General features: G+C 40.0%; 1 protein-coding gene across 1 annotated transcript; it reads right to left on the bottom strand.

Moving 5' to 3' along the window:
* Positions 1 to 57,782: 57,782 nt before the first annotated feature.
* Positions 57,783 to 136,096, bottom strand: NNT (nicotinamide nucleotide transhydrogenase). Its single transcript, XM_040977515.1, has 22 exons — positions 135,839 to 136,096; positions 129,811 to 130,013; positions 126,046 to 126,275; positions 122,747 to 122,964; positions 119,454 to 119,541; positions 115,645 to 115,733; positions 113,572 to 113,759; positions 102,212 to 102,345; positions 101,716 to 101,907; positions 101,058 to 101,211; positions 97,627 to 97,788; positions 96,119 to 96,229; positions 95,058 to 95,203; positions 93,949 to 94,144; positions 91,405 to 91,638; positions 90,128 to 90,288; positions 87,642 to 87,821; positions 80,318 to 80,477; positions 79,454 to 79,535; positions 62,136 to 62,254; positions 60,795 to 60,910; positions 57,783 to 59,150 (listed from the first exon to the last, which is right to left on the bottom strand). The coding sequence occupies exons 2-22, from the start codon at positions 129,959 to 129,961 to the stop codon at positions 59,001 to 59,003; spliced, it is 3,261 nt and encodes a 1,086-aa protein (XP_040833449.1). The 5' UTR covers positions 129,962 to 130,013; positions 135,839 to 136,096; the 3' UTR covers positions 57,783 to 59,000.
* Positions 136,097 to 144,179: the final 8,083 nt, after the last annotated feature.

The raw sequence follows: 144,179 nt of genomic DNA, 5'->3' as shown, positions 1-144,179 counted from the left end.
ATCACTTCAAATTGTGACGAAAATTCCTCTTCTGTCTTTTGGTTTAAGAGTCCTTAGCATAGCAGGTTCAAAGGTTGTGGCAGAAAGGGTTGGGGAGACAGAAGTTTAGGTGCTTCCTTCTAAGTCCTGAGTTTCTGTTGTTACAAGTCCAGGATCAGGAGAAGGGGGATTTGGGTTTTATTTTGATACTTTGCTTTTCATCTAACTCAACACACAAGGAACAGACTGATGGTTCTATGCAACAAGTAACTTAGAAGTAACACATCCCACAATTAACATGATTTGTCTAAATGGATACAGTGCTATCTGGTACACCTGGCTGAGACTCATGCTACCGACTCCAAGGCTATGATTTTCTCCACTGCCTCACTCCTATCAAAGAGAAGTACCACCTCCTTCATCAAGGGGTTGCAAAGTTTTATGCCCAGTAATATGCCACTTTTTTATGTGACGTCCAACACAGAACTTCCCTAACATTCAAATTGCGATCTTTATTCTGCTGCTGGTAGAACAATGATCCATATCCTCAAAGCTAAGCAGACGGGTTAGGCCAAGCATGTTGTCAACTCAAATATTATTTTACTATTTTCAACAGTATATTCACCTCTTTTACCCTTAAGTTTTCCTTGTCATTTTTCTAGGGGTAGTTAAAGGTGTTCATGAAATTCTGCACACTGAAATCTCAAAGATTTTATTCCTTAATGTCAGCTCTCATACAATCGTGTTTACTTTCGCCCGTACAAATTTATTTGTGGTTTATAGATTTAGTTTCATTCTGCAATATTTCCTGGCCCCAATCAGTATTTCCCACTTTATTATTCACACACTATATTTTTTTTTGCTGGATTATAAAAAGTGACCTAGTTCCTCTAAAACACACAAAAGCACACACACACACACAAATTGTTCAGCAGTTTGGTGACAATTTCTTATAAAATCAAGGAGAGAACAAAATTGAAAGTCTAAGTATCGCCTTTCTTTTAGCATTTTCTCTGCTTCAATTTGGTAATCATCATCCCAAGTTTTATTTTTCTGGGTCTCACTTGATTCCCCATTACAATCTAACTGAATTACGATGGCTATCACTACGTTAAACAGTCCCTTATGTCTACATCACTGATCATTTCCTCTGTGTTACTCAAAAGACAGACATAAATCGTTTCCTTTCTTGTTTGTTCCTTTAAAGACCATATTGAGTAACCAACCAGTTCCCCAACATGTACACAAACTTGGAGTTGAAATGATTTCTTTTAACATCCTGTGGGCCAGTTTACGTCCAAGTGCGTGAACACTTCCATAACCCCTTATTGATCTTTTTCATAAACCTTTTCCTTGTATTTCCATTTCCCCAGACAGCATTAGCCACATTCCTCATATCAGTTTACCCTGTGACTAAATTCAATTTTGACTTGCTTAACAATGATACTACAGTTCTTTAAAGGTCTTCTCACTCCCTCAATTATCTCCAAACTTCATTTAGCTAGAAATTTGTACCTCTAAATTGGGTGAAATATTCTCATCTTGTTATTTGGAGTAGAGGGGGCATGCACAACAGCAAAGTAGATGAATCAGAAAAAATTACAAGCTTTCAGCAAGTTCTATACACAGATGGAATTTCTAAATTGCCTGAAACCCGTTTCTTCTTCTGAATTGCCTGTGAACGGGAATCAGGAGTTCTGGGGCCGTAGTAGTGGCTCCACCATTAATCAATGAATGACTTTGAGATAGTACTTTAACTTCTCTGTCTCAATCTATGAATACAACTCCTTGTAATGCATTAAAGGTCAATGTTTCACTAACTAACTACACTCTAAAGATTGTACAAAATAAAGTCTTTCCTAAGCTACTATTAAACTAATTTGGTGTTACAAATTCTGGCTGAGTTAGATACTAATTAATGAGTGTAAACTGTATTATCAAATTTTGAATTCTAGTGATGTATTGAACCATGAAGACATTATCTTAAAGAAAATGAAACAAAAAGAGATTACGTACGTTTCCAGCAATCAAATGAATAAGAAAGACCTGGGGTGGCTGACTGCAAATACAGGTGTTCTAAAAGCTTACAGGTTGCATTATAATTTTGGTTTTTGGTTTTTAAAATTTGAATAGACTGGGCCAGCATTGTGGCATAGTGGGTAAAGCTACTGCTTGGAACACAGGCAGCATAGGGTGCTGGTAAATGTACCGGCTACTTCATTTCCAATCCAGCTCCCTGCTAATGGTCTGAGAAGAGTAGCACAAGATCACGTAAATCCTTCACCAACTGTCACCAATGTGAGAGACCTAGAAAAACCTCCAGGCTCTTGGCTTCAGCTTGGCCCAGCCCTGGTCCTTGCAGCCAGCTTGGGGAATCAACCAGTGGATGGAAAATCTCTCTCCCTGATTCATTTAAATAAATATTTTTTTACTTGAACAAGCTCAATTATACTATTTCTAGCAAACAAAAAAAAAAAATCAAGCTATAAACCAGGGCATCGGGGAGGTACTGACACAGGGATCAGAGTTACGGAACAGTGAGGGGTTCAAAGGAAGGAAAGGGGTGAGGCTACCTGGGTTCCAAAAGAGTAAAGAACAATTCTTCTCTCCAGGAAACCCATTTTCAATTTAATCAAATACTATGAAAAAGTCACCACTAGAAAAATAAGTTAATTTGAGAATCATGGACTGTCAGATAATTTGATTTTTGAAAATATTCAATTTTTTAGCACTTTGAGAAATTAACTTGAATATTTTCCAACTATTCAAAAACATTGAAAAGATTTTAACTGTACCAATTTTATTTTTTAATATTTATTTATTTATATTGGAAAATCAGACACACAGAAAGGAGGAGGGACAGAGAGGAAGATCTTCTGTCCATTCATTCACTCCCCAAGTGGTTACCAATGGCCAGAGCTGAGCCGGTCTGAAGCCAGGAGCCTGGAGCCTCTTCCAGGTCTCCCAAGCAGGTGCAAGGTCCCAAGACTTTGGGCCACCCTAGACGTTGGTGCTTAGTGCCTTCCCAGGCCACAGCAGGGAGCTGGATGGGAAGCAGAGCCACCAGGACACGAAGCAGCATCCATGTGGGATCCTGGCACATGCAAGGTGAGGACTAATTGTTAGGCTACTGTGCCAGAACTGCCAGTTTCTTTTTAAAAGGCCAACATTTCTCATTTCAAAACAAAACAACACAATATAAAAACCATAGACCGGTACTATTGATTAACATATCCAAAAATTCAACAAACTATTAACAAATTGAACATTACAAGAAAAAGATAATACATCACAATAAGTGGGATTTATCCCAAAGTTTCAAGGGGAATTTTAACATTTACAAATCAATAAATGTCATAAGTCACACAACCAAAATGAAGAACAAAAACCACATGATCATCTCAAAAGATACAGAGAATCTGATAAGATTCAACATATCTTGATAAGAAAAATCCTGAACAAATTAGTCATATAAGAAACATACTTCAAAGGCATAAAGGTTATATATGAAAAACCCACAGCCAATATCATACTGAGCAAGGAAAATCAAACATTTCTCCTCAGATCTGTAACAAAACAAAAATATCTACTTTCACCATTCTTAATTCAATGTAACTGGCAACAGCAATTATGAAGAAGACAAAGTATTTAAATGGAAAGGAGGAAGGCTGGCATTGCAGCACAGCGGATCAAACAATCACTTCTACTACTGGTGTTCCACAGGAGCAAAGTTCAAGTTCTGCCTGTTCCACTTCTAATACAGCCCCCTATTAGTGAACCCAAGAAAACAACAGAAAAGGAAACCAAGTGTTCAGGCCCTTGCCACCCATGTGGGAAACCCAGACCTTCTTTGCGGTTTCTGACCCAGCTCCAACAGCTGTGGCCTCCCTTTGCACAGTGAAGCTTTGGATGAAGGATAGTTCTCTCTTGCTCTTCTTTCTCCTTCTCACTTTCCCTCTCTACCCCTTGTTCCCCCCTTTCTCCTCCTTTTTACCCTTCTTTTCCCCCTCCCTCTCTTCCACAATGTCCTTCTCCACCTACAATTCTTTCAGGTAAATGAATCTTTCTAAAATAAACAAATAGAAAGGTAGAAGTCCAATATCTACGTTTGCAGTTCACATGATATTGTACATGTGAAAGTCTGAATACTCCAACAAAAAGCTACTAGAACTGATAAGCCACTCAGCGAAATCACAGGCTACAAAATCAACATACAAAACAATAGCAAAAAGGATCTTATTAAAACAGAGGTCAAAAAAGCAATTCCACTCTCAATAACTACCAAAAAACGTGCCAACCATGTGGGAGACTCAAGTGAAGCTCCTTATTTCTGGCTACAGGCTGGTTCAGCCATATCCATTTCAGAAGTGAGTCAGAAGACAGAGACAGACAGAAATAGAATATCTTCTATCTGCCGTTTCACTCCCCATTTGGCCACAATGGCTGGCATTGAGCCAGTTTAAAGACAGGAACCAGGAGCTTCTTCCACGTCTCTCACATGAGTGGAGGGGCGCAAGCACTAGTTCTCTACTGCTTTCCCAGGCAAATGAAGCAGGAAGCTAGAAGGAAACTGGAAGAGCCAGGACTCGAAATAACATCCACATGGAATACTGGTAATTTAAGTAATAGATCTACCTATTATGCTACAACATCGGACCCAGCCAACTGTTTTTTGACAAAGATACAAGAACACCTATTGCAGAAAAGATAGCCTTATCAATATTTATTGCTGACAAAACAGGATGAAGATGGCATTAGAGGCCTACCTCATACCACATATAAAAATCAACTCAAAATGTATCAAATAGTTTAATGTAAGATCTGAAAGTATGAAATTACTAAAAGAAAATAAAGGTGAAACACTTTGAGATACTGGCATACAGTGGATGACTTCTGGGATGCCACTACCATATTAAAGACAACAAGAATAAAACTAGATAAATTAGTTTATATAAAATCCAGAATCTTCTGTTCTGCAAAACAAACAATATAGTAAACAGATATCCAATGAAATAAGAGAAAATATTTTCAAACTACTTATCAAAGGAAAAATATTCAGAATGAATCAATAATTTTTAAAAACCTCAAGAAACAAAACACAACAAATGCGGTTAAGAAACGGGCAAAGAACCTGCAGAAACAGTTCTCAAAATACAAGTGTATAAAAAAGTATGCAACAAGTGTATAAAAAAATACTAGTAATCAGGCGATTGTAAGTAAAAATTACATCCCTATCAGAATGACTAACATTAAAAGACTATAAAACAACAAACACTAGCAACTTGTGGATAAAGGGGAACTCTTATATACTGTGGGTAGGGATGTGAATCAGGGCAGCCGCAGAGGAAGAGGATCAAAATTTATTTGAAAACTAGAAGTGGGAGACACAGCAAGTTGAGCCATTGTCTCTAGTGCTGGCAAGAATTCTATATGAGCATCACATTCTTTATGTACCTGGGAAAGTAGCAGAGGATGGCCCAAGAATTATGCACCTGAACCATGTGCGAGACCCAGATGAAGTTCCTTGCTCTTAGCTTTAGTTTGGCTCAGCCTTGATGGCTAGAGACAATTAGGGATTGGACTAGTAGATGGAACATTTCTCTTGCCTCTTTCTCTCCCCCCAGATCTGCCTATGAAATAAATAAAATAAATCCTTATTTAAAAAACTATAGGACCTGCCACGGTGGCCTAGTGCCTTAAGTCCTTGCCTTGAACGCGCTGGGATCCCATATGGGTGCAAGTTCTAATCCCAGCAGCCCTGCTTCCCATCCAGCTCTCTGCTTGTGGCCTGGGAAAACAGTTGAGGACGGCCCAAAGCCTTGGGATCCTGCACCCACATGGGAGACCTGGAGGAAGTTCATGGCTCCTGGCTTTGGATCGGTGCAGCACCAGCCGTTACGGTCTTTTGGGGAGTGAATCATCTGACAGAAGATCTTCCTCTCTGTCTCTTCTCTATATATCTAACTTTGCAATAAAAATAAAATAAATCTTCAAACAAAAAACTAAACTATGTCAACCAGTGGATTCTTCAAAGACCTCACAGTGCTTGTTGAAATATCAAAACCACTTGAGCAAGAACCTCGGAGCATACCCTACATCTGGGACCTGGGGAGGGTGGGAAATTGGGTGGGCCTTCTCCCTTAATACCCCCTTTAAACATGAAGGAAACAATATGGAGACAATAGTCTTACCCACTTTCCTACAGCCCTTAAACCTTTTTACCCTAATTAACTATGTAAAGATTGTCAAAATATAATAAAATTTAAAAAAAAAAAACTATAAATGGAATCCCCATGTGATTCAGCAATCCAAGTACTGGGTGCATAACTAAACATGTGAAATCACTGTATCAAAGAGATGTCCGCTTCATTGTGCTATAGCAGAAATGTTAGTTATAGTCGAAATAACTGTAATCTTTCAAGGTGATCATCATCAGATGAGTGGGTAAAGAAAATGTGTTAGATATATACACAATGGAACACTATTCACCCGAGAGAGAGAGAGAATATAAAATCCTATCATTTGTGGCAAAGTATATAGAACTGGAGGACATACTATTCAGTTAAATAAGCTAGACACAGAAATAAAATACCAGATGCTCTCCCTTAATTTTTTATCTATCTGAATACGGATTGATAAAACAGACTGGCTACTACAGGCTAGGAAGGGTAGAAAACAAGAGTTTACATTAAAAAATTAAAACCTTGAGTGTGGATCATGAACTGTGAACAAATATGACACGTTAGATAGAAATATGGTGAGGAATATCTTGGAACTCTTATCACTTTATAATCTTCATTTTGTAAACAAAATAATTCTAAAATGAAATATTTAAAATATTCCATTTTTAAGTGTTATGAAGCTCAAGATGCTGATTTACCACTATTATTTTAAATTAATACATAAAGCCCCATACAATCTTCAATTGATAAATATGCAGAAAGCCCATTTTAGACCATATGAGATCAAAAATCACAAATAGACCAGATAGTGAGTACATAGGTAAGATAATATGTGCACATAATCACACACAAAAAAATAATTTTTTAAACATGACATTTATTTTACCTAAAATCATCTATATATCAATTGAACTACTATCTTAACATTTACAGATGGATAGAAAATAATGTGAAGTATAGATGATAGACAAGTAGATAGATACACAGGATAGGTAGATGAGACATAATTTCCCTCTTCCATATGGCACAAATAAATTATTAAAGGCACATCTTGACATAGTTTTAAGATTGCATTACAATTTAATGAGGTTTATTTGGAATTCCAAGCCAGTATGTCTGAGTAAAGAATATTTTAGAAAGTTTATCTTTTGAGTAAAAACATAATGCACAGCTAAAAATCTAAATTCCATAGACTCCAAAATTTTCCTCTCTAAAATAACACATAATTCTTTTTTTTTTTTAATCTCTGAAAGAGTGAACCATCTGGTCTGAAATTCAATATGTGTTCTGAGAAAACAAATGGGAAAAAATATAGCAATTATTTTATAGTAGTTATATGTATTATAGTTATTATATTTCTTGCTAATCATAACATGTATTTTCATTTTTGAAATGTGTGCCATTTTGAACTATTTACACTGATCCAAATTAATTATTCCATACGTTTAGCTAGCAGCTTGTATGAAATTGTTTCGTGAGTGTCATTAGTAAGACACCAGATAACTTTATTTTCTTCTCTGTCCTCTCTTAAGACATCTTAAAGTTAGAATCTCCAAGGCCAATTTTAGCATCACCACGGCTCAAAATATTGTAAATTTCTGGTTTCAGTTAGCTTTATATTAGAATATAAATTCTTCTGGGAATGAATTTTAATCTCAGAAAGTAATCACAATATTGGTAAAATGCTTTAACGATTTGGTCCCTAAAGACCACTTAATGCACTAAATGGTGATACATCAAGCGATTGCCTACCACATAAAAATGTCCCAAAGTCCCTAAACGAATTTCAGACCTTGATCGTTTCAGGCTAATTAAATGAAAGGAAGATTGATATTGGCAATCTGAGTAATTGAGCTTGCTAGATAATCTTAAACATAAAATGATGTAGCTCTTTGGAAAACTCCAACTGTGAGTCTAGAGAGTTCAAAGACTTCAAAATAACTTGCAGTATCTTCACCTGAATCTGTTTTTATAATTTAAAAAAATGTATATTTTTTATTACCTTCCATTATAAATCAGGCATAATTTATTTTTAAGAGAATCCTGCCCACCTACTTCATTACCAATGCAGTATATAATCAGCAATACATTTTTCTACAAATTTCCACTTAGACAATTACACATTTTGTCACAGGAAATAGATCCTTTATATTCACTTTATACTCAACCGCTAGGGAGAATTGACAGATAAGCAATAAGAATTAAGTAGTTAACTATAATTTCTAACTGAAAATTTCTGAGTTCATTGAACATATTCTTATTTGTCTCATGAAATAAATTTTTAAAGGCACCAAAAGTTGGGAAAAAAAGTCGCATCCCCAAATGGAATAAGGAAATGATTTCTTTGTACATTTTAGTTACAGCATTCATTATCTGCTAAGCATCTGTTACAGATGAGGTACTCTTCTAGATAGTGAAAATAAAATATAAACAAAGCAATAATGTAATTCCTACTCAAATGGAATTTCTTTTAATAGAGTAGGTGGACAATAAAAAATAATGAATAACTACAGGTGAGATAGCTCCAAATGTTTAGCAATGCAAACAGTTAAACATCTACACAGAAACATATAAATTGGGCCATTGGAGCAGGCCTTTGGCACAATGGTTAAGACACCTGCAGACCAGATCAAACTGCGTGCATTCAGTCCCAGCCTGCTCCCCATCAGAACTGCCTGCGAACACAGATGATGGCTCATTCACTTGATCCCTGTCCCTCATGTGCAACACTTGGATCATGTTCCATGCTACTGGTTGGACATGGCCTCTGTCCCATCTGTGGGAGATATGTGGAGGAGTGAGGTAATGAATGGAAAATATTTCTCTCAAGTCATTTCTTCTTTATTTTTTAGAGCTTGGCCTCTGTCATCCTGAATGACTAGGATGTCATTTTCATCAAGCATTTGTAACCACTCAAATGACACTTAGAACAAAAATGTTAGTGATATATTTCCAAAGGGTTTTTTAAAAGAAAAATTACGCATTTTTCCTCCAAATATATTCAATTCTTCAAATAATTCTCTGAATACATTTTCTCTTTTAAAACATCAGTCATGAGCAATAAACAGCAATCACCAACAGACTACAACACCGGCTTGAAATCCAATTAAATAAGATCATTATTAGCCTTCTTTATGTGTCACCAATTAGAAAAATAATCTTAGTACATCTTCAATTTATAAGTAAATTTACAGTTTATGAGAACCCCAAACTATCTGTGTTCTTTTTTAAAAAATTTTTTTGTTTCCTTATTTGAAAGAGAGAGAAAGAAAGAAAGAGGGACCTGGCTGAAGTCAGAAGCCTAGAACTCCATCCAGGTCTCTACACGGGTACAGGAGCCCTTGGACTTGAACCATCTTCCACTGCCTTCACAGCAGGAGGCATCATCGACATGGCAACAACACTGGCACATGTAGCAGCCACAGCCACAATGCTTACACCTTGGCAAATAAAAGGGTTTTTTTGTTTGTTTGTTTTGCCAACCAGATATTAAACATGTGACACTAGCTGCAATTAGTAATAACCATGGTAACAGTAGAATATAAGCCCGACTGCTAAATTATTGGGCTAAGCTGCAATCTTGTTTTATCTTCACAATATCTATTTGGAATAGTACTACTGTTACAGTCACTTTCATTTAACTTTACAAATGAGAAAATTGGAATTTATCGACATTAAGTTAACTTTCCAGTGTCTCCTAACCAGAGAACCATGGAATCAAGATTCACATCTTCAGGTTCTTGAGCCCCACCTAGCATCCCAGACAAAAGCGATCACCAAGAACACAAAAGTAGCCTCTAGATCTTTTCCTTGACTTTATATCAGGCCTAGGTACTTGGAGTTGTCTTGGAACTTCTGATTATTTCCCCAACAGCCACCTCACACATACATACAATACACACCCCCATACACATCTATATTTCCTTGCTGTATAGATTCCTACCAATATTCTCAGAGGTGGCAAATGTTGTGGCACAGTGTGTTAAGATGTTACTCCAGACACTCACAGCACATACTGTACTGCCAGTTCAAGTCCTGGCTACTCCACTCCACCTATCTAACTTACTGCTAATGGGCCCAGGAGGCAATGGATGGTGACTCATGCACTGGGTTCTTATCACCCATGTGGGAGATTTCAAGTGGAGCTCCTGGCTTTGGCCCAACGTGGTCATGGCTGCTGCAGGTATTTGGGAAGTGACCAGCAGATATCTACCCATGCATCTCTCCCTTGCTCTCTCTGTCTTTCAAATGAATAAATATTTATTTTCTCAGATGTGATGCTCAGAATAATTTAGGTAATATTGCTCTATTATGCAAGACATTTTCCAGAAACCTTACATAAAAACTTACAAACTTGAGCACTTTTGCAGTCATATTTGATGATGGGTGGTTCTTTTTAATATGGCAGCGCATGATATTTGCCAAACAGATGGTATTGGAGACGGTAAAAAGGTCTCTAAGGTATAAGAGTTCAAAAAGTAATAAACTTGTTCTTTAAGAGAAAACAGAGCTGTGGAGGATTAATCTTTCTGTCAGAAAATCAGCAAAACACAAACCTACAAGGTCTGAAGGGGAGACGAGGATTGTATCATCAAGCTCTGCTCTTAATACCTTAGCATTTAGCCAATAGATTATTCTCATGGAAAACGTTTGCTTGTGGTATTAACGTTATCATCACATAGCTGACCCATTACTGCCTTAGCCTCTCTTCTTGCTATCCTGCTCCTAACTTATGTTTTTACTATTAAACACTTGCATAACCTTGTACCAACATTTACTCTTGAATCCTTGAACACATGAAAGCCATCTTATCGCTTGACTAATTTTGATACGTTTATTAGAATATATTGGAAAGTGATCACAAACAGCTTGCTAATATAATCTCAAAAACATACATTTTAGGATCATAATTATTATTAAGGTATGGATATATGAGACTGTAACTTTGAGCCTTACAATGTTTCTCCTTGTTTAGTGACATGAATATTTTTAACAGTCCTAATCTAATATAGCAATATTCTCATAAATGATGGATAAATTTTATGCATGCAACTCCCCTGACCAACAACATTCAACATAAGATGACACTAAACTACATTTAGTTGATTTTTAGTAATAGCCATATTAAACTGTTAAGTCATTAAATGTATTTTACATTAGATTATCATATTAAACAAAAGGCACTAATAGTAGCAAGAGAAGACAGGAAGTATATTGCTGCAGAAGTTAGTAACTTAATATCAACCTTATAAACTAGGAAAGAGGTTTCTCTAGAAACACATATAAAAAGCTCAATGTAAGGTTTACAAAAAGTGCAAATTCCAAATCAGTGTTTCAGTTATCTATATTTTTACATTAAGTTAAATTTTCACAGCTCTTGCCTATCATGAAATTCTGAGTAATAACATATTTGTGAAAATGATTCAGAATTATTTCTAATATTTTGTGTGAATTTTCTGCTATCAAAGAAATCTTTCACAGTTACATAAGATGCTTTCTTGAGGACCTTGTCTTTTTTTTTCACATCCTCATCTAGTTCTTTTACTTGGAAAATAAAATATTATCATACAAAATTTACTTTTATTATGTTTAAGAAAAGCATGAGTGTTGTGAAATGTAAATACTGCTTGATACATTCTCAGGTGATATAATTTTCATACTGAATTCTTCACTGTGGTGCTGATAATAAATGTCAAAGATATAAAGTATAAAACTAAAGGAAAAAAAACAGTTCAGGAGGAAGATCACTGGCAAAGAATAATCTCCAAGAATTCAGTATTTTCCATGGTTGTATGGATGCTGTGAGGTTAACACACTTCCGGCATGTTCTTTATCTGAACATGTTTTCTGAGGATGTTTGCCAATAAAAAGCTATGTGGTTTAGAAATCATAGGAAATGGGCCAGACGTATACAGAAACTCTTTTACCACCTCACAATTTTTCTTATGTATCTTTAAAATTCCTTGGGAATAAAATATTAGAAAATTTTTTAAATAAACAATGGAAAAACTATACATGAAATGATACTGCACCTTATCTCACTCAATAGTAACTTAAAATTCAACATATTTTTAATTTTGGCGAATTCTAAAACACTAGTAATCAGAGTGTTAAGTCTATCAAAAAGAAATTCTTAAAAAGCCTTTAAATCCCAGGAAATGTTTTTGTTGCCTTTAAATGGGCATCCACCAAAATTCACAGATACAATCTTAACAATTAACTTGTTTCTTGTGGCCAGGGAAGAATTACAGCAAGCTATCATAAAATTCTGAGTAATAATCTTCCACCTGTGGCACTCCCATTCCATTGGGCATTAGTTCAAGTATTGGTTGCTCCACTTCCAATCCAGCTCCCTTCTAAATAGTCTGGGAAAGCAGTAGAGGATAGCTCAAGTGCGTGGGTCCTTACACACATGTGGGAGACCTGGAAGAAACTGCTGGCCAGCTTTAGACTAGCCAAGCTCTGGCCCTTGTTATCATTTGGAGAATGAACCAGTGGACAGAAAATACGTCTCTCTCTCTCCTTATCTCTCTGTAACTCTTTCAAATAAACATATATATATGTTTTTATATTATTATGTATATTATATATTAATATAATATATATTATATATTATATTATATTATATTATATTATGTATATGATATATGTGTGTTTTATGATAGATATACATAGATATACATATATGTTAAAGTTTCTAAAATAAGAAAATCCATAGGATGGATGTGTTTGCAGAAAGTTTGTAGAAATATACTGGTTTTTAAATGAAAATGAAAGATGGGTGCAGGTACTTGGCACAACAGTTAGGATGCCTTGTAAGATGCCTAATCCTTTATCATAGAGCTGGTTCCAGTCCAAGCTTCACTTTTTATCCAGCTTCCTGCTGAAGCTTCCTGCTACCCCATATGCATTCAAGATTGAGTTTGTCTCTTGGCTTAGTCTGACCCACTCTCAGTTGTTGTGGGCATGGGGAGAGTGAACCAACAGACGAGATATCTCTATCTGAATGACTCTCTATATAGAGAGAGATATAGAGAGAGATATAGGTATAGATATAGATATAGATACAGATATAGACATAGATATAAATATATCTGCCTTTCAAATAAAATGAAGATAAATAAAATCAAATTAAAATCAAATTAAAAACTCTTAAAACAACTTTCATTGGCAAGAAAAAATAGTGTGTTTATATTTCTGTTCATTTGTGTGGACACTGAAAGGGTTGAAAATTACAAATTCACTAGTGAATTCAAACTTACAAAGCATTCCACAAGAAAAATTAGCTCTTATAAGCTACAAACATAATTTAGCTTCTTTAAATAATAAATATGCCATCATTATTCCTTAACATAGACATATATTTTCATCTCTAAGTCTAAAATGTGGTTTTGAACAATATTTTATTAATTTATTCTCAAAACCCTTTTTACCTTTAATCATACAGTGCTCAACTTCAAAAAGAAATTCAAAGCTTGTTTTCAAATGCTTTGATAGGTTATATCTGTCCACTTCATAGCATTTGGCTCCATATACTCAGAAACAGTTTAAGCAGTCCACATTATACTCAAATCTTTGCCATATTCAAACTGAACTTATTATATCATTCATAAAATACTAAAAATCCCTTCCCTAAATAGTTTTTAATCTCTTATTTTTCCTTTTTGTCCCAGTTTCTCTTATTCCCCAACTACTATCCAAAATTCCATAGCCTGAAAAAAAGCAATATTCGTCATTACTTCTCACGATTTGTTTGAGTTGACAACTCTGAAAGGGCTTAGCTGGCCTGCTCTGGCTCCAAGGGTTTCACTTACTTGTTGACCAAAGTCAGCAGAGCTAAGCGAGCTGAAGGTTTGCTGGCAGCTGACTCCTCTGGGAGCCCCAGGGACTCTCTGTATGATTTTCCCCCTTGAGTGACTCTCAGCTGCTTCCTAGTGCAGACCCCTCAAAGCAGCTGTGCAGATCACCAGGCTAGGCTGTTGCAAGCCAGCAGAATCAGTGTCCCACCCAAGTAACAGCAATTTCACACTCCACGGGTTAAAGCAGTTTGGATGACTCACTCCTCAGAGGTAGCAAGAATGACAGAGAATTTGTGAACATGTGCTTAAACCACCATACCTCGACTATAATTCCATTATAAATCATAATAAGTTAGGCAAGTTTATTCTATGTAATTCATATCAAATTAAAAAGCCCTGGATTCCACATTATGCCTTATTGTAGATAACAGATATGTCTGCCATAACTATGGTTAGTTTTATTTTTTGGTTTGGAAATTATATATATATATATATAATCACATTAAAATATTATATAATCATTTTATAGAAATAAATGTTTACTGTCATCCATAATAATCAGCTGCAGGCATTCAGTGGAGCAATTAAGATGATGTTTAGAATCCTTGCGTAGACTGTTGGAGTACCTGGATTTGAGTCCTGGCTCTCTCTGTTCCTGATTCTAATTTCCTGTAATGCACATCTCAGGAGACAGCAGGTCATAGCTCAAGTAAAGAGGTCCCTGCCACCTACATGGGACACCCAGATCAAATTTCCAGCTCTTGGTTCTGGCCCAGGATGCTGAACCAGCACATGGGAGCTTCTTTGTGTGTCTGTCTCTCTCTCCCTCTCTGCCTTTGTGTCTCTCAATTTTTCAAAATACAAAATAAATGGAAAAGAAGAAAAATTTAAGACACTCCAAAGACAGAAGAAGTAATGAAACCCTGATTTATCTCTTGTATCTAGATTCTCATTACAAAGTCAACTCGCAGCTGGAGTTTCCTAAACCGTCATCTGGAAAGAAGGGCATTTTCAGCACATTTTCTGCATGATTTACTATGTTAGTGTACACTAAAACATTTGACTCAGAAGTTATTAATTTTTATTGATAAAACATAAAGTTCAACAAGTAATGAACAACTGTGGAAACCTCAGCCAAATTGTTGAGCTACACTTCAAACCATGAGCAAATTCTACAACTAAATATTTGGAAAACCCAGTCATTTATTCTTCACACACTTAACCCCAGCTCATTATGCTGATCATTTAAGCATCCACAGACAAACATCATATCATCACACAACATAATATATAGTAGATATTGAAATACAAAATATAGTGAACCTGACAATAAAAGCTGATTCATAAAAACATGAAAATTTCAATGAGCTCTATGACCCACACAGCCTGGCTCTAGCATAAACCTTCAAACACATTTATCTTCTCAAAACACAATGCAATCATGTTAGCCTTCCTTAACAATTTGTTTATTACTCATAACACATTAATTTATTTTCAACCACTGCCTAGTATGTTATCATTCTGCAATGGATCCCCTAAAACCATGATGCTACTCATAATGTTCTTTTTTATTCTGGAAGTTTATCACTCCTCAAAGGGTCTCCCAAAATTTTTCAACAGACTTACTTATTTTTATTGGAAACTCAGATTTACAGAGAGAAGAGACAGAAAGAAAGCTCTTCCATCTGCTGCTTCACTTCACAAGTGGCCACAACAGCCTGAGCTAAGCCAATCCGAAGCCAGGAGGCAAAAGCTTTTTTCTGGGACTCCCATGCAGGTGCAGGGTCCCAAGGCTTTTGGCTGTCCTCCACTGCTTTCCCAGTCTACAAGCAGAGAGCTGGATCAGAAGTGGAGCATCCAGTAAACGATGTGATACCCATATGGAATCCTGGCACATGCAAGGTGAGGACTTTAGCCACTAGGCTACCATGCCAGGCCCTAAGGTTTTCCCAAGTTTTGATGCACTGAAATATAGAAATGTCAACTGCCTTCCTAAACTATTCCTTCTACAACCTCATGGACTTAAGTCATGTGCTCCCACCAAGAAGAGCCTTTATCTTCCCAGCACATCTTCAAACATGTGTTTCCTCCCCTGAGCATTCCACTGATACCTTGGCTGCTCTTCATTTTCCTGTGGCTCACTTCCTTGCCCACCACTGCCAACAAGACCACAGACTGTAAATTCAGAACTGAACAGAAACCATTTGGAACATTTGATAACATTATCTGTCTCTTTCCAGAAAACAAACTCTAAATCTTCAATTGATCTCAATCTCAGAAAAGGACAAAAACAGGTTAACTCCTCAAGATATAAGTGCCATCATGTTGCTTATTTCAGTCTTTTCCATCACTATCGATTAATGTTCACATTTCCTGTTCTGTAACTCATGACCAGAGACAGCCCCAACAACATATTACATAAGGATTCTGGATGTGAATAGAAAGGTAAATCATTCTAAGACAGGAATTTGGTGCAGGGGTTAAGACACTGTATGGGACACTTGTATCCCATAGTGGAGTGCCTAAGTTTAAATACCAGCCCCACTTACACTTCTAACTGCCTGCAGGTAGCACGTGATGGCTCAATTATTTGATCCCTGCCACTCCGGTCTCCTGGCTTTTGCCTGAGCCAGCCCTGGCTACTGCAAGCGTTTGACAAGTGAATTAGTGATGGAAGATTTCTTTCCATCTTTGCTTCTCTTGTATATAAATTTTTAAACAAGGCAATTCTAAAGAACCACTGCAGAACATGTGCCAACACAGAAAGGAAATAGTTACTGAAACAGTAACTGGGCCATATTACTTCTCATTTGTCTCTGTATCCAGAGTAATTACTGGCTCATCACAATCCTCAACACATATTAAATACTGAATTCATTAATTGTTAGACAATCATAAAACTCTCTAATAGAAAAAAGATTAAAGAAATCATCTAATCTCCAATTTTAAAAATGTAGAAATAAACCTAGAAGAAATTTCATCTCAACAAAGCCTTTGGGAACTTGCCCAAAATTTAATAGCTATGTAGCTGACCTGGTAATTAATCATTTTTCCACCAATAAAGAAATTCTTTATCCTTTCAGTTATGTAAGAACCCTCTATTTTTAATAAGACTTTAAATATTATTTCAAGGGATAAATATTCATACCTTACAACCCAAAAAATAGCTTCAATTGATATGACTTACCAATTCAATTGAATACTTCCCTAGTCTTCCACATTATACTTCCTGACACTAAACTGGGTCGATTTCTCTTCACCATATTCCACAATTACTGCCTCTGCTGAATCCTAACCCTCTACTGAACTTGGCTGTTTTCTAGGTCTCATTGTATTGCACATAGTTGCTTTATACACTCTAAATTTTTTAATATGCTAAGACTGAGTAGGACACTGAAATATAATGATGCGAAGTATGATAAAAATTCAGAAACATAATTCATTTTCAAATCCATTATATGAAAACAAAATATTCCATTGCTATTGTGTAGGTTTCCTGTGCAGACAATTCTCTAGTTTAACAGACAGTAAGCATGGAGCAATTAAAATGAAACTAGTTCAAAAACATTTTTTTGGAGACTCAGCTCCATGCCTTGCATAAGTCTGCATACCCCTTATTCATTGCCAATGTCTTCACTACCATTTGCTGCCAGCACAACTAACTTCTTTGTTTCTAGAAAAGCACGAGAATTAAAGAGATATAGAGATGCCATAAAGGGCATTTGTATCCCCCCCCCCTTTTTTTTTTTTTTTTTGCATGTGGCTCCTGATTACAGCATCTGTAAACCACAATACCAACATCTGGGAAACAGAGTTAACAGCCCTGAAAAGGCCTCCAGATGTCATTTAGCTGCATCTGTCGTACCCAAGTCAGGCGGCCCCCTAATGATAACAAATTGTTAAATATCTACAAATAGCCATCATAACATCTTGGTATCCATCATACTAACTATGATAAACTTATGGAGTGAGTGTAGGATAGGCCATGTTCTCATGATCCAGATGGTTCTGTCTCGTGCAGTGAAACTCTCTTTTAGATATCAACAAGAGGTTAGATGTCTTTTCAGAATCACCAATGATAAGACAAGACTTGTACATAAATTTTCAAGGATAAAGAGGACAGGAAAGAAGGGACAGAGATGTGAAAGAGTGGTTTTATTTGGTTAGTCATCTCTTCGTCCAGTATAGTAACTTTTAGAGACTATGTGCTCTTGCTTTGCTCAGATAGCACTGTTGGAAGGTTTCTGCATAAATTGAAGACAAACGTTGGCCTTTTAGCATAGACATCACATCTCAGAAATAATGAATCACAACCAAAATCCATTACATTCTGGCCATTTACTGGCAAAACATAAGATGTAGAATGAGTCAGAAGTCTGACTTCTCATACCCATGGATTCTTTTTTGGAGAAAAGGACATGATAGCCAGTGGTTAGAGAATATCAGTATTGAATGGATCTTCAAAGACCATCATTTACAGCATATTTTGCTAAAGAGGAACCTTGAAGTACACAGGACAAATAATCTACCTAATGTTGCCTAAATCATAGCAAGCTAGCAATGAAATACAGACTTCCTCTTTAGGAATGATGTGCTCTTTCTGTGACTCAAATCATCCTTCTCTACTTTCTGAACAAATATAACAACACTGACCAGAGACCAAAGTGACTGCACTGAAACCATGATATGGGCTAGCAACATCAGAGTAAGCTTTTATAGGACTTGCTTCTTGCTTATTCTAAAGATTAATTAGATATGCAGTACACAAAAAATTACACTGCAGTCCCACGTTACCTTCATCTGCTGTTACCTTGTGAGTTTTCCCTAGGCTGGTCACCTTTTATTATTTTGATTTCTTACATTCTAACTTATATTTTCAAGAGCATTATAACAATAAATCAAACTTTAGTAATGCTATTTGAACTCTCCATCACTCAAGTCTCATAATTACAAACCCCAAAATGTGATTTTCCTGACTTCTTGTTTCCATACTTCCCCTTTGGCAGGTTAATCTACAAATAAAGGTATTCATGGATCATGATTAAAGATGTAAAGCAAACCAGTTCAAGGCATCATTATTATTTTACTGCTGCAGAAAAGAACACATGACAAACCCTGAGAGAGGAAAAGATTGAGGAAAAAGAGATTCCTCTGGTACCCTGGCAGCTCCATTTATTTCTCTGCAAGAAACAAGAAGAAAATGGCTAACACCATCGTTTACAGCTTTCCTCTGCCAGGGACATTCCTAAAGGCAGTGTACCCCACTGCCATCTTCCTCCTGTGACTCAGAACTCAGTTCTCTTCAAAGAATGCACTTCAGCAGGAGCTCCATCCACATCTCCCAGTTTCACCTTTTTCTGTATGTGTTTCTGATGATGAGATGTTTCTATTCTTGTTTGAAAGGAAGGAAGTCAGGGGTATCCAGCTATCCACCCCTCCCACCTGCCATCTCTCATGGGTAGCCCCACTGGACCCACTGGGCTACCACTCATTTTATGGCTTAGCAGTTAGCACACGGATTTAACCTGCTGACCAAAGAGGCCCCAGAGGCCCAGATAAATGGAAAGTACAAAGCTTGGAGCACTGGCCTTGTGCCCCCACCTTGGGGAGGAAGACTGAGAACTGAGATATGATGAAGTAAAAGGAAATGATTGAGCTCCTTCTTGCACCAGGTTCTGTATTAGATGATTTGTTGGTTTAATATTTCAAATGGTAAAAATCACATATTTTTTAATATACAGCATGATGTTTGAAACAAAGATTGTGAAAGGGCTAAATCAAGCTAATCGTTGCATGGCCTCACCTACTTATTGTTTGTTTTGTAGTACAACACTTAAAATCTACTCAGTGATCTTCAAGAATATACACCTTCATTATTAACTATAGTTACCACACAGGACAATTGATCTCTTGAATTTATCTTTTCCATCTAATTGGAATTCTGTATCTTTTTGTACACTTTTTTCTGCTGGATACTGGCATTCTCAAAGACTAAAGAATTGTATGGCAAGGATTACAGAGTCAGGTTTGAATGGTGTAGCCTGCCACACTGACCTGTGATATTCTTGTTGCTGATCTATTGACAGAGATGGAAGGACTGGATGGGAGGGGATAGTTAGAAAGGACAAAGCGACTCAGGGGCATACTAAGGCAATCTAGCCTTCCCTGTAGAGTCCATCCTGTTGCTGGAAGCACAAATGCAGAACCCAGAATATTCCTGTTCCTTGATGACATCAAGGTTTGGTCACTTAAAACTCAATGGTCACACACCATTTCCAAAGGAGGAGGAAATAAAAGAGTCAGGTCCCTCATCCCCTGGAGTTGAAATTTTTTGAAATACATATTTTTAGTTCTTCAAGAAAAAAAAGTTTAGTCCTCAAAAAACATTGTTTATCATAAATCATATGTCTCTGTTTTTAAATTGTTATCAACTCTAGGGTGAGAGTAGCTCTTTTATGAAAACTCTGAAATTAAAACAACCACTTAACACTCCAATCTAATGCCTGCAGTAAATCAAATGTCTTTGTTGTTTAGATTTTAGCTGAACAGGTCCATATAAAAAGGAAGTTTTACCACTATTTATAAGAATTGTCTCTCCAAACGCATCCAACAACTTCTTCATTCTTTAGGTTAAAACTTCAGCAGAAACTTGAGTAAAGTATAGGCAGACTACCAATAACTTTTTGTGCCAGATGTCATACAGTAAGGTCAAATTTTAGCACACACATTAATGTACAGCAGCATAAAAGAAGCAGTTGTTCAAAAAGTGTCTGTCAAACTTTTGCCCTGGGGCAGTCTACTGGGGCATCTGTGTTAACACAAAAGCTCTGTCACTAGCGTGCCCATGTGACCTTGGCCTTATCACTTAACCCTTCCACATCTAAGCTTCCTGATGGCAGACGGCCTCCCTACCACACAACCTGTATCCCTTCTGTTCAAACTCTGCAGAGAACAGGCCAGGCGGCAGCCATGGGCCTCAGGATTCTTTCTACGAATCCAACCCGACAGCAATATAATCCAGGGGCTGTTATTCTCTCCACAAAGTGGATTTGTTCACATAACTACACTTTCCACTCCCAAGAAAAACACAGCAGATGAGAACAGCACAGGGTAAGAGGAAAACTATTGCATCATAACCCAGGAACAGTATTTAGTCCTGACTATACACATTCTCGGTTTGGGATAAGACACTTGGCCTTTTATGCTTCTGTTTCTTCATCAGTAAAAGGTGATCAAAATATGTAAATTAAACTGCATGGTGCTAGCACATGAATAGACAGAAAGACCAGTGGAGTAGAAGACAGAAACCAAAAACAGAAAACTACTTATGGAGATCTGGTTTATGATAAAGGTGATACAGGCAATGATCATCGACGAATGCTAACATTGGATGAGAAGCAGCATATTTGCATGGTCTCAAAATCTCTTCCCACTGATTCCATATTAGATACAGAACAGAAAACCAAAACAGCACAGCAGAGAAATCAGAGAACACTCTGAACAGACTGCCCAAAGTTAACATCCCCAGGCCCAGCATGGTAGCCTAGTGGCTAAATCATTGCCTTGTAACAACTGGGATTCCATATGGATACCAGATTGTGTCCCAGCTTCTGCACTTCCCATCCAGCTCCCCACTTGTGGCCTGGGAAAGCAGTAGATGATGACCCAAAGCCTTGGGACCCTGCACCAAAGTGGAAGACTTGAAAGAAGCTCTTGGCTCCTGGCTTTGGATCAGCTCAGCTCTGACCATTGCAGCTACCTAGAGATTGAATCATCAAACAGAAGATCTTTCCAATAAAAATAAATAAATCTTAAAAAAAAAAGTAAACATCACCAATGAAAACTAAACATCACATACTTTAGTTCTGACAGCTTCAAAAGAATAAGATAGCCATAAATTATAGTCTGACCACAAATGCAGAACTCAAGTCCAATCATTAGGAAATATTCACACAAGCCCACATTTACTGACATCTTAGTAAATGGCTTGTTTTCTTTTTAAAATGTCAGAATTTTAAAAAGATTAAGGGCCCAGCACTGTGGCCTAGCGGTTAAAGTCCTTGCCTTGAATGCACCAGGATCCCATAAGGGCGCTAATTCTAGTCCTGGCATCCCTGTTTCCCATCCAGATTGTGGCCTAGGAAAGCAGTCCAGGATGGCCCAAGGCCTTGGGACCCTGCACACGCATGGAAGACCTGGAAGAGGATCTGGGCTCCTGGCTTTGGATCGGCGCAGCACCAGCCGTTGTGGTCCCTTGGGCAGTGAATCATTGGATGGAGGATATTTCTCTCTGTCTCTCCTCCTTTCTGTATATCTGACTTTGCAATAAAAATAAATGGATCTTTAAAAAAAAGGTTAAAAAAAAACTTAACTGATTCAAATGAAAGAAGACCAAAAGATAACATCTAAGTGTACTATGGATTTTGATTGAATTCTATCTGAAAAGGGGCAAACAATGGATATTATTGGACAAGGAAAAATTAAAATATGAAATATAGGTTTAAAAACACTACAATGTTAAATTATTAAATTTCCTTAATTTAATTCTCTTTAATGTTGTATTAATGAATGTTCTTCTCCCTAGGTCACATACATCAAGGTTTAGGGAGATAAATGCAGTATGGTGTATTGTGACTCAGGCAGCTCAATTTACAATTGGTAAGATATGAAATCAACCAAATAGTGACCAACTGATGACTGGATAAAGAAAATATGGTATACATACATGATAGCATATTACTCAGACATAAAAATGAATGAAATCCTGGCTATTGAAACAAAATGATGCAACCAGAAGCCATTATGCTTAGTGAAATAAGCCAGTCTCTTACAGTGTCACATGTTTTCTCATATGCGCAGCAGTTCGAATAGGATACAAAAAAGAGTCTACGAATGAAATGTGTTTCTTGACATTTGAGATTGGACTGTTGTTTTTATTCTTTGTTTTCCTTGCCAGGGACTTGTGGTCTTTCTATTGTTTTACTTGTTGAATATTATGCTTAATAGTTCAGTAAGGCTGTGATAAAAGACTGAAATGACGCTTTTACAACAATTAAAGGAAAAAGCAAGAAGGAAGATGGTGAGGGATGGAAATGGAACATTATAATTGTCTTAGAATTGTACCTATGAAATACATGATACCTCTTCTCTTTATATTAATGTTAATTTACGGCCCAGTGCAGTACCCTAGTGGCTTAAGTCCTTGCCTTGCACACGCTGGGATCCCACATGGGCGCCAGTTCTAATCCCGGCAGCCCCACTTCCCATCCAGCAACCTGCCTGTGCCCTGGGAAAGCCATCGAGGCTGGCCCAAAGCCTTGGGACCCTGCACCTGTGTGAGAAACCTGGAAGAAGCTCCTGGCTCCTGGGGGCTTCGGATCGCCGCAGTTCCAGCCATTTGCAGCCATTTGGAGAGTGAATTATCTTGCTCTCTGTCTCTCATCCTCTCTGTTTATCTGACTTTCCAGTAAAAAATAAGTAAAAAATAAATAAAATAAATATATTAATAATCATTTTTAAATGAATTAACTACAATTAGATTTTTTTTAGGTCCCTATCCTTCAATTACATTTTTTAAAAGTATGCTGCCTGTTGCTTGCTAGAGAGATAGAATATTAGGTTCAAGCACAGACTTCGTTGTAACTTCTATTCTCACCGTGACTTCTGATTTTGACTTATGGCAGGTTTTAACCTTTCAGAGTCTTAATTATTTCACTCATAAGCTACTATAAAATGACTTATAGTAGGCTCTGAGTATACATGGGAAGAACCATGTCTTAGCAAAGCATCTATCAGCACTGAAAAAACCCTAAATAAATTACCAGCTTCCTCTTTTTCCCACCCCTCCCTTCTAACTAAATGCTGGCATATGTGTGAAACACAATAACTATTTTAGGCTACAGTGAAGATGTAGAAGAGTAGAATTGTCAAACAAGCAACACTAGTAGGAGACACATCAGATAATTAACACACACTGTGTCAGCTGAAGGTTCTAGACCACTTTCTCTATATAACCGCTTCACGCATCAATAGGGTATCTTTTGAAGAATTTATATTTTAGCACCATCTTATCTATATACTACCTGCTGCCTTTCCAGGTTTCAACTTTCTTACACAAAATCCATATGTGTATTAATATGCATTATAATTAAGAGGACTAGAATGAATATTTCAAAAAGCCTTCATGACTGGCACACACATACAAAAATGATACTGTAAGTTGTAGCTGTCACTATTAAGGATATCCATGAATGTCTATTAACTAAGATTTACTTTCCCCGATGGCAGGATTTTTAAAAACATAAATGAATATGTTTTTCAAAAAATGTAGTTGCACTTGCTACGATTTTGGTGCTCAATGCAATATACCTGCTTTTAAACGTTACTAAGGTTGTTATTCAAGGAAGCTACTGCCAAAAGGAAACTAAGCCCTGTCTTAATAATTGCTAGAGGAAAATCAAATCACACAGAAATTCAAAAATTACATTAGGAATATAAAGGCAGTTAGTGATGTGTCTAAAAACTAGAGCGAGGGGGAATAAAGAATTTTGTTCTTTGGGAACAGAAGAACTTTCAGTTTCTTTCCTGATCGGGAGAGAAGTAGATACTAATAGAGCTATGGATGAAGAAAAGGATCACCCAGACAGAAGACAACGAAATTCACCCACTTGACTCGGGAGTGAATTCTCAGAAAAGACAAGTGTGTGGCTGCTGAGGAAGAACCAAATCTGATCCACAGCATTAGGTTCAGAACTGGAAATTCCTGGGTCACTTTAAATGACCTGGGTGACCTCAGATCTGTGATCCTTATATTACAGTTATTCCACAAATTTCATTTTAAGAGTGGTAAGGCTGTGCGGGGAGGAAAGGACTTTCTGCTTGTTCTAAAGAACTATATCTAGATGTATAGAATTGGGTTTTCCTCCTGGGTGAATTTTTCCCAGATCTGCTATGTGGGAGCTAAACTATTGATGTGTTATTATCCATCAACTGGTGCCCTCCCTTCCTTGATCCGAGGATTATGGTAATGAAATTTACAAGATAAAATTTCTAGATTTAATTCCACAAAACATTGAAGTCTCATAGGTGAATATGAAAATCTAGCAATCATATAACTATAAACTCAAAACAATTAAAAATGCCATACAATTGGAGTAAGACCCCAGTAGGTCAAGTGTGGTGTGGAATCCCACAGTCCAAATGACAGAAAAAATGTCCAAAATATTGTTGAGTCTCTAATTCACATTTGGGGTGGGCTCAGCCAACTGGACTTCCTGGATGACTCCAAGCATCCAGAAGAAGATATTTCACTATTTCCCCACATTATGTTTTCTTTCACACAGTAATAGCAAATAGAAAACTACATGACACATATATCAGTTAACATCTATGTAATACTGTATCCAACTTTCACCCATCAGCAATAAAAGCAAGAGATGTCCAGATGCCAAGAATTTCCAAATTATGTACCATCTGATTTGCATATTTCTATCAAATTATATCCCCTCTTCCGGTTGGACTCTCTTTACTAGATCCAGATTTCCTCCTCATTCAGAGTTACTACCTTGAGCATAATTAAAAGTTTTTCCAATTATTTCTTTACATTATCATTTTAAAACAAGCAGTAACTTGAAATCCTACTAAGGCACAGGCAAACACCTTCAATGACCACCAGGCTTAATAACATCAAGTCCACGTTTTTGATCTACATTTTGTATGTCTCTGGTCAAATCTTTTAAAAAGGGAAATGCAACTCAAAAAAAAAATAATGAGATCCTACCTAATTCCAGTTAATTGATTATTATGAAAAACACAAAAGGCAAAAAGTGCTGGCAGGATGTAGAGAAAGTCTTTACATACTCTTCATGGGATTGTAAATTGATTCATCTTTTATGCAAAACAGCATGGATGTCCCACAAAGCATTACAAATGGAATGACTCTGGTGAGATGCAAGGTTAAGGGCCTGTCACAGAAACCTAGTAGCTCAAGTCCTCACCTTGCATGCACGGGGATCCCATATGGGTGCCAGTTCATGTCCCAGCTCTCCACTTCCATTCCAGCTCTTCACCCATGGACTGGGAAAGCAGTGGAGGACACCCCAAAGCCTTGGGACCCTGTGCCCATGTGGGAGACCTGGAAGAAACTCCTAGCTCCTGGCTTCAAATCGACTCAGCTTTGGCCATTGTGGTCACTTGGGGAATGAACCAGTAGACAGAAGATCTTTCTCTCTGTGTCTCCTTCTCTCTGTAAATCTTTCTAATTTAAAAAAAATTTTTTTTAATAAAAGAGATGCAAGGTTAAGACACCACTTGGAGGGCTGCCATACCTAAACCTTCCTAAACCCAATCAGGAATCTCTATCTCTGAGTACAAATCCACTTTCTCCCACCCACCAGGTTGCCTGATAAACACATTTGGAATCCCCCAGCCATGGGCATGTTTACAATCTCAGCTTGGTGCCGAATTGCTGAATCTGCATCCTAAACTGCCTTGCCACTGTCTGAAAAACACCCAGTTTGGGTTCACCTCAAAGACTCTAAGTGCCATTTAGCCCTGAAGTTCTTATTAGAGAAAGGTTTACTCGCAGGCATGTTTTCTGTTGGCTATGACCCTTGCTTTTAGACCATGCAGTTCAAATGCCAACCAGAAGGCATCACGAAACACTTCAGCCAATCTTTCAATTTAATGAAGAAATGATGAGAAGCTTCAAAATTGTTTCCACATCCAGTAGAAGAAAAAAGAACTTTTGCTGGTCATTTCATGAAGAGTTATTGCTAAAGTGATTTGAGGAATTGACCAGGAACTGTATTTTTTTGGTATAACTATATTTTTCCTACCAGTTTGTAAAGCTACATGTTTCAAAAAAAAAGGAATTGACTGCACAAACCACATATGTGGAAATACACTTGCTAGAATTACATTTTCATTGTTGTATTATGCAGTGTAGCTTTCACAAGAAAAATGCTAATCCTGTAGGGAATTGGCATTCTGTAACTGTCAAATATTTCACTCTCTCTCACAGACAAGTTAAAGCACTTTAAAATATTTGCTACAACCTTCCACACTTTACTCCATTCCAATCATGATATCAAAAGTGAAATTCCTCAATGTGTAAGACACAGGTTTCTACATTAAGTTTTTATTAAAATCTCTACATAACATCTCTGAATCACTTCTGTCTCAAAGTTCACCATTGGTCATTTATTGTGTGAACAGTGAAATATGTAGTGTTTTTGCCAATGGTACATTATTCTTGTGGAAGATATAGTACCCAGGCCCCTCATTCTGTCTGCCTCTGGTTTGTGTCAAGCTGACACTGTGTAGGTCAGTTCACTCATCCTTAATACAATGTTTAAATATACAGTAAAAGCAATATTCATGGAATGATATAAATATCATAACCCCAAATTACAAGTTTTTAAACTTCCATCATCTACAGAACTCATGGAGACTTCAAACTGTGCACTTGAGATTTAAACAGTCCTAACGAAACGCTCTGATACAGATGACACAAAATCAAAATATGAAAACAGATGTAAGTAGATGTTTTTAACTCTCCTTCCCAAGTACCATTGTTTTCCGATTTTGTAGGGAAGTGCTAGAGAGCATATAGATCATTCTGAGGAGTGAATATTTACTCCATGAAACAGTCCACATTCATCTCCATTGTGGAAGTCAGGGTGATGAAAAGAATGGCTGCTGGAGTCAGCAACACCAGGATGCATCCATCATTAAGGCAACAGGACAAAAGTTAAACATCCCCAGAGACAATGAAACTGCTAAGATCCCTGGATTGCAACACTGCTTTCACACACAGGTGAGTTAGCATGACATGACTGCAGCAGAAGATGCATTTAATCAGCAGCATTCTCATTGATGAAATGTGCTAGCTCTAGATTTCCCTGCGAGCTGACTTTGCTGATCCTTGAGAAACATGTCATCTACACTGAGTACAGGGAATGCTCTCACAGAGAAACAAAAACTCCAATTTTTATCCCCAAAGTAATTGTTAAATAAATGTAGAATGCAGTTCGAAAGTTAAAGACTAAGATTTTTTTGTTAAGTGTTTATCAAAAACAAATCCCAGATTAAAAAAAAAAAAAAAAATATATATATATATATATCTCTACACGATAGGAATTTCTATAGCCAATATCTGCAGTTCTGTTTCGAAAACAGTTCTAACATTTCCTAATATGCGTTAAGGATAGATTTCATGTGGAGAATAATATTTTAAAAATTCAAAATAAGTGTATACCTCAATATTTATTTCATTTCATCAATACTAAATGTGTTTCTCCCCTTAGGAAAATCAAAGGGAAAATTCATGAGTATAACAAATGAGCTTGGTTGGACAGATCACTTTAAAGCAATTTTTCTTTTGGGAGGAATGCACAGCATATCATAACAAATAGTTTCAGTAAATGAAGAGCTTCCTGACATGAAAGATGGCCACAGATAGTCAATAACTTAAGGTAACATTGAGTCATAGGCCAAAACTTCAGCTGAAACCTTCAAAGACCCAAAGAATTACGAGTGAATAACATTTAAATCCATTGATATGAGAAGAATTTTAAGTATTTTTCAAATGCAGATGTCTGTAGAATAATGAAATCAGTGACTGCTTGACTTCACTTTTACTGAGGATGTTTTTAGAAAGAAACCACCTCCTGATGTTCCTCCAACAGTAAAACACTGAAATTCAGTTGTTAAGTGTGAAAGACCCCCTTCCCTCCACTTTCTGTAATTGCTGACACATTTTCCTGAAGTGTAAGCCAATGTCTCAGATGCTTGCCCGATTCTTGCCCATCTAATTTAACATCCTCAGTTCCTTTCATAGGAAATGAACATTACCCTCTTGTGCAACTCCCCCACTCAGAAACGTCCTGTTGGAAAGACCATTGCCAGAAACCACCCAGTTCCTACCTGACCCAGACACAAAACTGAAATACAACTCTACAGGTGTTTGGCAGATGAACTAACAGAGAAGCCTCTGCAATTTCCATTTTCATTTATGGCATCATTGTCCAGTGCTTAAATCTGTTTTTCCTTTTCTTTTCTTGAATATAAGTGACTGCTAAAATAGTAAAGGGAGACCACATTCTATTATCTGCTATTTGCTGAGATCTGTCAAGTTAGCGTAGTGTTTTTACCACTTCGTGAACCATCCCACATGCTGGCAAATGCCTATTTTCAGTTGACATGATTAAGCACGGTGTCATGCACGGGATAAAGAACTTGAAGAACAGCCAACCTAATTAATGCAGTACCATGTAAGATATGACATAGACCTCAATTCATAGGCATCAAGAAAACCAGGGGAGGAAAGTTACACTTCTGCTGCTTATATACAAGCTACTTGCTGGCAACTCTAGAATCAAATGGATTATTTGTTCCTCTATGGGAGTTTTCAAAGCCACAGAATAATGGTTTCAAAGAAAGGAAGAAGGAATGATGAAATAACAATTCTATTGTCCTTTCAAGGAAAAAAACTACCAGCATGTTTCCAACTGGGTGGTCTAATTATTACAAATGAATAATTTTTTTTATTTGTTTGTTGGTACTTGACTTATTCCAGACAGCATTTTATAGCAGCTTCAAAAGAAACTTTAATACAGCAAGATACAATAACTTTAAAACACAGAAGGAAAAGAATCACATAAACTTAGGGAAAGAAATGGAAAGGGAAATAAAATTCGGTCAGCAACATGCATGCCATATCTTTTCTCTTGCCAAAGATATACCACAGATTATTAATACAATTTTGAGCTATAAATCAATACATTCACAAGGCACAAAACACTACCTGTAGAATCGGGATGTTAGACTGAAATGGTCTGAAAGTTGTTTTTGAAATGAAGATTACAGAAATCTTGATCAAGCAACCATTGGTGTCACTGATCACATCTGAGATCCTCAGCTTTAGTCCCCACGTTTCTAAATACAAAAATTAACTTGAAAGAGTAGCTTTATCATAAATTTATATCTACCTGATTTACACTATGCCATGAAATCTCCTCACAGAAGTATTCATGATTTGCATCCTGAAAACCAGCTGTCCTAGTATTTCACTCCAGAGGTGGATGATCATGAGTGCCATCAAATAACACTTGTCATCTACACCTAACTCTACTGACGACACAATCTTGTTTTGCATCCCTACAGAAGAAAATCCACTGCCTTGAGCAGTAGGGGAAATGATTCATTTTGCTACAAGAATAGCCAATACATCCCACTATGGCTTTGGATGATTTATTACAATGTCTTATGAAGTTGGCTTCTAGAAAACCAAATCTCTATTCACAGAAATATTCTATTCAAAAAATCCTGTACATGACACAGTAGAGTTTTCCAAGAGCACTAGTAGCCATCTTAACTATCACTCCAAAGACAATGTGGAGAATTACTTGGCTCTTTCCCCAATGACACTTTCTCAATTGCCAATTGACACAAAGAGAAGCTGAACTGACTTAAAATGCCTTGAGACTTTATGCTATTCCATCCTTTAATGGCAACAATACAGGGTAAGAATAACAGGCCTCTCTACACTGGCCAAAACTGGCAACATGTCAAGCTAATGTTAAAAATTTCATCTTAAGACAAAGATGGTTTGTGCTGGCCTTTTTCTTGGCACCAATGTGGTCAGTTGTGGTCATGCTCCAATGAACTTCAACATGCTAAACAGTGTGCTTGAAAGTAGGATGCTTTCCTTCACAGTGTAGAATTGAGACTTCCAAAACTTCGTCAAAGTTGATTCTGGTCCAAGGTTAGAATACATCTCAAGAGACAGTCAAATTCTTCTCGCTATGAATGGAACACCTTAAGTGATTGATACATACTTCCAGAACATCTCAATTTTGTGCCCAGATACCTCTTTGGTATGTTGTGGAGGGAGTAACCACCTACCTACATATTATTTCACTCTTACCCAGATTCACTCACCTGCGCCTTGCATCCACAGAAATAACTAATATTATCTTAGCCACAGCTAATCAAAATGTGGTAAAAAGAGCAGCACTCCTTTTTACAGAAAGTGTGCTATGTCCTACTATTAGCCTAGATGCTTCATTTTATTTCATTTGTTCCAAACAACAAGATTGTGAAATTGATATTGCACACATTTTGGAGAAGAGGAAACCAAAATCCAGAGAAGTGAAGTCATATATCAAAAATCACTCAACTCCAGACTGGTTAGGTATAAAATGTTAAGGGCAAAGCTACTGAAAAAATTCTCTCAACTCCTTGGAGAAATACACCATATAACTGCAAGTTATTTAAAACTTTTGAAAATTTTGTCTCCTACTTATTGGCCAATCATGAAATTTAGAATAATCAAGAAAGTGTAGGCAACTCCACAGAGGCAACTCCAATCTGCTTCCGGCTTAGAGACAAAGGATAGCAACACATTTCTGAATCTGTCCCAAGTTGTTTATTTGTTAATCTACACAAATAAAATATTGGCCAACTAACTGACAATAACCTTCAAGTCTTCTCAGCAAGGTACAGCCCATAGGGCATAGGCTTGTCATTTGTTCACTCATAATTCACCAATTTACTAAAATTAGCTCAAACTCCCTAAATACACCCTATTTATTTCAGGGAATCCAACAAAAACTCTTTCCAACTGAAGACTTAGCAGAATGCCTCCAACTAATCCATGGCCTGTGGGTTCTTTGGGAGCTAGTTGGGAAGGTCAAAGCTTACACACAAGGGAAAACAAAATATGTGCAAATGTAGCTGAATCTTTCCTCCCAAAGTAGTGCTGGAAAACTCATGTAAATATACAAATACACTGAGCTGCACTGTGAAAAGAGCCATTTGTTTTATTAACACAAGTTGGTATGGTGCAAGATTTTTCTTGGCAAATAAACAACACAACAGAAAAATTTGTAAACAATGGGATTGTCTGGCAACTTAAAAAAAAAAGGAAACTAAACGAACAGATTTTCCAAAAGGTAAAACAATCTCGTCCTTTTCCTCAATCTCGCATGAGATACTACTCACATGTAATCACTTTAAAAGCCAAAGCAGATGAAGAATTACAGCCCATTGATCAACAGAGCTTGTTAAGTGGACCATTTGGTCACTAGTGAGCTAGGCTGCCAAGTGTTTAACCGTACTAGCTAGGATGCACAGTCTCTCAATCAAGGGCGCATGCCAGAGTTCAGGAGATGAAGAAATCATTCCTCTTCCCAGAATTCCTTAAATGCAGTCATGGTCACAGTGACGGAGGTTCCATTACAGGCATTGACTTCATAACAATTGTTAGGGACTAAGTGTTCCTGCTTAAACACAGGTTTCATGGGAAAAACACTGGCTGTAGATCATAGAGAGAAGCAAAGTTCCCCCAAAATACATGATACAAGTTTAATTTTCCTGAGCCTGGCATGGCCACAACTCTCCTAAGCAGGTCCCAGCCCAAGTGCATGAAATCTATCTGTAACAAGCTATCTCCTTTCCTACTCGATAATCCTGCAAGTTCTGTATCAGTGCCTATTCATTTCACTCTTCAACATGCTCAGCAGAATATTTATATCATTTATATTATGTATTTGTTATAGGTGCAGATGATGAGTTAAATCTTTCCTTGAATCAGTTATGCCCAAGACATTGTTAACTGAAAATTTTACACACTTTACCACACATAATTCATGGCAAGGATTTTAAATTGTATTATTTATCTTTCATTGACAATAAAAATTGCGCATCCTTATGGAGTACAGTGTGATAGTTCAACACATGTATGTAGTGTATAATGACCAAATAAGGCTACCCAGCATCTCCACTTCCTCAGGAATTTACCATTTGTTTGTGTGGAGAACTTCTGGACTCTTCTCTTCCAGTTCCTCATAAAATACATCATAAAGTCTTATAGATTACAATCACTCTGCTGTCCTACAGAACATTACTATGGTAAGGATTTGCTGCCATTTAATCCACCATTTCCTTGGATATTTTAGGTATCACTTAGATTCTTGTCTTTTGCTACTCGAAATAATAACATCCAGGTAGAAATAAAGCACCAAAGGAAATGTATACAAGATCTTCCTCCCTCTGGCCAAATGAATACTGAGGCCACCTTGAAGCAGAACCCAACAAAGAATCATGGAGAGACACTTTCTACTCCTTTATGCCTCTTCTAACCCAGCATCAGTGCACAAACCATGAAGCATTCACCAATCTCTGATTTCATTCTTGTCCTCTTACGTCCTTTTTTTTCACGTAATAACCAATGAGATGTTAAAAGGAATGAACATTTTATTTCAGTCCCTGGCCAAGAACTTCTAACAGCTTCCTTCCATTCATACAGATAAGTCACAATCAATCAAGCCCTGTGTGATGTAGCCACTGACTCATTCTCCAACTTCACCTTCTGACACTCCCCTCACCCTACTCCCATCAACCAGGCTTCCTTTCGTGCTATTCCCAACTGCACTAGGAATCCTCCAGCTACTGGCCTTGTAGCTTCTCTTCCCTGGAGGCTGAAAGCTCTGTTCGAGAAGTCCTCAAGTTTCTCCTTTGCTTAAGCAAGCCTCCTTGTAAACGTCTTCTCCTCAGAGAAGCCTTCCCTAGTTGGAATGTATTTTAAAATCTCTCGAAACTTGTTATATTTTTTGAATCTCAGATAACTACCTGGAACTCTATTATTAAATTACATAATTATTTGTTTTCCATCATTAAAATGTAAGCCCCATACCATGTCTTCCACAGATCTGTTCCCAGAACAGTGTACATATCATGAATAGCTAAATATTTTTTCAATGAATAAATAAATTACTGCACAAAAATGACTAGAAAATGAATCCTAGGAGATAAATAAAGTGCAACTAATTTTGAACCTTTGAGGAGAGTTGTAATTGGAGGCATTTTTGCTTGAATTGGCACCAGCGCACACTTCATTTCATATTAGTATTTTATGTTACTAACTTTTCTCCACAAGCACAGACAGTAAACATTTTCTTTGAAAGCAGACAATTGTGTAATGGCCCTAAGGATTCATTATGCCATTTGTACTCTTGCACACAGTTGCCTGATTTTCCATTTAATTTCACCCTTTGTGGTATCCCCGAGCTTGAACTGCAGAATTGTTAGCGGAGACTAATGACAACACTGTGGACAAAATATACCCACATCTGAAGGCTATTCTGTTCCACGTTGTGGTGTAGTATCAAAAGCAACCCTGAAAATGGTTGCTGAGTTGTGTTGAATTGTTTCTCATTTTCCTATGAATCTACAATAACTGGAAAGAAATCCAGCCTCATTATCCCCTATTTACAAATATTCACAGTTTGCGTATGGAATTGAGCTTCAGTCAACAGAGTTTGTTTATTGGCTTGGAACAAGCATTCCATGTAATGGGAAGTGGTTGAAGAGTCCATTAAGCAGAATATGAGTTGACAGGGTTAACTCTGTTTTTACTACAGCAGCCTTTCTGCTGACTTGTCATGGTTTTACTCTTGTTTCTGCTTCCAGGGATTTCCTTCTGGTACAGGAACCTGACCATCTCCACCTTCAGTTAGAAGGGTTCTACTCCCTATACTGATCAGACAGACTCCAGCTGAGGCCTTCTTCCTTCACCTATACACTTACTCATTTCTGACACTGGCTTTGTCTTACCTTCATCTAAATCAAACTGATTGACAAGAATAGTAGAGTGCACATATTTTCTTTGTAATTTATCAAATAGTTCTATGACTTGCTGCTTTGTCACAAACATTGCTCTTAAGCCTTTCATAATATTATCTCATTTAATCCACAGACCAATGCTGTGAATTTAGAGATACCATCAGTTGCCTGATTGTTCAGGTCACATAACAGAGACCAGGAAAGCCAAGATTTGATCCCTAGCAGTATGACTCCCAAGCCAGCACTTAACATCCACAACTGCTGACCTATCACGTCACTTTATCTGACAGTTTGAAAGGACAAAACAAAATCTTATCAATAAATTTTCCCTTTGAAATAAAAAACTAAAAAAATTATCGATTAAAATAGAATAACAACAAAATTAATGCTATTCTTTGTTTTAAAGCATATCTACCACTTTAGTAAAACTCAACTTGAAGAGGAAGCTTTACAATAGACTATCAGAAATGGATAAATGGGTAACTATATTTTTGCAAACATCAAGATAATCACAAAGCAAAGAAAAAACCGTAGCAAATATACGAAAGACAAAAGGAATAAAAGTTTAGTACTATAGAAAATTATCAAATCACAAAGGTAGACTCTAAAATCAGACAAAAGGAACAATAGTTCTATAAAACATCCAGAAATTAAATAATGAAATGGTAATAGGACATCATTACCTATCAATGATATCATGGAATAAAAGGCTTTAAATTCTCCAAATAAAAAATCATAAAGTGACTGAATGTATTTGAGAAAAAGAAATCCAGCCATGTGGTAGCTTCCAAAGGCCCACATTAGGGTTAAGGACTTGCAGAGGCTAAAAGTGAAGAAATAAACGATGTTCTACACAAATGCTAAGAGAACAGAGATGGAAACACTTATACCAGAGAGAATGAACTTCAAATAAAATACTTTCACAGTGAAAAAGGGAAATCATTGAAATGATAGAAAAGTCAATTGCTAAAGCAAATATAAAAACAAAAAGTACTTATGCAACTAACATGAGAGTACCTAAATGAATAAAGCAAATATTACTGATATGAAAGGGGAAATGAATTATAAAACAAAAATAGCATGGAATTTAATATCCCACTTTTACTGATGGTTAAATCACGCAGAAAATTAATAAGAAAATACTGCACTTATATTGTACTTTAGTTCATATTGACCTAACCCTAACTTTCCAATGAAAAGTAACAGGATGAATATTATTTGCCACTATATAGTCATCAAAGATAGATAACATATTAGGCCACAAAGCAAATCTTAACAAGTTCCAAAAGATTTAAATAATCTCTAGTATTGTTTCCAATTACAATGGAATGAAATCAGAAAGCAACACAGCAAGAATCTTGGAAGGTTCACAAATATGTAAACGCTGAACAACAGATGAAGTAACAAGAAGCTTAAGGAAGAAGAAAAAAAGGAAATTTAAAGTTATCTTGACATAGAAACAAATGTGAAATATCTTAAAATAAAAATATACCTTTACACATACAAGAAAAGAAGCACAGCTTAGCAAAACCTATTGGATGCAGCAAAAACAAGTCTAGGGGGAAAGCTGATAGTAATGAACGCCTAAATTAAAAAGAAAGAAAGTCCCCAAATAAATTGCCTAATACTACACCTCAAGAAATGATAAAAAGTACAAGCTAACTCCAAAGTGGGACGAAGTAAACAATAATATCAGGACAAAGTAAACCAACCAGAGAAATCACAGAAAATATCAACACAAACCAGAAGTCGGATTTTTTTTTTTGAACAAAATAAAATTACCAAATCTTTCCTTAGCTAGATAAAAAAAGTGAAAATACAGAAACAAATAAAAATAAAAATGAAAGTGCAGATATTACAACAGCTGCCTTAGAAATGGAAAGGTTAGTAAAGTTCCTAAAGGAATATTATGCAGAATCATGTCAACAAACTGGGTAACTCAGAGGAAATGGATAAATTCCTACACAAATACAACCTACCAAGATTGAATCAGAAAAACAATGAAGCCTTATCATACCAATAACAGACTGAAGAAGTAATCAGAGACTTCCTGTGACTGCCCAATTCTAGCATTCAAAGTTATTTCAGTACGTCCTACATTCTTTCAAATACTAGACCTAGAGGGAACATTTCTAAATACATTTCATGAGGCCAGTATCAACTTGATAATCCAGGCAAGGGAAAATGCATTATAAGAAAAGAAAAACTACACATCAGTAGCCATGATGAACACTGATTTTAAAATCCTCAGTAAAATATTAGCAATCCAAATTCAACAACACATCAAAAAGATCATACAATGTGATCCAATGGGATTTGTCCCTAGCAGTATTGCTAGTTGATAATCAACGCAATGTATTGCATTAACAGAATGAAAGCTGAACACTTCATGATCATCATTTAAATCTTGCTTCAAATAAAACAACTGAAAAAGACATTACCGAGGAAACTGGAAAAAACATACAGGTGGCCTTACATTTTAAAAGATATGAAGGAACTGGTATTGTTTTGTTAGGCTTAAGAACAATATTTAATTTTAAGCCCTTATCTGTTAACAATACTTTCTTGAAGCATTCATAGATAAAATAATATTAAGTCTGGAATTTGCTTGCGATTGCTATGGAGGCAGAGAGGGAAGTCACAGAAGGGACAGGGCAAGGAGCTAAAATGAGAAAATTGCTAACAGTTTGTGGAACTGAGTGATTAATACATTGCATTTCTATACACCAATTCATTCTCACAGATGTTGGAAAGTTACATAACAAGATTCTGTAAACTCTTGGTTGAGTTTAACTGTGACATGATCAATCATCAACAACAACTTCAGAGCCTGTGCTAAACAATCTTCCTCAGTCCATCTGAGAAGCATAATTGTCATATACCTGACACACTCACATGATGTTCTACTCATCCGCCATCCTCCTTACTCATCAAGTGTCCCAGTTCTACACTGCCCCAGGTCAAGGAAATAAGAGATTGAATATATTTTGAAAAATAATATTCTATGAGTGTCAGCTGGCTCCCCAGGCTAGTGACATCATGAAAGCTTTTGATAAGCTTTAAGGTAATATTGAGCTTGCATATGTTGGATGTTTTTCAGCACGCATAGAACAATTATTCTAGGTATTCCAGAAAAATGACCGTAGTTAGATCTCAAAGCTGAATGAAAATGGGCCATGCCCAAAATTCACAAACCAGATTTATTACCTACTTTCTGCTACTACTGAATTCTCTATGGACTGCATCACAGAAGAGTCATATTAGAAATAAAATATATAGGGCCCATCGTGGTAGCCTAATGGCTAATGTCCACACCTTGCATTTGCCAGGATCCCATGAGTGTCAGTTCTTATCCTGGCTGCTCCACTTCCCATCCAGTTCCCTGCCTGTGGCCTGAGAAAGCATAAGAGGCCAACCCAAGGTCTTGGGAACCTGCATCCACATAGGAGTCCTGGAAGAAGATCCTGGCTCCTGGTTTGAGACTGGTTCAGCTCGGGCCATTGCAGCCATTTGGAGAGAGAACCACCAGACAGAAGATCTTTCTCTCTGTCTCTCCTCTGTGTAAATATGATTTTCCAATAAAAATAAGTAAATATTTTTAAAATAAAAATACATAGTCAAAGTTGTGTGGGAATTTTGCAGACCTCTTACACATCAAGGCTGCTGAGCTAGATGTTCAAACATCACTGACAAAAGACTCCCCAAAAATATTCTCAGTCCATTTAAACATGTGGTACTACGGAGGGAGGAGAGGTAAAAACTGTGACATAAAGACCAGCTGTAAGAACACTATTATGCTATTTTTAAGAACAAAAATTGAACTTTCATGAAAGAATATTTTTATACTCATAGAAAGCACACATATGTTGGAATCAAGTGAACCTGCTCCCAAATGCTACTTCTTTCACTTATCCAGATGTGTATCCCACTGCTGTTTAACTTCTCTACATTTCAATTTTTCTCTTGCCATAGAGATATTAAAGTGTCCATTTACCTAGCATTTTGTGATAATTAGATAAAACTACACACACACACATTAGTGCCTAACAACATTTAAAAAACAAATTCTAAGTCAACTGTAGCTATTACAATTACACAAATTAAAAAAAAATCTTATGAAATGTTCTATCCAATTAAAATGGGAGTCTTTTAAAATGACTTTCTATGACACTAAAAGAAAAGGAACTCCAATCAACCACGTTTAAGACTATTTCAGACGCATAACAAAACATAAGAACTCTTACTGATCATCTATCAGTACTAAAATACATGTTTCCTTGATGTGGTAGACACAGATATCTAACTCTACAAACACAAGGCAAAATTACATTACTGAGAATGTATTCAGTAAAGAGAACAAGTTCGTGACTTGAAATTTCAGCTCGCTATTTCCTGCTACCATTTCACAAAATTTCTACTGGTCCATCGCACATCACTTCAATCACTTCTCATCAGTTCCTGTCCAGCCTGATGTGTAATTCCCATGACTGTGACCTCCTTGTGTCTTCATCCCTTATCAGACTTCTATAGTGCATTTACCTTTTCCTCTGTGTCATGCAAACAGTAGAGTGTCCATTTTTTACACCGTATCATCTCATAGATCTATTAGTGTGGTAATTCCTAACATGCAAATATGTTGCACAGACAAAAGCAACAGTTGCTTTTATCTGTTCCATTGGTTGAACAAGCTAATAGTGTAGACATGCCTTCAGTTTACTGCTCTTCATGGGAGTCCCCAAAGCGTTTTGTATTAGTTTGCATTCACTGTAACAATAGCATCTCACAATTACTGAGCACTTGTCGTGTGTTAATATCCCTAACTGCCTAAAGTGCATTAAACAGTCTAACTCTGATCGAAATTTTATAAAGAAGGTATTATTTGTTAAATTTTTTTTCAATTTATTTAAAACACGAAAGTTACAGAAAGAGGAGGAAAGGGGTGAGATCTTCCACATGCTAGTTCACTTTCCAAATGGCTCAACAGCCAGGGCTGTGTGAGAACCAAGCCAGGAACCCAAGCACTTGGGCCACCTTGTGCTGCTTTCCAGGCACGTTAGCAGGGAGCTGGATCAGAAGCAGAGGAGCCAGATCTTGAACCATGCCCACACTGGATGCTGGTGTTGTAGGTCATGGCTTAACCCACACAACAATGCTTGTCATAGGTTGTACAAAAAAAAACTAAAATAATAAATTATTTTTCAAAGAATAAGATATAGATGTTGATCCAGTTTTCTGCTAATGGAACAGATGATTCCAAGACCCATCATTGAGTTCACACCTTTTTGTACACTCTCAGTTCTCTTTTCCCCTCCTAGTTTTCTGCTCAGTCTGTTCAATGCACAACAGCCTCAGCTATTCTGTGTGGCTAGGGGAACCACCTCATAATGAATCACACTTTACATTTAATTTTTGTAAGCTACAACAGGCTCTTGATAATGTCTGGCTATTCTTACTTCTCTAGTTCATTGCCTCAAATCCCCCAGAAGTATTTATCACTTTAAAATACAAATACCTTCTGGGTCTCTTCCCTCCTGGCTCTGGCCTAAGGTCCAATTTCACTGAAAAAATAAAATCCAACAGGAGAGAAAGTTTCAGGGGTTGCCCCATCATACTTTCCTCTCTATAGACCCTATCTTCTTACTGCTACAAAGAGTAAATATTCCTGGTTCTATCAAGCTCCAACTCCTCCCCTTGCACAAGGTCCCCATCCGTTTTCATTTTATCGAGGGTATTATCGTCTGTATATCTCCACATCACCAGCTTTCCTCTATACTGAATGATCAGTGTTATTTTCCTATAATACTTCATTCCCTTGACATGTGGGGCATCACTCTCTTCCATGGTTTTTATTCCCATCTGAAAGGCTGTTTTTACTCAGACTCATTTACTAGTTTTTCCTTATCTTCCAAAATTTCAACTGTGGGCATACAAAGACCTCTTCTGCTGTCTGTCTATTCTCACTCCCAGGTGAGCCTTGGCCTGTAAATGTCATCTGTGTTTTCACAATTCCCCATCTTCTTTTTTCGCTGAACTCTTCTTTTCTCTGATATATACCATGGAAGTCAGAACTTATTGAAGAAAGACGTGAGGAAGCTACCCATACAGAGAGACTAGAATAAGAATTGCAGCCAAGAAGAGTAAAAGAATATAAACATGGGAGAGAAAATGATCTACCTTTGCAATAAAAAAAAATAGATATTTCATTTTTAAAAGGTGCACCTGAGTAGAGTTGAAATATCACAAGGTACAAGGACACAAAATGAAAAGAGGACCTTCCTAGGTTGTGGGTGTGGCCTGCATGCAGTATGCAGCCAGCCCACATGAAGCAAAGAGTCTTTTCCTATGACTCCTAGACTACCGTGCATCCATACAGTGAGCAGGTGCAGAAGTCAAGACCTAAACAAGGTGAGGAGGACTCCATGTGGCTTTTAAACCAGACAGCCATTTGTTCTCTTAGCAAAGTAAAGTAACTGTATAACCTCTAAGCTGGTTTGTATGCTTTAGTTATATGTCATAACTATCAGAGTACAATACTGCTTCCTTTTTTCTTTGTCACTTACTGCGACACCCATAATCTACCCATAAATACAAGCTACTAGGGCAACTTTTCAGAATGAAAGTGCTTAGGTATGGGAGTAGTGGCTAACTCAAGTATTGCAAAAGACACTGCAGCATTGCTTAGATTATAACCGTGAATTTGCTTTCTGTAAGTGGACAAAGATGCAAAGCTACTCTAGACAAAGGGAACAACTTATGCGAAGGCACAGAATCATGAAAAGTGCAATATGAGGACATTCAGACATGCAAAGCAGTTAAGGTTTGGGATCAGATGATTTCAACTTAAGTTACAAATTATCAGAAGACATATTTTCTGGATAAATCATAGAGCCCAAAATTCATATAATAGTAGTGAGCATGACATATAGGTAAGACATCTGGTTCTATGGTTAGATTTGTGCTGTTTTCTGCTCCAGAAATGTACTCTTCATGTGACCTTGGACAAATTATTTAATATTGTAAGCCCCTCTATGGGCTATAAAAACTGATTCTGTCTACTTCACAGAGCCATTATGTAATTAAATCAGGAAATGCCCTTGGAACATTGGTTCTCAACTGGAGGCAATTTTTCCCCAACAGGGGACATTCGGAATTGTCTGGGGTCACTGTTGACTGTAAGGCTGGGGAGGTAGAGATGCTGTCACGCGGGTATCGTTGGTAAAACCAGGGATGCTGTTAGTATCCCATGACACACAGGATAGCCTTCCACAGAACTTACCTAGAACAAAATGCAGAAGGGCCTGAGGTTGCACAATCCTGACTCAGACTAGAGCTTAGCACACAGCATGTACTCAACAAATATCATCCCAAAAGAGGATGAGAGAAAAGGAGAGGTAGAAGAAGGCAGAAAAAGTGAAGAGAGAAGGAGGAGGAAGGTACCTGTGCAAGGCAGATGAGCTCACTGCAGCTACTCTGCGGTGAGGACCAAGACACCTTGGCCTGATGTCACTGACCCCACCCCCCACAACCCAGCCTGCCACTTCTCCACCTACAAATACAGTCAGACACAGGGGGGCTAGACAAGAATTGCAACCTGGTGGGTATGGATGAACACTCAGATACATGACCAAAATGATATGTTACAGAAGAGGAAGAGTGAGAAAATACATTCCCTATTACTCTAACAGGTGGCCACCATCTCCTACCAGATGTGAATAAATGCAAGATCCAATATCCAATCAACCATAAAGATTGGCCATTCACTTAATCCATTAGCCTCAAAAGAATGAATCATACAACTCAGATTTAGGATGCCAGGCATCTATTAGAAATAAACCACTGCACACCAAACAGGAATCAATATAGAAGCTGACAGGCTGACAGACATCTGAAGACCCTGCCATTCCAAGGAGGGTGAGATAAAGCCAGGAATGGCTGGGGACAATGACAGTGGAGGCCGTGGTGAGGACGTAGGATCAGCTTAACCATGCCTTGGCAGAACAAAATACAGAAGCTTAGTTCTGCCAGCAGAGGCTTGAGCCACAAACCAAAGAGCAATCTGCATGTATACATGATGCGGAAAGAGCTGTTTGTCAGATGTTGGTTTTCCTCAGCCACAGGCTCACATGTGGTAGTATCATCCTCAAATTATGAAGGACAGTTTGATTCCTTAATTACCCAGGCATGCAGGGAACCAATGAAGGATAATACCCTTTGTTGACAAGTTAATGTCTCAATAAGTGAAGACCAATTATAGAATGTGTCATTTAGGGTGTTGCCTATACTTTCAGAATCAACTGAAGCAATGCCTTTGTTTGAAATGACATCTCAGGAGAATGAGTAAACACCAAGGCTCTGAACTCAGACAGAATTGTGTTTCAATGCTAGTCCCGCCATCACAGGCCCTATAATCTAAGTTACCTAATTATTGGGCCTGGCGCAACGGTGTCATTGGCTAATCTTGGCCTTCCAAGCCCCATATGGGAGCCGGTTCATGTCCTGGCTGCTCCCCTTCCCTTCCAGCTCTCTGTGGCCTAGGAAAGTGGGAGGATGACCCAGTGCCTTGGGATCCTGCACCTGCATGGGAAACTCAGAAGAAGCTCCTGGTTCTTGGCTTCAATGGGCTCAGCTCCAGCCATTGTGGCCATTTATTAGGGAGTAAACCAGCAGATGGAAGATATTTCTATCTCTCCTTCTGTCTATAAATCTGTCTTTAATAAAAATAAACAAATCTTTTTTTTAAGTTATTTAATTCTCCAAATCCCAATTTCCTCAGTTCTGGAGTCAGGACAACGATCCTGGCTATGCTGTGGAGTGGTGGTGAGCATTAGACAGCATGGCTCGTGTAGGTAGCCTACCACCACATGGCCCAGTGCCACCCCGGAGTCACACTGGAGCCCTCCAGTCATTGACATCCATGAAAAAAACAATTCATTGTATATTTACATAGTATGTCCTATCTCTGAGTGCAAGTCCCACAGGTCCTGTTACCTGTGAATTAGAGTGCAAGTGTTCACCTACAACAAAAAACTGATTCATAAATTTGTCCTTCACTCTTCCCAGATGCGGACATAGGATTTAGTTAGTATCTGACTTTTAATTCACTTATTTAAGAAGAAGATAGAGACTTACAGACCAAGAGCATTCCCTGGTTCACAGTAGCTGGGGGCTGGGGCCGGACTGGGCCTGAGACTGGGCTGGGACCTGGCTGGACCAGGCTGGGGCCAGGTTGGGGCTAAGGCTGGGCTGGACCAGGCTGGGGCCTGGCTGTGGCCAAGCTGGGGCCAGGCTGAGGCTGAGGCTAGGCTAGGGCCAGGTTGGGGCTGAGGCCAGGCTGGGGCCAGGTTGGGGCTGAGGCCAGGCTGGGGCTGAGGCCAGGCTGGGGTTAAGGCCGGGTTGAGGCCGGTTTGGGGCCAGGTTGGGGCTGAGGCCGGGCTGAGGCCGGGCTGGGGCTGAGGCCAGGCTGGGGTTAAGGCCGGGATGAGGCCGGTTTGGGGCCAGGTTGGGGCTTAGGCCAGGCTGGGGCTTTAAGCCAGGTTGGGACTTAGGCCAGCTAGGGGTGTGTCCTGGAGTCAGGGATGCTCTAGCCGTGTCTCATGAAGTGCAGGAACTCAATGACTTGAACCCTGACCAATGTCTCCCAGTCCCTGCTTCAGTGGGAAGCTAGACTCAGAAGCTATAGTTGGGCATTTTACTGCTTGCCTTCATTTGGATTCATGTATCCAGATGCTAGTCTTTCTTCTCCTAATTCTTGTGCCTATACTATTAACTTGGACAGTGGAACTATGATACCCTCATTTTGTAAAATGAGGGCAACAATGGGTTGAGAAGTACCAGGATCACACAGCTGCCCAGTGGCAGACCTGAGACGCAAACTCAAGTTGGATGGGTTGAGACTTTTCACCTCTACATTTTAATGACCCTGAAGAAACACTGGGGGCCGACACCGTGGCACAGCACACTAAGCCTCCCCTTCCAGTGTCAGCATCTCACATGAGCACTTGCCCAAGAGCTAACTGCTCCACTTCTGAACCAGCTCCCTGCTAACGCCCTGGAAAGCAGAGAAGGATGGATCAAGAACTCGGGCCCCAGCACCAATGGGAAAACCCAGATGTAGCCCCGAGCTTCTAGCTTCAAACCAGCCCAGCTCCGGCCACTCCAAACACTTTAGGGAAGAACTAGTGGATGGAAGGTACCTCCCCACCCCCTCTCCCTTTACACCTTTGCCTTTCAAATAAAAATTAATAAATCTTTCTTTAAAAAAAAAAGAAAGTAAATAATATTGCATATTAAACAATATTAAAATCTGAATACATGTCACATAATAACATTAGGTGACAAGGTTATGCTGTCCTCATAAGGGTTTAAATGACTCTTCTTCCAAGCATTTCTGCTGTATTTTAAGGAGAGTAAAAAGAATCTCTTAGTTTCCTTAGGCTTTCAGAGTTAACTTCACCAAACATACAGAATTGGGCAATTGTAACAGTGTTGATCAGTGGGTTATTTTTTCCTTCCAGGAGTTTAACATTTTTACCACTATTTCCTTGAGGTAGTTTAGTGTAACTATGAAGGACTGTCAAATTATTCTAATTTTTCACTGTGTTATTCCGTTTAATTCACAAATTTCTAGTATTCCCCTAAGTGAACAGAAAATAAATTCTTTCCTCTCATTGGCTCACAAGCACCATCTAGTGACGAAACAGAGCAATTACACACATTCCTGACAGGGTTCCTTGATTCATCCATGCTACCAGAGCCTAATAGAGCACCGGTTTATCATCACTCTAAAATGAAACAAGATTTGCTAAATGCAGACATCACAGCTAATAGTGAAAAATACTTATTGCAACTTTTTCTACTGGCTTTACTTTATAAAAAAAAATTAAGAGTTCATCTATTTTCCATTTCAGCACCTTATTGCCCTTTCTGCTACCAATGCCTGAGGTCTCAGGTGGTACAGGAGTGTACATTTCATGATACCATCATTCTACAATCATTTTGGAAATCTGCTTGTTAAATGAGTTCATATTCTGCCTCTTGTCTCCTCCCTTTCATTTAGCACACTATAATTTTTTTTTAGTATATTCACCTGCCCATTCACTGAAGCCTCAAGAAGTTCACAGTCCAGTAGGTTCAGGCAATAGGAAAAAAGTATTTCAGCTAGTACAACTGAGTAGAGTGTAGAGTAGAATTAATCCTAATAAGAATGGTCAAATAAAATTGGCTGCCATTTTGCCGAGTTTATTGGTGAAGGAGTGTTTCATATTCCACAGCAGATGTTCCTTTAGGCAACACCAGCCTTCAAGAGGAGTTTGAAGCATGTGTTCACTTTGTCCTACACTTTGCAAAATGAGGACATTCCTTCCTGCTCATTAAAGTCAATGCAAAAATGAGGCCATCTTTTCTGGTGACAGGAATTCAGAAATGTTAGCCAACTCCCTGAACAGCAGGCTCAGGAACCTGATCCCAAATGATAGAAAATGGGTGTGAACGAGTCAAACAAAAAAGCTATGGATGTTTAAATGGGAGAAAAGTCAATAACAGTTGTGGAAAAAGAAATATCAAGAGTTAGTGAGCTCACAGATTACATTAATTAAAGTAACAGTATACCAGACAGGAAACATTTCAATAATTGCTCATTCCTGGTGTAAACTGTTACAGAAACAATCAAGAAAATGCATTCTTAAATTTACATTTTGTGATGAGGAGATCATTGTCAACTTACAAAAGTAATTATAGTAAATAATTGGGCAAATTACCAATGACAAAGGTGTTTCCGAAGAGAATATGAGTAGTGCTTTAATTGATAAAGAAATAAAATATCCTTAAAGCAAAAAGATAAAGAACATTGGGCCGATATTTTCTTCTCCTTTTTTAAGAAAAGCTCGATATAATTTATGTAACTTAGAGCAAAATAAATAATGAAAACTGAACAGCTGTATGTTTAGTAATCCTGGATTATTATCCAGTTTCAGCTATGCTCTGTCTCTAATAACTATGTGTATTATTTTGATTTTACATTTACTCTGTCATTAAACATCTGAAAGACTATTACCTAGGGTAACATAGAGGAACTATGTTTTAACAGAGAATTCTGACTAGTCGCACAAAGAGGGGAGGGCAGGCGTTGGGTGTAGTGGTTAAGATGCTTCTTGGGTTGAGAACATTCCATGTCAGCTTCCTGCCAATGCAGACCCTGGGAGAGAGGTGACGGCTTAAGCCACTGCATCTCTGACACGCAGGCAGGAAATCCGAATTTTGTTCTTGGCTCCTTGTTCTAGTCTGTTTCAACCCTGGCTCTGGCAGGCAACTGAGACATGAACTGCAGGAAGCAAGAGCTCACCTATCTCTACACCGATCAATCAAATAGTTTTTTTAAGATGAATGGAGTCTACACTGTGAACAACAATAGATCATTTTCTGTACAAACTATTGGCTCTGTTGTAAAGAAGGAACATCTTTAGGAAGCAAGGACCAGCACGGGACAAAGAGGAGGGTTGGAAGAGTAGAAAGAATACAGAAAAGAGGACCAGAAACAGAAGGAGGACAGGGCTGGACTGCGGGCTTCATCGCTTCCAAGTGAGGAAAGAGTGGTAGTCAACACCAGAACTGAGAAACTGCAAGGGAAGGGAAGGGAAGCTTGGAGAAGAGGAAGGAAGGCTAGCAAGCAGCCTACACTTCAAAACAGAAGCCCAGCCCTAGGAGCAAAGCACACGACCGTTCTCATGGCATCACACCAAAACGACAGATTCTGTGTTTCCTAAAGGTGAAGAAATCTGGAAAAACTGACTCTGCCAAACACATGCATAAAGTTAAGCAAATGTCAAATTGGTACACTAAACTACTTCGTTTCTTTAGTTAACAGCCTGGAGAATTCACAAATTGTTAAGTAGCTCCCTACTTAAGAAACTGTTTTCTCAAAAATAGCTGGCAAATCAGTTCTGTCACAGAATAGTACTGTGCTTCAGAGTGAAGGCGACCTCTCAGGGTAAAATTTTGACTCCCCCACCTATTTACTTAAAGTCATATATGTAAAACTGGGACACCTACTTAAAGGATCCCTTTTGATGAAAGTTTTCAGAGCTCTACGTGGTCCTTAGTGAGTGCTCAACAAATGTTAGCTGTTTTGATCATTAACTCTATCACAAAAACAGAAGCACAGGAAGTACTTCCTAGAACTGGAGGACCATAGAACTACAGCTATGGGAAAGAACAAAGACCATGTCAACTGGGATGTGGCCACATATATACCTCTACACAAAGAACACATTTCAGTTCCATAGAACTTGCCAAGCAAACAAAATATACCTAATGAAACTTAAAAATTCAGTGAGTTAGATGACAATGGGAAGTACTGCCCATTATATCCATCCTTCTTAGAGAACTAACAGTACACATTATTGTCAATCCTGCGATTAAAAATAAACCTCTTTCAATTCTACTTAATCTAGTATTTCCTGAATTTGTGTGACCATAGAATGCATTTTCCTCTTACCTGGTACTACCACTATTGTTTGAGAAATGCTTTCCCCTGTCAGTTTCAAACAAACAGTAACGATCCCCAGGGGAATACAAATGGAGGCTTTTGACTTGACCCCTCAGAGAGCCATAAAAATGCTATTCATAAGTTGGATAGTGGTTAAGCCATGATCTGCTATTCTTGCTCAACCCATTCAAAGTCAGAATAGCAATATTAAAATAAAATCTAAATTTCCATCACTTCCTTTTTTCTGCTCATATTAGCAAACCCAAAATAAATAAATTTTGTGTTTAATTATTACAGACTTTAATGAAGATAAATCTAAGAACTGCAAAGTATATGAAAGCATTTTAGCTCTTCCTTAAGAAATCTGAATTTATTTAATTATGAAAGAAAGGGGAAGCTTTTAACTATTATTGCACGGAAAAAGAAGAAGAATATTTATGGCATCTTAGTGATGTTTTTACAATGCATGCTAGTACCATGCATGTTAGCTCTTATTAGCTTTCCTGCCTCTGGGAATGCCTTTATTCATGGGCTAGAATTTAAAAGGCGCGGGCACTGTAAGGGAGTCCACATTGGCCTCAAAAGCCTTTGTTTCAGCATAACATGCTGAGCCTTAATGTCCCCTCTTGAAACATCTCACAGGGCTTTCAGGATGCCAAGTGCCTGCCTTCTGGCCCCCTGTGGCAATAAAACATGAAGAATTTCTAAAGACAAGAATTTCTGAAGGAAGAAAGTAAGAAAGAGAAGCTAGTTGTTTCGAGTTGTTCATTCATTCACCCAACAAATATGGAGTTGACCCCAGGTATTAGAGTTTATAGGGAACATCAGGAATATAGTAGCTTTCCCTTCTCTGCAGTTATTCTTTGCTTGGTTCAAGTACCCATGGACCAACCACAACCCCAAAATAACAGTGTTCCTCTTGATCCTGTCAACACAAAGATCAAAACAGTACAAAGCAGTACACTGCTATGATTTTCCTATTTGCTTTTGTTAATAAATAACTGAGCCTAATTTAGTCATTAAAATGTATCATAGGTACGTATAGATGGGAAAAACACTGTAGTGTTTGGTACCAATTGTAGTTTCGGGCATCCGCAGGGGTCTTGGTATGTACATCTGGCAGAAAAGAGGCGACTCTAGAAGGAAAACTATACAAGATGGTGCCCTCTTGAAGCTAACAGTTCCAAGGAGTACAAATACAATTATGGAATAGCAGCAAGTCCTCCAAAAAGCAGATACCAGCTCCTATTCAGCCCATAATGGACAAGTTAACTTAATTATTGGGGTTAGGAAATTCCCCAACATTAATGAAATCAGGAAATGAAGGAAGAGCAGTGAAAAGTCTGGCAGGCATGCGTGCAGGTGAGTCCCTCCAACAAGCAAGCTCCTGCCACGCTCTCTGCCTTGGCTGTGCCCCAGAAAAGCAAATTTACTCATTGATCCTGGCTCCGTGGTGACAGAGAATGAAACTGACATATTTCTAAAATATGCATGCTCATTCTTTCAGATAGAAATTCTGAAGACACAGGAAAAGGTCCATCATTTACATCAGGTTGAAGTTTCAGGTACCAGGACGGGCAGATGAGGTCTCTCTGGAGCAAACAGGCTCGTCGCTGTCTCTCAGCTGGCACCGCTTACAGAACTGACACCCAGGTTTGCATGGGAAAAAGGGAAAGTGGAGACAAGGCGATGAAACTAAAAGGAAACTCAGAATTAAAGGGGGAAATAGATCTACATTAATTGATCATTTTGGTTTTATTTTTTAAGGGAGAAAGAATGAAATCTGTCATTAAGTCTCGGTCACAGCTTGTTGCAGTCTTCCACTGCTGTGTACCAAACCACCCCCAACTAACAATTTATCATTTCTTGGAATTTCACTTTCCATGAATTCCAGCAAGGACTGGCTGATGGCTCTCCTACTGCACGTAATGTTGGTTCATACTGCTATCTTCAGCTGGTATGTTCAAGACAACCTCAAGCCTCCAACGCTCTGGCCACATTGCTTCTCATAATTAAGCCCAAGTTTCTTTACAACATCATAATTGGATTCCAAAATGAAACTTTCCAACAAACCAATTTTACCAAAATTTACCAAACCTCTCCTCGGAGGACATTTGTCAATGTCCTTTTGGCTAAAACAAATCACATGGTCAAACTCAGATCAAAAAGGACTAAGACTTGCAGGATCAAGAGCTCTTGGATTTCAAAAATGATGTCAAACTTTCTCTGTGTGTATACATATTATCACTAAACTATCACCAAAAATATTTAACCTTCCCCTTCTCTAACATCTGTAAACATCTCCCACACATTGCTACTCTCTCTCGTAGATAAGAAAAATTTTACAAGTATCAGAATGAAATGGTCCCCTTTGAGAAAACAAAAACCAATCATTGACATGGGAGAATTATTAACCGTATTCATGTTTCAACTCACTTGTAAAAAGCAATAAAATAAGAGGATAAGCCACTGCATTTCTTTATTTGTTAGAAGAAACGGTTGAAATTATTAGGTGAGATGTTTTGATTGTAGTGTTATTAATTCAAGCCATCCCAATTCCTGATCACCATCGGTAATCACAAGTTAGCTATGCTGGTATTCACGACAGACTATAAGGTATCAGTAAGGGTTCATCATAGGACTTGGAGCTACCACAAATAATAACATTTACTAGGAATTAGACTTAGTGTATTTATTAGGCTGTTTTCAATCATGGGTACAGAGGAAGAAGTCTATGAAAGTTTCTCTTCCTGCTGGTGAGCCCTAAATGATAACAGCTGAGCAGGACTGCCATCAGGACATGAACCAGGCACCTCCCACACTGTCCTCACACCCTGCAGGTGCCCTGCACAAGCTGCTGCTCACAGACAGGGCTGTCCATGAGCCTTCCCTAGGGTGCAAAGAGGCTGAGCAAAAAGAGAAGCTGTGGTTCCAGCAACCACACCAGGCGAACAAGTGCCTGGGACTAGGAACAAACCCTCAGGGCAAAATGGTGCTTACTTCCCATTACCTTCAAAATCTCATACAATTGTTCTCGGGGCTTCTCTTAGAGCTGCTCCTGAAGCTAGCCCAAAATCAACCGAGGAAGGGAATTCTGAGAAACAAACTTCCAGCAAGCCAAGAAAACCCAGAACTACAGAAACTATGCCCAGCTCTCATCAGACACCGAGTCACTTCTTGCCCAACAGACTGATCTGAGATCCAATTAGAAGACACAGAAAACCCCCAGAAGGTACAGAAACTGGTACTACTGAATTGCTGATGCCTGGTTTCAATTGAGAGGAGATGTTCTTGGTAACTTGAGCCTTCTGTAGGGCAAAGAACAGAGTGTTCCTCCTTCACTCACACAGTGACAGAAGAGTGGCTCAAGAACAGATTTTAGAAGAAAACAAAAACCTGAGGATGCTTTTTATTTTTCCCTGAGATTGTACAAAACAAGGTACAAGAAACTGGCCAATACCAACATTGACAAATATTCACAACAATTTATTGTGGGTATTCTTGGAGTCTTAGTCCAAATCTCCTTTCTCAAAGTATCATCAAAAGGACACAGATCTCTCACAAAATTAGTGGAACACAAAATCTACGAATTGAAAAATCTAATCACATTACATGTTTAAAAGAACATGATTTCCTTCTTGATTTGGTGAATGTTCACCTACTTTCTCCTCCATTAAAAATGCTTAACCGGTTACCCCTTCCTTGGATCCCACAATATTGCTCTGCAAAAAATGTCCCAGAATCCCCTCTGCAGGGACCACCAGACAATGAGGCTCATTTCCTTCTATGAGCTGCTTCCATAACTTGTCAATTGTTTATTTCAATAAGCAGAATCTGATCATCCTTACATGCATCCCATTTTGCAAGTTTCTTTAGAGCAGAATCATGTCGTACTCACTTGTTACCAGGTACAGCTCAAGGTAAACACAAAAACAAATGGTAGGGCTTGCCATTGTCACTTCATCATACATTTTGTAGATGGGGAAACCAAACCAAGTCAACAGCAGAAAGAATGAAATTTGCAACGCTTCAAGCATAGGAAATTTCTTCCGGCACCTCATCACTTCCTGTTACCATAGGGCTTCTTTTAGTTGAAACTGACAGCTTATTCCACATCCTTTCCCAGAATCTGATGCCAATAATCTTTCTGGCTCTTCTCACTTTGGATGTTCCCTACGTCCATTCTGAATCTAAAGAAACTGTCATGGCTTGATTTTCACTCCCTCCCCCAATGCTCTTCCGGTCGCTCTTCTGCCATAGGGGCTTTCCTCCTCATCTCATGGAAAATGAGAAGGTCCCTAGGTTCTCATCACTTTTCTGGACCCGTGTTCCACCTTGACAAGCTGCTCTCACACTGCATATTCTATGACAACCTCTAACTACATGCTAGGGTGGCGATATGAAAAGAATGAATCATGGCAACTTTAAACATCTTTATCTGTATTGTTCCATTTTTTCTCAACTTCCTTTTATTCTACAGGGAAGAAGACATGCCAAAGCAGAAAAGAATACGTGGATAAAATGGGAACCATGACATTTACTGAAATGACCACGCACTTGCAATTTAAGGGGAAAAAACATTGGCAGAAGATTGTTTTGCTGTTCCATCTGCCATACGGTAACTGTGGGAAGCTTGTGTTTTGTGTTCCAATTTCTCCAGTGAAAATTACAATTAATTACATACTCAGGAATCATTAAAAAAAAACATTTCATGAATAATACATCAGTACAAAAAATTGGATGAACTAGAAATGCTAAGTTATGTTCTGAAAAAAGAGAGTACTTATCAAGAAAAGCTGTTCTGACCTTTCTTTGTTTCAGATATGCTCCAACTATGAATAAATGGTTCTTTTCAATTTTTTGGCTACAGAGTTAATAGCAAAGCATTGCTGATAAATGAGTACAAATTCAATGACAGAGCAGTTTTTATTCCTCATAGAATAGTGAGGGAGGCCTTCCCCAAAACAACTCAACATCTCACTAAATATCTAAAAGTCGAGATTTCTGAAGCAATTCTGCTCCTCTCTGGAGACAAATTAAATGGCTCCTCCTTATAATACGCTTGAAGTGTTTGGTTCAATTCCATTCCAAATAATTAAAGAAAGTATCTACTTATTTTGCTTGTTGAAATAGCACTAATATTCCATTCCCATATAAAGATTTTCAAAAGTTTCAAGCCAAACTTAAATGGAATAAAAAATTATCCAGATATGTTGCAATGATTATACCCATGTGTATTTCTTCCATTTCATATTGCTTTAAACCCACTGTCACTCCTCTTACATTAGTTACATCAAACATGAAAACAGAAGACAGCCAAGTGCGAATGTATCAGTCACCAAGTCTGACAGGGCAATATAGGGCTGGGGAATGTCTGCTTGGACAGGTGAAGCTCAAGGACCCAGCTCACTTCACTCACACTGACGAGATGACACTGGCCTTGCCTTCAGACTCATGTTCCCCAGGAGTCAAACCAGAGAAAAACACCAAGAATTAGAAATTACATTTCCAACACTAGGGAAAAGAGGAGCTCATCTAGTTATACCCCCCAAAAATATATATATATATACTTATATAGAGAGAGAGAGAGATCTTGGCACATCCGAGTTCACAGCTCCTAAGAGATAAAAATCCACAGCACAAAGATTTTGACTGACAGAAGCCTTAGGATGGGGGTGGGGAAAGCTGTTTCTGCCAAGGGCTGTTTGGATGTTTGCAACATCTTGCAGGCCATGCAACACTATCAACTTAAACATTTGCATGCTGCTTAGGTATTGCATGTAAACACGACCAAAAGTCATTCATTATGCAAGAAATGGTGACATCTTTCACAGTGATACCACTACCCAAATACTCATCCCAAATTTATCACTAAAATGCACCTGCTGATTCAACTTGTTCACACAATATCTTGGGTATGAAGCACCACAATGAGATTCAAAACCAAAATAAATTCTCTAAGGTCCTTATACATAGATGGTGCTCCCATAAACTTTCTTTCATATTCTTTGGGTAGTCCGTTGGTCTCATTTACAAAAATGGTATTACAATCTTTCCTAAGACTATAGGTCCAAATTACTACAACCACCCCAAATGCAACAGATATTCCCAATAACATATAAGGGTGTGGACCAAACTACATCCACACTCCCACACACAAACATACATCCCAACTGAGCAAAACCACGGAGCTGGCCATATTTTTAAAGCACAAACTTCTCCATGAATCAGTAACCCTGAAAAAAATTTTTTCTGGAAAGGAGCAATTTCTGACACCATGGTTCAAACACCCACGACAAAACATCCTGAAAATAAAGTACGGACACCATTTGGTCCCTGTGGGGGAAGAAAACATCTCTCTCCTAACTCTGCATGACTTAGGACCAAACACTCCCACTTGTCCAGAGACCTTTCCATTCTTACGTTGTAGTCTCAAAGAGTAAACGAGAACCAACTGCTTTCCCCAAATCCAAAACTCCAAATCCTCTCGTTGATTCGCAAAGTCTACGACAATCCACTTCTATTCTCTTGCTGACCTGTGCGTTTCTCCCAGAATTTACAGTGACTGCAGGCAAACATAATCATTGTTATGCCTTTGTTTTTCCACAATGATGCAAATAACCCAGCCCAACCACCCACCTCTCTGGGAGTCTCATTTAACCTATGGGCAAAATACAAAATCTTCAGGAGAAAACATTCTTCCACTAATATTCTTTACAAACACACTTTCGGCATGAACTGTAAAGCGGAGTTCAAATGAGGTAGACAGATGCTTTGGCAAGCAATAAACCAAAGATAACAGTATCCCCCCACTACCCAGCGCGTTGTGGTCTAGGTTTGGGCCAAATATTTGCTAGGTTCTTCCTTTTCGCGGCATGAACCAGTGGCAACATTTATCCAGAGAGTGAGGAATGCAGACATACGTAGGCCGTGTTCTGAGACAGCGAGCCAGAAAGCAAAAGAGTAAGGGAAAGATGGCTACCTTCTGTCCTTGCCGTCTGTCCACGCGAAGTAAGAGAACAAGCAGGAACACGAGAGACAGAGAGCCGAGGCCGCCACAGGCCGAAGAGAGCCCGGCAGCACCGGGGCGCACCGTCCCCGCGCCGGCCCTCGTGGGACCCGAGAGGGGCGTGGTTACGCACCAACGCAGCACCGCCCCTCCGGGGCCCACGTAACGGCAGGACGCGCCCTCGGCCGCACAGGTGGGCAAAAATTACTGCACAGGTGGGGGCGTGGCTTCCGCTCGCCACCGTGAACCAGCCGGACTCTTCACGAGTTCTCCATTAACACAAAGTGAGCTATCTCTACCTATCCAATATGATCTCCCGCTATTCTCCCAATTAAATTATCTATTAAAATGTGTTTTCCAGGCCCGATGCAGTAGCCTAGCGGCTAAAAAGTCCTCACTTTGAATGCACTAGGATCCCATATGGGTGCTGGTTCTAATCCCGGAGGCGCTGCTTCCCATCCAGCTCCCTGCCTGTGGCCTGGAAAAGCAGTCCAGGACAGCCCAGAGCCTTCGGACCTTGCACCCTTATGGCAGACCTAGAGGAGCTTCCTGGCTCCTGACTTTGGATCAGCTCAGCTCCGGCCTTTGCAACCACTTGGGGAGTGAATCAACTCCATCCACTTGGGGAATGAATCAGTGGACAGAAGATCTTGCTCTCTATATATCTGACTTTCCAATAAAAATAAATAAATCTTTTTTTTTTTAAAAAGTGCATACATGACCACTTCTGGCGCTTCACCAACCAACACTTTAAAAGCGTCCCTTAAAATTTTTTTCTTATTATTTTTTCCTTTGAGAGTCTAAAGAGTCACTCTATTGTGCAAGTGACTGCCACTGGAGTAAAGGGTTTGGGCTTTGTTTTTTAACTACACTGACACAATAATATTTGTTGGCAAAGGCTCTCAAAAATTGGCAAGAGTTATAAATTAAATACTTCAACTGTTCTCCCCAGCTATACAAAAGAACTGTCCAGCTTTCCAACACTATAATACTTTAATTCTCAAGATTCATGCTCTGGGGGACTTGAATTTTTGCCTCTAAGCTAGGTGACCATAAGGGTTATAAGTTATTAATTATATAGAATAAAGCTTTGGGACTAGATAAATGAATATAAACCCTAAAGCGCCCTACACCTAATACATTCCATATTTGTGTGAGAAGAGCGAAATACAGCAACATGTCAAACTTTGGGTCATGACTTGGGTGGAATTATAAAGGGCAAGGCCCATTTTCCAGATTCATTATCAAATACTTCACTGGGTTTCTCTGACCCAGCAAAAGTCTACTGCATGGACAACAGTTTCTCTACCACAAATGATCCCCTGAAAGGAGATGAAGATATAGATACATAACTGTCAAACTTACACATTTCCTATGTACACTTTTCAGTTAGATGAGCATTTTAAGCAAAGTAAGACAAACAAAAGGATAGAAAATAAGAGCTAAAAGACAGCTGAACTGTGTAGGGTACAACAGGCTTTTTAGAGTATAGTTGAATATCAACAAATATAGTAAACAATAAAAAAGTAATGTTAGATCTACCACTTATTTGACTTATCAAAAGAGGAGGAATAATAAAATAAGATGTATAAAAATAATTTCAGTTATTTTTTAGGTCTTTCCATGATCAATAATTTTAGAGCATTAATGTAAGGAATTCTATGCCGGGCTCCAGTGTTGTGGTAGATTAAGCCCAGGATGCCAGCATTTCATGTGGGCACTGGTCGAATCCTGGATGCTCCACTTTTGCTCTGAGTTCCCAGCTAATGTGCCTGGAAAAGCAGCAGAAGGTGAGGCAACCACGTGGGACCCCGCACCCACATCAGAGCCCAGATGAATCTCTTGGCAGTCAGCTTCAGTCTCGCCATGCCCTGTCCCTGCAGCCATTTGGGGAGCAAGCCAACAGATGAAAGGTCTCTCTCTCTCTCTCTCTCTTTTCCTCTGTCTCTCTCCCTGTCTTCCCCACTCTAACCGTGCCTTTCAAATAAATAAATCAATCTTTTAAAAAAGAAATTGTATATATATATATATATATATGCACATATATATATATCCTTTAAGTATCCTAACCAATAAAGGAAATTAAACCCAAATACACATGAATTTTCAAGTTAACTATCACATGGATTGGCAGGTAACAATTTAATTATAAATTTAAAAAATTCAAAATATTCAAATGTGATCATTTGTAGTTCAGATTGATGCAATAGGCTGTTTTTTAAATCTCCAACTCCAGGGCCTGGCACAATGGCCTAGCAGCTAAATCCTTGCTTTGAACATGCTAGGATCCCATATGGGCGTCGGTTCTAATCCCAAAAGCCCCACTTCCCATCCAGCTACCTGCTGGTGGCCTAGGAAAGCAGTCAAGAACAGCCCAAGGACTTGGGAACCTGCACCTGTGTGGGAGACCTGGAGGAAGCTCCTGGATCCTGGCTTTGGATTGGCACAGCTGTGGCCATTGCACTCACTTTGGGAGTCAATCATCGGAAAGAAGATCTTTCTATCTCTCCTCCTCTCTGTACATCTGACCTTGTAATAAAAAAAAGTCTGTTTTGCTTTAAAATACACACACACATATACAAACATGCAAAATCTTAATCACAGCAAAATAAAATCTGACCACCAAAGCAATAGGTACTCAGAAAATGTGAACATCACTGTTAAAAAAAAAAATTGTAATGGATACTTCTTTTTCTAGTTTAGAAAATTTTAATGAGTTAATAATTGTTTTTCAGAAGCCTAGTACCAAATCAATCATACATCCTATGCATCCATCACACATTCTCCCATATTTGGAGCATCTGGCACAACAGCAATCACTAAAACAATCTAAACTTGTACTACAAGAAGACACGATCTTTTCTAGGGCCTGCATAAACAAAGAGGTGGCTAAAAAAAGTGCCCCAATTCCCTTCAAATACTACAATTTACATAAGGCCTCAAACACACTTTTATTTTTTTTAAAAAAAAAATTATTCCTTATAAACAGTTAAGCGAGTTAATTTCATAGTTTCGTAGTAGAAAATCTTCCCTGGGGGTTAACAACAAGCAGAACTATGTGATTGAGCATCTTTCACCAGAGACAATTGCTACATCACTTGCAAATATGGTGAACTGATTTTATTTGTCAAAGAGGTGAATTCCACTCAAGTGCACTTAATACAGTACTACATATTTTAAATTGATTGGCATGAGAAAAAGATCTGTAATTGGAAATGGGTTTCTTTAAAACACAACAAGCATTATTAATCCCAACTCACACATTTCATTCATTTTCCAATGGAACATACAGCAAATGACTTTTCCCAAATTTCACAAAAGATGATCTGGTCTCCTAATGCATTAAAATGCAAGTGAGAAAATATACCCTTGAACTCTAGAATCTGAAGTACGTTTAGAAAAATCGAAGCTGCTTTGATGTAGTCAGTTCAAACTATGGTTAAGTTTCACTTGGACTGTTGAAGAATTGATAAAAGTTTCAAAATCGTTACATTTGTCAAAAAACATAATTGGAAGTGTCTGTAGTATTTACACATGCCAGATTGTTCAGACCCAAGTGTAATACAATTCTGAAATCCTGAACCTCAATTTCTTAAAAATATTTCTGGTTATTGAACAGGAATTTAAAAATCCAATGGGATTACATAAAAAACTGAAATGGTTCTTTTCCCTTTTATAAAATGCTTTTGATTCAAACACAATATCTCAGCACAAATACATTCGGGATTGTCAATCTTTTTTTAAAAAATGAAAGGATCATTGTTTTTGAAAAAGCTCCCTCTGTTAGCTTTGCTTTCTTCAGTTTTCTTTTTCTTCAAGAGATTCGTCATGGACATGTCTCAGTCACTTACACTGCTCCTCCATTTTCCTGTTCCCACAACTGAAGAGGTTGCTTTTCCAGATGCTCACTTCATCTTTAGCATTTACTTTTGATAAGATTCTCTAACTTTTGCCTGCAATGCATCACATGTCTTCTTGGCATCCCCGAGAAGCATGGCCGTGTTGGGTTTGTAGAAGATTGGATTGTCTACTGCAGCATAGCCAACTCCCAAAGACCTCTTCATGACAATGACCTAAGAACGAACCAAACACTAAGTGAGAGGGTGTATATAACAGAAGCTACGACCTCTCAGCACAGAAACACAGCTCTGCCTAATTGTCTTGTTTTTAAATAATACTGCTTTTATAACTGACACATACATATTAATGGCGTACCATTGGGTAATATCCAATCAGGTAAACACATCTAGCTCCTCAAACTTCAAGCAGTTACCAATGTTAAGATATTGGAAATCCCTTCCTATATAATCATGTATAATATTTTCTAGTAAGAGAAATAAGCATCTTTCTGTGACTATACTAAAGAGAATAAGCAGTATATAAGGCCCCATTGCAAATTCTAAAATAAATCTGGTTGGGCAAGGATATGGTATGATTTTTTTTAAGCCATTTTAAAGTATATCAGAAAGACCCAACAACCCAGTTTCTCATAAGGATGAAGCTAATAACCAACAGAAAGCACCAGCAAAGCAGCATGGAAGGGATAAGTCAATCTGTAACACTGGGCTGTTTCCAACACTTTTAAGACCCCAGTTGCTATCCTGCTGAAGGCCAGGTCAGTTCCAAAGAGATGAAAAGCTTTTCTGTAGTTTTCTAAGATGTAGAATCCACTCAAAAAAGGAACCAGTGCAAATGTATCCAGATTTCAGATAGCATTAATACAATTAACTACTGATGGAGGAGTATTTTATCCACCCATGAACAAGTGTATTTAGTATCTATTCTCTCAGCACAAACACTGTGACTATATTTATATATATATGTATATATAACACATATATAAAAAAAAGAGAGGGAAACAAAACTATAGGGAAAGTGCCCATTTTATCATTATGAATCCTATAATGCAGACATGATACCAGAACTGTGAAAAGATACCACTCTGCTGGGACACAGGAAAATTTATCAGTCTTTGATCCTCCAAACATAGCCATCAGCCTCCTCAGAAGTAATGCATGTGAGCAAAGCTTGCTCCCTATTTCTGTTATTCTTTGGATTTCAAGTCACCTTAGTTCTAGGCACTCCATAACACACAAATTCCCTCTAAAAAATTTTAGATGAAAAAAAAACGTGCTCATCTTGGTATATGAAGGCGATGATACTGACTCACTGTCCCAGAGGGAAGCCATCTGCTTTGCTGGACTCCATCTGGAATCCAGCCAAACTCATTCCAAAAGCTCACAGCTCTTTTTTCCAGCTGTGATTACAGATTCTGCTAATCCTCCCACAAAATCTCATCTGGCTCTGCTTATGATGAGGGCATTCACACAGGTTCTCAGGTAGCCAGAGACTAGACAGAAGCCGGCTTTAGGGATGGGTACCTAATCAGGCTCTTATCCTGGGCCTCCTACAGGACATCATGGTTTCCATCAAATGACCAAAGAACAGTGTGTGTGTGTGTGTTAGTATGTGTATGTGTGTGTGTGCGTGGGTACCTGTGTGAGTATATGTGTGACAGCATGTGTGTGTGTGAGTGTGTATGTTTGAGTGTGCATGTATGTATGTGAGCATGTGTGTGAGTGTATTGTGACAGTAGGTGTGTGTCTGAGTATGTGAGAGCATGTGTGTGTTGTGTGTGTACATGTTTGTATGAATGTGTGAGTATACGAGTGTGTAGGTGTTTGCGTGTGTTTGGTCATCAGGAGGAAATGCATTACCTGCTTTGATTTCCACACCTCAAGGACTGGCATGCCTGCAATAATAGAGTTAGGATCTTCTTGTGCTGCTGAATTCACAGTGTCATTAGCTCCAATTACGAGGACCAAATCAGTGTCTGCAAAAAGCAATTAAGAAAAAAATGCATAAACTTCTCAAGTTGTCATTTTCACTTCCGTTCAAGTAAATTATTATGATGTAACTTCATAATTACAATTACAAAAGCTAATGTTTATAGAATACTCACTTGTGAACGCACTGTACAAAGAACTTGATCAGAGAGGTCAGGCAACCTAACCAATGTCACACAGCTAAGAAGCTACTCTGAACTTGAGCCTTCTGACCAAGAGCCTGCATTATTATGCTTTCAGTCTCCCAATGGATCTACCTAATTTGACTTTATAAATCTTTTATTATCCCCAAAAGATCCTGCTAGTCACATGATATTCTAAGATTTGCATACTGTTTGCAACTTTAAAAGCATCAATTAAGATGTACTCTGATGTCTAAAAGACAGAGATGTAAAAGTCTGTACTGTGTTAAATCTGTGCCCATAATTTCTGGAACTGGCTGGTTTTTACCCGTAATTTAGCAACAGCAAGATTTGAAAAGGGGCATAAAATTAAAATGCCTGAATTCTCTCTTGAAGGACTATAAAATAAACTACCTTAGAATGGTGCCAAAAATGCCATGTGCATCTAGACATACACACGATTTCTCTGTTTTTTTTTTTCTTCTAATAAACAATGTTTTTTTAAGTTTACAGTGGATACTTGCCAGAGGGAACTGGCTTAATTTTAACAAACATGATCTTGGGCCAAAATGTCATTACTATTCAACATCTGCCCAGTGACAGCTACAAAGCACAGCTCCTTATCTAGTGAGGTCCTAGTGCATGAGAGAAAGACGAGTTCACTGGTCACGCACCGACACAATGGGAAACCAGTAAATTCTCCAACATTGACAAGAATCAGACATCCAATAGTCAACAGAAGCATTTTCGAAAAATGAACAGCTTAAGGTTCAGCATGCAAATCCCTGAGCATTAGGGCCTGAATTCCAACACCAGGACTGTCGGATTCCTCCGTTGGCATCCTGCACCTTGCCTCAGAATGTGCCCTGTCCTCCAGCTCCTCACAGGGCAACAACACCTATCCCTGCTGCTTAACTTTTGCATCTTACTCAAAACTGTGTTTCATGTACTTCATTTAGATTGCACATCTACTATGTATGCATTAATCATCATCACAGCCTTCACTGATTCCCCAATTCATATTCTTAGTCCGGTATGGCTTTGTTCACCCTAAGAGTAATTAAATTTCACCACCATCCCCATCACTTACCTGGGAAATCATGGTTGATCTCATCCATTTCCAACACAATATCATATGGCACCCCAGCTTCAGCCAGCAGCACATTAAGCTGGCCGGGCATTCGGCCTGCAACTGGGTGAATTCCAAACCTAGACATGAAACAAATGAACAGCTGGCTTTACTTGATATGCCAAAATGAAAGGCGATCGCACTGTCACCCTCAAATCCGCACACTGTGTTCCTGGCACCTTTGCTTAATCCTGATAGTATTGATCTCCGTGGGAAGAAGTAGAATTAGTTCAGATATGTGGTCAATCTCCAAATATCAAAGTTGGAGATTCAATGTCTTAGCATAAACAAACTAAAATTTCCCTCAGAAAAAATAAAAGCATAACTCTGGAAACTGATTATTCCATATGCTTTAAGCACAGTGAACTTTCAAAAATATTAAGTAATATCACCTTAAATTTAAAACGTATTATATTTGCTTACCATACTTTCTGATAAATCTTGACTCTTTAAACATACATTAAGTTAGACTGGAATTAAATGTCTACCATGAACACAGTCAACACTGTCCCACCAAAACTGATTCTACATTCAACTTTACCTTCATTCAAAGACAGAAAAATAAAATATTGTAATACATATTATAATTTGGAGTGGGTCTTTGGTACAGCACCCAAGACTGCTTGGATATATCCCCATATCCCGTCTCAGAATGACTGGATTTGAGCCCAACCTTCAACTCGTAAAGCTGGCACCCTGCTAATGCACACCCCTGGGACATAGCAGGCGATGACTCAACTAGCTGAGCCCCTGCCACCTGCCTGAGAGAACTGGATTAAATTCCTGGCTCCTGGCTTCAACCTGACCCAGCCCCAGCTGTTGGGGGCATTTGGAGAGTGAGTCAAAGCGTGTAAAGAATCAAATTATTTCTTTCCGTCTCTCTCTTCATCTTGTAAATAGTCCTTTCAAAAGGTCTACAGTATTTTTTAAAAGGGATTTAAAGTGTCAGTTGCACTTCCCAGAAAAAGTATGGTAAGTCATTCTCTACAGTGTGTTAAGGACACAGTAGGGAAAGTCTAGTCAGAGCTCGACACTAAGGCAAAGGAAACAGAAGCAGCAGCAATTTCTTTCAACCCACAAACATGTATTTCAAAACCTCGTGGAAAATAGAATTAAAAAGTAAGTTTATGTTAGTGCAGAGATAATTTGAAATCCATTTATTTTTTTTAATAGTTTGCATTCTGTACACTTTCTGAGGGTCCTCGTACAATGGAGTATTGGCAGCTTTTCCCAGCTTCTTGACCACTAATTTCATCTGCTTCCTTCACAGTTGTTTCCTAACGACTAAGTCAGTGAATAAATTCAATGAAGAAATGCACTTTATAGCATCTCTTCATAGAAAGCCACCCAACCTCAGCTTAAACACAGTGACCTGAACCTTACCTGCTCCTTTGCTGCATAAATAAATGTCTAAAACTTTCTTCTGAAAAATACTCCCATCTCATTAGCTAGCCAAGATGCTGTAATGACCAACCTATTCTATGCAATGTGATTGGAAACCAAAACTCGGGGGTAGGAGGATGAAAGAAAAATATATCCTGGTTTGGTTATTGAGAAGAAAAGAGAGAAAACTAAGTATAAAATTACAAAGGTTTGAAATTTTTAAAACATACTAAGATTTAAGTATATCTCCAAAATGATTTACACTTTACTTCTTATGAAATTGAATGCCACAAAACATACAAAAGTTTTTTGAAGTGTTTTTCAAAATAGATTCCAGGGCAAACACACACACACACACACACACACACACAGTTGCAAATTGATCTATGCTTGTGGAATGCCTATATGCTTTGTTTGGTACATCCCCCCACAGAGATGTCAATGAATACAGCACTCCACCTGTGAGCATTCTAAATAAGTAATTTGAAATAATGATAATACATGTACAAAATAATAAGCTTAACTCCATTCTAAGCCTATTTCGTAATTAGACCATAGAAATATGTATGCATATGCACATATTCACAAATGTCTTCATTTATGTGAATACATACTCATATCAATCCAATGAGAACTAAACTCTACGTGGGTCCAACGTAAGAATGCACAGACACAAATACAACTCTAAGCCAAAGAGAAATCTCATCACACTGGTTGCCAAGGTCTGCAGTTTTCTCATCTAGAACATTATGGCTCTTCTGCCTCTTTTTATGCAGATTCCTTTCAGCTATCCTAGTGTGCTTACTAAGCGTTCTTTTTACTGTCCAGTGAAGGACAGGGCTCCCTGACTCACCCCCTGAGTTGCCTGCTCCCATTTTGTCCACATCTGACTTAACCCTCAGTCCTCCAGAATGAATGCAATGTGCCAAAGGAGATGTACACGTGCATGGCACAGCAGGAAAATTAAGCCTTCTGAGCCTTCACAGGTAAAGCCGAGGTCTGTGTGAGCATTCAGGGCTGGCTCGTACACAATGACGGTTATGTTAGATGCCCTGCTGCCTTTCACAGGTACAGCTGCCAAGCCCAGCCTTCTAACTCTAAACGTGGGCCCTGCTGAGACAAGATTAAAGCACATGGGAGCTGACCCTCTCCCATTCCATTCAGGCACTAGCTACTGGGGTAAATGTCACACCCCACAGGGTTGAGGGCTTGACCTCACAAGACTGCCCTCACAGCACATGCCAGTCACAAGGCTCAGGTTGACATCTGTACTTTTGACCAATGACACCCTTCTCTGCCTTGATAGGACAACTCACAAAACTCCAGGAAATACTTTCCTGAAATGTATTGACTTAGTGGAAAGGGTAAAATCAGGATTAGCCTAATAATGGAATACTCACATACAGTGTCTGGGGAACAATACAATGAGTAGTTTTCCTAGGTCAGACTCCAAGACATTCAACATCTCCACCAGCCTGAACCTGCTCTTCTAATTCATTTTTCCCTTTGGAGGGATAGGGCGATATAAAGACTACAGTACATGGGGGTGACTGAGTGTTCAATTCAATCATTGGTCACTAGCAACTGAATTCTGTCTCCAGTCTCTTTCCCCTCCTTGGAGACCCAACCCTCTCACTACACAGCTGCTATGATTTTTTTATTGTCTACATAGGTAATATATATTTCTTCTCATCACAGTAAATGGCACTGAACAGCACAGAATGAGCTATTAACAATCTAAGACCATTGAAAGGAATCTATCAGCTCTCTTCCCTCAGTGGGCTCCTGCTGAATAATATTAAGGGTATTTATTAATTTGCTCCACAATGTGGTCAACCAGTCTCACCATCTTTAAGCAGTTTATAAGTCCTTCAACCACAAATTTTCCTGTTGTTTTTCAGAATGTAACAGATAATTCAGCGCTTAACTAAAAGTTAAAAATCATTCCAGACTGTAGGACATCTGGTGTAGCAGTTAAAGACACGACATTGACCAGCGAGCGCTGCTGGAGTCCTGCTCCTCTCCCAGTTCCAACATCCTGCTAACGCACATCCTGGGAGGCAGCGAGTGACAGCTCAGTAGCTGGTAAGCCTGCCACCCACACAGCAGGCTACATCATAGCCCAACTGGGGAGGAAATGTGAAGACTCAAAACAGTAGAGAGAAGATACTATCTCTTTCTGTCACTCTCTTTCTTCTCTCTTTCCTTTCTTTCATTTTCTCTCCCTCCTTCCATCTTTCTTTCTCTCCCTTTTTCTTTCTTTTTCTTTTCTTTTCTATCTTTCTTCCCTTCCTTCCTTCCTCCTACCTTACCTCTCTATCTCTACTTTTCCCTATAAACCTGCCTTTCAAATATAAATGAATAAATCTTTTTTAATTGCTCTTTCCTTTAACAGACATCACTATCCTAACGTCATCACATACACTCAACTTGGGTTTATAATCACTCCTGACAACAAAGGAAATAAGACAAACACCAACAATTTAGGTTCATAACAATATTATTCAACACTACTACAGCTGCTTTCAAACTCCTCCTAAGAAAAAAATTCCAACACAAACTTGCTACCTTATAGTTGTGGTGATCAGAAGCTTAAAATCAGTTTCCCTGGGCTTAAAACAAAAAATGCTGGCCAGGCTGCATTTCTTTTGGAAACTCTCAGGGAAGATGCATGCCCTGATTTTTCTGACGCCTGAAGTCTGCTGCCGTGCCTTGCATTTGACAGCCACATCACTGCAGTCTCTGCTCCCACTGCCACAGTCCCTCCTCTGATTCTAGCAGCCTCCCAGTTTTTAAGGACCCTACCAATTCCACGGAATCACCTGAATAATCCGAGTTTATCTCTCTTTATCAATCAGTCTTTGGGGATCAAGATGTGGACACTTTTGAGAGGATCATTTTCAGTCTGCAACGAAGCCCTGTCCTCCACGGACAAGAGCCTCCATTCTAGATAAATAACCCAATATACACTTGGATTCGGATTCTGTATCCCTCCTTAATTCCAATTTGTTGTTGTTCAATTTTAGTTTGTTTTCAACAGTGCCTTTGTCATCCTTAATCCATCTGGCTATCATCTTTTTGCTTTAACTGAGTCTCTTGGACCAAATGAAAATTCAAAGACCTCTAAATATATTAGTTCTATTGAAATGCCTTGATTAGCTGCAGACGGCACAAAGACAATGTTTCTGTTTGGCTAGTTGTGAAGGTTTAATAATCACCAAGCTAACCATCACTTTGTGCTGAATGTCCCAAAGGACAGATCATTTTATATCTGTTTGCATAATAATTTATTACACTAAACTTTAACTGAGGTCAAAAAAAATACATGCTAGATTATCAAAAGAGATTGCCAATGTTCTGAGAGAAATAACAGAACACACCCAATTTTGTAGAAATATATGTGCACACTGATGAATTAATATAAGTCTGTAACAATTCTGGCCCATGTAACTGGCTAATCTCCAAAATATGTATTAAAATTAATTATATCAGACACTGGTTGGCCATAATCAGCAATTTCCAGGATCTGATGGCCAAAGCTCACCAATGTTCTATCATCACATGAAGAATATTCAGAATTCCGTCTTGCAATACCTACCAGCCTCTCAGCTCTTTCCTTTGAACCATGAAAATTATCTTTTATTAGGCACATGCTTAGAAAATAAAACGGGCTGCCCTAGGACAAGATTCTACTGAAGGAAAACAACTACCAAGATCAGATCACAGAAAAGCCTTCCACGCTCCCAAAACTGTTTTTTTAACTTATCTCCTCCTTCGCATATTGCAGCATTGTAACTATATTGACAAGGCCATGCTCTCCAAGTTGGAAGCTCGTTGAGAACAGAAAACACATTTTACTTAACCCTATGGTAACTTATCATCTTAACTCTATTGTAAGGACTCAGAGAGTTAGTGAGGGAAGGGACTGCCGAACGATACATTGCAAGGCATACAGATGCATGACCTTTCTGTATCTCTACTTGGGGCAATAATCCAGGGGAGCAGTTAAGAGGTCTAGGTTGTTACCACCGGGGTTCAAAGCATCCAGACCAGTTATTTCTGTGTGACTGTTTCCTAGGATTGCAATCAGACAGACAGCAAAGCCTATTCAGATGACTACTGTGAGATTTAAATGAGATCATTCATGAAAAGAATTTTCCAGACAAAGGACTCTATCTAAACTAGTGCTTGGCAGACATAAGCACTAGTTTACCACAATTATGATATTGTATCAAATGTTTACCACAATTATGATATTGTATCAAACACCTTTTTGTAATATAAATGTTCATCTGTATGTTTCAAACAAATGTGCTTCTTTAAATGTTTACCACAATTATGATATTGTATCAAACACCACCTTTTTGTAATATAAATGTTCATCTGTATGTTTCAAACAAATGTGCTTCTTTAAATGATGACCCCATACAAACAGATACATAGTTTCACATCAAAAACAAACTTTGCTTTAATAGAAACACTTTCTGGGAATGACATTGTCCTATAGCAGGTTCAGCCACTGCCTACAATGCTATCATTCCACATGGGCACCAGGTCAAGCCCCAACTGCTCCTCAGCTCCTTGTGATTGAGACTGGAAAAACAATGAAAGACAGCCCAAGTTCTCAACCTCCTGCATTCATGTGGCAAACCGAAGAAAAATCTTGGCTCTTAGCTTCAACCTGACACAGCCCTGGCTGTTGTAACAATTTGAAGAATGAGCCAGTAGACAGACAATTTCTCTCTCTCTTTGCCTTTTAAATAAATAAAACTGACAAATATTTAACATAAATAAGACATAAATATTCTCTGGGTGGGGTGGCTTTTTGACTTTTTTATCTTGAAATCTCAGTGACCATCAGTTTAACCCAATGAAAGGCAGCTCTTTTTACTTGCAACTATATCAAAAGACCTCCTGAAAAAATGAGACATTATGCATGTGAGCAAAGGTCTTGCCTCCTCTAAAATCCAACTCCCTGCTGGCAGATAGCTTAGAAGACAGTGGATGACAGCTCAGGTAATTCTGGTCCCTGGCAAACACATGAACATCATCATCGAGTTAGGGCAATCTCTTCAATATCTTGAAACAAAAAAAAATTCAACATTTTTTGCCATCTTTCTAATAACTCTCATATATGATAATGATTTTTTTTCATTTATAAAACATAATATAATTTAAAAGCTCAGGGCTCAGTCATCCATTAAGAATATATCAAGGCCTAATCTGAGAAAAGGGTGGGAATAATCTACTGTTATGAAACTACCTGACCTTTCTTTAAATTAAGAAATAGAAACAAATGAGAGTATACACAACTATTCATAAATAACAAGTAAATGGATCAAAGGTGAGGAAAAAGTAACTTAAGAGCAATATTTTTAAAAGCTTCTTCTGCAACACATAAACCCCATTCTTGCAGTTTTCTTGCAACCTCATATTAGATCACAGATACCACATATTTTAAAGGAACACTACAACTTGAATTTGCAAGATCACAGGTCATAGAAATAATATGTCCCAAATGGGGTACATTAAAGCAGTGATTCTTGAGCATGTGGGGCTATTAGAGAGTACAAAACATTCACCACATAGATCCTACCACAACTGCTCAAACAAATGATATTTTCCTTCTTGCATTATGGGCGTTATGGAAATATCCAGATATCTAGCTCCATTAGGAATGGTTTATTGAATTAGGCAACCCAATTCAACAATTACACAAAGTAACTGCAGAGACAATTAGGTTCCCTTCTGAAGTAGTAAGTGTTTCCCCATTTTACAGCCTCTTGTCATTACAAATAATAAAAATTATTTGCGTATTTTTAAGAGATTCTTCACAACCTTCAATTGTCTGGTTATAAATTTTGGAAGTCACTATGCAAATTTATTTCTGCACTTAGGATATCCAAAGGGTTAAAATTAACATCCCTTATTTTATTATGGCTTATATTTTAAAGATCAAACTGCATATAGAATTTTGACAGTATTTCATAATTCTGCTTTCACAATTTCATCCCACAATTTTCTTAAATATGTTATTCTGACTACTTAGTAGAAGGACAAAGTAATCATTTGTTGAAAACCTGCTTATTCTCCTGCGCTTAGCTATAAATATTTGTACACCAACAGAACCTTTGTAATGAGTATTTGTAAGTCTGTGGTGTCTTGAAACCCACTGAGAGTAAAGAATTAACTGTGTTATACAAGAAGCAAAACTTGGTAGCTTTTGCCTTTTCCCTCCAGGTGTCTACCTTATTGAGCCACCACGACTCCTGGTCATTGATCCAGATATCTGCCCCACAAAGCCAGGTACCACATCCATAAAAGATTGGGAAGCACTTCACACGGTACACATTGGGTACTTTACACAGTTCCCTGGGGGGAAAAAGAAACAAATAGTTTCTTTTGGCCCCCCAGTTTTTTTAAATCCATGCATGTGAAAAGTTCATTGAAACAGATATTTTGAAAAAAGTATGAACTTCATTTTTTTTTCTACAAAAATAAGCTGACTAAGCTTAATTTCATTTTTCATGAACTTTTTGAAATCCCCTCGCACAGATACAATCTATAGGACTCTCCCACTGACCAGCAGACCACACACAGACTTGTTATATGGACAGCCTACAGTGACCATACCTAAGGCCACTGTGGACTCTGTTTTGCCTAAAGCTGTCAACCAGAACTTCCTGGAAGTAGACTGGTTGAGTATCACCCTGGGTTCCAATAAAGGTTTGGGAGTTGATGTTCTCTCTCTATCCTCCTCTACTCTCTCCCTCTCAAGTGTATACCCCACTACCACCAACAACTGGTGGAGCATAGCACGCCTCCCCTCCAAATCTTCCCACTCGCTCTCATAAGCAGCCCGCTTCACTCTGGGACTTGCAGGCGATAGGGTCTGCATTTGTTGCGCCCTGTGTTCTACTGTACTGTCTCCCCTATGAATCTAACTCTCCTCCAGGTTCAGACAAGGACCATAAAAGACGTCTGCCAAAGGAAGTCACTATTCTGCCAGAAGGACATGTGTGTGGCCATTTTCCAGGATAAAGATATGCCCCTTATAAGACACACTGTGAACACCTTTATCTACCTCCCCTCATGCCCTGCCAGGGCAGGAATAGAATTTATTGCCAAGCTCTTTAGATAAACCTTAAGGCCAGGTAGAGGAAAAATCACAGCAATCAGGATGAGACCTCAAAGAGCCTCCAATCCAGCCACTTCCCAAGGCAGAAACACTTTATAATGACACCAGAAACATGTACAGTGTTCTGTCACATGCAAAGCTAAGAAATTCCAACACAGGGACCCTTCGTATTCTGTTTGTAAGTGCAATGCTCCACTATGAGGAGGGACCCTGGAGGTAACAAAACAATTTTAATCATATTCTATAATTTTATATATGATTATGCATTTCACCTGCAGAAAAAAAGGTGATAGAGTAAAATGGTTAAATTTTTTGGTTTGTCACTTACCCGGTTAAGTTACAAACCACCCATTAAAGGCACAAGAGATTTTTTTTCTTTGATTTAGTAAATCAGTTTGGAATACAACTTTCTGAAACATGAAATCAGAAGGCGAACATTATGTAAATTATCCTTGTTGACTAAAGGCCAGAGCAACTTTGTGGGGCAAGTCTATCCATCTGAAGAGAAATCCTGCACTGGCCCAGGGCAGTAGTCCATCAGCTAATCCTCACTCTTCAAGCACTGGGATCCCATAAGGGCATTAGTTGTGTCCTGGCTGCTCCACCTCCCACCTAGCTCCCTGTTTGTGTAGCAGAGAATGGTCCATAGCCTTGGGACTCTGCATCCATGTGGGAGACTCAAATGAGGCTCCTGGTTCTTAGCTTCAGATTGGCTCAGCTCTGGTCGTTGCAACCACTTGAGGAGTGAACCAATGGATAGAGGACCCTGTCTCTCTGTCTCTCCTTTTCTCTATAGATCTGCCTTCCCAATAAATTTTTTTTAATCTTAAAAGAAAATGGGAATACAGCTCAATAGCCTAATGGCTAAATCCTCGCCTTGCATCCACCAGGATCTCATCTCAGCAGAAGCTCTTGTCCCGGCTGCTCCACTTCCCTTCCAGCTCCCGGCTTGTAGCCTGGGAAAGCAATAGAGGATGACTGAGACACTTGAGACTCTACACCCATATGGGAAACGGGGAAAAAGCCCCTGGCTCCTCATCAGCTCAGTTCCAGCCATTACGGCCAGTTGGGGAGTGAACCAGAGGACGGAAGATCTTTCTCTGTCTCTCCTTCTCTCTGTAAATCTGCCCTTCAATAAAAATATACAAGTATTAAAAAAAAAGACGAAGAAAAGAGAACAAATACTGCAGTGGAGTGAAAAAAAAATAAGGATGCTTCCAGATAGCACAACTGCTGCCCGCAGACTGCCAAAACTGGTATGTTTTAACAAGAAAGGCAATGGGATCGATTCATTCTTGAGGAAATGGAATGGTATTTCTTAGAGAAAGGACAGATATTCAGCTTTCTAAACTTAAGGATAGTTCTTAGAAATAGCAACTCAGACAAACTCACACAATTCCAAACAACAACAACAACAACAACAAAAATGCATTTAATTTCCTAGAACTTTCCAGAAGCCAGAATCACAGAATGGTTTACAATTTCCTTCATTTACTTGAAATCAGGTAAATACTAAACTGTTACCCCAGGTATGCAATTTGATGTTCTTCGGTGGTTTTCCATTCTTCAAAAAAAATTATAAAGGCAAAGAACTTATGAAAATGTCTCATGGGAACTATTCTTTTAATGCAGAATAGCAGATCCTGTCCTAGGAATGCGAATGAGGAAATATTTGACAGGCTATGGCCACAGTCACATTTTCCATCTGTATGAGTGCTCTGAAATGCAGAGGCCACCCAAAGAGACGAGTGACATCATCTAAAGGAGACCAGGTACAATGATCCAAGGCAAACATCCACTCAGTCAAACGCTACTGCTCCACGCCAAGATTAATTAGACATCAGACCCAAATCTGGCTTTTCCATCACTGAACCAAATCTAGCTACAAGCCCAGATTAGAAACTGTATGACACCAACACTGTTTTTATTTCAAAATCACAAGGTTATGAAAAATTATGTCAGAAGAGAATCAAAAATTCAACTTGTGACTCATGTTCTAGAATATTATAGTCTGCAATATATTGGAGATTCAGTTAAAATTATACATGACTTCATCTTCCTGACTGAGTAACTTGAATGATGATGTAGAATGGCTTTTGGATGGCAATGGCTAATAAGCATCCTAAAATGAAAATTAAAAGACAGATACCAAAGAATTCAAACATAAAATGAGAGGAACGCTTTCATTTATTGGCGTTCTGCCATTTCAGCTGAAGAAACTGAGCTTAAAGAGCTTATCACAACCAATACTAAAACTACAATTCAGTTGTAACCCTCATATTTAGAGAACTCCTTTCAGCAATAGTGAGAATTTTTTTGCTCAGGCCACTGGTATGCTTGTGACAAGAATTTGTAAGAAGTGAGTCCTAGAGTGCTATGGCTAGAAGGAACCTTCCAGAACACAAAAATGCAGGCTTTTATAGTTCCACCACACCAATAGGCTATAGATACACAAAGCCAAACGGTATGAGATAAAGACAGTCAATTCCTAGGAAGAAATCAAACACCTTTAATCTGAGGGATTCCAGGAAGTGCTGTGCAACAGATTGAACATGCATGTAGCTATAACCAAACACACATATTTCCTTATTCTCCTCTCTTCCACCAAGTTTCACTACATTGCCCAATTACCCAAATCCCATAATACCCACCTTCCTGAGACCACACTGTTCAAGAAGGGAGGCTCAGTGCAAGTGCAAAAACACACTATACTCTGTAAAAACAGTGGAAGCCCCGGCCAATTCATCACCAAAAATATCAGCTGCAATTTGGAATTCCTGGTGCAATAATGTACTCTGTAGCTGCTCTTTTTTGATCGTCTTCAAAGGGGACACAATGGGTTTTGGTGTGCCCAAAGTATTATACTATACTGTGCAATGAACGCTCATTGATACAGACATTCAAGTCTTTTTGAAAAAGGTTATTACAAAGCTGACATGAATCTGCTAAATACTGGTTTTTCTTGCTCAAAAACTACAGCAGCAGGCCCGGCGGCACGGCCTAGCAGCTAAAGTCCTCGCTTTGAATGCACCGGGATCCCATATGGGCACCAGTTCTAGCCCTGGCTGCTCCACTTCCCTTCCAGCTCCCTGACTGTGGCCTGGGAAAGCAGTCGAGGACGGCCCAGAGCCTTGGGACCCTGCAGCCATGTGGGAGACCTGGAGGAAGTTCCTGCTCCTGGCTCCAGATTGGCACAGCACCGGCCATTGCGGTCACTTGGGGAGTAAATCAGTGCACAGAAGATCTTCCTCTTTGTCTTTTCTCCTCTCTGTATATCTGACTTTGTAAGAAAAATTTAAAAATCTTAAAAAAAAAACTATAGGAGCTTATTGATTAAAATTATTTTCTACTTTCTTCAAAGCCTGTGACTTCATTATTTCACAAGTGTGCGTGTCTTAGTTCTTTCTCCACCCAAAGCATAACAAATCCAAAAAATCTAAACTCTGTTTACTTGAATTACATGAAATCCATGAACCAAATAATTCATCTTTAAGTATCTTCGAAAAATTTATTTCTTCATTAAAATGACAAACATTCTACAGCCATGTTGTACAAGACTATAAAACACTATTAAGCTGCAAATATTATAAGCAATCAGATGGACAGAGGAAGAAAAACAGACAGAGAGGGAGAGAAAGATAGCATCTGGAACAGAGAGAGAGATTTAAAGCTGTAAAAAAAAAAAGTCACTTTATTAAAAGTTTAAAACATTTTAAATATTCTTGGCCACAGGAGGTGCCACGCTGCCTTTCCACTCTGTCTGTTTCCCAAAACCAGAAATCACATTAAAAATAAATAAATAAAAACAAAATATCCCTGGGCAGCTAATTATACCTATCCTTCACATTGTTAACCAATGTTTATACACTTGTATTTTTAACATACTGTCACCACAGGACATGGAATTCATTCATTGATGTGTACGCTTATAGACTTGTTTCCATCACTGCTAGAAACTTTCAAGAGCAAGACCTGGGCTTATACATCCTTGTACAACTATAATGGGTTTATGCAAAATGGAATGAGGGTAAGTATCACGACGGGGGTACAAACGCACCACATACCCATCTGCTCCCCATCCCTCCTTCACTGAACGAGCTCTCTGCAAGACAGCAGGCGATGGCCCAAGTAGGTAAATCTCTGCCACTTCCTGGAAGATCCAGACTGAACTCTAGGTTCCTTGCTATGGCCCAGCTTGCTTATAGGCTTTTGGGCTCTCTCTCTCTCTCTCTCGCTCTCTTTCTCTCTTTCTCACTGTCTCTCTCTGTTGCCCCATATCTATCTACATCCCTATCTTTAAATAAAAAAGAAAAGATTTATTTATTTTTATTGGAAAGGCAAATATACAGAGGAGGAGAGACAAAGAGGAATAGCTTTCCTCTGATGGTTCACTCCCCACATGAGCAAAACGGCTGGAGTTGAGTCAAAACAGCTGAAGCCAGGAGCCAGGAACCTCCTCCAGGTCTCCCACATGGGAGCAGGGTCCCAAGGCTCTGGGCTATCCTCAACTGCTTTCCCAGGTCACAAGCAGGGAGCTGGATGGGGAGTGGAGCCTCCAGGATTAGAACCGGTGCCCATATGGGATCCCGGCACATTCAAGGCGAGGACTTTAGCTGCTAAGCCATCGTGCCAGGCCCTACATCCCTATCTCTTTTAATTAATTAATTAAGATAATTAAATTTTAAGGACATGATTAACTTTTTTAAAAAAAGGAAAAACAAGCAAGGGCTGGGGTGGCATTATAAGCTGATCCTCTGCCCATGTTGCAGAGGCTCACAACCCCATAAGGGGCCGGTTGGTGTCCTAGCTGCTCTGCTTCCAATCCAGTTCCCTGCTAATGGCCTGGAAAAGCAGCAGAGGATGACCGAAAATCTTGGGCTCCTGCACCTACAAGAGAGACCTGAAAGCAAGCCTAGCTTCCAGCTTCAGACCAGCCTAACTCTCGCCATTGCAGCCACCAGGGAGTGAACCATGGGACTGAAGATTTCTCTCTCTCCCTCTTTCTCTGTATATGACCTAAGTGAAATAAATGTTTTATTAAGAAGGAAGGAAGGAAGGAGGGAAGGAAAAAAAGAAGAAAGGAAGGAAGGAAGGAAGGAAGGAAGGAAGGAAGGAAGGAAGGAAGGAAGAGAGAGAGAAAGAAAGAAAGAAAGAAAGAAAGAAAGAAAGAAAGAAAGAAAGAAAGAAAGAAAGAAAGAAAGAAAGAAAGAAAAAGAAAAGAAAGGGCAAGCAAGCAAGCTTATTTTGGTGCAGAAAATTTTGAAATCCAAGCATATGAGCAAACTTCAAATGTCTTTGTACCAAAATAAACTTCTCTTTTATTTCCATTTCCATGGAATTTTAAGCACTTTTACTCTATAAGCCCCACATAAGTCCTATTAACAAATTATTAATATAAGAAGCGATCATGACGTAAGTCAAAGAACGCTAAAGTTGTTTTCAGAATTCAGAAGATTTCTGTAACAATGCAAGTCAAGTGATAACTATTTATATAAGAAATATCAAGTAGTGATTAATTACAAAAGCAAAGAAAAATTCACCCCTTTCTAACACTAGCTTCACATTATTATGAAGAGCCTATCATCTTCACATAATCAATCATAGATTAGGAAGTTAAGAAAAAACATGCCTGCGCTCTTGTTTCCCAAAATTGTGTCATAAAATGCTTTCAGAGACCAAACATAAGTGAGGCAAGCTGTACAAGCGTTCCGGACAACTAAGAAATGATGATATTTTGGCCACTAAACAAAAGCTAAGTTTATGAACTTTGATGACGTTCTAAAACGAGGTCTTGTCATGAAATGTCATATGCTCCATTATATAATCTGAGCTCTTTGTGCGCATGTTTTGACTATGGCCAAAGTAAAGGAAAACAGGAGTGTCTCTAACTCAATCATGGGCCATGAAGCCAGACAGACTGTATGACATATGCAATTTTTCTTGGCACCACTTGGGCATAACTAATTGATGACAATCATATGTCCGCACTGGCACATTTCCACGGGGGATGTGTGCGAATATGTCACCACATCTGGATGCGAGGCATGCTGGGGTCCTGAGGCACAAAGACCTACTCAAACCAGAGGCCCAGCAGCTGTACTCAATGAACACCGTGGGAGCTCCGCAGAGTGATGAAAGGACTCAATTACTGCAAACTGTAAATACAGATTTATTTCATTAAAATACGAGGTAACTGCTGCAACCATCTCTTGTTCAAACAGCCTGTATTTTTCTCAAAGAAAAAAAATGCTCATAATTGTGCATATGTATATACACACACATATACATAAATATATACGTATTCCTAATTTCACAAGGAATTGCACTATCTCCATAAAAAGATGATGGTGTATACATAAAGTGAAGCCAACAAAATTTTTAAGATTTTCAAAACAAAACAAAAAAACATAAAAACAAAATTTTCATGCAGGAACTACAAAGGAGAAAAGCAAAAATATAATGAGCTAGTATTATCACCCCATTAGCGAGCATAGTCACCCCCCCATTTAGTTGAAACTCAAGATTTACATAAAACATGCCACAAAGTTCATGCTGAAAAATCACATACTATAGGAAAAAGAATTACAGTATACTAAATAGATCATTTCACCTTCAATATAAAAGATGGATGAATTTAAGTAATTAACATTTCCTAACTCACAAGTTCAGAAATCAGACTATCAATGTTATTCTGATCTTAATCAATGATTAACTTATTAATAAGTTATCTGAACAAACTTTAATAACAATGTGAAACAAAAGTTCTCTCATGAAGAGCCTGCTATTATGTTTACAAAATTGCTTCAATGAAAAATAATGTGTAACTGAGAAATTATTCACATACATATTTTCAGTTAAATACTTCTCATACGCTTTAGGTCAAATAATTACTATTCTCATGCAGAGTGACAGCAATCATTCTAGAACAGCAGTGTATATTATATCAGAAATAAAAACACTACTTGCCTTACCCCTTTTCTGTTCCCATTTTTCTCTGTCTTACATGCTCCTTTTGCATCCTGGCTTGCCTCAAACAACTCTCAGCCTTATGTCACTCCTCTATCCTACATTCACCAATCACACCAAGATGTCTCACTGACTTCAGCTGACCTTGGGTGATGAGAGATGTGTCAACCTCATCATCCCCATCCCGAAGGAGACCTAAGACGTGGAAGCAATCTTCTTTCATTGCATTAAGACCGTCACTTGTCTCTTAAATATCTATATGGTGATAAAATGTTTTGCTAACATGTTACGACTTTTTCGCATGCAGACTGCATAATGAAAACAACTTCTCTTTTATGATTTTAGGAAATCATACAGAATTTTAAGAAATCATACACATCTTTCTCACATGCAGGTCTGCAAATGCTCTAAGTGGCAAGACTGTGACCATGTAGCAAAGCTTAATACTCTGAAAATGGAAATGAGTAACTACAAAGAAGGCTTTTGTGTAACACTGAAAAATACAATAACTTTTCTCACCGTCTATCTTCAATTTATCTAAGAGTTTCACTATTCATGGAAATCATCCATGTCACAGTACAGTGGTCTCTCCCCCAAAATTGTATGTTGACTCCATGCACACTAAAGGTTGTAAGAAGTGGTGAGGCAAGAGGGAAGGAAGAAAGGAAATTTGGGAAGGAAAGAAAGGAAAACGGCTGACACCACCTGGACAGCTTGTTTAATTCTTGGGTTACCATCAGCTAAGTCCTTTTACCACCACTAACAACTGGAAAAAAATCAAACCATAGATTAGGATCCTGTATCCATTCTGGTACAGATATTCCAACTGATTCTAGGTACTAGTTAGCTTATCTTCTCATTAATTGTCTGCACATACATGGATCCGGTGACATCTCAAAGGATTTTTGCAAACAGACATTAACCCTTCTGTCATCAAATGTTCCCGTGCTGGTGAACAAACTGGCTCTAGGTGATGAGCTGCCCTGCATGTTTGACTCACTGTGTTACGCCCATGTAACTGCTTCTGAAGCAGCTGCCCCACAAAATAGGCAACAGGTGGCCTCCAGCAAGGAGTCCAGACATCACAGTCCTGAATGGGGAGCCAGAGATGAACAGGACAGATGCAAAATACAACAAGGGTCCCCAGGTTCACTCATCAATATTCCCATTTGTACATGCCTCAAATCCTTCATCTGGGTCCCTTAACTTGGAAGTTTTACTAAAAATCCTCCCAAGAACAGAATCTAATGCCCAAAAGGCATAAGGCAGAAAATGCAGCCGTTCTAATGCATATTTCCAACAGAGGATGGCCTTAGAACAGGAACACTTTTCATGTTTTTTATCTTGCAAATTGGCAGAACAGTTGCCATTCCACAAATTTATTTCTGGGCTTCACTAGAGACCTTTTGTTTGTCTTCAACGTGAAAAAGAAACCAAGAAACAAAACTTGATTTGTTGAAACTTCTTCTCCAGCTCAAATCAGAGAAGAACAAGACATCTCTTCTTTCCCATTATTAAGTATCCTGGAATTTAGAACAAAATTTTCTTCCTAAAATCAGTCCCTATTTAGAGTCCATGGTATTAGACAAAAACTACTTAGCAAATAAAGCTAAAACCACAATAGGGTTTCTCTGGGGGGAGGAGCAGGGATGAACAGCAACCTAGCTTCTTTGACTAGGATTATATGTATATAATGTCACTTGAAGAAAGAGTAGTCCTAAAAACAAGCCATCCGCTTCCTTTTCTTGACACGTCTTTGGAGAAGCTGCAGCTCCTCATTGGAAACACTTACCTGACCTTTTTGCCTTGCTCTGTGAGCATCTTTACCAAATCAGCAATGGGGTACTGGGCTTTGGCTGCGCAGAGACCATAGCCTGCAAGGAACGTGGAGAACAAAGAAGAACATGTTTTCTATTCTGAAATCATGTGAACTACAAATTCTCACAGCATCCAAACATGGTTTCACGCCAACACAGGCAATCTATTAACAGAAGCAGAAATTAAAGTAAATCCAACCCGGAGTATTTGAAAGTTAAAATCTAAAGTCTTTCAATCTCTCATGGTGTCTGGCACAGCTGAACACCCCCTCCCCACTCACCACGCACACACTTGTCATGTCTCTGTCTGTCTCTCTCTCTCTCTTTCTCCCGCCCATATGTTTCCAATTTTCTTTATACCTGGGCTTTGATGACACTGCAGCCTTTGGATCTCCCCCTAACCTTGCCATTATAATGCCTCCAGCTTCTCCAACTTTTCTCTTCTTACTTTCCCTCTTCAATGACAAAGCTGTGCCAGGGGTCTAGCACTAGCCTTCCACTCTACCTGAACAGCTCAGCTTTACTCATGGCTTCAACATTGTTGAAATCCAAATGACCCTTGACTTTTTTATATACTTTTTTTATGAAGGTTAACAATTTCTGAGTGGGTCTAATGAGTGAACTAGACACTTTCATACACTATATCTAACTTGATTTTCACAATAGGTCCAAAAACTATCATTGAGAAAAAGTAACAAAGGTTCAACAATGCCTTAGTTTCATTATATTTTCAAAACAAGGAAATTCCACCTCTGTGATTCCTATTACAAGAGATCAATTTAATGTACAACTACAACCAACTACAATATCTATTATTCTTCCTTGCTTTTTCTTTTTACCTGGAGTAATAATAATGCTATTAGCTTCTCGAATCATGTCAATTGCATTGTCAAGGTTGATTTCTGTGTGAGTGCCGGAAATTTCCATGGGTTTTCCACCAGCTGTTGAAGTGGTGCCATAGCCTCCAAGGATCACATTAGCCAGGGAGCGATTCATTGCCTACAGAACAAAATGATTAGCTGAGAAATTATGATCCAAGTAACTTTTGGGAAATGGTTTCCAATTTGTGTATGTCATATTCAGAATCAGTTAAACAGGCTTATTTGATCATTTAAAACACTTTAACTGGATAAATTTGAGTTATGAAAGTTATCTTGATATTTTAAATGACTGAAGACATCAGAGAACCACCTAACTTTTCCCTACCAAATCAACTACCCCAAGATACACAAATAAAAAGATAAATGAAAACAAAAGTTTTCATGGACAATTACCAGTAAAATCAAAAAATGAATAAAAATTAGCATCTAGTTATTACTGCCTGAGTGCACTGATTAACTCCTGCCTACATATGTGCATGTATTTCACTAAAGTCAAAGAGGAACAAAGAGAATGACAAGAATAAAAAATTTTACAAGGTGTCCCCATGGGTTGACTTTTGCTAGCAGATACAAATCATCAAGAGGCAACTGGAAAGAATGCCTATCACTTCATCTAGGGCTCTGCTGCCCTCTGTCGTCAACAAACCAGAAACACGGGTTGATAATCAGCTTTCAAATGCATTACAGCTCCATAAAACTTCGTGCCTACATAGGAATGTAGCAACGTTCATCATTGCAATTCCAAAATACTTTCCTTCCAAAGAGATAGATAAATAATGTCACAAATTCTGTATAATTAAGAACCACACCAAAATCTTTTTTAAAATGTTATGAGAAAAATAACAGACATTTCTCATTGCATATTTGTGTACAGACAATCAAGGATGGACCGGGAAAATGCCACAACCAAAATGTGTGACAGTAGCTGAGCTGTTTGAAAATGGCTCACTCGTGCACCTCTGCAAGTTCAGTCGTAACAGAAGGGAAGCTAGATGTTACTCAAGCTTACTTCACCAACTCAAACCTACAGTACATGAGCTAAATGAGCCTAACTGAATCATTTTAGACAAGGTTACAAAACAAATGGAGAAACCCTCTCTTAAGAGAATACATCATTGATCCAACACATCATTTAAAAGCTATCTAAGAGTCAACCTATAATTTTAAAAGACAACGTATTATTTTTTTAAGTACCTAGGGATGCTCCATCATAAACATGACATAAAGGGGAAGCAAGCAACAACATCACCACTCATCCATGGATGGACAGCCTGCTGCCATCCTAGAGGGCATAGGATGGCTGAAGTACAAGCCAGGCAAAGGCAGCAAGGAAAAGAAACATAAAGATCAACAAAGAGCTGGCACGTCAATAAAATCACCCTTAAGAAACACAGATTTTCCATGTTGGCTGGGATGGGGGAATCCCAGAGCCCATGAAACTGTGTCACATAATGCAATGTAATTAATTTAAAAAAAAGAAACACAGATTTTTACTGACTACAGTGGATTTTAAATTGTTCATTAGATGCAAACCCAATTCTCAGCACTAAAGGTCCAATTTAAAAACAAAAATGTGTATTGCTACAAATAAAACGAAGCCTGCACTAGCCTTATGTATCATATTAATGGGAAAGCTGGGGGAAAATTAATACTTTTAATGAAGTTCATCATCCAATTGGACATGAAGTTTTGCACTCTTGACATACCTTCCCATATTTAAATCCAAGGTTTAATGAAAGCTCAGAAGGTTGTACCCTAGAATTCTCACACACTCAACTTTTGCTCATTTTGATGAATCCTTCCTGATTTTGAATTACAGGATTTTGAAAATAATTTATGAAATAAATGTATTCTACCAAATTTTTCCCTTAAAAAATAGATTGTTCAGGGGCACACATCGTGGCAGTGCAGCATAACCCAATGCTTGGGACACCTGCGGGCTACATCAGAGTGTCAGTTTGAGTGCCAGTCACTCTGCTTCGGAGCCAGCTTCCTGCGAAGCAGCAGTCCGTGGGTGATGGGCCCAGTACTCGCCTTGCCACCACCCACACGACAGAGCAGGATGTAGTTCTGAGCTCCTGGCTTCGCTCTAGCCCAGCCCTGGGTGTTGTGAGAGCTTGGGGAACAAAGAACCAAGTAATCACTTACACCTCTCTTTCACACCCTCTCTGTCTGCCCTTCAACTACGAAATAAATATAATTTGAAACAATGTATAGGTCCCAGCATGATGGCTCAGCATATATATCCTCGCCTTGCATGTACCAGGATCTCATATGTCATGTCTCAGCTCCTTCACTTTACACCCAGTTTGTGACCTGGGAAAGCAGTTGAGGATGACCCAAAGCCTTGAGACCCTGCACCCAAATGGGAGACCCAGAAGAGGCTCTAGGCTCCTGGCTTCTGATTAGCTCAGCTCCAGTGACTGTGGCCATCTGGGGAGTAAACCAGCAGACAGAGGATCTTTATTTCCATATTTCCGATTCTCTGTAAATCTGACTTTCCAATAAGAACAAGAAGTTTAAAAAATTGACTGCTCCAAAATGCTGGTTTTGCCATTAAGTTATCTCCATGACAAATGACTTTTCTAAGAAAGGAAACGTGGACACAGAGGCTCCATTACCGTATCCTGCAGCCCTCTCAAGGATAGAAGGAGCAGATACAGAAGGAAATAAGCACATTATTCCAACAAGGCTCAAAAGGACCCGTTATTTCCACCGCAAAACTCCATGAAGGAGAGGAGAGGAACTTCTGAGGATATTTAATTAATGTGTACCTAGTTCTGATGGCATCTTAGGGACAAGAAACAGGAACAACACAGTAGCTTAACAATAAAGTCAACTTGTTAAACACATATCCACAATTATACCACCATTATGTTAATTCCATGTGGTCTCTTTTTCACTTCTAAATTTGCCATTGCAACATCACATTTTCAACAAATGCTTACAGTTTATGGCTTTTTCTTTCTTTCTTCCTTTTTTTTTTTTTTTTGATTGCTTAAGTGATTAATGAGACTATGCTGTGACCACTGATTCACATATTGAAAAGTTCCCAGCTCCCAAAGAAAAAAATTTGCGACATACTCCAAGACCATTCCTGTTAAGCTATTAAGCCCTATAATGAAATTTATATTGTACATTAAAGAGATCCCTAATTCCTATAATTTTGAGTGTGCTGTAAACAAAAATCTAAAAACAAAAGGATGACCATAAAGTAGACAAAGCAATAATAGCATATATGTTATTTACTAGCATCTCTCATTTCAATATTTTGTAGGTACTAATTTAATTAACCACAAAGCAAAAAAGGGGATATGGGCATTTGGTCTAGTGTCCAAGACATTCGCAGCCCACATCCGAGTATCAGGGTTCAATTCCTGGTTCTGGTTCCCCATTCAAGCTTACTCACAGTGCAGGGTGAGGGAGGAAGGCTGTGACGGCTCAAGAAGTTGAGTCTGTCACCCACACAGGAGAACTGCACTGTATTCCTCACTACCAGCTCCAGGCAAGGCAAGTGGACGAGGAGCTTGTACATTCATTTGCTCTCTCTCTCTTCCCCTTTCTCTCTGGCTTTCAAATAATTTTTTTAAGGATTTATTTGTTTTTATTTGAAAGGCAGAATCAGAGAGAGAAGTAGAGATAGGGAGATCTTCCGTGCGCTGGTTCACTCCCCAAATGGCTACAACAGCCAAAGCTTGGCAGACATGAAGCCAGGAGCCTCCTCTGGGTCTCTCGCATGGTTGTAGGGTCCCAAGGACTTAAGTCATCCTCTTCTGCTTTCCCAGGCTGTAGGTAGGGAGCTGCAGTGGAAGTGGAGCAATCGGAACACACACAGGTGACCATACGTGATGCTGGTGCTACAAAAAGAGGCTTGGCCCACTATACCAAGACATGAGCCCACAAGTAAATTTTAAAAAGCAAAGCAAAAGATATTACTTCTGGAGCAGTTTTTTGACCCACTTATTCCTGTTCTAACTTCATTTGGAAAGAAAGGGAAAATGCAAATATCAAAAAGTTTGGTTTAAAAATACCATTCCATTTTCACAGGTTTTCTATCTATAAGACAATCAGGACACTAACCCAAGTAGTGGACCCAATAAAAAACATGAAGACGCCAGAATAGCTGAATATCAATCAGGCCATTCATCTGAGCTGGCTACTTGGTCTCTGTAAACATTTCTCAATTTCTATAATGGGAGTTTTGTAGACTTGTAGGACATGCAAAAGAATTTTTTGTGAAAACAAAAAAAATCTATTTCAGGAATTGCTGGTTAGCCACTTGGTATGCATTTCATTCTCTCTCACATGACAAAACGACCCCTCTCTGGTTACCAGTTGGATGCTTCTTTCCATAAATAATAATCAAGATCAGTATACTAATATCAAAATAACTTAGGTATATCTGCTACCAAAACTATTTAGAGAACTCCAAAGCCTGAAATGAACTAGTATATGAAATACCCATCTAACATTCATTTAAGAAACACTACCTGTGTTGATGCCAGATGCTACATCCACCACAATAAACACAAAGGCAAATCTTAGGTGGCACCTAAAAATGCTACCTCTACCCTCAGAATCAAGAAAGGAGGAAATGAGCCAAAATTTGTTAACACCTGGAGTCCGAGTTAATGCCCAATTCTGAGTAGCGACTTCATTTGTGTTATTTATTACAAACTATCTTTTTTTTCTGCCAGGCACTACCAAGAAGAAGCAATGTCTTACGACAAAAAGCACAGGCCAAGATTTAATAAAAAAAAATCTGAAAATTATAAATCAGAAAAATTTGAAAGAAAAAAAAAAGTTCTATCTTCAATGTGAATGGGCACCCTGGGAGGCAGCAGGTAACGGCTGGAGTAGTTGCATCCCCTTGCAGTCACATGGGAGACCTGAATTGAGCCCCTGGAGCCAGGGGCAGCCCCCACCCTTGGAGGAATTTGGGAAGTGGACAAATGAACTGGAGCTCTCATCATCTGTGTCTCAGCTTTCCAAATGAATCCAAAAAAAAATTTTTTTTTGAAGCCAGCCTTGTAGCACTGAGGGTTTGGCTACTGTTTGCATTGCAACTGCCACTTGCCACACTAACATGGGAATATTTGACTGATGATTCAAGTCCCGGCTACTGTACTTTGGTTATCACCAATGTACCTAAGAAGGCATCAAAAGACATCTGCAGCATCTGGACACTGCTCCTGCTGCCCAGGTGGAGGAGCAGGATGGCATTCTTGGCTCCAGACTTAGGTCTGGCCCAGCTGGGCAGGCAACTGCAGACACTTGGGGAGTGCATCGGCAGCTGTGTGGACATTTGGGGAGAACAAACCAGCAGAAAGAAGATCTCTCTCTCTCTCTCTCTGTATTTCTATCTCCACCTTTCAAATCAATGAAAAAAAAATTTTTAATTAAAATATAATAAAAAGGAAAATCATTTAAGAAAAAAAAAAGCATCCGAGCAAGAAGATACATGATAACATTTCTAGAACTGGATACTAGGCCAGGCATTGGGCAGGGCAGTCAGGAAGGCATATCATCGTGTCTGACTTCCCATCTGAGTGCCTGAGTTCAATCGTGCCAGCTTCCTGGCGACGGAAGCTGGCAGTGAGAGGTGGATCAAGTAGTTGGGTCCTTGCCACCTGGGCGGGAGACTGGACTGTGGCCCTGGCCCCTGGCTTCAGCACGGCCCAGCCTCAGCACTGCAGTCAACTGGGAAGTCAGCCAAGGAATGGGAGTTACCACTCCCTCTTCTCCGTACTACCCCCAACCTCCTTTGACTTTAAAATAAACAAATAAATAAGTAGGTAAAAATAAAGAAAATATAAGACCTCTCTTCATCCTCATGCTTATTAGCTTGCCACTGTCTTTCTCAAACTTCTAGTCCTCCCATTTGATTTTAAAGGCTGTTTTCTGACAAACCACATTTAAACAATAATGACAATCTGCTGCCCCCTGCTGGTCTTCAAATACAGCAAGCAAAGCAAAATCAAACCAAGGCTTTAATGTTTGTTTTGAAAGAAGCCTGAATTTCTAATAAACTCAAATAGTGTTTTCTTCTTTAAAAACATTTGTATTTAAAATCCTACAAGCTTGCCCATTTTGAAACAGGATCAATAACCTCTACCTTTCCAAAAACCCTGAAAATTTTAGATGATTTCATTTAAAATAATCTCCTGATAATTTGTAACATCAGATCCTTTGCTTTGCTAAAGAAACAAAAGCAATTCTATAATCTTAATTATGACGGGATTTTCAGTTACAACATAAGGAAAATTCTAACTTGTGTGTTTTTAATAATGCAGCAAAAGGATGAAGGTACAATATTCTTTTCTGTCTAAATTATTTATCAATGGCAAATCATTTTATTTGGCTTTATATTTATTTATACTTTGAACAAAACTCAAAGCTATTATTTCAAGGACAGAATCTATAAAACTTAAAAAAGTTTTTTATTTCTATAAAAATCAGTACCTTTTCCACTTCTAGGAATACAACTTAAGACTAAAATCATAAATGCCAAAATACACTTACATCAAGAGAAATAAAAAAAATCAAACAGTCTAAAATGTTCAGCATTAGTGAAAAATCAAGCTTGCATATCATATGATAGAATAGTATGAATTCAAATAACGTTACAGCGTTTTAATGCTAAAAAGTCAGGAACAGAACAAGATTTTTTTAATTGAATGAAAAGCAATATATGATGTAAGATGATCAAATAAATAAATGTACAGATATGTCATACACACTAGAAAATCATGGAAGAAAATAAACCAGAATTTTATGTGTTTATCTCCAGATATAGAGATGTTACAAGATTTTTTTTCATGACAGCTTTTTTTTAACTGTATTTATTTATTTAATTATTTATCTTTGAGAGGCAGATGGAGAGACAGAGACAGAAATGCAAAAAAAAAATATATCCTCAACTGTCTGCAGCTGCCAGCACTGGGCCAGGCTGATGACAGGAACTAGGATGGCCATGCAAGCCATCCCCTGCTGCCTGCCACAGTGCACGTGAGCAGGAAGCTGAAACTAGAGGCAGAGCTGGGACTCAAACCCGGGTCCTCCAGGATCAAACGCAGATGTCCTAAGCAGCGTCTTGACCGCTACACTACACAGCCGCCCATATTTTTCACCTTTATATCTAATTTTACTAATTCTCTACAGCAGTACACTCTGAAAATTGTCTTGGATGTTACTGAAGGGATTTTTGTTACAATTAAAACTTCGGTACTTGTTTCTACTGCAAAGGCAAACACATGCACGTGTCCAGAGCACGGCTTCTTACCACACACATGATGTAGGACAGGATAGCCCCAGAGGAGCCGATGAGAGCACCCACGATGGTCAGCAGGTTGTTGTTGAGCAGGAAGCCCTCTGCACACAGAGCCCAGCCCGAGTAGCTGTTGAGCACCGTGATGACAACAGGCATGTCAGCGCCTCCAATGGCCGCCGTCAGAGTCACACCCTGGGATGAAGATCACAGCGGAACTGGAGACGGATAATATTAAAACGAAACCTCTAACATCTTACTTCTGGGTCATTTCCTATGAGCACATGCGCATAGATGTTGTACCTTGGGTAACAACCAAGTACTTCCTGCACGACCAGCTCTCCCACAAATGCAACAACTCAACTCCACCCCACTATTAAAAAAATCCCTAAAGAAAGCCAGTGACCAAAACGGGCAGACATTTCAGAGGGTCCATACTAGGGAAAACCATACAGCAGTAAGTGAATTTCCCAGGTGAGATTTACCACGTTAGACCTGAAGGTAGGTCCTTACAGATACCACGTATGGTGGCTGAAACTAACACACCCGTCCACAGTCTTACTCGTGCGAAGATCCCAAAACAAGGTTTGGGATAACCAAGACAGCTGAAGAGTGAGAAAGAAAATGCTACAAATGAACAAACTACAGAGAGTGCCAAATCCCATGTGCAAACCCTACCCAAAGTGTATGGTTGACTCTTCAATTATATGTATGACAGGTAGATTCTAAGCAGTCCTGTTCAAGTAACACAGATATCAGATTCCCCCACCACACCAAAAAGAAATCTGAAGTTTAAATTCAGCCAAGTTAGTTGCAAATAAAAATTAATGAAGAAAAATTATACTTAATTCTCTCTGGGTGAACACACACACACACAAAAATTTTAAATGTATCATTAACAATGTCCCCCATGCAATCCAAGATTATGAAATATAGGAAAGAAAAAGGATGGTAGGGACAACATTTTTAGCTTTTTATTCCTCTTGCTCCTACAGTTTTTTGTGTTTTTCACAATGCAAATGTGCTCATATATTACTTAGTTTAGCCAAAAGCAAAAAATTCTAAAAAATATTTCTTCTTACTCAAGCGTTCTCATACAGTCAATACACATAGTCCATTTAACTATCATATTCACTGCCTCTCAAAAAACAAATAATTTTAAAGTTTTATAGTTCTGAACAATAGACTCGGTGTTCAGACTTTAACTCTTCCGCTTGATCACATTAAAAATGCCAAAATTATGTTTCTATTAACATAAAACAAAACCAGTGCTATCTAAGCCAGGATGAAATTGGATCATTAGCATTCCTATAAAGATAGAATTTGAAGATCTCCTCAATGTGTCAAACCTTCTGATCTGAAATCATGGCCCGATTCTTACAAGTACCCAAAAAGAAGCACCACTGTGTTTCTCAGTCAAGGAGACAGTAAATGTGTTGCAAACACTTATGGGGCGCCCAGTTTTGTGCCAGACACTGCATATAATTTTCTAAAAATGGAAAATGTAAATCTTGCCTGCAAAGTATACCATATACTAGAGGAACACAAAGCTATCAGCGAACACACTACGGCACGTGCCAGTGGCACACTGGTGTGATAAAGTGCTAAACTGTAACATACACACAGATAACTAACAAAAACGCTGTAACAATACTAAGCACAGGAATTACTGAGCAATATTAAACACAAAAATTAGTGAGGAAGAGGAATATCTGGCTTATCACAAAAGGCATTCACAAAAGCCCCTCACCGGACACACAGGGTAATTAACTGCATTTCACTTCATATAATTATCTAATCTGGTATCATGTCTTTCAATGAATGACCAACTGATGGGTGGAGACTAACGTTTCCTGACTATTTCCAAGATTAAATTTTGAATATTACATGCACAGCCAAACATTGTTTTCTAGGCTTGCCATACAGTAGGCACCGAATGATTGGAATAGAAAGCCTTGGCTTTTTAAAACTCTTATTCACCATCATATTTATCCAACGAAGAAATCAGAGCAATAAAAGTATCTTTGTGACATGAAAATGAATAGTAGAGAGAAAAAGCAGGCTTTTTTCTTACTCTTTTGTCATTTCCCAGATTCCAAAAATGTGAAAATGAAACAATTTTAAAATATTTCTATTCCATTAGTGGGGTCTTAAAGAGCTAGAAATATGATTAGAAAGTAATCTAACAAAGCATTCCCCATTTCTAAATGTATATGTTTCTTCTTTACCTTTTTTCTTTTCTTGTTTTCAGTGGAAGAACCAGAGATTGCTCTCACATCCACTGGTTCACTCCTCAAACACCTGCAACATGCAGGCCAAAGCTAGGAGCTACAAACTGAATCCTGATCCACTGGGTAGGGGACAGCGCCTTTCCCAGGCATTAACAGGTTGCTGGAAGCTGGATCCGGCCACCCAGACATAAGGGTCAAACCCAGACCCGCCAATGTGCTTCCTAGGCTGAAGGCCTGCCTCAGCGTGTGCCCAGCAGTCTGATTTCTTACCATGACAGCAGAGAGGGCGGACACAGCACCCAGACAGGTGATGCCCGTGGTGAAGCTTGGGTCCATCATGAATGGGATTATTCCACCCACACTAGTAGCCAGCAAACCTGCGTTGAGTAAGTGCCTGCCAGGCAGGAGAAGAGGGGCAGAGTTCAGGATACCTAGAGCCAAGCACACAGAATGTGTCAGACATACTCAAGTGTATATCCTTCAAACCTCAACTACCAAAATCTGCTCTTAGAATAATACCAGGATATTATTAAAACATCATTTTATACCACCAGATATGAAACATGAAAACAAATTAAAGTTATGACACATAACATTTGAGGGAGACAGGAAAAGCATAGCTCCATGCAACTGCTTTTTTCCTGACTTTGATCACACTTCCCTACTTTTTATTACAGAATCTTAAAAAGTACTTTTTTTCCTGTATGACCAATAGAGAAGTTGTTAAGTGTGGTTTTACTTATTTAAAACTTCAATTTGGAGTCCTAGTACATTAGCCTTCCTGATTGTATCAATGGAGCCCAAGGGAGCAGAATCCTCATTTGTCAGTTGTTTCTGAGGACAAAGCATGAAACAAGAATGTAGACTCGAAGTTCTTTTATGCTTTTTAAGTTTCATACAAGTCCCCACCTAATTTTAATGACTTTATTACTGAGAAGCAAAACCACATTTTTATGATCATTAACTAGTTTCTCTAGACACTCATATTTTTGTTAAAACACTAGAAGCAGCCACCATGGCTTTTTTCCTCCACTTCCAATTTCATATTTACTTTAGCAGAAATGAAAGTTGCCATGCTGTAGCCTTGAAATATGCATTTACTTTCAAAATTATGGTCTATCAATCACACCATCTCATTCAACAAGCTTTTCTCTGTTCTGGAAAATGTACCAGGTTCAATTCTATGAGCTCCATGCTAACATCTCTAACCAAAGATTATGAAGATGTTATTTTGCTCATAAGTATTATCAAATGTGAAGTAGTCCCTCCAGGTCAATTTCCGTTCACTAATTTCCTCCATTGCCAATTTCCATTCTCTAATTTCCTCCAGTGGCTGCCTGCAGGAGTAAATAGCTTCAAAGCATTTTGAGACTTGTAAGGGGCAGCAACGTCAAACTACCCACAGAGGGAAGAAAAAAATGTTTACCTATTTCTGAGCACCTTGCACTCCTCACCTAACAGTTTTCACAGTTCAGTATTTTCCGAAATTGAAAGAGACCCATAAATAACCGCAGATATTTACCCATAGGTTATGTTGTGTCACTTACCTTGCAATTTCCCGTAGGCGACAAGAGACCCACTAAAGGTAACACCACCAATGTAAGTGCCAAGGTAGGCCACAACCTTGGTGAGATTTGCTGTTGCATCCATGGCAAAATGTGGATATTCTACGATGTACTCAGCTATGCAAGTAAGTACAGCTGCCATGCCCACTAAACTGTGGAAAGCAGCAACCAATTGAGGTAAATCAGTAATCTGGATGCGTTTGGCAATTGTCAATCCTATTGGGAAATGAAGGTCAAAGAGGTATTAAAACTTAATAGAATTCTGAGGAGCAGCCACAACCCAGATCACATTTAAGGGACGCCCATCACTATGACCAAGAAACATGACCTTGCTCCCTGAATGGACTACTCTACGGGGACTGTACAGAAGGTAAAAGCCTTAACTCTTATCTATATACCCAGCTCAGCTAGCCAACACCTATGCTAATGAGCATGATCACACAGCATCCATGACTGTCTCTTCCCGGTACTAATTCCAACCAATTCCCCAGGGAGCGGAGGGCCGAAACGCTTTTACACATTACTCAAAGCCCCAGTCAGATCCCTTGACATTTTCCTCCAGAAATCTCACAGGTTCTACCCTATAGAGCCAGGACCCGTTGCTGTGCACATAGGAATATACAGGTGCAATAGCATTGTGGATGGGTGGGAGCAAAGGTCAAAGGTAGAAAAGTGCAAAAACCTGACTGGCAATGCCTAAATTAGGTGACAGCAAAGTGTTTTTGCTACAGATAGATTACAGAGGAATAGAGTTCAGAATATTTGTTAGGATCATGTCTGAAGTGTGTCCTACTATTCATTTTTCAGCACAAGCAACTTTCTTCAAACCCAAGTGTTCTTCAAATGCCTTTCTAGGTATCATCCAAACACAGAAAGACTCACATCCTTCCTGGGAAGGTACAAAAGGAAACTCAGGCTTGTAAATACTTAGCAACCAGTTTCCAGAGGGAAAAAAAAATGTGTACATATAAACACATGTGTTTTTATAGAGATAAATGTATATAGCACACAATTTTCCAATAGTAATAACACAGTATTTTTATTATAAGTTCCAAATACATAAATGATGTTCATAGAATGCCTTTGTTGATTTTTGCTGAACTCCTATACTTATAGCTACCATAGTGTCTGTAACTGATCAACAAGCATACTTCAAACTAGATATATTCAGTGAACATATAAGTTTTCAAATATATATTTTTTCAAATATAGGAAATTCGACTGATATGTTTCTTCATATTAACAAGATGAAAGTGAGACGTTGAGTTTGTGATACGAATATGTTCCTGTCAGTGAGATATATTCTTTTCCCAAAAATGCAAGGGACTTCTTCATCAACTCTGATAATAGTCTTCAAGTACAGAAAGACTATTTGCTCAACTTTTTTTCTTTTTTCCTATTCAAAATGAAATCATTACATTACAGCAAAGCTATAAATTTAAGCTGCATTATCAATAAATCTAATCACTTTCTCAGGATTTAAGAATAAATAATAAATCAAGTCCAGACTTGTAGCACTTGATTATTTCCACAGTGTAAGTGCTCCACTTTAGGCTGACTCTAATCTACCAAAGTGATTTCTTGGAGTATAGAATTGGGAGAAGATGTACAATAACCTTTTCATCACACAGTATTTCTACTACACACATACAAATAGACATAAATGACCTCAAGAACAGACAACAAAACCCAATCAATTAGAAACATGAGTTTTCTGTATTTTTACCCTTGTTTATAGCATAATTTATTTAATTTTGAGTTCATTTAAGTTTAATTGTTGGTAATGGCTGTATTCAAAATCCAGTACGCAAATTTATAAAACATTTGAAAGTCAGCACAGTCCCATACCAAAATTAAAGCAGTAGTGTTCCTACTGGCCCACATGATTTTAAAGTTTTTAACAACTAACTGAGCTAACACCTTCTGCTGTTACTTATACCTTGCAGAACAAAACATGACCTACATCCACTCCTTGCAGATAACGGCTATACACAACCGGTCCCTGGGTGCTGATTTAGTCTGACAACAAAAACCAACCCCGTGCCCTTCCCCCTACCGCAAGCACAGGACAGAAAAAAAAAAGGAACATTTGTCCCACCCACTTTCCAACAGGCCTTGACCATCCCCACCATAATCAGAGGCCCACCTTCCAGTGTATCCCTCTCAACTATGAAGACAATATTCACAATAAAATTTAAAATCAAAGAACTATACACAGGCTGATCTATAGCCATTATTTTGACTCATTTGATGCATATGATGTTTTTGCTTGTGTTTTAGATTGAGAATTTTCCCAACTGTTTGGAATTTTTACCAAAATACATATTTTTTGAAGCAACTGCCATTAAGGAAATACAATTCTTTCGTTACTATGTATCTCAGAGAGAAACATATGTTCAACAATTAATACGCTGTTATTAAAAGGTATTACTGGTAAGACAGTACTCCTCAATCTACGAACCCAACTGCCTTCAGGGGTTTGAAGGGCATACACTCATATAAAAGTAGATGCCCACAAATACTTACCAATGGTACCGCCCAGAGCCATGGCGCCGGACATCTGCGCTAACAATTCTGGGCTCGGTTTTAGACCGCCAAGGGTGGCTGCCAGACCTCCAGCAACCCCAATCATGCCGAGTGCATTGCCAAGACGTGCTGTTCCCTGGGTGGAAAGCCCAGCCAGGGCCCCAACACAGCACAAACCTGAGCCTAGGTACATGATCTTTTCAGAGAAAAGGGGAAAGAGAGAGACGTTATTACAACCTTCCTACTATTAACTTACAAAGGACCTCTCCTGTGAAAGCTTGAATGTCTGAGAACAGATATATTTCCCATCCAGTAGGAATAGTAACCGCATCATTTAAATAGACTAGTTTCATTTGGATTTCATACTATGCATAAACACATAGAAAAATATGTTAACAAGAACAGTTATGATTGGATCTGAAACTATCAGACCTGAACAAACGCTGCAAAAAAAAAAAGAACTCATTCCAGATATTCCAGATCACAGCCTCACTCTCCATTGTGTATCAGATGCCATGACACGTCCTGGACTTCACCACGTGCCACAGCCCCATCACGTATCAGGATATTTTTGAGACTTCAAAACAGGGGGAAGCGGGGCCGGGCTCAGCCCCAAGCAACCTGTGCCCACATCTGAATATTCAGCAAAGCCTTATTCCAGACACCTTCGCCTACTTTATGCAAGGAGAACCCAAACCGTGTTAACTGCAGCCCTCCCTTTTGCGGTTACTTGTACATCCCTCTGAGCGTCCACTCGCCCTTTGCCCTTAGACACATCTTGCTGATCTCTTCCATCCACACTCTTCCATCCACACTCCTCCTTGAGTTCCTTCATGCATGAGACAAGAATGGACCAAGTCTGACCGAGGGGTCTGTGCAACAACCTTTCTACATGAGAGAAACACTCAGCTAAACCAATGCTACAGACAAATCTTTCTCGGGGATGCAGGGGCCAGATCCTTAGCGGACCGGAATACTCCGATCAAGCTATCTCCAGGGATAAAATTGCTTGATAGCTTGAATTCTGGTTAACAATAATGTTAAGTCTGATGAAGAAGAAAACAGAATTTTTGGTAGAAAACACTAAAGCATTCAGTAAGCACTCTTACTTGTTCAATGTCATAGCCACTGTAGAGAGCGGCTAAATATCCACCCACAAAGGTGCCAGCAGGGAGCAGGTACAGGTAATTGTACTCCGGAGGGTCTGTGGGACGCTTGAACATGTCCAGCATTCTCTGGGTCACCAGAAAACCACCTTATCAAAGCAAACAGAACAGAAACAGACATTGAATAGGATTCATTTTTATTTACACAAAAGGAACAATTTTTGTGTATTTCACATATATAATTTTAACAACATAATGACCCAAGACCTTTTGAAGTATTACATTTTTTTTCTATTTTTATTACCCAGGGATTAACAGAAACTTTACATAACATTCTAGAACTTCAAGACTAAAAGTTCTACTCTTGAAGCCAATTCTTCTAGTGGGGAAAGAGGGAAAAAAAAACCCAAAAACAAGAAAAAGTTGCCATCTGAATGCAAAATCAACTATTTATGCATGACTAAAAGTAAATAGCCGTTCAAAAATCTTGGGAATGAAAAAGAATCAAAGATTAGGTTGTTTTCCAATAAGTCACTATATTTGTTAATACCTATAATAAACAACAGGAAAAACATGTCAATAAGTCCTGTGATTCTTGGACACAGTAAAGGATTTTTAGCTATAAAATACTATCAAATGGGTCTCACACATGAGTAATGTGCTACACTTTCAATTTTCAAAAATAAACACTGGCTGTGCTGGAATAAAGGGAAAAACCAAAATGTTATCTAAAAATATTCTCATTTGTAGTTGTTATGGTCGCTTAACCAAAAACTATGCAGTTAATAACTTTCCAGTTAAACTGCAGCAGCATTATTATGTTTGTTTACTTTGGAATATTAAGGAAGGGGGGGTCTTATTCTCTTATCCTAGTTTCTAAAAATTACAGACAAGCAAAACTATTTGCCTTCACCAAAAAAAAACTTTATGGCCTGAGTGAAAGACTTTCTAAAGCCCCAGGTAAATTCTTAAGATCAGAATTTCTATCTGAAACTAATTTATGAATTGCTTTTGGTAGGTCTCCACTAAAAGTAGCCTCCTGGGTTCTCCCATCCTCCTTCTACCTGCAATGTTGACTGAGGATATGAAGGTGGCGAGAGCAGCAAGGCCCTGAGAAGTTGTAGACGGATACAGCTGTCCTCCCATGAGCGCCAGGCCACCGACGGCCGTCAGTCCTAGAAGGGAAGCGTAGCCAGTGAAGAGTCACAACGGCACCTCACTCACACACTCAGAAAGGCAAAGGCTCTCAATAGCAAAACAGTTGTCATGCCACTTTCCTTAAAATGCTACACTGTCAAACTCATGGGACTGATTAAAAGGGGAAAAAAAAAAACCACTTACTGGCATCAAAATATGCAGATACAGATACTCAAGTGCTTTATATAAAATAGCATAGTATTTGTATATTGCCTATACACATCCTCCTCTATACTTAATAATCTCTATACTACTTACAATAATAATAATAATGCAATGTAAATATCACTTACACATTTATTATACTATATTGTTTAGGACTGGTGACAATGAGAACATGGCTGTAAGTGTTCAGTACAGATGTAACTTTTTCTGACTATTTTTGAGACACGGTTGGCTGAATCTACATAGAACATCAGAAAGTGCAGGGCCAAATCTAATGAACTTTCCTGAGGAAAGCTATTGACAACACTCCTCTTTCTCCCTTAAAGTACTACTTCAAGCAAAGGGTTTACAAAACGCTTTCACCTTCCCTGTAAGGATACAACCTGCCTTTAACTTTCCAGCTCTATTCTACTGAAAAAGGTATAAATCATTGAGGTTTCTCGACAGCATTGCTTATTGCAAAAAAGTGACTGCTGGTGGATACATATATCTGAACTGGAAAGAACTATTTATGATGAAGATAATAGGGCTTTGGGCTTCCCTGGGTGCTGGGCTATTCCCTGCAGAGACGCTAGAATCCACAGCAGTATTGTGGGAGTCTGTGGACCCTGAGGCTTAGAGGCCAGTGCAACTCCCCTGCCCATCCATTGTGGATCTTATTCCCTGACACTGGAGGCTTCAATAGAAGACAAAGGGAAGAGCTCCTGGGCAGCCTATGGACTGCTGTGTAGACTAAAACCAAAGAGAAGCCCCTGCTGTCCCACCAGCAGGCCATGCTTCCAGTCCCATGAGCCTCACAGTGAAGTCAATGCCATGTGTGGCCAACTGTAGCTTCAACTGAACATCCAACCTCACAAAGCTAACAGGAATCCCTTAAGGATGTTGCAACAATGGTTCTGAGAAACTCTGGTTTTCACATTTCACCAGTGGAATCCTTTTCTTAAAGTAAACCATATTTGAAATAAATACCAGTGGATTTGCACTACTTGAAATGGGAGCAGCCCAAAGGGCTGACACATTCCCATGCCCTCTGACTTCACAAGCCCACATCTTACACCCTCTGAGAGCCTCAGAATTACCACAATGTGGCCCGAAACACGAAGGGAAACAATTGGAAAAAGAAAGACTTTCTAAGCCACATTGAAAGCATTCCTAGTTCCAGATGAGTCTCTGAAAATGCAAAATGAGGAAACCCGAGAGAGGAACAGACCTGAGATGGCATTCGTCACGGACATCAGTGGTGAGTGCAGGGCGGGAGTCACACCCCAGACCGTGTGGTAGCCCACGATGCCAGCCAAACCAAAAGTGGTCACCATCTGAGAAAAGGCTAGATTGGGAGCCACCAGGCCCAATCCCAGCATTCCAGTGAGACCTAGAGAAAGAAGATAAAGATTTTAAGATAACTGTTATCTCAATCATATTAAAAATGCACACACACACACACTCCAACACCTGGAACAGCCAATGTATTAAACTCTACCCCCTTGCCAGAACTGCACAGGTATTTTACATATTTCACAATTGGGAAGTGGGGGTGAGGAAGAAATCTGTGAACAAAATTCAACTTTCAACTGACCTCCCCAGGCAAACTACAAAAACCAAGTGATATTGATGAGTCACCTTAATGATAAATTGCACATTTGTCCCACGTATCTTGTCTTCTTCCATTTTAACTTTCACTGACAATGCCACATGTTTTTATTACAGCATTTTTATTACAGAATTATACGCCTATAGAGGCCCTACCAAAGCACTTTCTACTTGGGAAAGACATAACCTTTTGAAGACAGAGGCTTTACAAGGCCAATTTCATGTCACTCTCAGCTTTGGCTGAGGCAGAGGAGTTTTAGCAGAGTAGGAAGGATTTCATTCACTCCAGCAACTCCCTAAAACACATGGCTTTCACCCACCCGGGACAGAGGTTTTGCAATCTGCTCCTGAATCTGGACAGGACTGTTGGCCAGGGCGGTCAGCTCCAGCCTCAACACAAGTCAGCAATCAGGATTTTTACAAAGAAAAGGGGAAAAATACAAATTAAGTGAAGAATGTGCAGAACACAAACAGTCAGCCCCGAACATACATCTTTAATTATCGCCTTCCTTAATGGCGAACATGTGACGATCGCTCTGCAACAGAAGAAAGGGTTACCTGGTGGTCAACAGAAACACAATGACAGTGAGTGACCAGGGGGCAGGACATGAACCTTCCAGAATCAGGGACAGTTTTTTACTTGGCATGAATTAGCTTGTAAGTGGCACAGCTAAAACATCTAAGCATTGACATTAAGTTTACTTTAAATTATTCAGTAAAACCGTCATTTGAATATACTCTCCTAGCCACATACTACATTTCCAAGGTTCCTGTGCATGATCTGTTCATCATTTCTAGTGAAATTTGATAAAATATTGTTTTGCCTTCCAGTTAAAAATTAAACATTCTTATGGTTAAGAATGGTTAATATCTCTGTAGTGCCTGACACCAGCTTCCTGCCTACACACACCTGCAGGACAACAGTTACAGCTCTAGTGACTGGGCTGATGCTACCCACACAAGAGGCCTAAACTGAATTCCTGCCCACTGGCTTTAGCCCAGGCCAATCCAGCCACTGTTGGAATTTGGGAAATGAAGCTACAGGTGGGATCTCTCGCTCTCTCTCTCTCTTCCTCTCCCACTTAGTAGTCACTGAAATATTCATCATTATTATAAACACATTAATCATGAAGCACTGAATTACCGTAACTCAACAATTCCTGTGTTAAGCATCTAGACAGAGATCACATCACACACCTAAAAGGTGATACTATTTAATGAAGTCTTCAGTCATAACAGAAAGGACCGTGACAGGACTAAAGTCTGTCACATTCTCTGAAAGATCTGCTATAGATTCTCTACACACAGAGAAGACAAAAATCTTGTTTTTAATACAAAAGAGGCAGTTCAAGATAAAGCAAGGAGGAGCACACAGCATGAAGACCCACATGGAACCTGAGGTGAAAGGAATTCTGCTTATCTGGTACCAGTCCTTAATTCTTTATCATTTCCTTTGTTTTCTTTTTATTTTAGCCCTACGTAGATCTACGTAGCATTTCTAGTGCACTGTATGTAAGAAAAGTCAAACAAAAATTTTTCAGTCTGTAATAATACATGGGCAAATTGAATATTCATCACAACTCAACAGTACGTTTTTAGTGTTTTCATGAAGATGAATTTAAAAAATAGTGTGGGGCCAGTGAGGTGGCACAGCAAACTAATCCTTCACCTGTGACGGTGCCAGCTTGATTCCTGGCGGCTCCATTTATAATCCAACTTCCCTGCTATTAGCCTGGGAAAACAGCTGAAGATGTCTCCAGGGTCTTGGGCCCCTGCACCCATGTGGGAGACCCAGGAGAAGCTGGAGATCTGACTCTCAGCTTCCGATCGCTCCAGTTCTGCTCATTTTGGCCATTAAAGGTGTGAACCTGCGACTGAAGATCTCTCTCTGTCTCCCCACTTCCCTACCATAACTCTTTCAAGTAAAACATAAACCTTTAAAAATTAGATAAGCAACTTATATGAAATTCAAACAAAAGGAAGAAAACCAACTTACAATGTTAGATTTTTGTCACTAGGTGAATAACTTAGAATGTTATTGAATATGTTCATGGACATTACTTTATATCATTGTGTGTATCCTTCAAAGCAAGCATTTGGTTTTCCAGTATTACCCAACTGTACAGAAAATCACACCTCAAGTTTTACAAAGCACAAAACCCCCATAAGATTTATATACAATTAAAATCAGCATAATCTGACACACAACGGCATTTCAAAAAGTTTAGGGAAAAGTTAGAATTAAAAGATAAGCTTACTTTGGTCCAAATAAATAGTTCTCATCTACACACACACATTCTTCAAAAAGTTCAAGGACAATGCATATAATAGAAATACTACGTATGGATTTCAAGTTTTCCACCATACATTATTTTTTTCACATAATTATTTTACCTATTTATTTGGAAGACAGGATGACAGACAGAAGGAGAGTTCCCATCTCTGGGCTCATTTCCCAAATGACTACAACAGACAGAACTGGATCAGGCAGAAACTATGACCCCATAATTCCATCTGTGATTCCCCTGTGGGTGGCAAGGACCCAAAGACTCAAGCCATCACCTGCTACCTCCCAGACTGCGTATAAGCAGCTTGCTAAGCCTCTAGCTGGGTCACGCCAAGACCAAGGACTCAATGCAGGATGTCATTGCTCCGAGGAGTGTTTAATCATTGTGCCAAAGACCCACTCCCAGATACATCTTTTCATCTCATTTTTGCATAAATTTTGTAAAATATCTTCACACATGATTACTGAGTACATTTGATATAAACAAAAATATGAATGCATATGCTTAAACATGTTCTAAGAGGAAAAACTATTAATATCCTGTACATAAAGTATATGTTTTCATTTCAGTATTAGTACCAAGGCAATCAATCAACACAGTCTGCAACTGTACAAAAAGGGGACAAGCCACACACGGGTGGAAAGTCAAATCCATCAGGCCTGACCACTAATGGGATCAAAACAACAACAGCACTTCATTTACCAATGCTATCAACTAAGGTATTACAGAGACCGTCAGGCTGAGCCGGAGAGCGGGCACTCACCTGCTGTATATGCCGAAGCCGTGGTCATCGTCTTCCGGAAGGGGGTAATGGTCGCTGCCTTCTCAGCTTCCAGCTCGGCCACTGTTTTCGGTTTTACTGGGGCACCTTCAGGGATATTTTTTGGCGTGGGAGCTGGGAAAATCACTTCACCATCCTAACAGATTGGAAGTTAGCATTTTTTAAAAAAAATGGCATTTTGAAAACATTTATGGAAGGCAGTTTACTGCTGAAAAAAATTTTCTTTCAAATGCAATTTTGTATAAATACATGTACTTCATAACATTTTACATAAATGTGTTATAAATACAGGATGTACGTTACATACCCATAGATACATAACCTGTATATTCTAAGACATATGTGAAAGAATACAGCTCAAACCCTTGAAAGTAGGTAGGTGGAGAAAAGATTCAATATTTATTCAACTATTTGCTTCTGTTTCTTAAAATTAACATATATTTTCAGTGAGTCATGTGTGCCTGGCCCTAAAATATTTTTCTTTACACTCTTCTGCACGCTTAAACAATTACATTGGTATAAACTGGTACATCAACACCTTAGAATACAACCCAATTCCAAAAGAGGACTTTTTCCTCAACAGAAATTCTAGCACAACTACATGCTAAAAGCCGCACGAGGGACATAGCTCATCACCTACCTTCATCACCACAGTTCCTCTAATGACATGACCCATGGTACCAAAGTCAAAGTCGTCTTTCACTTCAAAATAAAAATTGTCTTTGTCTGGACTGATGGCTTTCAGGAGCTTGGTGATATTGTTGGAATACAGGGTGCTGGCCTGCGTGGCCATTCGGCTAGGAAGGTCAGTATAGCCTATATGGGTAACTCCCTAAAGAAACAAGTCATAGTCAGAAAGGTCTGCTACTCAGTGCTCACACTCCTTCTAGGACAATTCTTATTCACAATAACTAAGTTTTTAACCTATGTGTCCATATAAATACACACACACTCAGACACACACACATAACAAACTCAGATACACACACGTAACCAAAGTTCTAAATTGGCCTATTTAAAATATTTTCAGGTCTTTAAAATATTCTCATAGTTTGCTAAATATGAATAAAATGGCCTCGTACAAATCTCTAAAGATATGAAAAATCATTCATAAATGAACAATGTTTCTTATATACCTTATGAATATAAAGTTCTCCCGGCTTAGTGGTTTCAAAGTTTCCTCCAGCCTCAGCAGCTAAATCCACGACAACAGAACCTTCCTTCATGGACTCAATCATTTCTTTACTAAACAAAACTGGAGCCTTTTTACCTAAAAAAAAAAAAAAATTATATTACAATTTTCTACAGTTTTATAATTCTTCTTAATGCGCCATTCTCTGGACCTTCAGCAACTGAACAGTTAAGATGGATTTAACTCAGCCAACAGACCTCTCAAGAGAATGGTCATTATTTTAAGGAAAAAGCAGGATGAGTGTGACCTGCAGGGGCCCGGCGGCGTGGCCTAGCAGCTAAAGTCCTCACACCTTGAAGCACTGGGATCCCATATGGGCGCCGGTTCTAATCCGGGCAGCTCCACTTCCCATCCAGCTCCTTGCCTGTGGCCTGGGAAAGCAGTCAAGGATGGTTCAGAGCCTTGGGACCCCGCACCCATGTGGGAGACCTGGAGGAAGTTCCTGGCTTTGGATTGCCACAGCACCGGCCACTGCGGTTACTTGGTGAGTGAATCATTGGTCGGAAGATCTTCCTCTCTTCCTCTCCTTCTCTCTGTGTATTTGATTTCCCAATAAAAATAAATCTTTTAAAAAAAACTCTAAAAAACACATTGGGAAATGAAGATATGTTATGGTAGGCTTCTCTACTCCTGAGTGAAAAGTGGACTCCCAATGAAACAGTTAATATGTCTTCACAATATGACACTATATTTTCTACCTGGGCATATACCTACGATGCAGTGACACATTTAAATAGCAGAATATTAAATATGTAACTGTTACTTAAAAACTACACTACTGCAACAGTATTAGGGAAATGCTGGGAGCAGAAAATGGGAATGAAGAAATGGGAGAGAAAGGAGGGAATCCCTGTACCTAAAACACATCGTGGGAAATAAGAATAATAATAGAATAAATAAAAGCCAATAATAAAATATTTCTGTTTAAAATATATACACAACTACTTCATACACTTAACACATAAAACACTACATATGCTGTGGCATTTCAAGATGAATTAAATATCATACAGTGTTTAACAACTCCAGGATGTATTTGAATGTCAAGACTAAGTTCTTTTTCCTTCTCTGTGCTTCTCCTTATCTTCCAAATGTTCTAATTTTGAAATTTTAGTAAGGGCTACAGGGAATAAAATGATGAATGTTAACAGTGCAGCTGCTTCAAGTACTCACATGTGGACCAATTTTTTGAAAATCTGGAAAGTACAGAAATGAAAAATTAAAAACAGAGGCGGAAAAATAGAGCCAAAAGGGCAGCAGGGTAGAATAAAAATTGCAAGTGAGCAAATCCTCAACAGATTAGGTCAAGAAAGGGAAAGCCTGAGAAGGCAATTTCCAAAATTTCTAGTTTTCTAATTTCCAAAATATCTACTTTTCTAGGCTGGTATGATAAAACTGAATGGATGATGGATTGTAGCTCTCTATACTGGAAAGAACAAAAGGAGTAAGATGATTAACTAGATCAAAACTAATGGTGAAAGGGATGCAACTCGCAAAGCAAAAGAATAAAACAGAAGAAAACCTTGATGCATCTCTTTCTAATTTGTGGATTAAGAAAATAAAACACTAGTACATCACTCATGAGAATAAACTACCCATCTACTAGGGGAACGAAAGAAGTAAAGACATCCTAAAATTAAAACAGCAAAAATGACAACGAAAAATATCAATTTTAAATATGAAAATGTAGACACTAAGGACCACAAAACACATGAGAAAAATGTAACAAAACTCTCACAGAAATGTAAAATTCAAAACACTAAGATCAAAATAGGTCAATAAATACAAGTAGTCAATTTAAAAAAAAAACACATTAAAAATCAAAGAACTTTGGTACAAAAAATAAGACACTTTTTTTTTTTGCCTCATAAAACAGCAGTGTCAAAACATCATAGTACTTCATGCTGGAATGAACAATTAGCTGGACACCAACTGCTAAAATTATCTACTGCACAATCTTTTCAGAAAGCAGAATTTAGGGTCAGGGTTTGTAGAGTAGTACATTAGGCTGCTACACAGGACCCTCACTCCACACCTCTGACTGCCTGGGACTGAGTCCCACCTCCGATTCCAGTCCAGGTTTCTACTCATGCACACCCCAAAAGGCAGCAGGAGATGCCAGGAGACCCTAACCCTGCCACCCACACCAGTGGAACCTGATAGAGTGCCCGCCTCCTGGCTTTAGCCTAGCCCAACCAAGTTCCTTGTGGGCATTTAAAGATCAAACAAGCAAATGGGAAATTGTCTCCCTCTCTGCCCCATCACTCCTTCTCTTAACCTCCTTACCTCTCCTTTATGCTGCCTTTCAAATGAATAAGTAAACAAAACGGAAACAAAAAGGGAAAGTAGTTTATCAAGCATTTATCAATTGCCCGAAACTATTGATATCCACTCATCTAGTCACTCTACTGTCTAGTTTATTCTCCTTCTAAAGTAAAATTAATTCTGGGGAAATAAATGAAAGTACCAACATAAACATTACACAGAAGAAAACTGTCACAGGAGCACTATGTTTAATATAAATTAAAAATAAACTGCAAGTCCAACTTTGGGGAGCAGTCAAATAAAACAAAGTAAGTCCAAAAGAAAAGTTCTGCGAAACATTAATACATGTCTTACAAAGAATTTCTGGTGATTCATAGTTATTATATTAAGGGAGAAACCTTATGATATTAAATTAAAGAAATAAAGGGAGATAGTGTATCTTGTCTCAACATTATTAAAAATGCACTGGAAAAAGATTGAACAGGAAGTGGCAAAATGTTAGCAGTTTTTATCACTAAGTAGAGGGATCACCAGAGTTCTTTATTTTTTACTTTGTACTTTTCTGACAAAAATCACACATCATCTTTATAAAAAAATATATATAATATATGTACTCCTTCAAACTCACAACCGCTTTCTCCTTTGAGTCAAACACATGGTTTCAGACTTGGTACTAAAAGATTAGAATCACTTAGAAAAAGCATTAGGTCAACCTGCTTACTTGCCAACTGAAAGGTCTTCACTTGCCCTTCCTGTTACAAAGAAACTTCCAGTCACTGTGAATGAGCTATGTCATCAGCACAGACTTTCCTAGGGTGCAAGTGGAGCGGGTGTTTGGTGTCCTGTTTAAGACACTGCATGGCATACTGAGCGCCTGGGGTTCATTCCCAGCACTGCTCCAACTCCAGCATCCTGCCGCTCTCTCCTCCCTCTCTACCTTTCAAGTAAACAAGATTAAAAAAAAAAAACTAAAGCAAAACACATGAAAGCAGAGACACAAGTAAAGATGCATAGCTGACAGGAGATGTGTACACTCATCCACACAGGAGCATACACCTGAAATTTATTGCACATCGTTCAAATACGCTGAGATGAACCATATACCCAACAGACAGCCCTGAGAAGGTTCTAGATGCAGGAATAAAAAACAACATGATTATTTTACATGTTCAAAACTAATTGCAGAAGAACGTGGAAGAGTTAATGAAAGAAGGTAGATGAAAGCTGAAGGCACAACTGAGCTTTGGCTTTTGAAACTCATTTCTGTTCATTTTATCACTTATTTGAAATAAGTGGCATACGCAAAAACACCATGGCATTTAATAAAACCAGCCCTCGCTAAAAACAGCAATGATTCTGACAGAAAAAAAAAATCAACAAGGAGAGAAAAATGTTTTTTTTTTTAATTTCCTGGCATAATACAAAAAATATCTGGTGCAATGTCCAACCTCATGAAATCATGAAATATTTTTTGCTCCCTGCTGGTTTGTGAACATTAAGTTCCCCTCTACGGTGACGCAGTTCCTTCTCTGTTGGGAGTTACTGCTATGCTTTTGCCAAGACAACTGTGGGCCACAGCGCTCCCATAGGCACCACGCAAAGATTCATTCATTCATTGACTTACCTAATGCTTCATGCTGCCCATGAACAGCTCAGATGGGAAGGAAAATTCGACAGGTAGCTCTAGGACCCAATATTTTGTAAGTAAGGAAAGCTGTACTCAAAAGTTTGTCAACAGATTTATTACTAAAACAGATGAATGTATCACTGAAACACTCACGTAAGAATTTTAATTAAAGAGTTTCGCACTTGGTTGGCCTCATTGATTTGGTATGAGCAGGGGAGTAGAGTACCTTGAATTGTGTGCACAGAGAAGTGACTACTGACGAAAGAAACGCCTCGGCCGTGTACACTGTTACATAAGGATACAACTCTTGTCAGTTCATTTTAATATTATCAAGTTTTAAAGTACCTTTTCAAAATCATGCGTTTTCTTAAACGGATACTAATATATAATTTCAGAAAGTATTAAAAGCTGCTAAAAACAACTAATTTCTAAAAATAAGTCTACTGCTACGTAGTAAAAAGAATGCATTATTGGTGTCTCTACAACACTAAATTCAAAGAGTGAGTTAGCTTTAACTAAATAGCAAAGGCTAAGGATTTACCAGAAAAGTCTTGTTAACGCAAGTCTATGATATCTCTCTGAATTAGTCAGACCTAACATGATCATCTGGAACCAATCAATTTTCAGATTCGATCTTTTTGTGGGAAGAATCAAGCCCTCACAGACAACTTTAATCACACCACAAACAAAAAAAAGAAAGAATGAAATTAAGAATAAACCACCAAAAATGTTAAGAACAACAACAAACCAAGATGAAATGGGTTCACCACAAAATTTTCAAATGATTCCAAGGAGTAGTTAGCATTATTTACTGGAATAATTCAATGGCATATAATCAAATGGGGAAATTCCTAACTTCCTGGCCTGTAAGCTATCAAATGAAACAAAGTATCAAGAAAAAAAACTTTCCGCTTTAATAAGCACATGGTATTTTTGACTCCACCCTAGCAAATGATTAATAATATAAATTATAAAGTACATTTATCCAAATCCAAATCAAAATATACTTGTGATGAACAAGTACTAGAAAGACAACACAACAAATCAACCAATGAAAGCCAAGCATCCTGAACTTCAGGGTTAACTCATTAAGAAACTGTTTACAACATTACACTGAGCGTTGTAATACTTATCTACCCAGGATCCATTTCCTCCGTTGGTCCCCACTCCCATCTCCATTCTCTTGTCACAATTCATGAGTTTCAGGACAGACAACCTGAGAAAACAATCCCAAGGCAGGCCTGCCTAGCCTCTCAATGGTCTTCAGGCCGTTAATGCCTGGATCAGAAACCCAGGTGTGAGCTGAGCCGCATCTCATTGTCCTATTCCACATGGAATGGTTCAGGAATTGGCATGTAACCCAGTTAAGGTAAGAAGGGCAACAGAAAGGTCACTGAACGTTCTGAGCAAGGAGTTTCCTTATTCTTCAAGAGGGAGCCGTCAGAAGTGACCTGCAGTGTGCTCTTGGTGTGGTATTACACCTGCTGGAGGCCTGGAATAGGGACCACCTTCTGCAGATTCCAGAGGACCATGCCTTAACCCACATCAACCCAAAGCTACAACTAGACTGTTTTCTGTTGGGATAACTCAAAAAGAAAATCTTCTACCTTAAGGCAGAAGAGTCTGTGTTGAATTGCTGTCTCTGGCAGCATAACGCATCCTAACACACACACATACCCCAAAGGCTCTTCTGGAATCTCAGAATCGCAGACAGAGTTAAAGTATGGAGTCTTATGCTGAAGAAACACAGTGATGAGGTCAAAAGGTTTTCATCTGCATGTGTAAGTATATGAGCAGAAGAGGCAGCTGCTCACACAGCAGACGGGGCGGGGAAAAGACTGCTGAATCTCTGTTCCACTGACCATGGGATTTAACCAGCGAGGCAGCACACACAGCAAGCTCCAGGTGCAGCTTGTACCGCTTGGTGCATGACCAGGGACGGTACAGACAGCTAGTCCATGAACAGGATGAAATTCTAACGCAGATTTCGAGTACTTTACATGTGAGTTCTAGCCCTGGAACTAGAGGAAGGCTCTCTCTGCATAATTAATGATCTGTTATAAGGAATCAAGGTCATGGTGCCGAATAGTTGGTTTTCACAAACTGAGTGCCTTGATATCTCTACATGCAGTACTAAACATGATGATTCAATCACACTACAGCATATTGAAAACAATCTTTGAAGATTCAAATAATAAAACTAAAAATTCTCATACCATAAGAAACACTTTTGTAAACATTTTAAAGGATTGTATTAATTTACTTCTTATAGCTACAAAATTCTGTATAGATAAGAATTAAATTAGTTCATATTTTACCGAAACTCAATAAGCTACAGGAATTCTTCAGTAAAACAAAAACAATATACCAAGCTCAACTGGTAGCACAAATATGGACATAAACAATACTCTTGTGGAAACCATAACCATTTTGTATGCCCTTCAATCCATGTATAGATGTTTACTAGCTACCAAAGTCCTTTAAAAATTAAAACAAGCATGTATTATACATTCTGACTTGTGGGTTGATCTACTGCAGTAACAGCTATATAGCGAAAGCTTGGTCATCCTCACGAATACACAAGAACACATAGGGAAATGCAATGAAAGGGCCACAGAGACCCCTGAGTGGGCGGTACCAGAAGCATTTTCGTACCAGAGCCAGCTTCAGCTTTCCTGCTCTCTGGAAGGCAGGGGGCTGTCAGGCGGCAGGCCCAAATGCTTGCCAATCTTGCAACATACTTTGGAGAAATAGCAGACCAAACCAGAATAGAACCCCATGCCATAAATTTTCCTAACAGAGTGTTTGTTCAATTTTGGCCCACTCACTCAATAAATGTGCTTCAACACACCCTAAGAAATCAAGACTGACAAATGGCAATGGAAAACGCCACAATGTTGGCACCATCTCCTTGATGACAAGTTGCTTTGTCTGTGTTGAAAGCTACCAAGAGGTATGTAGACAGCCTGTGGTCACCAACCCTTGATGTTGTAATATGCAAATATTTCTCTCTGTCCTTCAAAATTCTCCAAACAGATGAATCTTTGTAGAAGTAACATTTCAAAAAGGCAATACAGTCAGGAAATACATATAAGAAGAGGGTGTCTGATGAATCCAACAGTAAAAACTATTACTACATAACCAAAAAGTGGGCACTGCTCATCTACAGCAAATACTTTTATCTCCAAACAAGTCACAATGCATATAGAAGGAGGAAAAGAACCATCTGAAAAACAAGCCCTTATTTGAAGAAAAACAATCTTTCTAGAATTACACAAATGGAGAGCATCAATGACTATTCTGTTGCCTCAAAGTATAAGTTTGAAAGTTACTGTGGAAAAATCATTCTTTTTATTTTTTAAACATTCATTTGTTCACTTAAGTATTTGAAAAACAGACTTTTTAAAAAAAAGAGAGAGGGAGAAAAGCAGAGAGAAAAAGACATCTCCCATTCACAGATTCACTGTCCAACTGCTACAAGAGCCAGTGAGGGAGCAGGGGCCAGACTAGGCCAGCAGTCAGGGCCCTAACACTGAAGCCACCTTCCACTGCTCTTCCAGATACACCGGCATTAAGCTAGGTCAGAAGGACAGCCAGGACTCAGAGCAACACTCTGAAACAGGATGCAACATTGCAAGCTGCAGTTCAGTCTGCTATGCCAAACCATCAGCCCCCAAAATCATTTTGTACATTACTCCCAGTAGTAAAAGTGGATTCAAAGATGTATTCAAGACAGAATCAAGGAGACAGGCAGCATCAGGTTGAGTACAAATGCTGCTTCTCCAAGAGACTGTAAAATGTCTCTGGCTCACTCTAATGTATGGAAAATATCAGAGAAAAAGTTCTCCCTCCCAATACTTAAAGGTCATGGAAAATTGCCACCAGGGTCCTTTGGGGGGGGGGGGCGTGTATTTCACAGATCTTAACTGCTACAATTAAACGTAAAATAAATATTAAAAAAGAGGACTGCTACCTTCATCTGCATTGTGTCTGAGATTCAATTACATGAGTCCTACGGTGTTATAATTTACAATGAAGTCACGAATGACTTACTTCCTGTCCAGAAAGACACTAACTCCTACAAAGACTTGCCACTACTAATTCTATCTCCTGAAAGCTCAAATGACAAACTGGCCCTTTATCCTTGTTCTGAATAACTGAACAGAGCTAAGTTCCTACTGTCGAATTAGCTTCTGAAATGTTCCTGTTGGAAAGCAAGCCAGCGTGTGCCCTCTTTTTCCCTGGGCAGCACTGGAAGAAATAAAAGAGATTCTGCTAATCAAGACTCAAGAAAAGTGCCCAGATTTTTTTTTTTAGTTCAGCTTTTCCGGACCTACTGTTGCATACAACACGGGTCACAACATGACCAGCACACGCCTGCCACACTGCAGAAAGGCAGAACATGTGAGGGGTGAGTGGACACAGCATTGCAATAGGAAGCCCTAGCAAGATGCTAGAAGTGCAGGAAAAAAAAAAAAAAGAATGCTGCTGGGGTAGGAGGCAGTAAATGTACGCAGGAAGTAGCAACTGGCTTGAACTGGATTAAAAGGGCAGGGATAACATTGCAAAGAGAAACAATATGTGCAAAGGCATGGAAGTATCTGGGCTTCTGCAGAGGTAACAGCAGCCAGCCTGCCTGAAATCGGGCTCCAGGAAAGAGACATTAGTTTAACATGAGACCCGCATGCTAGATCAGAAGCAATATAAATACCTTACTGAACAGTACAAACTCCATAGCTCTGGTACTGGGGGGACAGGAAGCTGTAATCCATTGTGGATGCCTCTGCCTGATGATGCTGGGAACTCGACTGGCAGGCCTTGCCATAATCACAATTCTATTACTAAGGACGAGCTGTAAGATGGGGAGGGGATGGGCAGGGAATCTATAGCAGCACATGGAGCGCATGACTTTTAACTAAGTAGCCATCAGGAACGACCTGCAATGCAGTTCGAACAAAGGCGAATTTACAATCTACCCCACAGCACCCTTAATTCTCAGGGGGATTTAGGCAAAACTTGTCCAACATACACTCAGTGCAAAATCATTAGCATTCTTCCCTTCCTCTCTCACTTACAGAATGCATTTCCAACCCAATTCAGCCCACTGCTAACTAAATATTTAAAGCCTATAGCAAAAGTCTCTCTAAAAATACTCCAGGCTGAAAAATGCCTCGTGTTACAAGATATTTTAGCTGAAAATATTAGGAACACAGCCTGAACGTGACCAGTGTTCAAAGCTAACTTATTTTTAACGGCGGAGCTAAAGAGCAAAGAGCTGGATGGGAAATCGGAGAGCTTTTCCTGAAGTTCAGAGTGTCACACAATGGGCCCATCAGCTCTTTCCTGCTGTATCTTTACCAAGTGACAGTCCCATGTTTAATTCATAACCCTGTCTGGCAGGGGTCCGTATGAGGGCATAAGGCATCAAGCAGCACAAAAACTGGCTAATTACAGAACTGCTTCATTCTACACGTAATCGACATTCTCAGGACCTTCAAGAGTTTGTAGAGAACTTGAATGAGGGGCAGGTATTTGGCCTAGCAGTTGAGACACCACTTGGGACACCTGCCCCTATATTGGAGCATCTGGAACCTGCTTCTGATTCCAGATTTCTGCACAGGTGCACACTGGGAAACAGCAGGTAACTGCTCAAGTACTTGGCATTCTGTCATCCATTTGGGAGGCCCAGACTGAATTCCAAGCTCCTGGCTTCCGCTCAGTCCAGGGTTGAGGTAGACGTGGGTGCAATGAAAATCTGCCATCTCTCTGAGGTGGCTACTTGAGATGAGCTACGTGACCACTCTGATTTGTGCCAAGTCCTCACCCAGCTTCCTGTGCGTCCATGGGCTCTCAGCTTCAAGAATTTCTGATGACTTAGTCCCCTGGAATCTATTCACGGAAAACTTGAGAGCAACTTCTTCCCTGAGAGCTTGACCGGAGGTGAATGTACCCTCGGATGCAGGCAGAGGCTCGGAGTGTAAACCAGAAGTCTAATGCCTACGACCCTATTTCCCAAAAAGCAACTTTAACTTCCTGTGATGTTTCATTTTCCTTATAATACCCTAATAACATTTTCTCTTTTGTTTCTTTTTCTCTTTTGGTTTTCAGAAAAAAAAAATAAGTCCCTTCTCAGAAAGTTTTTTTTTTTAAAGACCAAACTGTGGGCCAATCAGAGCGCTTGGTTCTAGTCCTGCCTATTCTATTTTTAACCCAGTTTTCTGTTCATTTTTGGACCTGGGAAGGCAGAATTGGATGGCTCAAGGTCTGTACTGACCCAGGGCTTTGTGCAAGATTAATGTAAAGTTCGTGGTTCCCGAAAGTAGGAGAGGTTGATTTCATTTTAAATATAATTTTAATTTTAAATGTATAAATAAAATCTCATCAAGCAGTCTTCAAAACTATACCACAACTTGACCCTTTATTAAAGTACACCAACTTGAAACTACTTAGAAACATTAAGCTATCACTGGGTGAAAGGCACACCCTAAAAGGCAGTAACAAGGCTTGAGTTATCACTTCTGCCTTTATAATCAGCAACAGATCCACTATGTCCAATCTATCCTCAGTTCTTTATTAAGAGTACGCAGTATCATTTACCGCAGGAGTAAATGTTGTGCCTCCCTCTGCTGGCCACTTGCTGCATCTCCTCAGCTCACACATGACCCGGCCCAGGCAGCTGCCTGTCTTGCAAAGGTCAGCCAAATACACATCTCTCCACACCTTCAGAGCCACCTGGGAGCAGCTGAGCCGGGAGCCACCGCCACAGGAGAGGACGTATCCCAAAATACCCTCCTGTGACGGCTTGAGGCTGAGTTCTGTACCCACTGACACATTTCACAACTACCAAGCTAAGCCCCTTGACCTGCTGCCCCCTGCACACCAGGGGCCTCGCTTCTGCACTCACAGATGCTCCCACAGATTTAGCGGTGGTAATGGCCCTGCTTCTCCGCCTCATCTCACCCACTCTGGTAGGACGGGAGTGTCTGCAAAGGCCGGCTCACCTTTCACCTGTGTAATCAGAGGATACAGGAAAGAGCATGCCATTTCCTCTGTAAATCTGACTTTCCGATAAACAAAATAAGTGTATCTTTAAAAAAATAATAATTATAGCAAAATGCAAAATACACAGAAAAAAATTATACTTTCAGGGATCATTTCTATAGTTTGTGAAAATCCCCAGGAGGGGAAAAAAAAAACCGAAGGCAAACGCAGCAGGTAGTCAAGGAGCGCCATCTCTGGAAATGGCAGTGATTCTTGTGACATCTTTTTGCTTTGCCTAGAACTTTTATAGTAGAAAACTAGTCTTTTTTTTTTTTTTTTGAAGAAAACAGCATATTGAATAATTGTTCACCTTGACGTTGAGAACGCCACGGGCGCGGTGCTTCCAGCTGGGCGAGCACGTCAGAGCTTACCTGGGATCAGCGCCGTGCTAATGAGGATGTCCACCTCCTTGCACTGCTCAGCAAACAGCTTCATCTCCGCCTCGATGAACTCTTTGGACATTTCTTTCGCATATCCTCCCTGGCCCTCGCCAGACTCCTTCAGGTCCACCTCCAGGGGCTCAGCCCCAAGAGACTTGAACTGTTCCAGGGCCGCAGCTCTAAGGGTGATTAGTGAAGGGGGGGTGGGAAAGAAAATGTGGTTCTATGAATCCTGTCATACAGAAATCAAGACCATCGTTTTCACTCACATTGTTAAGAAAAACAATTCAATGTGTTTGGGAGTGAAGGGAGGGCTAGGCATTTCGGCCCAGCAACCGTGAGGATCCTTGCAGCTCCTACCAGAATGCCTGCGCTTCGCTCTCAGCCCCATTCTTGCTTCCTGCTTCCTCGCTCGCACACCCCAAGAAGCAGCAGGTAACGGCTCCAGTGTGTGCCCACGTGACAGGTGCCACCAGTGCCACCCACGTGACAGGCCTAGACTGAGTTACGGCACTCCGTCTCGCTCAATCCAGATGTGCCCCGGTTAGGGCATTCAGGGCATGAACCAGAGAATTCTATCTCTACCCCTCAAATAAATAAGATGCAGTTGCTGTCAAACTGAAAATAAAAAGTGTTATTTTAAAAAAAAGTTTCAATTTTCTCACTAGATGACTGTTTTTTTCTAAAGGCAGGTAACAATTTTATGATAATATTTTTATGAGAAAGGAAAACGATAGGAAATTTCAACTTTGTCTTTAATTGCTAAGGGAGCTGCACCATCCAGCAATGGACCACATTTCCTGTGGCTCCAGGGTGGATGATGACGCGTCACCTCTGATAGAATTCAAATCACTCCACTTGAAGTTTTCATTGAGGACTTTTCCCACATAAATGTCTCTCTTGGAAACATTTTAGTAAAGCAATCTTGCTCCCATCTCACTAAACTATGTTGATGAAGAAGCGACCAATAAATGACAGTAAATGATTAAATGTAAAATGCTAGCAAATTCAAATTACGTAATGATAAGCTCAGTTTTTAAAACTATAAAAATGTTACCTAGTCACTCTATCCTGGTTGGAATACCCAATCAACAAAAACCTCAGCTTGGTGATGCTGTTGTTTAAATGCAATAATATCCATTCCTCTATGGTAAGTTCTAAACTGCCCTAATAACAACCTAAACAGTCAAGCCTGCAGGCCCCTCCTCAGACCCTCTGAATTCTAATCTCCAGCAGCTGCATTTTTAGCAAGAGCTACCAGTCATTTTTGGAAACAGAAGTCAAAGCCAACAGCTCCCTAAGGACCATCCTACTGAGTGCACGCACAGTCCATTGTTGAACAAGATGTTCTCGCTGCTGCCTCCAACAGTCTGGTAGCTCAGGTTGCTTCTGGAAGTCAAGTGGCAATCACGGGTGTTCTGTGCTTCAGGAGGAAGCCAAAGCTGGGATGGCAGACAGGACAGACAGAAAGATCCTGTCCTTGGCAACACCAATGTGTTGCTGACTCTAATGAGAAAGGGGGCCCTTCCCTGCAGATTTTCAGTAAGAGGCAACAATACAGTTCCTTGTGGTTTGAGCTGATTTGAGTTGGTATTTCCCATTTCATGTAACCACAGGGATACAACTCTCTTCAAATTTTTTCAGAAATGTCTACAATTAATAAGAAAACAAAAAAGGATGAAATGAAAATTATATTCCCTTGGGCCCGGCGCATTAGCCTAGCAGCTAGGGTCCTCGTGTTAGGTTCCCAAGACAGAGACAACTGGTGCTGTGGCCACTCCATGCAGGCAAACAGAACCGTGAGCTGTGAGTCTTTAATGTTTTTAACTATTACTATCATTATTTAAAATGCTATACTAAGGCTAGGTAGGTCCCCCCATATTTTTTTCTTTTTCCAGTAAGAAATTCATTTTCACTTTATTTTTTCAAAGCAGTAATTTTTTTAAAGGAAAGGGCTTATAGATCCTTTTCGACGTGCTATTTCCATTTATACATCCGAAGGCCAGTGTAAAATATCACGTTTGAAGCAAGATGTCTTCCTCCCACAGCTGACGGAGTTCTTACCTAGTGTCGAAGCCGCGAACAATCGCACCCATGGATTTCGCTGCACCTGCAGAAGCAAGCCCAGCAACACCACCACCAACAATGAGAATCTGGCAAAAGAAGGCAGAACCGGTCATGTCTGGAATAAAGCTCGTTATCAACTGGCTATAGGAAAAATCAACAGTTAGAGGTGTGCCCTGTGGGCCTTCAACACACGGCAGCGCTATGGTGGAGGCGGAGATCGGCTCCCAACACACGTCAAGAACAGACAAACTCTTCCTTAGCCAATCACTCTTTAAAAATTTACCCAAGGGACAACTGCTGGCAAAAGCCAACAATCTTCCATAAAAATAGCCTGTCCACTGGAGCCTGTTGTGTACCAGTGGAAACAGGATAAAGGCACAATTAGTGTGACACGAGTTAAAGATGAACACACTCTCCCCCACTGTAGAAAAGCTAGTTTTTTACGAAATGCCACGTGACTTTTTCTTAAAACATGTTCTATTCTGGTTTATCACATAGTTCCACAGGCTCTGGGGTTGCCCATCCCCTTCCCCGAGGTCCCTCTCACTCCCCACCCTCACATGGATTTCCCGTCTAGTTTTACAACAGATGTCATCCATGTGTCATTTCTCTCCAAACGCTAAGGGTTTCCCATATTCACTAAATACCCCACAATTTTTTTAAGATAGATTTATTTTGTTGGAAAGGCAAATCTACAGAGAGAAGGACAGACAGAAAGATCTTCCACCTGCTGGTTCACTCCCCAGGTAGCCTCAATGGTTGGAGCTGAGCCGATCTGAAACCAGGAGCCAGGAGCCTCTTCTGGGTCTCCCACATGGGTGCATGATGCCAAAGCTTTGGGCCAACCTTGACTGCTTTCCCAGGCCACCAGCAGGGAGCTCGATGGGAAGGGGAGCAGCTGAGACACAAACCAGCACCAATATGGGATCCCAGTGTGTGCAAGGCAAGGATTTACCCACTGAGCCATTGTGCCAGGCTCCCCATAATTTATTTTTTTAAGATTTGTATATTTACTTGAAAGACAGAGAGACTGGGGAGAGGAGAGATGAAGAAAGAGCTCTACACACTGGCTTACTGCCGAAGTGCTCACAATAGCTAGGGCTAGACTAGGCCAAAGTCAAAAGCCTGGAACTCCATCTGCGTCTCCCACATGGGTGACAGTGTCCCAAGGACTTGGCCACATCTTTACTGTTCCTCCTGGAGCATCAGCAGGAAGCTGGATTGGAAGCACAAAAGCCAGAACTCCTGTTAGCACTCTGACACGGTATGCCGGCATCCCAAGTGGTGTCTTAACACACTGTACTGTGTGTGTTCCAGGGACAGCAGCTTCCCAGCTACAACCTGTCCCCCACAGATCTTGCCTTCACTGTTCTGTTCAAGTGCCCACAAAATAACCTGATGATTTTTTTAAAAAATTACAAAATGGGGCGCTTCCCTTATCTGCAATAACAAATGATAAGAAGGGTCCCTGTGATTCAACCAGATATCATATTGGCTCACCCTCCACCTTGTCCACTATGTTTCAAGGCCAAGGGCGTCCCTGACTGCTTTCAGAGCACACTAAAGGCCTGCCCATCTCAGAGCCCTCAGACATGCTTTCCGTTGTGCCTGGAGCCCTGCACACCCGGCTTCTCTCCCTCCAGGTCTCCGTTCAAATGTCCTAAGAGTCTTCCACATGCACCTAACTTAATTGGCTTGTCCTGATCACTCAACCCTCACATCATCTATATTTTTTTATAGCTAAAATTATCTCCTATTTGTTTGTTTTAAGGTTTCTTGTTTATTTATTTTGTGTGAATGTGTGTGTGTGTGGTTTTTTTGTTTTTTTGTTTGCTTTTTTTGGCTACTCACTGTGACCCCTGCAGGAATATACATTTTACACAGCAGGGATGGCTGTCTATCTTGTTGAGGTCATCTATAAAGCTTCAGCTGACTGATTTTAATCCATTCTAGAGAAGTGTAAACCTCCATGTTTAAAGGGAACTCAAATAAAACAGCATGCAAGCTCACCACATAATGTCAAATTCTCAGTTTCAAAAAATTACATCCAGCATGTAATCAAAGACCTTGAGCCACAACTGGAATTTCATTGAAGATAATCACTTTCACCTTTGCAAGGCACACTCCTGTCTCGGCTGCCCCGCTCCCCATCCAGCTCCCTGCTGATGGCCTGGGAAAGCAGTCGAGGCTGGCCCAAAGCCTGTGCCCATGTGGGAGACCTGGAGGGAGTTCCAGTCTCCTGGCTTCGGGTCAGCTCAGCTCTGGTCATCGTGGCCATTGGGGAGTGAATCAGTGGATGGAAGATCTTCCTCTCTGTATCTCCTTTCTGTGTATCTGACTTTCCAATAAAAAGAATAAACAAATCTTTAAAAAACAAACAAAAAAAGAACAGCAGCACTAGATATTTTGCTACCTTAAGTGCCACACATTTTCTTATAACTTCGGAGAAGTCAAAATGCAATCACTTCACATATCGCACCTGTGCTGGGTACTCAGCCTTTCACACCAAGTGCTCTGGCTTCCATGTACTGGGATTTCTCAGAGCTGCTCTTGGCTTTTTTTTTTTTTTTTTTGGTTTTGGTTTTCTTTTTTTTCCTGGTTTATGCTGCGTGAGGACTCTGGATTTATACAGCAAAGTGCTGAAGACAGAGCCGCCCCAGGTCAGCCTGCACCCGACAGAAGGGCGGAAGAGAACGTCGACAACCCTGTCAGTCCCGCCTTGCCTGAACACTCCTTCTGCGCCCGTAGTTTTAAACAGCTACACCGCAACCTTCTATTCCTCCATCTAGCTATCCCCACCTCTCACTGTTAACTTCTCTAGATTCTAAATCTGGATTTAAAAACAAAAAAAAAACCTTTTCCTGCACCACCAAATTGCCCTGATTACACCATCTTCCATGTTCTTTTCTTGTGTCCTAAAAATTGACAAAGATTGAAGAAACCATAGTCTTCTCTGTGAACCAAAATGTTGCAATGATTGAGAAACCCAGAATTTGAAAAATGATATCTAGATTTTAAAAAAAAAAAAATTGTATTAAACAAGCCACACAAAACAAGTTATCTGAATTCCCTTTAAGAATTTCAGCGAATAAGTCAAAAACAGAAAATTACACTGAAAGTTGAAAAAGAAAAAGATGAAAGTTCATTTTTATAAGCAATTGCGAGTGTCCAGCATCTTTGAAAAGTATGTGCTCTGATTTACTTGAAAGAGAAAAGGAAAGAAGGGAGGAAGGGAGGGAGAGTCATACCTTCCATGGACTAGTTCATTTCCCAAACACCCACATCAGCCAGGCTGACCCAAGCCAAACCCAGAAGCCAGGAGCTCCGCCCGGGTCTCCCAAGAGGGTGACAGGTGTCTGAGCACTTGATCCATCATCGGCTATCACCCAGGTACTGGAAAGAGAGGAGCTAAAATGCACTGGGATGTGGGTATTGCAATTTGTGATCACTTGACATGCTCAGCTTCCAGGCTCAACCATATATTTGTACCACAAAAGTCATCAGTGTGAAGCTACTCTGTAATAGAAGTTTTTAATAATGATATTTTAAGACTATCTAAGCAGACTTCAAAAAGTTAGTGGAAAAACAAAAGTTCATCTCGTTGCAAGAATCATTTTTAAAATCATGCATGAGGTTCAAAAAGTTCATGAAGAATATATGAAAAAAAATTATGAATCGATTTCAAAATGTTGAACACCAACAAGTTTTTCATTTTATTTTTCCATGAACTTTCTAAAGAAATCTGCTTAATATGCTTTTCCCTTTCATTAATCAACATGAGGAGGAAACATTAGAAGCGTACCTACCTTAGCCGGAGGAACTTTTCCAGCAGCCGTGATCTGACCAGTGAAAAACCGTCCAAAATGATTTGCCGCCAGGACAACAGCCTTATAACTTAAAAAAATAAACAGATAAGTAATTCCATAAAATGAAAACTTAGACCTTTATGTCATTATAAATCAACATTTAAACTTTGCCAAAAACTAAGAACAACTACCATTGATATAACACTCTGTGGCAAGAACAGGTCTAACCTGGATATACACTTGTATGCTTATTCCTTTAACCTCTACAACAACAAGCCCGAGAAAGAGGCAACTACTGCCCTTCTTTTTTAGTTCAGAGAGGAGAGAGGCGGAACAATGACTTGTGAAAGGTTACTCAGCAAGCAAGTGTCCGAGGTGAGAGTCTGCGGGAGAGACCCATCTGTGGAGGCAGAGTCTTAGCCAGCACGCTGCCCAGTCTCGACAGCTAACTGTAAAAGACCCACCGAGAACACCTAATGAAGGAAAGATGGGAAAATGCTAAAAGCTTGCTTGATGTGCTGCGATGACACATCCTCCATTCTGCTTCCTTCACTATGGCATCCCAATTGTCTTTGATGTAATAGTCAACAGTGAGGGAAAATGTTTAATAAAAAATTAGGTTATCCACATGCTTGAAAATGCTAAGTCTCCCACTGCAGTGAACAAAACACATTTCTCTGGGATCTCTAATCATTAGAAACGTAAGACCAATGGGCCTGTGCTCACAGCCTAGTTCCTCAACCTTGGGAAAATCTCTGTGATTCTCTAAACCTTGGCTTCCTCATCTATAACGTTAACACCAAAAAAGCTTTCACAGGGGTGTTGTGGGGATGAAACAAAATAATATAGGTGAGGGCCCAGTGCAGTAGCCTAGCAGCTAAAGTCCTAGCCTTGCACATGCCAGGATCCCAAATGGACACCGGCTCTAATCCTGGCGGCCCCACTTCCCATCCAGCTCCCTGCTTGTGGCCTGGGAAAGCAGTCTAGGACGGCCCAAAGCCTTGGGACCCTACACCCATGTGAGAGACCTGGAGGAAGTTCCTGGCTCCTGGCTTTGGATCAGCGCAGCACTGGACGTTGCGGTCATTTGGAGGAGTGAATCATCGGATGGAAGATCTTCCTCTCTATCTCTCCTTCTCTCTGTATATCTGACTTTGCAATAAAAATAAAATAAATCTCCAAAAATAATTTAATTTTGAAATTAGAATTTTCAAAGAGTCAGTAGGTATCCTAAAAAAATCACGAAAACCGACTGATTACACAGGTAACTAAGAAAACAGTGACCATGAGCAAAGGGGGCTGACGGGGCCTGTTCTTGATGAACACGTAAAAACTCAGCACAAACACTAACAAGGAATGAAGTCCTTCTTGCCTGTAATGTGGCTGTGACACCAAACAGCTGAGCACACATGACGTGGCACGTATGTTAGATTCATCTCCCATGATGCCCTTTGTACACCACAGCCCAGGACGTGGGAGCGATCCTTCACGTTGTGTCCCACGCGTCTCAAAGAGTTGGGCCTTCAGACTAAACCGAGCCAGGGGAGCAGGGACACAGGATAAGCATGCGTCTAGACAGAACTTGCACGCTGAATGCAACCAGGGCCACTCCGCTTGTGCTGGCTTCATTTATATTGCCGCATCTTGCTTCCTTCGCTCCAAAGATGGGGCGACTAAAGCCACTGGGCCAGAGCACATTCTTGTATATGTGCAACCCCGTGACAGAACCAATGGCATTCTTTAAGATCCTGCGTCTTTTTACACATTATATACACATTTTCAAGTTCCACATTACATAATGTAACTCTTCTACAAACTAAATAATTACTTTTGTTCCTTGCTATATTTTTTATAGCACACACAAAAAAACTCTTCAAATCATTTCTCATACTACGTCAAGGACAACAAAACCTATCTTGAATGGCTCATTTTTGATCACTGCATCTCATCCGTAGCAAAAGTAAATAGTTGAAAGAGAAAATAAAATCTGTAGCATGTTTGATCTATCGTAATTGAAAATACAAAATTTAAACAAACCTTCAGGTTATCTCTATTAGGCTACAAAAGGGTTTCTTCACGTCATTTTTTTTTCTCATGCATTTGTACTTTTGCTTCGTATTTTCTCTCAATGAAATTTCATTTATCTCTCTTGTCAACTACTAATAGTTTTCCTGTTCAATCTGCAGTCAATTAGTTTCTTAGACGGCCTGATTTTGTAAGTATCATCCATTCTGGATGTTTCCTACATGCCAAGGCAAAGTCAGTAAGACACTACATTCATACAGTCACTCCTCTCTCCCATCCACGACAGACATGATTACTCAATCATGGCCAAGTTCCTCTGAGGACAATGAACCTAAGAATCCTTCCCTACATGGCCCTGCAAGCAATAAATAGAGAATGAGTTGGTGCCTGCCAGGCAAGTGAAGCTTCCAACCATCTGGGCCTTGAAGGTTAGAGGACACAACTAGCTTTCAATGATCAGTCCAGGGTCTGACATCAAATGGAACTTTCTCTGGTGCAAATCCTTCTCTTATTCAGTGCATATTTTATGAATTTAAGATCATAAATCTGGCAAAAAAAAATCCATATTATACTTAACCATATGAAACTGCCAATATTCAGGCTTTGTTTACTTCATGATTTTTTTATTGTTATTGTTTTCTATGATACAACTTTCTAGGTCTAGTTTCCCCACTCAACCTCCTCTTTCTCCCCCTCTCTCTCCTCTTTCTCCCTCTCTCTCTCCCCCAACCCCAACATTTTCCCTGACAGTATTACAATAGAACAGTCCGTCAGCAACAGTCACCAGTCGAACACTCTTCTCTTTAAGTGCTCTTGGTATTGCAGGTATAAGCAATGGTAGAAAATCCAGTACCCTACTGTCAAGTTATATGTAACAGTCTCATTGGGCGTCCTCCTTTTACTCAGGAGTAGTGACACATACTGTAACTTATGTTCACTTCGCAGTATGCTAGTCTCCACTGCACATGTCATCCATGAGAATATATGTACATACATGTTTACCTATATATCTAGTTGTTTTGTGTTTTGCATGGATACTGCTTTATATCAGAGAACAGGATAGTTCATTTGCAACCAAAGCACTGCGAAACAATAAAATGAGTCTTAAAAATAATTTAAGAGCACCCCCCCTCAAGGCCTGTAATCTCTAGCAATTATTACAAGTAAGCTCAATGTAAGAGAGAAGAGCCACAGTGTGGATGTTTCTGTACTGCCATTGTGCTTCTGTTCAGTGGAAACGGAAAAAAAAAAAAAAAAAATGAACCTACCCAGCAATGTTGGCCATGGAGCTGAGCGCGTCATATCCCTGAGCGATTGTGACTCTTGGAACCTGGTCCATTGCCAGAACTGTCGTTTTTCTCTGGGAAAGTTTATTTAGCAAGTCTGGGTTTTGAGCTGGGTAAATAAAACTAATCAGGGTTCCTGATGTCTTTAAAAGGTCAACTTCATGAACACCTAATGTTGGATTAACCATGGGGGCTCGCACCTGAGAACAAAAGCCAAGACAAAGATAAAAAATACACATACCTTAAGTATATTTTAAGTAAATAAGCATTTTTGGATAATATGTCATTATTAAAATAATATTCCAGACATAAATATTTCATCAATGGATGTCTGATTAACTTCAGTAACAAGGTGATATACAGGCACATATCACCTGTCTCAAACTAAGGACCTATTGCGTGGTTTCAGTAAACAGCACACACACCTGTTAATGGGCAGCAACTATGTACAACAAACCTTTCCTCTAAAACCTATCACTCAGGTAAAGCTAAGGAATGTTACAATAAATGACCAGGAAATTTTTGTTGCATGTTTAAAGATTCAACCTTTGCTAATATTGGCAATCATAAACTTCGGAATGGAATGTTGGAGAATAAAGCTGCCAGTGTTAAGAGATTTCTCACTTTAAAATCTCAAGTGACTATTTAAAGACATGCACGATTCAAACCAACACTCTTGTTGAACTGCGTTTAATCAAAAGGTTGTAACACACATTGTTGTATGCTGTATCAGATGAATCAATAAATACACCAAATGCTTGTAAGTTTCAATTGCCTACTCTTCAAAGCCAAATTTGCAAAACTCCATTTTAAAAGTACTTTAAATATTTTTGCCCAAATTTAAATCAATTTTCATATCGCTTCACTAGCTACTAGTGCACAACATTTCTTTCAGGCAAATAAACACGGGAAACACAGCCTCCGGGATGTATGTTTTAAACAAAAACAAAATCTCTGGGTCATTCATATCCTATTGTGAATTCTGCCTCAATATACTTAGGAGACATCATGGGCTATTACTCCCATTGCAGTTGTTGATTTAAGGTTCTAGAATGAATTCTCAGAATTAAGGTTCTAAGGTTCTACACTTGCAGATTCTCTGACAAGGTGTAGTTTTTCTCCATGAAAATCTATAAAACAAATTTAGTGGGAAAAAAAAAATGGAAGACAACTGTAAATTAATTCCACTGGTCCTTGAGTAAATTCAGCCAAGAGGATGTTTCCTTGAATGACCTCACGTTACTAGCAGGAAGCCCAATATCATGTTTATTAATGCTAGTAAAAGGTTCATTAACAAATGAACTCCAAAAAGAACAATTACATGTATGAGTTCAACCTTGTGCAAAAACATTTGTAAATCATACATAAGTTTTATACACATTTTTGATATATTACGAAACAAGTTTTTGCAGCAAAATGATTTCATACTTTTAACTGCATTTTTTCTGCATTTAGAAGTATTCTTGTATTATTGCCTATTTCAGCACAATTTTAATATGCTCACTCACATTGTGAATTCCACAGTATTTTCAAACTTCAGATGCACCCATAAAGCCTTTTTTGAGGTACATCTCAAAAAGTCTTGAACCCAGGAACATACATTGGACACACACTGGAATGAGTTATCCTTATTTTTTTGTTTTCTCAATATACTTTCACTTCATACTAAGCTATTATTACTACTAGATATCTGTAAGTCTAGAACTTTAAAAAGTTTAGCTGGATTACAATTCACTTCCATGACATAAATTCTATTTGTTTTCTAAAGCAAAAAATGGCTTTATGTCTCCTGCAGAAAAACAACATTCAAAAGTCTGACAAGCTCATTGAGGCCTGCTGAGGATGTCTAGTACTGTGGGAGAGGATAGAGGGCAGAACAAATTGGACAACTCTTCCTTTCAAGCTTTGACAGCAAGTATCTGGGCGAGTGGAGTCTTTAAGGTGGACTTTGGGTCAATCAATGGACTTTGGAAGGATTTCCTCAACCTTGGAGCAATGAAATCAACAGAACTATCAGAACCACTTAAGCAGTAACCTCGAAACATGCTCCACATCGGGGACCCTAGGATGAGTGGCAGGCCTCCATCCCTGGTTAAGCGGCTGGGAGTGGTCCTCACCCCTTCTCTTCTACCTTCCCTCAGATTCAAGAAGAAAAAAAAAAAATGGAAGCAATTGTCTCATCCACTTTCCCTGACACCTCAACCTTTCTCATTCTTGGTCCACATGGGCATACATCCTTCTCAATATGTAAAGAGCATGAAAAATAAAATGTTTTATTTTTTGAAATAATAGGATAAAGAGTCTATCAAATGATTCACCAGACACTACCAAGACACAATCACACAACTATGTGATTAATTCCCTGAGAAACATAGGGGGAAAAAAAACTGTCTTTGATGAAAAGGTGAGCTTATCCTGATCTAATAATCGTGTTTATGCAATCCCTAAGTCTCTATCTCCTTAGCTTCAAGAAGGATTAGGATCTAGTACTCAACTTCAGTTATCATCTGTGCTGGATTCTTTATGTATAGTCTCTCCCCCACTCTCTATGTGAAGTTTGACTTCCAGCGTTAACTCCAGAGTCCTTCAGCAGTCGGATTTCATCTATGCGTTATCCTAAGGCTGCATGCCACTCAGTCCCATGCTGCCTTCCTCAGGGTAGTCTCACCCTCTTGGAGTCAGCACTTAGGTCCGTGTCACCCACTGTGCCTTCAGGTGTCAGATCACCGTACATGCAGACTCAGGCTAAGGCCCACATCTTGCCATTCTAATAGTACATACTCACCTGTGGGAATTCTGGGCATGTTTGGACCATATCCTGAAAACTTTCCCTAACTACAAGAGAATTTTTCACACAGCAGATATAAAGATCATCTTTTCTCTACTCATGGTTTTAAACATGGACCACACAGCCAGACAAAAGTTATTGGGAAACATGAGCAATATCCCCCAATGGCAACACACAGAAATACTTCAAGAAAAGGACATTGTTTACAAACGGGAAAAGCTGAAGCGATAAGTGTTTGAGACGACAGACATGCTAAGCACACTGATTTCATCATTAAACATTCTGTGTGTGTGTTAAAATATCACGCTGCAGCTTTTGAGTATATATAATTACTTTATATCACGTCCATGTCTATATGCATATGTATGTATGTATGATTATCATAGGAAGGAAGGGAGAGAAACAGAGGTCTACAACAACCACAACAGAGAAAGTAATTTCAGAAAGTCAGTGTGCTATAAGTGTAAGTGGGAAAGGAAAAAGCAATAATTACTTTGACCACCAAATCAGAGGCCAGCACTTCCTTTGTTCCTTGGATTTGTGCACCTGCTGCTCTGTAGTGGTCATCAGAGAACTTGGACGCTTCCCCTGCACCAGATTCTACCACAACATTAAATCCCTGTTTAACCAAGGCTTGCACACCGGCAGGAGACAATGCCACCCGCTTCTCATTCTGGAAGATCTCCTTGGGGACTCCAACAGTCAGCTGCTTATATGGAATTCCTACAAACAAAAAAAGAAAGGCAAAAAGGCATTGGTAAAAATAGTAACAAAGTGCTCAATAACCAGATTCTAGAAAGTAGAAATGTGTATTCTCTTCTTCGAAATACATTACAGACACAGGTTGCTGTTCAAACTGATGTGTCTGCATCATAATCATAATTCTTTCATCTTTTTTGGAACAGATGATGAAAAACTTTTCTTCCCACCTCTCCTTAAACTCCCATCCTTCTTAATCAAATGGCTCCCTTCAAGGCACAAGGCAAGCTTAGTTTAGTCTTAGGAGAACAACTGGAAGTTTGGGAGATCACTCAAAATGCGAACTCCCCTCTTGGAAACTAACTGTCTCAGGTTATGGTCTCTTTAACAAGGACAAGCAATGCATTTTTTTGTTTGTTTGTTTTGTATTGTATTATTATTTATTTATTGAAAACAGAGAAATGCTGATGGAAAGAGAGATCAAGAAATCCTCCAGCCCCCGATTCGCTTGCCAAACAGTCACAATAAAGGACACTAGCCAGTCCAATTCGATGTCCCACTTGGACTGCAGCAACCCCGGGACTTGGGCCAGCACCTTCCAGCCTTTCACGGAACCTGAATCAGAAGCAGAAGCATTCAGATATGGGACAGAGGTGTGCCAGGTGGCAGCTTGACCTGCTATGTCACCACACCTGCTCCTAATTCACTGTTTTGAGGAACAATTCCGTACTTGGAAACACTGATGATCTGCCCCATCCAAAGTCCCCACCGTAGCAATTTGGCCAAAGCCAATTCCTCATGGATTTCCAGATGCTGTATCTTTGATAGCGTATACTTCAGCCATGATTGATGAAACAAGTGGTGAGCAACAGGGTGGAAGATAACATCTATGGGGCAGACATGTGGAAAACCAGAAAGCCACACCTGTAAGACGACCTACCAGGAATGCTGTGCCAAGACTCTATATTAGCCAGTGATTACTCAGATTAATCAGGTTCACTCTCAAAGACTTTGAATGGCAGATTCATAGAGAAGGCAAAAAGCGTAAAATGGCATGAAAATTACTAGTAATGATGTGCATGATGGAGACACATCAGTGCTGGACATGTACAGAGAGAACAGGCTTCTTACTACAAAAGCCAATATGATGTTCCACTACTCAAGCACCGGATGGCAGGTCTCTAGGTTTTGCATGCCACCCCTAAAATCTATATAATATCACAAAATGTAACATTCTGTGCCCTGCAACCCAAAAGAATCCATACGATGTAGCAAAATAACATTGATTTCTCCTGATGTTTTACTTACTTAATATGTGGGTTTAAACACATTTTTGTGTAAACAGCTGTTTCTATATAAGTTTTAATAAAGTTTAGGATGTTGATTATTCTTGCTATCTAAACTGTACTATGGATATAATTGTAAGAAGAGTCAAATTGGGCCCATCCAGCTTCCTGCATGTGGCCTGGGAAACCAGCAGAGGTTGACCCAGGGCCTCAGATCCATGTACCATGTGGAAGACGCAAAAGAAGCTCCTGGCTCCTGGCTTTAGATCTGCTAAGTTCCAGCCATTGCGGCCATTTGCCGAGTGAAACAGTGGGTGGAAGATTTTCCTCTGGCTCTCATTCTCTCAGTAAATCTACCTTTCCAATAAAAGTAAATCTATAACTTATAGAAAAATAATAAAAAGCCAGCAAAAACTGGGATTGATGTGCAATATTTACAAAATATACATTTACTTGAAGTTCATTTATCTGACAATGCAGGATTATTTTTCAGCCAAAAATTAAATAAGGGACCAAAGAAGATGACTGAAGTCATGTCAAAAACAAAGGGTCTTCCACTGACCAAGTGAGATAACCTGAGCATCAAGAGAATACTAATTAATAGCAATGCAATAAAACATATTCAAAGATGTTGAAATCCATGTGTATCTTGACGTTCAAAATCTAAGTATTTTTTTTAAAGCTTCATTCAACTCCGGCAGGAAAAGCACATGGCAGGCAAAGCAACAGCCTCTCCAAATTTTCCTTAAAGCAACAACAACAAAGCCTACACAATGTACTCAAGGCAGACATGAGAATTCAAAGCGCCCAGCATTTGAGGATGAATAGACAAAGAGTACTACAAACTTCGGTGAATGACCAGACGCCCAGACAGACGGTACTACAAACTTTAAAAACAAAGGGCATTATTCTCTGTGGCGAAGACTGCTCACCAAAGGTCCATTCATTTTCTCCGCCTTAGTGACAGAATGCCATTTCTGATTGGATACGTTTCAGGAATAAAAGACTAAATGTCTGAATCTCTGTTACAGCTACAAATGGCCACATGTCTGAGTGCTGGCCACAAAAGGGCAGACAGAGGGTGGGGATTGTTCTTGGGACACTCAGTGTGTGGCTTCACACTTCGCTGGGCTCTCTTTCACTGTCCTCCTCCTTCCGGCCCAGGACAGAAGCAATCAGAGACCATGCCAGGCCCCAGGTCTTCACACACACAGAAGACTCGAGCCCTTTCTCTGTATCAACTGAGAAGGCAGTCCTGAATTTGAAGAGTGACATGATCTTGTTTTTTTTTTTAAATGTTTTATTTGTGTATTTCTTTCTCTCTTTTTGTTTTCTTTCTTTTTCAAAAAAGATTTATTTTTATTGGAAAGGCAGATATTTTACAGAAAAGCAAAGACAAAGAACTTCCACCCACTGGTTCACTCCGCAAACGGCCACAGCGCCCAGAGCTGGGCTGATCTGAAGCCAGGAGCCAGGAGCTTCCTCTGGGTCTCCCACATGGGTGCAGGGCCCAAGGACTTAAAGCCATCCTCCACTGTTTTCCCAGGCCACAAGGAGGGAGCTAGGTGGGAAGTGGAGTGACTGGGACATGAACCAGCACCCATATAGAATGCCAGTGCTTGCAGGTGAAGGACTAGCCAGTTGAACTACATGCCAGCCCCAATGACCTTGTATTTTAAAAACTGTCTCGTGTGTGCAGCATTGAGGGAGCAGACAGAAGTTGGAAGCACAGAGACTGTTTGGGTGACTGTGTATTGATCCATGTGACAGACGGTGACGGCATGAACCAAAACGACAAAAGGAACGACGAAGAAAGGACAGACGGGTATGAGATAGAGGATGCTTGATGATGCCAAGGTTTCTGACTTGAGCAACTGTGACAATTTCATCACTTATTAAACTGGAAAGTACCAAAGCAGCTCAGTTAATGCACTTACTTCCTGAGCACAAATGAGCCACATATGGCAAAATTCCTAACACTATCTAGTTGCAAGGGCTGCTATGGAACAAGGTCACTACGAGCAATGAGTGTACCTGGGTACAACTCTGCTGGTTCCATCATCTTTTCTCCTCTGTTAGCACTGACGATCAGGAACCTCTCTCTACATGGAAAATATAAAACTCCATTCACTGTTCTTCTATCTACACTGATCACTCAGTAGCACCAGGTTCCAAAACTGCACGGTTTTCTGCTCACCAATCATCAGGCGATTCCTCTCTTAGCTCCCGTGACTTTGAGGGTTTGACTTACAAACGCTGAAGTGCTGCCTTACCTTGCTTAGCAGGAGCTTTACACCACAGTGCCTGGTGAGTATGAAATGGTCGTAAAAAATCCTTCTTCCCGGGTAGAACTTTGCAGGACCCCAAACTGCCCAGGAAGGGACACGAACAGCCGGTCACCACTGTTTTCAACAGGTTCGCCATGCCGAGACGAGCTCCCAACTACTGGTTCCTCAATTTCCCTGGAGATAAACCACTGAAAGGAGGGGGAAAAAATGTGTTTATATACTCAGAAAACAGTATCATTGGAACATCAAGAAATATGAAAATTACTAGTCATGAGAGCATAGCAGTTACCACATAGCAGTATGTGGGCATATGCAAAGAATTTCTCAAGTACCTGCAGAGGCAATCTCTTAAGTTTGTTTCCAATTCAGGTATTTCCCTGCCAAAATAGGAGTTATAAACTCATTATGTAATCTCAAGCTCTTGGTCACCTAAATCTGTCTGATCCCTAATGTGGATGAAAAGTTTGGAAAGAATCACATATAACCATAGAACATCATCACACGGTGCAATAAAAGTTATCTTCTGAGTCAGCCGTTTAGAAAAAAATTACAAGTCAAGTTACCTTTGAATTTCTCTTTAAGTATCAATAATGCTGTGCAATACAGTACAACTTTCCATTTTCCCAGGTTACACAGGAAATGCCTGCTAGAATACCCTTCCTGTGAGGCTCTCTGGGACTAAGCTTAAGAAGCCCAAGAGCCATGGTTGCCACAGATATTTCTCAAGAAAATGATACATGAATAAGAAATAATTCCACGTCTGGCGTGATAGCCTAGCAGCTAAAGTTCTCGCCTTGAACATGCCAGGATCCCATATGGGCACCGGTTCTAATTCCGACAGCCCTGCTTCCCATCCAGCTCCCTGCCTGTGGCCTGGGAAAGCAGTCAGGGATAGCCCAAAGTCTTGGGATCCTGCACCCGCATGGGAGACCCAGAAAAGCTCATGGCTCCTGGTTTTGAATTGGCTCAGCTCCAGCCATTGCAGTAACTTGGGGAGTGAATCATCTGACGGAAGATCTTCCTCTCTGACTCTCCTCTCTGTATATCTGCCTTTCTGATAAAAATAAATAAATCTTTAAAAAAAAAAAAAAGAAGTAATTTCAAGGATAGAAAAGAAAGAATTCCATGATGTCTTGATCACACAGGCTTGCACCTGCAGATGTAGGAGCCAAATATGAAATCTTCGGTGAGTGCTTCTCATACCAGACCACTTGGTCAACTCCAGCTGGACTAAGGGAGGTGGCACTGACCCCTGTCGGTACTGGGGTTTTAGTGACTCCCTCCATTGCCTTCCCAGGTAGATGTCCAGGGACTCACTGAAGGGATCCCCCACTATCCCAAGATTCAAAATGTTCTCCTCTTCCCTTCAAGAATGGAAAAATGCTGAGTCTCTGTCAGTCAAGCTTGGCTGAAGCCATGAACTCTGCCTTTAAAACTTTACTCAACACAGGGATGCATTCGGGGCTGTGTCCTGCTGGTCCCAGATTTTATAAACACACTTCTCAAATCCAGAGGAAGAGAGGCTTGGTTTATATTTAATCTCAGAGCTGCTGCCACAAGACTTGCATTGTGGCATAGCATGTAATGCTGCCATCTGCATCTCATACGGGCACTGGTTTGTGTCTCAGCTATTCCAGTTCCCATTGGACTCTCTGTTAATTGGCCGGGAAAAGCAGAGCAAGATGGTCCTGGGCCCCCATCAATCATGTGGGAGACCCAGATGAAGCTCTTGGTTCCAGGCTTCCACCTGGCCCAGCCCAGGCAATTGTGGCCATCTGGTAATGAACCAGTAGAATCAAGATCTCTCTGTGTCTCCCCTTCTCTCTCTTTCTGCCCTCAAATAAATAAATCTTTTAAAAAATATATACCAGGATGGGCCTGGCATGGTGGCCCAGCAGCTAAAGTCCTCGCATTGAATTCACCGGGATCCCATATGGGCACCAGTCCTAATTCCGGCAGCCCCACTTCCCATCCAGCTCTCTGCTTGTGGCCTGGGAAAGCAGTCAAACATGGCCCAAAGCCTTGGGACCCTGCACCCACGTGGGAGAGCTGGGAGAAATTCCTGGCTCCTGGGTTTGGCTCAGCTTAGCTCTGGCTGTTGTGGCCACTTGGAGAGTGAATCAGTGAATGGAAGATCTTCTCTCTGTCTCTCCTTCTCTCTGTATATCTGACTTTCCAATGAAAAGAAAAATAAACTTTTTTTAAAAAAATACACCAGAAAACAACATTAGTTACAGAAATTCTCAATCCAGACAAACTTTATTTAGGAGATGCACTTTAATTCAGTAAACAGTGAAGACGGCGTCTCAGACAGAGGGACTGCCTTTAAGCAGCCCACATCAAATCAGGCTGGGATGGGCTACACAACTGGAGATAAGAAAAGTCAATAAGTAAAAGCCCAGTAACACAAGATCAGAGTTCATCCAGGGAACAAAGAAGATCACGTGCTTTCAGGAGGCTCAGGGAAGCAAGCAAGAGGCAAGATGGAAGGAATAAAATGCTGGGGGAGGAGAGCAGGAATGAAAGATGTGTCCAAGCAGGTAACTAAAAATGTGTAGATGAATTCCCTGCATTTGTTTAGACACTTTTACATTCACAAAGTGTTTTCAACACACGCCTACGTCTTTTCGTTTCATTCCTGAAGCATTTCCAAGTCTCAAAAATATCCTTCTCATTCATTCATGGATCACAGCTAGGGTTACTCATGACTGACAATGGAGGAGAGCAAGTTAGTTCGTTCAACATCCAGCCACAGGCTCAACACATTTGCCGAGTCTATGTCAAAAACCGAGGGAGATACACAGATCCCCTACAGGATAACTGCTGCCTTCAGGGAGATACTTCTACCTTCCTAAATTACCTACTCCCTTCCCAGCCTCCCCATGTTTCTCTTCTTGGACGTCCTAGCTACCCAGCAACCACCCTTCTCACATGATCACGAAGCCCTGCCAGACCTCAGCAGCCAATGAGCACAGCTCTGTCACACAGCCCCGCACTGTCCAAGCCTGCCACTCGCACACTGACCCGAGCTTCCCCGAGTTCCAGTCTGCTCATCTATCAGCAATAGGAAAGCAGGTTGCTGGCATCCTTTTCGGTCTCTAGAAATCTTATTTGATGGGATTCTGCGATGCTTCCAAGCTGGAATATTGGTCTTTTTAAATATGATTTTTAATTTATTTTTGGAGAAAAGAGAGGAAGGGAGAAGGAGAGAGCTCCCACCAGCCAGTTCTCCTCCAAATCGCCCACAAAAGCAACATTGGGCCGGGCTGAAACGAGGAGACAGGAATTCAGTCCAGGTCTCCCGCCTGAGTAACAGGAATCCAACCGCTTCAGCCATTGCTGCTGCCTGCCAGAACATGCATCAACAGGAAGCTGCGCACAGGAGCTGCAGCCCACCCTATGGTCTCCAGTTTTAGGGATTTTGTCCCGCTTCCATGGAAAATAATAGTTTGATTACTAAGCAGATCCCTGAATGGGGCATTCACCATCAGAAGGACCAAGACCTTCCGAAGTCAATTTCTTTTAAAAAAAAAAAAGTTCTATTTTATTAAAGTATGACGGTATTAGATTAAAGTATTAAGGTATGAAGGCATGGGGCATACATCAGGAGACAGTGTACTGGCAAGAGTAGCCCACATCACTAAGCCTAAACCAAACACCAACGGCCCCGCACGACCAATCGACAATTTGCTCTACCAATTGCCAGTACATATTTACATCAAGTATAGTGCTCGGTGTCAACTGGCACGCTTGCTCCTATTTCTATTTAAAAACCACTTTGCTTGCTTATCCACGTGCTTCCAAGGCTTTGAAGCAATGAGTGGAGAAGTTTACAGCTGATACTTGAAAGAAAAAAAAAAAAAAAACAACTTTTTATATCCCCATACGCTATAGCATTCACATACTGTGCAATATGACTTATTCGGGTAACTACTACCCCAACGGGTCTTAAAATCCTTGGGGGATTTTTATCCTTAAAATCCTGGGGGATAGCCCCAGGAAGGGAGAACACCAAGGAGAGAAGGGGAGGGTGAGCTCAGGAATGGAAGCTGCGTGACCTTGGCAAGTGACTTCCCCAACTCCAGAGGATAATAACAGCATGGAACTCCTAGGGTTGTCAGGATTAAAAGAGCACAGTATCCTGAGCTGTTCCATACATGTTACTACTACCTCTGACCCAGGGCTTGGCAAAAAGTAAGGGAAAATAAGGGTGGCTTGGGTCTGGTTTTGGTTTTGGCCTTTTTTTTACTGGGGCAGGGAGAGGGGGTAGAGGGAAGGGTGCTGTTGAAAGACAGAAACGCTAACACACTAGATAACCTGAAACTTAGATATCCGCTGGATATCCGTTCTCTAAGACGCATCAGGAAATTTCCTTTGCAAATCAAATATTCGTGTAGCCCCGTGGCAAACTATTTCTGTAAACAAACACAGGCAGCTGAGCACACCTGCTGATAAAGTCCAAACTGTTTTAATTTAAGACTAAATAAGACAGCCAGTATTGCAAAGAAGAGGGATGTCCTAGAGAAAGTGGGGGGGGGGGGCACTTTAAATCCGAAGAGGGGATAGGCGGTGAAGCCTCACACCTCTGAATACTCTGTTCTACCAGACTCCTGACTAACAAACACGGGGCTTAAAGAACTGCCCTGCACCCCAGGGCGAATAAAGGACACCTGGTAACTGTAAACAAGGCAGGCTTCTAAAAGCGCGAATACTGGCAAGGACACAATACCCTACCCCGACCAGCTTAGTCCGCCAGGCAGTATGACCTCGCCCAAAGCCACGGTGCCTCGGCCATTGCCACTGGTGCCGCCCCTCCCTTGGCAACTAACTTGCACCCGCTGGCAGCCACGAGACCGCTATTTATAACCTTCTCTAGAAGCCTATTGGCCCAGGCTGCATAATAGTCATTCCTTCTCTGGAGTTTGAATAGGCTGTACCAGCCTGCCCCTCCCGCTGTCTCTGCCCCCCCCCCCCACCATACGCCTCGCACCCCTCAGGTCCGGGTCCCTCTCTCAGTCCTGTGGAAGCTCGCACAGCCACTGCGCGTCCGCTGGGACACGCACTCAACACCTTCTCCCACTCCAATGTCCCATACTGGACATCTTCTCTTAACCCCTTCCAGATTCAAACTCAGTTTCGGGGCAGCCAACTGCAAACCATCTGGAAAGTTCTCTTTGACCTTCATCCCCAACCCCCTTTTGAAGGTCCAAGTGACCCCGGACGACTCTTGGTTCCCTAAAGCTCCACTGTCTGCACTTGCACAGCTGTTCCCTCGTTCCCTGCCCTGCTGGCCCACCGTTCCCGAACCCACCCACCCACTGCCTCCCGCGTTGCCCCAACGGAAGGCAATAAACAGGGGTGGGGGGCCGCCGAAGCACGCTATTCCCTCTAGGGCGGCCCAGCACTGGGCCCTGCAGGCGTCCCTGCATTCCCGGGGCCCGGGGCACTGCGGTCCCCCCCGCGCTCCGGCTACTCTGACAGGTCTCGGCTCCGGTGGGGGCCGGGGTGGTCGGCGCTGAGCCCCGAGCCCCTGTCCCCAGCTGTGCCGCAGCTGCACGCCCCCGGAGGCCCGCACCGCCACGCTCACCTGCCCCGGGAGGCGCGCGCCGTGCGCTGCGCGCCGCGGGATCGCCGTGCTGGCGGACCCGGGCTCGAGCCCCGCGGCGCGGCGCTTCCAACCCGGAAGAACAGCCCCAAACCCGAGGCGGCAGCCACGTGACCGCTGCGCAGGCCCCCCAACTCCAGCCCGGCGACCCCCGTCTCCGCCCCCCGGCCTCCTTCGCTCCCGAGGAGCCGTCCTCCTCCTCCTCCTTCTCCACCAAATGCCAGATCTCCTGTCCTCTTTCGGTCCCGGAAAGGCTTCGGACGAAATGCACCCCCATCCGAGCGCCAAGGTCGGTTACCCCCAAAGAGTCCTTCCACGTTCCGAGGCACAGCCCAAACGCCTTTGTCTGCGCCCGGGCCCCGGCTCCCCGCCCCGCCTCCGCGCTTCCCCTCGGCCGGTCAGTCAAACCTGGTGCCCTGGAGGCCGCTCAAGTTCTCAACCGTCCATTCGTCCTCTCCCGCTGCAGAACCAGCTGCCAGTGGGATTTCCTCTCTCTCCTCTCCCACCGGGACGCGGGAGCAGAGGCTTTGACTCCACTGTGGGTACCAGACTTTCTTCTAGCTCTCGAGGAAAGAAAATCAGAACTTCTGTAACGGGAGTGAGCCACTGGGGGAAAAGCAAAGGGGAGGAGGCGAAGGCGGGCAAGGGGCGTTGTTTTCCATTCTGGCAGGGAGAGGTGGAGTTAAATTCCTCAGATCCGATGTCAAGGCCCGAAAATGAACACGCAACTTCGTACTTGTCTCCAACCTTGTAGCTAGCAAGGAGGAGGCCCGAGTTCAGACGGAACTCCTGCAGCTGCAAGGAATCTTACTTTTCCTGAAGTGGCCCATGCAAACCGATTAAGACCTAGCTGTTCTTTTCACGTCGTTCTTAGCGCTAGGCAGGTGTATTCTGACATAAAGGGCAGGAAGGAATCATGCACTGTGTACAAAATGCTTCACCAACCCAGAGATGAGTCATCTTACAAATTCAGTGTAAAGTCGCTCGTGTTCACTTTAGTTGAGGTGTTGAAGACAAGTAAAAGGATCATAAAACGGAAAGGCATAAAGCAAAACAGGGCTGCACTTTTTAAAAGCAAAGGAACCGCAGAGAAACGTTTACTTTGCCCGCGTGTCTTGTGATTAATGACGCAGAAAGTCATTCAACTCTTGGATTTGCAGTGTGATCCAAACAAGGTGAAAACCCCGTCCTGGAAGAGTTCCCATTGGCAAGGAACGTGGGCCCGTGTTTCAAAATGGTAATGAACTCTCCTGGGTACAACCATAGAGACAGGTCCATGCTAGTGCAGGTAAGAGAACTGATCTGTTTAAGTATAAACTATGCTCTTACTTGTAAGTGAGGGGGAGGAAGAAGCAACTCCTTCTTTCTCTTATAGAGATTTAAAAAATAATAATAATAATCAATAGGGTCGGGCATGATGGTTCAGTTGACTAATCTAACTCCAAGTGCTGGCATCCCATATGTATACCAGTTCTTATCCTGGCCCCTCCACCTCCCATCCAGCTTATTGTCTGGGAAAGCAGTAGGAAGATGGCTCGCAGCCCTGGGACTCTGCACACATGTGAGTGACCCAGAAGAAACTCCTGGCTCTTGACTTCAGATGGGCTCAGCTCCTGCTGTTGCAGACATTTGGGGAGATCTTTCTGTCTGTCTCTCCTTCTCTCTGTAAATCTGCCTTTCCAATGAAAGTAGATCAATCTTAAAACAAATCAGTCGTTTCCCCCAGTACTGTGGAGCTGTGCATGAATGTATGACTAACAACAGGGGCCTCCCTTCTCAGAGTATCAGTTTGAGTCCTCACATAGTGCTGTTCTTCAAGATGGATTCCCCCAAATATGAGATTGTTTCCAAAGTTTTCAGTTGGCTTTTTCCAAATCCTAGATGCTGTTTTGTATAAACTTCTTGTAAAGATGCTGTGCTCCCATTGCACTGGAAGGGCTTTCCGCCTTGAGACGTGTGATGCCTCCTGCTCGCTCGTCCTGGCTTCCAAACCCTCCTCTCCACGTGTACACAGTTGACCTTACAGATCATCATGTCACTCGATACTTTAACTATAAATATGGTTTTAAATTAGGACACACATCAAAATGAAACCTCTCAGAAAGGGAGTCACAATGCCTAAAGACACTATTTAATATTCGACCTTAATCTCTCAAGAAGCCAAAAGCACACAATCTTGAGTGGAGTGTAATACCATTGGAGAGAAAAGATAAACCATTGGAATCTGCTTTGAAACCTAGAACCGAAGCAAGCCCACGGGCCAAAAAATCTAAATGTAAGATGAGCCTGAAATGTTAAGTCTCCAAAATCTAGCAACTGCTTATGTAGCTTTCACATACTTTCAGTGTGATTATTCTGTTAAAGTCTTTTGTCCAAACCTCCTTTTTGTGAGGACCATGGACACTAGTATTACTAAGTGAACAGCTCCACAAAGCTAAGATTCTGGAACTCTAGTAATGTCTGCTAGTGCAAATACCTGACAGGTTTCAAGAGACCCAGTGTTGATTCAGTCTTGCCCTCTTCTCCCAGGCAAACTCACAAAGAGTGTTTTGATTCAGGAAATAAATATTGACTAACTAAGCTGATGCTAATCAATGTTAATTGGAAAAGAATCAGAACCGACATTCAGCTGCCATTACTAATAACACTGGCGATTTGTTAGAACTGTTTAAGTAAAACTAGCCTTCATTTGGAATTACCTAGCTCAGCTAAAAAGCCCAACTCAGGGGAAGGCGATTGGAGCAGCGCTTCGTTAAGCTGTTGCTGTAGCACTTGCGTCACTTATCATGGGTGCTGAGTTTAGCTCCCGCTTCTGCTTCCAATTTCAGCTTCCTGCTAATTTGCATCCTGAGCAACAGCAGGTCAAGTAGTTAGATCCCTGCCAACCATGTGAAGGACCAAGCCTGAGCCCTAGGCTCTAAGTTTTGCTGTGGCCCATTCCATCTATGACAGGTGTCTCAGGAAAGAACCAGAAAGTAGAAAATATTTTCGTAGGAAAGAGATTGGGGGTCTAACACTCAGCCCACACAGAGATTCCCAAAGGTGACCTTCCGATGATAATTTCCTGGGAATATTTGCTTCATAATAGGGAAATCTCTCAATGCATTTCCCTTCCATCCTTTTGTAACTTGAGTCTCCACCTCTCTCCTCCAGCAAACTAATTCTTTCTGTCATTCAAAAAGTTATTTACACTTCAAACCATTGGATCCCTCTTCCAGCCTCATACTTTGTGTGGATCTTGTGTTTCTTTCACCTAAAACCTTAGCACATTTTTTTACCTGGTAATCTGTCTATTGCCAGTCATGTTATAGACTAAAAAGTGGAACCTCCAGAGGGAAATTTTAAAACTTCCCGACAACAAACAACAACAAAAAATGTGTACGAAATGTATTCTGCCACAGTTCTAGAGACCAACAGCCCAAAACCAGGACCTCAGCAGGATCTCTTCTAGAAGTACTGTGGGAAGAACTGCTGCCTGCCACCTTACTGGCCTCAGATCGTTGTCAGCAACACACAGTGTTCCCTTCTTCGTAGGTGCAGCCAACCCCATCTTCGCATTGCCTTGCTATCTGTTTGCCTGTCTGTGTGTTTGCAAATCTCCTTTCCTTTATATTGATGCTGATCAGTGGAGGAAAGGACCACTCTAACCAAATCCAGTGTCATTTCATCTTGAGACCCTTAATTAATCATATTTGCAGCAGCAGCGGATAATGATTCAAGCACCTGAGGTCCTGCCACCCATGTGGCACATCTGGATGAAGTTTCTGGCTCCTGGCTTCCACCTAGCCCCACCTGTGCTGCTATAGCCATTTGGAATTTAAAGCCAGGAGACAGAGCTTCTTCTGGGACTCCCATGTGGGTGTAGGGTCCCAAGACTTTGGGACATTCTCTACTTCTTTCCCAGGCCATCAGCAGGGAGATAGATGGGAAGTGGAGCAGTCAGGACATGAACCAACACCCATATGGGATCCTGGCACTTGCAAGGTAAGGATTTAGCCATTGAGCCATTTGTACCAGGGGCTGTATAATTCCACTTATATAGCATTCTTGGAATAGTAAAGCTATGGAAATGAAAAGCAGATTAGCAGTTGTCAGGGTTTATGGAGGGGATTAGGGTGAGGGAGAAGTAAATGTGGCAACCTGGTGGATCGTAGTGGTAATGGGAATGTTCTGGATCATGATTGTGCCAATGTTAGCAGTTTGTGACAGTGTACTGTAGTTTTGCAAGATGTTATCACTGAGTGAACTGGACTAAACAGCACAGATCTCTGCTATTTCACCCATCTGCATGTGAATCTACAGTTATGTCAAAATAAAATGCTTAACTGAAAATGAAGCCCATGATGAGCATGTGCCATAGTAGTTAGGATGTTACTTGGAATACCTGCGTCCCATGTCAGAGTGCCTGGTTTGAGTCCTGGCTCATCTTCTAGTCCAGATTCCTGCTGATGTGACCCTGGGAGAAAGCAGGTGGCAGCTCAGGTCCTTGGGTCTCTGCCACCCATGTGGGAGACGTGGCCTGCGTTCAGTGATCCTTGTCCTGCCTTGGCTCAGCCCTGGCTATTTGAGAAGCGAACCAGTAGTGGGACAATCTCAGTGTTTCTCTGTATCTATCTTCTTTTCAAGTAATTTGATTGATTAAAAAACAAGCTTGGTAGATACAACGAAGTCTTAATGGTAGAATCTAGGTGATAGGTATGGCATGTGAATATATAACATTCTTCCCATTTAGCTGTATTTCTTATTAGAATGAGAAAAAGAAAAATGCTCCCCATTGTAATTTTTCAAGTTGCATCCCATGCATAATCTAAAGGATAAAAGTAATGTATATTCACCCTCATGAAAGGTGTCGAAGGAACAGGCATTTGACCTGCCGGTTAAGATACCAGGCTAAGATGCCCAGAATATATTTCAGAGTGCCTGTGTTCAATATCTACCTCCAGGTTCCATGTTGTGGCTATTGGGTTAAGCGGAAGCCTGCAATGCCAACACCCATATCGGCACTGTTTTGAGACTCAGGTGCTCCAGTTCCACCCAGCTCCTTGTAATGTTCCTAGAAAAGCAACAGAAAGCCAGCACAAGTGTTTAAGCTTTTGGCTCCTGGCTTCGTTTTGACCATTTGGGAAGTAAGCCAATGGGAGGGAGATCTCCCTGTGTTTCTCTGTAATTCTACATTGTAAATAAATTGATTACTTTAAGAAAAATCCTACGTCCAACTCCTGATTCCAAAGGCGACGTATACAATTGGGTTCCAACCATCCATCTGGTAGACTGAGCTCCGTGCTCCTGAATTCTGCCTGGCCCAGTTCCACCCATCACAGGCATTAAAGACTAAGCCAGTGGATGAAAGTGCTTTGTTTCTACCTCTCAAATAAATAAACTTTAAAGTATTCATAAGTTCATCTTTTCCTGTGTTATGTTTGCCAGTTGAAGTTGCCCATAAAACAAGAAGGCAATTCTTATATATGAATTCTTATACTAATTCTTACATCACTGGGGCTTTCCTGACGTAGAGGAAGCAAATGTTGATGGTAGAGATCATGGTGAATTAGGGATAAAGAGGTTTTTGTAACTCCTACTCCCCACCTCTTCAATGTTTTTTATTTTTGGCCTACTAGTTACCAAGTCCTTTCCTGATGGTCTTTTTAGCTACAGTATGACTAAAGATTGCATCACTTAACACATTATAATACAATGTGATACTTCAGCAGCCACAGCCTGGCTAGGTGGTGTGTGTGTGTGTGTGTGTGTGTGTGTGTGTGTGTGTGTGTGAGAGAGAGAGAGAGAAAGAGAGAGAGAGAGAACTTTCCCTTCCAGTTGCTCACTCCACAGTAAGACCAGGCTAAGGAGAAGACTGAGAGGCAGCAACTCAATCCTTGAGCCATCGCGCAGCTGCCTCCCAGTGTCTGCATCATCAGGGAGCTGCAGCCTATAGCCGGCAGTGAATGTTGAACTCAGGCACTCAGATATGGGATGCGGGCATCTTAACCAGCATCCTAACCATGAGGCCAAATGTTAAAACCTCTGTTGGGGCTTTTTAGTAGAGAGATGGATACTGTCCGCAGATAAACTGCTGCTTGCAACACCTGCATCCATACCAGAGACTCCAGGATACTTTGCTTCCAATCCAGTAGCCTGCATTTGGGAAGCAGCAGGTAATGGCTCAAGTACCTGAATTCCTGCTGCCTAAGTGGCAAACCTGACCAAAATTCTTAGCTGCTGGCTTCAGCCTGGCTTGTCCCCACTGTTGTGGCCATTTATGAAGTGAGCCAGTGGATGGAAAATCTTTGTTTTTCTGTCATTCTGCCTTTCAAACAGATGATTAAATATATCATCCAGTAAAGCACAAATTATTTTCATTTATTTTTAAGATGTATTTATTGTTATTGAAAAGGCAGCTTTACAGAGAAAGATGTAGAGAAAGATCCTCCATCTGCTAGTTCACTCCTCTAGTGGTTACAAATGGCCAGAGCTGAACCTATCCAGAGCCAGGAACCAGTAGCCTCTTCTGGGCCTCCCACATGGGTGCAAAGTCCCAAGGTTTTGGGCTATTTTCCATTGCTTTCCAGAGCCATAAGCAGAGAGCTGGATGGGAAGTGGAGCAGCCAGGACCTGAACTGGAGCCCAAATGGGATCCCAGCACTTGAAGGTAGAGAATTAGGCAATTGAGCCATTGCACTGGGCCCAAGGACAAATTACAATAACTTACAGAATTAGGTCAAATATTTTCAATACCTTCAGGGAACAGTGACTTTAGAGGCTTAAACTAGGTAGACCTGAAAAATATCTGTAAAGTCGTATTAATAGTTACAAATTCTACCTTAATCTCCATAATCAGTTTAATAGTACAAAAGCATGAAGTATGCTGCCTTAGGACAGGAAGAATAGGTAAAACCTGCATAATATTTCACAGCTTTAAAACAATTTGACATGTATTATCTCAACCGATCATTTACGTACATTTGAAATAGGTACTGTTATCCTCATTTTAAGATGGAGGAAGTGTAGCTTGAGTCAGGGGAACTAAGTCACACCCATGAGAGATAGAACTTTGACTTAAATATAAGTCTTCTAATTATAAACTGGTGATTCCTTGTGAGGTAAAACGCCCTGGGGGGTGTGGAGGGGATGTAAAAGGAACAACCATGGGAATGAAGATGCAAGGAAGACAGAGACCCATTCAGAGAATGGGGGAGATGATTCTTGTGCAAACATTAAAAGGCCAAAGTCCTTCTCGTTCTGCCCCCCACATTCATTTTCCTGGATTAAACCTTTAATGTTCATTTTATTTGAGTTGTGTGGCATTCCCATAGAAGCCTTTCCAACTCATTCAAAGTTTAGATAGGCACTATAAGACCCAAATGCTTATTCATGTCTTTTTTTTTTCTTTTTAATTTTTAAAGATGGTATTGCATTCTGATTTTGGTGGGGAAAAAAAACACCTAGCACACACACACACCTGTTTGCCAGGGGCCTGTGAAACACACAAGTATAACTGGGTAAGAAGCATTTCTTAGTCCTCTCCATTTCTGAGTCAGGAACTGCTCCGTGGGAAGTAAATATTCCTGGCACTAGGCAGGTACCAACTTCATTCACTGATTTTCCCTACTCAGTGTGGGCAGTAGTTCACCAGTTCCTCAACATCCAGTCCTCCCAGGGGTCCCTCTTACCACACAGCTGAGGGAAATCTGCCAGTTGGCATCGACTCTCAGCCCTTGCCAAACTTCTGCATCCTCCAGGGCATTGAGGGTTTCACACTCAGAACCAGTGTTAGCTAACATTTCCAGAATGTGTCTGCTGAACCCACATTCTGCTTCCTGCTTTTTCTCCCTTTCCTAAACAGTGTCACAGCAGCTTCCTTTGTCAGCACCTTTCTTCATTTGTCCGAGCCTTTCCTTTGGCTTGAGAGCTTTAGGGCAAATTGCACCAAGTTCATTTGCTGCTCTCAGCTCCTTAATTCTATCAGGTGTCCCCTGGAGTTCTCCAGACACATAGAACTGAGGCAATGGAGGCGGGGTGGAGGAGGCTTTTGAGTCTGAGAAGGTATCCAAATCAGCAGAAGGAATGCCATCTAGGAAGGCTGGCTGCTGCCTACTTGTTGAAGCCACAGGGTGGTTCATTTCCTAAAGGACATACAGTGGGACAGCGTGAGTTAACTTCTTCAGGCTGAGGTTGCCATCTCCCTGAGTGCCATTATCGCTATAGCTGCCAGTCTCCTACAGGAACTGAAACAGCCAAGCAGCTGACTTCGGACTGCTTTCCACACCAAGAACAGTGAATGGACTGACCTGGAGATAGGGAAAAAGAACTGCCAGTGGCAAGACACCTCTCGCTTGACATTTACACTGTAAACATTGACACTCATGTTTCTCCAGTGCCACACATGGGCGATGGACATCATTTGATTGACAAGCATTTCCAACTATTACGTCGCTGCTGGCCAGTACAATTAGTGGACTTATGCAACTAGTAGACTATTTCATGCTGTAACTGTTCACTCAAAGTCCCCCCAAATTTCCAATTCCTCTTATTTCTGCTTTTTATTGCCAACTACTAGTGTCTATTACCTGATTCCTCTTTTCTTCCAATCTGTCTTCTGTCTTCCCTCTTTAATGCTTTAGTTACCCTTAACCATGAACTGTCTTCCAGCTCCTTCTGCCCTTATCTTTCTGCCTTAGCTACAAAACAAAATTACCTTTCTGGTAACGGGCTTCTTGGCCCTTGCAGCAGGTTGTTATGGTAGCAAGAT

Source organism: Ochotona curzoniae, unplaced genomic scaffold, assembly GCF_017591425.1.
Source record: "Ochotona curzoniae isolate NIBS_2020 unplaced genomic scaffold, NIBS_Ocur_1.0 contig_2754, whole genome shotgun sequence".
Lineage (NCBI taxonomy): Eukaryota > Metazoa > Chordata > Mammalia > Lagomorpha > Ochotonidae > Ochotona > Ochotona curzoniae.
This window is presented reverse-complemented; position numbering and strand designations above follow the sequence as displayed.

Bases quoted from the DNA above. Each gene is read 5' to 3' on its own strand.
- NNT (XM_040977515.1), bottom strand. From the start codon at position 129,961: ATGGCGAACCTGTTGAAAACAGTGGTGACCGGCTGTTCGTGTCCCTTC. The intron at 122,965-126,045 runs GTAATTATTGCT...TTTTGTTCTCAG, and splicing joins CCTCTGATTTGGTGGTCAAA to GTGCGAGCCCCCATGGTTAA. The intron at 91,639-93,948 runs GTAAGTATTTGT...ATTTCCCAATAG, and splicing joins GGCTCTGGGCGGTACCATTG to GATTGACAATTGCCAAACGC.